The sequence below is a fragment of the Sturnira hondurensis genome, unplaced genomic scaffold (assembly GCF_014824575.4).
Source record: "Sturnira hondurensis isolate 20B ecotype Veracruz unplaced genomic scaffold, ASM1482457v3 Scaffold0019970, whole genome shotgun sequence".
Lineage (NCBI taxonomy): Eukaryota > Metazoa > Chordata > Mammalia > Chiroptera > Phyllostomidae > Sturnira > Sturnira hondurensis.
Genome location: NW_028092601.1, coordinates 759,335 through 903,513, shown reverse-complemented (window position 1 = coordinate 903,513; position 144,179 = coordinate 759,335). Strand labels below are relative to the sequence as shown.

The following is a 144,179-nucleotide window of genomic DNA, read 5'->3' as shown; positions in this document are numbered from 1 at the left end:
GTATTAGATGCATACAGAACTCTTGAGATTGTCTTTTATAATTTGGGACATGAATGCCAGTACTCCAGGTGGTTACTTGCCTATGAGAAGGCTAATATGGCCCCTTAAGTCTCCTGCGCATCTTTTGTAATCAAGTTTAGACAAATTTCCAAACATTTCTTTTCCTTAATTACTTGTGATTGGTCTGTCATCTATAAATTCATCTAAGCCTTTATTTGTGTGTGTCGGGGGGAGAAGCTATATTTATATTTTCAGTCTAATCCACTATTTGGTGTAATGCATTCTATATGTTTCCTCCATTTTCTACCTGCTATGAGAAATAGGACTTCCTTTACTTGTCCTAAAACTCACCTCTGTGGGCTATATGCTAGTAACCCACATCCACACATATATACGTGTGATTTAGGAGGGAAAATGACCCCACTATTAATTATTTGTTTGCAAGCATATTAAAAATTCAAGTGAAAGGAAGCTGAAATAATGCCATTGAAAGGGAACACAGTGGCAGATAATCATCCCAAAGAGGAAAATGTAAATCCTTGACAAAACTGAGGCCCATGACTTAGAAGTCAATGGAAATATATGAGAGGCTTGCTATAGAGTCAGTGCTTGGTCATGCACTGCCTGCTTGCAGTGCAGTTAAAGCACCCTCTGAAAGTTCAGTGTGGCCCAGGGAACATAACCTGTCAGCTTCCTCACCTGACATGATCTTAATTAGCCTCTTTTCTACTGCTGAGAAAGCCCGCTGAGGCAGTTAGCACCAGAGAATTAATCAGATCCTTTGTGGAGTTGACAAAGCAGGACAGCAGCCGGCACTGGCAACTTATTGATTGGAAAGGATCCAGGAAGACTGGGTAGTGATGTAGTCTTTATTTGTGGCCCTTCTTTTCACCTGAATGAAGATGCTCCACAAGGACTAGTGGGAGGCGAAGGTGGGGCCCTGTGAGCTGTGCTCTACCTTAACCTCTGCCCCTTTCTTCTCCCCAGTCACATTCTGTCTTCCTTTTGGTCAATACACTTTTCTGCTAAGACATCATGTGTAATGATACTGATGCAAAACAATGTGTTTGACTGCAAGAGAGAGAAAGAGAGCACTGTTGATTTTGTTGCAAATTGCACTTTTTCTACAGAATGAGATGAGAAAATAGAATTTTGCCAGTATTTCCCTCTTTCCCTTTGTTTGATGCCCATTTTCAACAGCTTTCTATTGACAATTGCTTTCTGTTTAGTAAAAAGAACATTGTTCCTTTTTTTGGTTTTTCTTTTAATTGTGTTTCTTGCCCTGAGCTCTGACGTTTGTTGATAGGAATGCCGTGTTGTTTTGGTTGTAGATACCAACTTGGCCTTAGCAATCAAGTCAAGATAATTACTAAGGGAGGCAGTTGGGTGGTGAGCTCAGAAAAATTTGCAAATTCTTCCATGTAGCCTTCCCTGATAATTCCAGCATGCCTATTTTGAAGTCTCTATTATTTGAACTCCTACAGTATGTCAAATATGTACTATACAACCTAGCTCTTGTCTTATGCCTTTTTTGTTATTATCTTTGCTTGTTGAATATTAATTATATCCTCTCTCTGATCATAATGTAAGTTTTTATAAACCAAAGGCTCTACTTTGTATTGAACATAGCTCTTAACATCAGTATAGGCACAGTAAGAAATACTCAATAAAAGCTACATTGGTTCATTGGTAGCCCCTTGAGGAATTTCTGTAGCTATTTGTCCTTTGACTGTGCTGCCACCTTGGCACTATTGATATTTTAGTCAATTCTTTGATAGGAAGTGGGTACTGTCCTGTGCACTATAGCATGCTTAGCAATACTCCTGGATTCTATCCCTTACTAAAATGTCCCCAGATGTAGCCAAATACTGCCTGTAGGGGGAAAAACCAACCTCCCTTCCCTTTGAGGGCCACTGTTTTATAACGATAATAAAATAGTGAGATAAAAATATTGAGCCCTGTACTGCGTTCAGTTGGTGCTAAAGTCATTACATGCACTTCTTTTTGTTTTATTTTCACAACAGCACTTCCCTGACTTAATTATTGTTAAAGGTATTCCAGGGAATGAATCTCAAAGTCATAATCGTAAGTCTATACCACAGTCTGTCCCTTTCCAAAGGAAAATTCATAAGAGCCTTCTCAAAGACTTCTAAGGCTCAACCCTGAATTTATGGAGTACATCAGCTAACCCTTAGTGGTGTAAGGACCACTCACTCATTGAAAAGTATATATTCAGTTTAGTGAGGGTTAATTCCTCACAGAGCTCTGATGAAAAGCAATGAAAGGTTAGAGCGAAAGCAAACATGCCAGCTTTCACTTCCTTTTTTCAGAGATGTGAATACCATTCCAAATGGCTAATGCAAAGAAAGGGGGGCTAAAATCTATTTATTTTGCTCATTTGATGACATTTTAGCTCAAGAAGCAGAATTTCTAGCTAGCCCACTGAAGTGTGCTTTCTACCCTATATCCAGACCAGCTGTCTTGCAAACAATGCTATTGGTCCCAAGAGGGACAGGGCAAAGAAAGAAGGATAAATTAGTGCAAATCTGTCCTTCTGTGGGGGAGGGTGACTACATAAAGCATACCTCCTGCCACTGACACAATCTCTAAATATGAAGGACAGCCCAAGGAAGAAAATTTGAAATTTTAGCATAATGTGTTTCTGAAGAAGAATGTACATCTCTGGTTGTGAAGACAATTCAACCCTGAATTCACTGCCACCAGGGAGTTAACAATACATTAAAATTAGTCATGCCTGTTTGATGAAGAAATAGTCTACTTATAGAAAATACCTTTATAGGCAAACTGCCTTTCTGAATCTGAGCTGGAAATATTACAGTAAACAGGATCTAATCACAGCAAAGCCTTTTTTCAGCTTTGGATGACAGCTGTAAAATATGACAGTATTTATTAATAGTCTCTGCAGTCTAATCTGCAGCATTGGAGAGCTACAGCAAAATATGTTAAGCTACTGAGAAAACAATTTCCACAGTAACTAATATTCAGCTTTGAAAGGGTAGTTTAATGTCTTGTGATTTTTCCCCTACTGACGATCCAACCCCAGGAACAAACTACGAAGCTAATAACCTTTGTGGAGAGGAAGTGTTTAAATGATAATTTATTTTGAGAGCTGACAACAAATTGCTCAGCACTCTCTCTTTTTATGCCCCAAAGCAGTCAAGGATGTGCAAATTGAAGGATTAAAAAAATGACAGCTTCAGTATTTTCATTTTCAGTGAAATTCTCATTACAGACATATGTACAGTCTTTTATTCACAATCCAGCCCAAATAGTCATTCACTATTATTATTGTGCAGGCTCTCAAGATGCTCTCATAGTTGAAGACTCATCACAATAGATGAGGCAGGCTGCATAAACTACCAAATGTCTCAGATACTGTCAACCTTGATTATTGCTGCTTAAACAGGGGAATCTAGTATCTGTCTCCCACAGAATAATGTACTCTCTAGGTCTTCCTAATTTATTCACATGTAAAAAGTAGCTTGAATTTCTATAAAAACTCTTGGCTTCACTTTTCCCAGAAGGCAAATGGACATGACTAGAATTGGAGCCATCTGTTACCTTCATGCCTCCTTTAATCAGTTCTTAAAGTTGACTAGAAAAAAATCATTGATAGTCTGCCCTTTTTTTGACATCAAGGCACCTGCTGCTTTCCTTTCAAGTTCCTGATATGCAGCTGGGCAGAATCTATCAACAGTCTTTCCTTGCTTTCTATTTCTCCAACCAAAATAGCCCCTTAGTGATGAGAACCTGCAGGTTCAGATTTCTCCATGCTCTGGAAATTATCTCTGCTCCAGAGAGGAATCTATGAGTTCCTTTTCCCTCAGAGTCAGGTCCCCACCATGGCACTCCATGCCAGTGAACAATGGACAAACCCACCTGTCTGGCTGCATTTAGTACTTTTGCTAATCACCTTCCTCTTGATCTGGAGTTTTGACTTGCTTCCTGTATGGATCCCTGGGACTAGGGAACCATAAGCTCTTGTGTTCATTTTTGGACATCAGGTTTTAAGAAGGAAATTGACAACTTGAGTGCATCCACAGAAAGACAATTAGGATAATGAGGGTCTAGGTACTAGGTCCTTTGAAAAATGGTTGAAGGAGAGACTAAGGGAAGAAGTAATGGCAGTTTTCAAATGTTAAAAGTATGGGAGGCAATATGTAAATCCAGTGAACAGTATGTATAGACCATGAAATGGGGCAGACCTGGGTTGAAATTCTGGTTTTATTATTTTGGCACACTAATCTGTGTGACCAGAGGAGCCATCATTTAACCTTTTTATGCCTTGGTTTTCTCAGTTGTAAAGATTCAGGGAATGCCAGGATTGAATGTGACAATCCATAAACTCTGGGTCTAGTGTGTAATAAGTGCTTAAGAAGTAGCAGCTGCTCTTATCCAACTAAGTTGAAAAAATTATGACAATAATAGGGATTTGTTGATTTATGCCACTGATTGGTGTCTGGATGTGTGTGTGTTTTGCATGTGTCTGAAGAAAGGGAGAAGGAGGAAGTAGCAAGGGAGGGAGGGTGAGAGAAAGACAGAGAGAAACAGAGACACAGGGAGAGATTCTGTGCCTTATTTGCGAAACTAAAACTGGATGGAAGGAACAAAGCTAGGTTATGTAAGTAGGTGGTAAATGGCAACATGCAGGAATGTGTGAGGAATTGAAGTTCTGCTTATCTCTCAGTAAAGTTAACGTCCAGCCAATTTGAAAACAACAGTCTTTGGAGGAAAAGGCTTTACTTTATTTGTCTTAAGGAATTTCTTTCCTTCTTATGCCATTTGGGATTCCAACATTTTTCCACCTTCCTGGCTACCTGGCAATACTTTAATATTTTCACAAGGTGCTGGCTTCAATGAATAAAAATGTCATTGATGGACAGGGGAACAGTTGAGTTAAAATTTAATTTTTTTCTAGGCCTCTGAGATAAATTACTATTTCAATAGCAGGATTGTTAACTCTTCAAAAGCAGGGCCTAATTCTGCTTCTCTTAAACATTGCCAGTGGCCTAGCACAAGTTAACACTAGAAGCCCAATAACTGCTTGTTGACTGACAGACCACTTGTTGCCACCACCCATTTTTCTGACACAACCTCTAGAGCAAATAGAAAGGTCTGTTAGAAGTCTGTTGACTTCCAGAGAGTTACTTGAGAACTAAGTAGGGAGTTTCAAGTTGAGAATGGGAAACAGCAGGAGTTTATTGAACACTGGCAAGAAAATAGGGACTAGTTGCCTCAAAGGGCACTTAGAGCTATTATCTCATTATATAAGCTAAGAGCCACAGCCTGGGCCAGATTCTTTCATCTCTGTGGGCTGTGCCCATTGAAGCCAAAGATAGTTGTCAGGTGCACGAGAGAGTCTGGCTGCAGTTCTCAAGTATGTTGCTGTTCTGGGGGAAATGTGAACATCACAGAGAACTAGGTCACTTGTACCCAAAATATAGGTCTAATAGAGAACTGGAAAAGGTGGCCACCTCCCTGGCATGGTTTTAGGACTTTCTATGTAGGAACTTATGTGGGTTAGGGATGTCCAAACTGGACTCTTGGTGCTTAGAATCCTAGAATTAATGGTCACATTTGGATTAGAATTTTATTTCATGGAAGGCCTTTACCTGAATTGAAATTTCTTCCATGGACATACTAGCATATAAAGTCAATAATAGCCATAAAAATTAGTGTGAATAACTTGATCAGCTAAACTGTTGTCATTAGCAGCAAAAGACTATTAAGCAGTGGAACCAAAGTGTAGGACAAGAAAGTATCAATGGACGTGTGAAGGCAAGTTGGGTTAGAGATATTAAGGCTTTGCTCATGCCAGGCAGGGCAGGTATCAACACGTGCCATAGTGAAGAGCCCTGGGTCAATAAAGATAGGGTGTCAATAAAGAGGACAGGGGACGTCTAAGATGGTGGAGGAGTAAGTGAAAGCTACACAAACCTCCTCCCAGGAACAACCTGGAATTACAACTAAATTGTAGAGAAATCATCTTGAATAGCCAACTGAACAGTAGCTGGAGATAAGCTTTATAACCAAGGATAGAACAAAACACTTCACCAGAATGAGACTGGTAGGCAGTGTGGAGAAGGTGAAAGAGGGCTGGCTGGGCTCCCCCAGTGGCAGCTGAAGATCCTGAGGGATATTTTAGTGGCCAGGGGATCCCCCTGAGAAATGTGGGAACAAAAGCCCAAGCTGGGCTCTGGAGCCTACAGCACCAGAGCTGGAAAGGAACCCAGGTAACATCCAGCTCTGAAAAGCAGCAGGGGTTCTGTTGGTCAGGAAGAGACAGCTTGATACACAAAGAGCCTCTTAAAAGGCCAAAATACAAAATTTCCTTTGTAGCTGCTTACCATGGCCTCTGACAGAGGGAGGGCAGAGTAGACTAGGGTTGCTTGAGGATAGTCTGGGGTTTGCAGCTCCGTGGAGAGAACTGAAGGAAAAGCCACCAGAATTCTTATGCTGTCTTTCCCCATACTGCAGACGACATCTTTCTGAGGCAGAGCAGTGCCCTCCAAGTGGCAATAGCCTGAGGGGAAGTAATACCCGTGCCAACAGAAATTACTATGCCTCACCCTGTGGTGCTTAAGACAGGCCATGTTGCTGAATTATAGCTTGAGGCTATTATCACTGACCAGTTTAACAACTAAAGCAGAAAAGACAAAGAAGAAACTAAAATGAGAAGACAAAGAAACAGACCCCAAATAAAAGAACAAGAGAATTCCCCAGCAGAAGAGCTAAATGAAATGGAGGAAAGCAGTTTATCAGATACAGAGTTTAGAGTAATGACTATAAGAATATTCAGCAGCATGAAAAAAGACATAGAAGCCATAAAAAAAGGACCAGTCAGAAATAAAGAATGCAATATCTGAAATAAATAATACACTGGAGACTTCTGGCCAAGATGGAGGCGTAGGTGGACACACTGTGCCTCCTCACACAACCAAAATTAAAGACAACAAAAATTTAGAAACAAAAAAAACTCCAACAGACAGAAAATTGAATTGTACAGAAGTCTGAGGACCATTCATCCAGACTGGTAAGAGGGGCAGCCAACAAAAAGGGGTTTTGGCAGGAAAAAGTGGGGGTTGGTGGACCCTGGACGCAGGGAGGCAGTGAGCAGAACCAGTGAGGCTCACAAGGAGGCTGGCTGACCATGGTCACACATTCATGCGCAGATAAACCAGGTGAAAATGGGCAGCGAGACAGAATGTCCAACCCAGGGCCCCAACACTGAGAAATAAAGCCTAAAAGCACCAATTAAAAACACTTGTGGAGGCCTTTTCCCCACACCTCGCTGTATGCATCTCTTCCTCCTGGCTGTTCCTGAGTTGTATGCTTTTACAATAACCCAGCAATCTACTCAGAACCTTGCCTGCTAAGCTGAGCTGCCCCTCTTGAACCAGAAACCCATGGAAGGAGTCTCCTGGAGGCCCAGATTTTATTTATTTGGGAAGGGCAGCTCTCTAGAGCGGGAACTTCAGTTTCGAGCAACCAGCATGGAGTCAATGCATGCAGAGCCCATACAAAAGTAAGTTGTTGGAGTGGGAGGAAGATGGCGGTGGAGTAGGACAAACAATTTTACTTTCCCCCATGCACTGGATTAAAAAACAGGCTGATCTGCGGAGGAGTGCAGTGGATAGCCAACAAGGACCCAGCATATAGGAAGGTGGGACTCCAGAAATGGGAGTGGACTCTGAATGACCAGACAGTGAGGAGAGGAGATGACTGCAGATCAACAAGGTTCGAGGGAACAGCGCAGAGGCTGCAGGCCCTCCACTGGGCCACGCCAGGGCCTGGGCGGTAGGCCTTGGTCTCTGGGACCTGAAGGCTGGCAGCAAGGACCTTGGGAGAGAGCCAGTCACCAGCTCCCTCCCTCCCTGGCCAGGTGCAGATTGAAAAATGCCAGGAGAGATCTGTTTGCTTGGAGTGTCAGAGAGAGGAGTGGGCATTAGGAAGCACACCAGAGAGCTCTGATCACCCATGGAATCAGTCGGTGGTTGCCAGGGGAGAATTGAGAATCACCCGTGCATACCAACATAGCACTGGGAAAGGTTCGTGCCCAAGCCTGTGGCACCAGGGAAGGCTGGCCAGGAGCGCATGCCCACATCCTAGGCCAGGACTGTAAATCCTGGGGAAAATCTGCTCTCAGTGGGGCACTGGTATGAGGTGCCAGTCTGGATCTTGGGAGGGCACTGGTGAGACTGGCTGAGTTCACCAAGAAGAGAGGGAGGCCACACTAATCGCCTCTCAGCCTGCTGCAGCTAGTGTGATGAGAAGAAAAGGTTTGACCAGCTGGAAACCAACAAAAGGTATTTTTTAAAATAATCTTTTATTTATTTAACTTTATTATTGTTTTATCTTTCAATACTTTTATCCTCTCTCTTCTTCTTTCTTGTTTTATTCCTTCTTCCTTTCTTTCCAAACATACTGCTTTTTCCTCCCATCTGCTGCCTTTCTTTTTCTTTTTGATTTGCCCCCTCCCCTGCAAGTGAGACAAAAGACTTGGAATGGCGAAAAGACCAGAGTTAGACTCAAAGAGGGGGCATCCCAACAGTAGAGACAGAGAGACAAAATTCACTTTGCTATAACAGAAAAAGGACAAGTTACTGCATATTTATATTTTTTCATTATTTTGTCATTATTTTTACATCTTTTATTTTAATAGTATCTCTGTATTCGTCCTCTTTCTGTATAGTCTTCTTTACCTTGGTTGGATATATTGTACCACTTGACAGGTTTCCCCTGTCCCCTCCATCATAGTGTATTGCTAATTTACTGTTCTTTACTTCCCCTTGCCCAGTTACCACGCTACTGAAGGTCCAATACTTCCCAATCTTGGTATATCATAGATTCTGTCATACGATTGTTGCTCTAATATTATTGTGAATAATAGTTGTTACATACTATTGTAAATATTACACAACATGCCCCCAACCCAGATCTTAGCCCACACTTCATTGTTGCCTGAACTATAATACGGTAGGACTTAACTCTATTCTCTCTCACACTACACATATTTCCCATCCTTTATTCTCACCTTATCTCAGAATCTGATCTCTGTCAACCTCACTCCTTTCTAGATCCAAATCACAAACCTTCCATCCCTAACAAGAGCCTTATCTTCCTTCTATTCTTTCTAAAAAGTGGCTAGTTGTGTTGGAGATTATGGTTATCACTGTACATAGTCAGGGGATCACCTATCACTTCTCTACCAGCTTATACTGTAAATATCACAAAATACAATCCTGCTGTCATAAACCAGTTTGCGTTCTCTTCCAACTGATCACACAACAAAAGAGTAGGTGGAAATGGTGAGCACCAGGATACCCAAAGGAAGAGGAAACCCAACAACAAAGAAACCACCAACAGATAACAACAGCGGAAGGTGAAGAAGGGAATAAAAACCACACAAACCTCAAACCAAGACCTATCTGGAAATACAACTAAACAGCAGAGAAACTACCCAGGGCAAACAAATGAACAAGAGCAAAAGAGAATCCTCAAAACTGTGTACATGCAGAAGAACTAGCTTTAATGCAACCCGTCCTCACCAGCACAGTAAATTAAAATGGGTGGTGGACAGAGGGACTATCCGTCCATGAATTGGTGGGAAGGACCCACAAAAAACAACCCAGAAACAACAAAAACCCAAAGACAAACTCAGAGCCAATGTAAAGGACAGACCAAGACCAGCGAGCTGGGGAAATCAAGGAGACTACACCACTGAATCTCACAGGTATTAGACCACAGAAGTTCACACCATAAATTCAGGAAGCCAGAACAAATCAATGTAAGAAGCTGAAGCTAACAAGAACAGCCTCACAAACATGCGAGGACAAAGAAACAACCCCCAAATGAAATGACAGGAGGAAATCTAAGAAAGAATGCTACATGAAATAGAGGCAAGTCAGCTATCAGATATTGAATTCAAAGCACTGGTTATTAGAAAGTTCAAAGAGCTCACAATGAGCTACTAGAAAGCACAGGTGAGCTACAATGAACTCATGGCAAACTATGTCAACATGAAAAAGGAAAGAGAAACCATCAGCAAGGGCAAAGAAGAAATAAAGAATACAAATTTGGAATTGAGGAACACAGTGGAAGGAATCAAAAGGAGGATCGATGAGGCAGAAGATTGGATGAGCAAGTTGGAGGACAAAGTAGAATTCCTAGAAAGAGCAAGAAAAGGAAAAGAGGCTCAGAAAGAATGAACAGGGATTAAGAGAAATGCAAGACAATATGAAAATAATAATATCCGAATAATAGGGATACCAGAAGGAGAAGAAGAAGAGCAAGGGATAGAAAATCTATTCGAAAAAGTAATGATGGAAAATTTTCGTAATTTGATGAGAGAAAAAGTCACACAAATCCAGGAATCACAGAGACTCCCAATCAAGAGGAACCCAAAGAGTCCCACTTCAAGAAACATTATCATTAAAACAGCAAAATTTCATGACAAATAGAGAATCTTAAAGGCAGCAAGGGAGAAAAAGAAAGTAACATACAAGGGAGCCTCAATAAGGTTAGCTACGGACTTCTCAATGGAAATACTCCAAGCAAGAAGAGAATGGCAAAAAATATTCCAAGTAATAAGAACCAGAGGCCTTCAACCAAGGTTACCTTATCCAGCAAGGCTCTCAATCAAGATAGAAGGGCAGATAAAGAGCTTCCAAGACAAAAGAAGTCTAAAACAATATGCCTCCAACAAGCCAGCTCTGCAAGACATACTAAAATGTCTGCTTTAAGCAAAGCAAGGAAAAGAAAGAGACAATGAGAAGCACAGGTACAAAAATGGCAATGAATAAGTACCTATCAATAATAACCTTAAATGTAAATGGATTAAATGTTCCAATCAAAAGAAATAGAATAGCTGAATGGATAAGAAAGCATGATCCACACATATGCTGCCTACAAGAGACCCACCTCAGGTTAAAAGACCTACACAGACTAAAAGTGAGTGGCTGGAAACAAATTTTCCAAGCAAACGGCCTGGAAAAAAAAAAGCCAAGGTGGCAATACTCATATCCGACAAAATATATTTCAAAAAAAGGGCCATAAAGAGAGACCCAGAAGGACACTTCATAATACTCAAAGAAAGAATCCACCAAGAAGACATTAAAATTGTAAATATATATGCACCCAACATAGGAGCACTCAAATATATACAGAAAACCTTAGAGGACTTCAAGGAAGATATTGACAGCAACACAATTATAGTTGGGGATTTTAACACCCCACTGTCAAAAATACACAGATCTTCCAAACAAAATATCAACAAAGATATTGTGGAATTGAACAACATAGTAGATGAAATGGACTTAACTGATATATACATAGAGCCCTTCATCCCAAAGAAGCTAAATACACATTCTTTCCAAACACGGATGGAACATTTTCAAAAATAGACCTCATGATAGGTCACAAAACAAGCCTCAACAAATTTAAAAAAAAAAACTGAAATTATTCCGACCATTTTCTCCAATCACAAGGGACCGAAACTGGAAACACACCCCAAGAGAACAGACCCAAAACATTCAAAATCATGGAGATTGAATAGCATGCTATTCAACAATGAATGGGTCAAGAATGAAATTAGGGAATAAATCAAAAACTTCCTGGAAACAAATGAAAATGAACTCACGACAACCCAAAACTTATGGAACACAGCGAAGGCAGTCTGGAGAAGGAAGTTCATAGCAATACAGGCCTACCTAAAAAAGATAGAAACATTTCAAACAAACAGCCTAACAATATGTCCACAAGAACTTGAGGAACAACAACAAAGACAGCTCAGAGCAAGTAGAAGGAAGGAGATAACTAAGATCAGAGCAGAATTAAATGACATAGAGACTAAAAGCACAATTCTAAAAATTAATGAAACCAGGAGCTGGTTTTTTGAAAAGATAAACAGAATAGACAAGCCTTTAAGCAGGCTCATCAAGAAAAAGAGAGAGAGAACCCAAGTAAACAGAATCAGAAATGAAAGAGGAGAGAATACAACTGACCCCACAGAAATACAAAGGATTGTGAGAAATTACTATGAAGAACTGTATGCCAAGAAATTTGAAAACTTAGGTAAAATGGACAAATTTCTAGAAAAAATAATTTCCCAAATCTTAATGAAGAAGAAGTAGAAAGCCTGAATAAACCAATAACAGCAAATGAAATTGAAGCAGTTATAAAAAATCTCCTGAAGCACAAAAGCCCTGAACCAGATGGTTTCACAGGAGAATTCTACAAAGCATTTAAGGAAGAGCTAACTCCTATTCTTCACAGGCTATTCCAAAAAGTCCAAAATAATGGAAGACACCCAAACTCTTTTTATGAAGCCAGCATCATCCTAATTCCAAAACCAGATAAAGATACAATAAAGAAAGAAAACTTTAGGCGAATATGGCCGATGAACATAGACTCTAAAATCCTCATCCAAATATTGCCAAACCACATCCAACAATATAATAAAAAGATCATTCACCATGACCAAGTGGGATTGATCCCATGGATGCAAGGATGGTTCAATATTCGCAAATCAGTAATTGTAATACATCCTAGAAACAAAAGCGAAGACGAAAATCACATGATCATATCAATAGATGTGGAATAAGCTTTTGATAAGGTACAACACCCATTTATGATAAAAACACTAAGCAAAATGGGATAGAGGGAGCATTCCTCAATATAATAAAGGCCATATATGAGAGACCTACAGCCAACAGCATACTCAATGGGCAAAAACTAACATCCTTTCTGATAAGATCAGGAAGAAGACAAGGTTGTTAACTTTCACCACTTCTACTCAATATAGTATTGGAAGTTTTAGCCACAATGATCAGACAAGAAAAGGAAATAAATGGCATCCAAATCAGAAAGGAGAAAACAAAACTGTCACTGTTTGCAGATAACATGATAGTATATATGGAAAATCCTATAGACTCTACCAAAAACCTGCTCAACCTAATAAATGAATTTGGCAAAACACTGGTATACAAAGTCAATATCCAGAAATCAAAGGCATTTTTTATACCAACAATGAAAAAGCAGAAGCAGAAATCAAGAAAAAAACCCCATTCGACATAGCAAAAAGAAAAATAAAATACCTAGGAATACACTTAATCAAGGATGTGAAAGACCTATATGCAGAAAACTACACAATGCTCAAGAAAGAAATCAAGGAAGACACAAACAAATGGAAACATATGCCGTGTTCATGGAATTGGAAGAATTCACATCATCAAAATGTCCATACTACCCAAGGCAATTTACAGATTCAATGCAATACCTATTAAAGTACCAATGACATACTTCACAGACATAGAACAAACACTTCAAAAATTTATATGGAACCATAAAAGACCCCAAATAGCAGCTGAAACTTAGAGAAAAAAGAACAAAGTAGGAGGGATCACAATACCTGATATCAAACTGTATTACAAGGCCACTGTAATCAAAACAGCCTGGTATTGGCATAAAAACAGACACATAAAGCAATGAAACAGAACAGAGAGCCCAGAAATAAACCCAAATCTCTATGGCAAATTAATATTTAACAAAGGGGGCAGCAACATAAAATGGAGTAATAATAGCCTCTTCAACAAATGGTGTTCGGAGAACTGGACAGCTATGTGCAAAAAATGAAACTCGAGCACCAACTTACACCATGCAACAAAATAAATTCAAGGTGGATAAAAGACTTAAATATAAGCCATGACATCATTAAAGTCCTAGAGAAGAACATAGGCAGGAAAATCTCAGATATTTCACGCAGCATCATTTTTAGGGATATGTCCCCTAGAGCAAAAGACATAAAGGAAAGAATAAACAAATGGGATCTCATCAACATTAAAAGCTTTTGCATGGCTAAAGAAAACAGTATTAAAATAAAAAGAGAACCAACTGTATGGGAAAACATATTTGCCTATGATTCCTCAGACAAGGGTTTAATCTCTAAAATATACAAAGAGCTTACACGACTCCACTCCAAGAAGACAGGCAACCCAATTAAAAAGTGGTCAAAGGACTTGAACAGACATTTCTCCGGGGAACATATGCAGAGTATCCAGAGACACATGAAAAGATGCTCAATATCAGTAGCTATCAGAGAGATGCAAATTAAAACCACAATGAGATACCACCTTACACTGGTTAGAATGGCCATCATAAAAAAAGCAATAAACCACAAGTGTTGGAGAGGATGTGGAGAAGAGGGGACCCAAATCCACTGTTGGTGGGATTGCAGACTGGTACAACCACTATGAAAAACAGTATGGAATTTTCTCAGAAAACTAAGAATGGACCTGCCTTTTGACCCTGCAATTCCATTGCTGGGATTGCATCCTAAGAACCCTAAAACACCAGTCCAAAAGACCCTCTGCACCCCGATGTTCATAGCAGCACAATTTACAATAGCCAAGAGTTGGAAGCAACCTAGGTGCCCATCAGTAAATGAATGAATCAAAAATTAATGATAAATATACACAATGGAATTCTATGCAGCAGAAAGAAAGAAGGAGCTACTACCCTTTGCAACAGAATGATTGGAACTGGAAAGCTTTATACTGAGTGAAATAAGCCAGGTTGTGAAAGACAAGTACCGTATAATCTCACCTTTAACAGGAAGCCAGCAACAAAACAAACAAACAAGCAAGATAAAAACAAAGACACTGAAATAGAGAACAGGGGGACAGTGACTAGAGGGGAAGGGGGACGGAATTTCAGGGGGAAAAGGGGAAAAATTTACAGGAACTAGTATAAAGGACACATGGACGACAACTAAGGGGGGTGGAAATGGGAGGGAGGTGGGGAGCACTGGGAAGGTGGGTGCGGATGGGAGTAAAAGATACAAAGCTGTACTTGAACAATAATTAAATTTAAAAAAACCGTGTGGTGTTTGACGTGCTAGAAAATACTCCCTGCCTCACAGGAGAGTTTATTGGAGAAACTCACAGTGCCCTACAACATACACACACCCACCCACCTAGGATCCAGTGGCAGAAGGGCCCAGTTTGCTTGTGGGAAGTTGCAGAAGGAACTGAAATCCAGGAGAGAGCAGAGTGAGTGCCATCTTTTCCTCTTTGACCACACACCCACGTACAGCATCACAACCTAACAACTGGGTTGCCCTGCCCTTATGAACACCTAAGGCTCCACCGCTCACTACATAACAGGCACATCTAGATGAAAAAAAAATGGCTGAAATGAAAGAACAAATCAACACCCCAGAGCCAATCCTTGTAAGTGACCAAGAGATAAACAACCTATCAGATGCACAGTTCAAAGCACTGGTGATCAAGATGCTCACAGAACTGGTTGATTTTGGTCGCAAACCAGATGAAAAAATGAAGGCTACACTAAGTGAAATGAAGGAAAATGCACAGGGAACCAATAGTGATGGAAAGGAAACTGGGACTCAAATCAATGGAGTGGACCAGAAGGAAGAAAGAAACAACCAAACAGAAAAGAAGGAAGAAACAAGAATTCAAGGAAATGAGGAGAAGCTTAGAAGCCTCCAGGACATCTTTAAACATTCCAACATCCTAATTATAGAGGTACCAGAAGGGAAAGAGGAAGAGCAACAAGTGGAAAACTTATTTGAACAAATAATAAAGGAGAACTTCCCAATCTGGCAAAAGAAATAGACTTCCAGAATTCCAGGAAGCTCAGAGTCCCCCAGAAGGTGGATCCAAGAAGGAACACACCAAGTCACATCATAATTACATTAGCCAAGATTAAAATGAAGGAGAGAATCCTAGAGGCAGCAAGAGATAAGGGGACAGTCACCTACAATTGAGTTCCCATCAGACTCAGCTGATTTCTCAAAAGAAGCCTCACAGGCAAGAAGGGACTATAGAGAAATATTCCAACTCATGAAAGGCAAAGACCTGCATCTAAGATTGCTCTATCCAGCAAAGCTTTCATTTAGAATGGAAGATCAGATAAAGCACTTCTCAGATAAGGTCAAATTCAAGGAGTTCATCATCACCAAACCCTTACTATATAAAATGTTAAAGGAACTTATCTAAGAAAAATAAGATAAAAATATGAGCAATATGAACATTAAAAAGACAGCAAACTCACAGTTTTTAATGACCACATCTAAAACAAAAGGAAACAAGCAGAAGAGGAACAGAATCACAGAAATGGAGATCCCGTGGATGGTTAGCAACAGGGGACTGGGAGGAGGAGAGGGGAAAAAAGGTACAGAGAATAAGTAGCACATATAGTAGAGAGAAAATAGACAAAAGGAAGACTAGAATATTATGGGAAATGTAAAAGCTAAAGAACTTGTGACACATGGATATGAACTAAAGGGGGGAATTGCAGGTGGGAGTGGTTGTGGAGGGTGGAGGAGAATGAGGGGGAAATGGGACAACTGTAATAGTATAATTTATAAAATATATTTTTAAAAATAAATAATACACTGGAAAGAATAAACAGTAGGTTAGATGAAGCAGAGGATTGCATCAGTGATTTGGAAGACAAGGTTGAAAAAAAAAAAACATCGAGGAAAAGACACACAAGTCCAAGAAGTTCAGAAAGTTCTAAAAATGTTGGACCGAAAGAAGCTTTCACCAGGGCACACTGTAATTAAAATGAGAAGGCTTAAAGTCAAGGAGAGAATCCTAAAAGCTGCATTAGAAAAACAGGTAGTTACATGAAAGGGAGCACCAATAGGAGTCATCTGATTTCTCAACAGAAACATTCCAGGCCAGAAGGGAGTGGCATGAAATATTCAAGGTGATGAAAAACAAGGACTTACAACCAAGGGTACTTTACCCAGCAAGGATATTATTGAAAATTGAAGGAGAAATAAGGAGCTCCCCAAACTAGAAAAAGTTAAAGGACTTTGTTAACAGAAAACCAGTACTGCTTACAGGAAAGAAGAAGGAGGAGGAGGAGGAGGAGAAGGAGAAGGAGGAGAAGAAGGAGAAGGAGCAGAGGAAAAATTTCTAATAATAAAATGGCACTAAATACATTGCTATCAATAATCACCTTAAATGTAAATGGCTTAAGTGCTCTGACTAGAAGACTGAGGGTAGCTGAATGGATGAGAGAACAAGACCCATATATATAGTGCCTCAAAGAGACCCATTTCAGGCTGAAAGATACACACAGACTAAAAATAAAGGGATGGAAAAAGATACTTCTGCAAATGGATAGGAAGAAAAGACTGGGGTAGCAGTACTTAGATCCCACAAAATAGACTGTAAAAGGCTATAGAAAGACACAAAGTAGGACACTACATAATGGTAAAGGGAATAATCCAACAAGAGGATATAACCCTAATAATCACTTATGCATCCAACACAGGAGCATATAAATATGTAAAGCAAATCTTGATGGACATAAAAAGAGTGATAGAAATACAGTCATAGTTGGGAGTTTTAACACCCCATTGACTTCAATGGAGAGGTCTGCAGAAAGAAAATCGACAAGGAGACAACAGCCTTAGATGATACACTAGATCAAATGGATTTAATTGGTATCTTCAGAGCATTTTGTCCCAAAGCAGCAGAATGTACATACTTTTCAAGTACACAGTGAAAATTTTCTAGGATAGGCCACATGTTAGGACACAAACAAGTCTCAATAAATTTAAGAAGATTGAAATCATATCAGGCATCTTCTCTATACAATACTATGAAACTGGAAGTCAATCACAAGAAGAACACTGAAAAACGTGCAAAGACAATGAAGCTAAAAAACATGTTTTTAAACAATGAATGGGTTAAGAACAAGATCAAGCAATAAATCAAAAGATACCTTGAAACAAATGAAAATGAGGACTCCACAATCCAAAATGTATGAGACACTGGGAAAACAATCCTGAGAGAGAAATTAATAGCATTACAGGCTTATTTCAGAAAAAAGAAAAAGCTCAATTAAACAATCTAACTTCTCACTTAAAGGAAGTTAAAATAGAACAACAAAGCCCAAAGTGAGTAGAACTGATAAAATAATAAAGACCAGAGCAAAAATTAATGAAATAGAGTCTCAAAAAGAATACAAAAAAATCAATAAATCCAAGAGCTGGTTCTCTGAAAAGATTGACTAACCTTTAATTAGACTCATCAAGAAAAAAAAAGAGAGAGGACCCAAATAAATAAAATGAGAAATGAAGGAGGACAAATGACACTGACACTAAAGACATACAAAGGATACTAAGAAAATATTATGAACAACTATATGCCAAAAACCCTGCACAACATGTATGAAATGAAAATACCTAGAAACATACAATCTTCCAAAAGTAAATCAGGAAGAATCAGAGAATCTGAATGGACAGATTGCATCTAGTGAAACTGAAGCAGTAATAAAAAAACTTCCAATAAACAAAAGCCCTGGACTAGGTGGCTTCAGAAGTGAATTTTACCAAACATTCTGAGAACTAACACCTCTCTTCCTCAAACCATTTCATAAAATTCAAGAGGCTGGAAGGTGCCCAGACTCATTTTACAATTCTAATTGTAAAATGGGATAAAGTTACTACAAAGAAAGAAAATTATAGGCCAATATACCTGATGGATATAGACACTAAAGTCTTCAACAAAAATATTAGCAAACTGAATGCATCAAAATGATCAGACACCTTGACCAAGTGGGACTTACTCTGGATGTGCAAGGATGTACAACATTCACAGACCCATAAATGAGATACATCACATAAACAAAATGAAGGATTAAAATGACACGATCATATCAATAGGCACAGAAAACGCATTTGATAAAATCCAGGACCCATTTATGCTAAAAACTCTTACGAAAGTAGAAGTAGAGGAAACACAGAAACATAATAAAGGCCATATGTGATAAACCCACTGTCAGCATTATATTCAATGGGAAAAACTACAAGCATTACCCTTAAAATCAGGAAGAAGACAAGGAGGTCCACTTTCACCTTTATTATTCAACATAGTATGGAAGTCATAGCCACAGCAATCAGACAAGAAGAAATAAAAGGCATCCAAATTGTAAAGGAAGTAGTAAAATTGTCATTATTTGCAGATGAGATGTTACTGTACAGAGAGAACACCAAAGATTCCACCAAAACCTATTGGAACTGATAAATGCTTTCAGCATAGCAGGATACAAAATTAATATCCAGAAATCAATTGCATTTTTATATGCCTATAATGACCTAACAAAAGGGAAATTAAGAAAACAATCCCATTCGCAATTGCTTCAAAAAGAGTAAAACACTTAGGAATAAAGCTAACCAAGGATATAAACGTCCTGTACTCAGAAAATTATGACACTGAAGAAAGAAATTGAGGAAGGTACAAATAATTGGAAGTATACACTGTGTTCATGGTGGGAAGAATTAACGTCATTAAAAAGTCCATACTACCTATATCAATCCATAGATTGAATGCAATCCTATCAAGATTCAAATGGCATATTTCACAGATCTAGAAAAATATTTTAAAAATTTATATGGAACCACAGAAGGCCCCACACAGGAACAGCAATCCTGAGCAAGAAGAACAAAGTGGAGGAATCATGCTACCTAATATCAAACTACACTACAAGGCCATAGTAATGAAAACAATATAGTAGCAGAATAAAAACAGACACATAGATGAATGGAACAGAATAGAGAGCCGAGAAACAAACTCACACCTTTATAGTCAATAAATATTTGACAGAGGAAGCAAGCATGTACAATGGGCTAATGATAGTCTATTCAATAAGTAGTGTTGGTAAAATTGGAAAAATGAAACTAGACCACTAGAAAAATGAAACTAGACCACTTTCTTACACCACACACAGGAATAAATTCAAAATGAATCAGAGACAAATGTTAGACCCTAAACCATAAAAAATCATAGCAAAAAACATAGGCAGCAAAAATTGTAGCAAAATCACATACATTGCTTATGACAATATTTTTTAAAAATTTAGACTTTTATATACTTATTTTTTTATTTAATTCTTGTTCAAGTACAGTTTTCTGTCTTATATTCCCAGCCCTGCCCCCACCCAGTGCATATACTTATTTTTAGAGAGAGAGAAAGGTAAGGAGAAAGAGAGAGAGAAACATCAATGTGTGGTTGCCTCTCATGCACCCCTGACTGGGACATGGCCTACAACCCAGGTATGTGCCCTGAGTGGGAATGGAACTGGCAAGTCTTTGGTTTTCAGGTCTGTGCTTAATGCACTGAGTTAAACCAGCCAGGATGCTTCTAAAAATATTTTATTGCATGTGTACCCCCAGGCAAGGGAAACAAAAGAAAAAATAAACAAATGGGACCACAACAAACTAAAAAGTTTTTGTACAGCAAAGAAAATTATCAACAAAAACGGCAACCCACAGATTGGGAGAATATATTTGCTGATTCATCTGATAAGGGGTTAATATCCACAATTTATAAAGTACTTACAAAACTAAATACCAAAAAAAATAAAATAAAAAGGGCACGACCCAATTGAAAATGGGCAAAGGCCCTGAATAGACACTTCTTCGAAGCAGAAATACAGGATGGTCAATAGACATATGAAAAAATGCTCAACATCACTAATTATGAGAGAAATACAAAATAAAAATTACAATGAGATATCATTTCACACCTGCCAGAATGCAGGATGCCTATCATCAATAAGTCAAAAAACAAGTGCTGGCGAGGATGTGGAGAAAGGGAAACCCTTTTGCACTATTCATGGGAATGTAAACTGGTGGAGTCACTGTGGAAAGCAGTATAGAGATACCTCAAAAAATGAAAAATAGACTTGTGGCCAAGATGGAGGCATAGGTAGTCACACTGTGCCTTGTACAACCAAAAAAAGGACAAAGAAATATTGAAAAACAAAAAACAACCAGAACTGCCAGAAAATCGAACTGTATAAAAGTCTGACAACCAAGGAGTTAAAGAAGAAACATTCATTCAGACCAGTAGGAGGGGCAGACAAGGGTAGGTGGTCAGGAAGGACTTGTGACACAGTGGCAGCTGGCAGACCAGTCAAGGGGGTGGCTGGCAGACTGGGCAGTTCTACATTTGTGTGCAGATAAACTGGGAGGAACAACTGGGGAGCAAGACAGATCCCACAACCCAGGGTTACAGTGTGGGGAAATAAAGCCTCAAAACCTCTCACTGCAAAAATCTGTGAGGGATGAGGTGGCAGGAGAAATTCCCAGCGTTACAGGAGAGTTTGTTGGAGAGACTCACAGGGTCCTAGAATGTAGATAAAACCACCCACCTGGGAATCAGCACCAGAAGGGCCCAATTTGCTTATGAGTAGTGGAGGAAGTGACTGAAAGCCTGCAGAGAGCTGAATAAGCCACACTGTTTACTCTCAGGCCCCTCCCCCACATACAGTGCCAGCACACAATGAAAAGGTTGCCCCACCATGGTGAATACCTAAGGCTCCTCTCCTTACTATGTAACAGGCATGCCAAAACAAAAACAAATGGCTCAAATGAAAGAACAGATCAAAGCCCCAGAAAAAATACAACTAAAAGATGAAGATATAGCCAACCTATCAGATGCAGAGTTCAAAACACTGGTAATCAGGATGCTCACAGAAGTGGTTGAGTATGGTCACAAAATACTGAAGGCTATGAAAAGTGAAATAAAGGAAAATGTACAGGGAACCAACAGTGACAGGAAGGAAACCAGTACTCAAATCAACAATTTGGACCAGAAGGAGGAAATAAACATTCAATGAGAACAGAATGAAGCAACAAGAATTCAGAAAAATGAGGAGAAGCTTAGGAACCTCTGGGACAACTTTAAACATTTCCAGCATGTGAATAACTGGGGTGCCAGGAGAAGAGGAAGATCAAGGAATCGAAAACTTATTTGAAAAACTTTTCATTATGAAAACATAATGAAGGAGAATTTCCCTAATCTTGCAGAGAAAATAGTCTTCCAGGAAGTCCAGGAAGCTCAGAGAGTCCCAAAGAAGTTGCACCCAGGGAAGCACACACCAAGGCACATCATAATTACATTACCCAAGATTAAAAATAAGGAGAGAATCTTAAAAGCAGCAAGAGATAAGGGGACAGTCACGTACAAAGGAGTTCCCATCAGACTGTCTGCTGATTTCTCAAAAGGAAACTTGCAGGCAAGGAGGAGCTGGAAAGAAGTGTTCAAAGTCATGAAAGGCAAGAACCTACATCCAATATTAGTCTATCCAGCAAACCTATCATTTGGAATGGATAGGCAGATAAAGTGCTTCCCAGATAAGGTCAAGTTAAAGGAGTTCATCATCATCAAGCCCTTATTATATAAAATGTTAAATGGACTTATCTAAGAAAAAGAAGATAAAAAATATAAACAGTAAAATGACAATAAACTCACAATTATCAATAATGGAACCTAAAAAAACAAAAACAAACTAAGCAAACAACTAGAACAGGAACAGAACCACAGGAATAGAGATCACAGGGAGTGTTATCAGTGGGGTAGGGGGAGAAAGGTGGAAAAGGTACAGGGAATAATTATCATAACTGGTACATACAAAACAGACAGAGGGAGGTTAAGAATAGTACAGAAAATTTAGAAGCCAAAGAAATTATATGTATGACCCATGGACATGAACTGAAGGGGGGAAATGCAGGTGGGAAGGGCTGTACAGGGCATAGGAGAATAAAGGGGGGCAATGGGACAACTATAATAGCATAATCAATAAAATGTATTTAAAAATTAAAAATGAATCTGCCTTGCCCTGGCTGGTGTAGCTCAGTGGATTGAGCATGGGCCTGCGAAGCAAAGGATCAAGGTTCGATTCCCAGTCAGGGCACATGCCTGGGTTGCAGGCCAGTTCCTAGTGGGGGACACATGAGAGGGATCCACACATTGATATTTCTCTCCCTTTCTCCTTCCCTCCCCCTCTCTCTTAAAATAAATAAATATTTTAAAAAATGAATCTGCTTTTAACACAGCTATCCTACTTCTGGGAATATATCTGAAGGTAGCCAAAACACTAATTTCAAAGAACATAAGCACCCCACGTTCACTGCAGCATTATTTACAGTCACCAATATATGGAAGCAGCCCAAGTGTCTATCAGTAGATGAGTGGATAAAACAACTATGGGACATTTATAGAATGGAATACTACTTGACCATAAAGAACAGTTTTATGTTTTGTGACCATATGGATGGACCAAAGAACTTTATGCTAAATGAAATAAGCCAGTCAGAGAAAGACAAATACCATATGATTTCATTAATATGTGGAATCTAATGAACAAAGTGAGCTAACAAGCAAAATGCAGACAAACTCATAGATGGAGGGCAGGATGACAGCTACTGGGATGGGGAAGTTAGGAGGTGATGCACTGAACAGAAAGAAAAAAGGACTCAAGGACATTGACAACAATGTTGTGATTGCTAAAGGAAGGTGTGTATAATGGGACTAAATGGTAATGGAAAAAAATACAACAAAGATTAAATCAAAAAATAAAAAGGAGAAGGTACAGAAGGGGCAGAGATCACATAAAGTCAAACTCATAACTTTTCCAAGAACTGAATCTTCATGTAATAGCACAAAGAGCATAATTCTGAACTTTGTATTAATGAACCAAAGAGGTGATCTAAGTTACTAAGCAAAGTGATATCCTGCAAACACGAATTAGACCTTTCTCTGCAGACAGAAATCAAAGTGTAGCCAATGAATCCTTGAAGTCCACTCAATGTTTCATAATATAATAATTTTTATGCCTAGGTTTGCACAGTTGTAATATGTGAATGTGCAATGTGGATTAAATGTAATAATCCACAAAGTTTTGCTACAGATCTTTAAAATCACCTCACATACTTAACCCATTTCTCAGCCCCTCACTCATTTCTGTCCTTAAACAATAGTCACATCATTTGTACAGTGTATTTAGCTTATTTGAATGTAATTATAGGTGCTCCCTTCTGTCTTTCTATCTTATATTCTCTCTTAGGTAATTTAAAATATTCTAAAATTAGCCCTGGCTGGCATAGCTCAGTGGATTGAGTGCAGGCCTGCGAAACACATGATCGCAGTTCGATTCCCAGTCAGGGCACATGCCTGGGTTGCAGGCCAGTTCCCAGCCTGGGACTCCGAGAGGCAACCATACATTGATGTTTCTCTCCTTCTCTCCTTCCCTTCCTCTCTAAAGATAAATAAATAAAATTATAAAAATATTCTAAAATTAAATTTTGCAGTTGTAACTTCTCCCCATAATTTTTATTACTAAAGCAATAGACAATCATTTTAGAAAATTAGACTATACCAAATAGATACATTATTGGATATTTTAAAGAACTATATCATATGGTTTGATTTATAAACTGAGTTCTCTCTCTCTTCCTCCTCACCCACCTTCCCTACTTCCATCCTGCATTTCCTCCCCTTCCCTTCTTTGTTGTTCTATCTCTTTTTTTCAGGCCAACATTGAAAAGAAGACATGAAAAGAAAAGAAAAGAAGGCTTATTCTTGATGAATCAATAATGGAATTGGAAAAACACTAAGTGTGTATCCATATCTGTGTTATGTACGATAGTGGGACCAAAGATTAAATTTATAGGCCAAACAATTGTTTATTATCATGCCAGAAAGAAGGGCTTGGAAAGGTTTGTAGCAAACTCAATGAAATAATAATGGAAAGCAGTTGTGTTAAGTGTCAAGTGAATGACATGGACAAAAGTTTTCTGTGGGTGTTTAAAGTTGGGTAAGATCTCTGCTCCTCAAAAGTGGTTCTCCTCTTACCTAGTCATCTCCATAAATATCATCACCAACTTACCCAACCTCTCAGGCCAAAGCTTAATCATCATCCATTAGTTCTTCCTCTCCCTCACATCCAACAATCAATTGGCCCCCAAGTTCTGCCAATTGTGGGTTCAAAATGTAGTTCAACTCCATTCACTTTTCTACATCTTTAGCCTAGTCTAAACTGCCATTTCTCACCTAGATGGCCACAATGGCCTTTTAATTATTTTTCCTTCCTTCACTCTTGCACCACACTCCATTCTGTACAGAAAATTAAATTAGATCATATGACTTCCATGCTCAGAATCCTCCAATGACTTCCCATTGCAGTTAGAATAAAATCCATACTTCTTACCATGGGTTCTGTCCATATTCCATGGCTATGATCTGTCTCTTATCTACCTCTGCAGTCTCATATCAGGCCACTCTCAGCCTCGTCACTAGATTTTAACCACACTTGCCTTCTTTCAGTTCCTCAAATGTGCCAAGTTTTTTCCTGCCACAAGGCCTTTGCACATGCTATGCCTACTGCTTGAGTCTCTTTCCCTCTATTCCTCACATGGTTGCCTTCTTCTAATCCTTTAACTCTCAGTTTAATTGTTCCTTTTCAATGATGCTACCACAGAATCTTTTTAAAAATTAGGTCATATCCATTAGTATCTGTGTCTTTGTTTCCTACATAGCACCTTATTGAAATGTATAATTTTTATTTGTTGGCTTGTTTCTTTATCTCCCTCATTAGAATGTAAGCTTTATAGTAGTAGGAACCATGTTTATCTTGTTCATCATTGTAATTCTAGAACTATTGAATGAATGAATGAATTGCAGAGTTCATGTAGTCAGGAAAGGCCATTTTGGGGAGAAATTATTTGAAGTAAATTTTGAAAAGTGGGTGGATAGGCAAAATTTTCATAATCAAGAAGAAGGAAAGAGTTATAGGAAGTAATAGAAGTGACATTGCCGAGGCAAGCATGGTTCTAGCACATTTGGGCAACAGTGAAACGTGGAAGCTGCCTGCAGTGGAAACTTTTCATTAGGTAACATAGGAACAACTGGTTTGTTAGTTGGTTGAGGCATAATTATGTTGAATCTGAAGGAATAGACTATTTTTTCTTTCAGTGTTGGCAATAAAAGGGAGTCCATTGAAAAATGTTGAAACAGGGTCACAGTACACTGTTTTAAGAAGGCTTTCCAAAAGTTACATGAATCCAGGAATCACAGAGAGTCCCATTCAAGAGGAATCCAAAGAGGCCAACATCAAGACACATCATCATTGAAATGGCAAAATTCAAAGACAAAGAGAGAACTTAAAGGCAGCAAGGGAGAAAAAGGAAGTGACATACAAGGGAGCCACAATAAGGTTAGCTACTGACTTCTCAATGGAAACACTCCAAGCAAGAAGAGAATGACAAGAAATATTTCAAGTAATGAGGACCAGAGGCCTACAACCAAGGCTACTTTACCCAGTAAGGCTCTCAATCAAGATAGAAAGCCAAATAAAGAGCTTCCAAGGCAAAAGAAGTCTAAAAGAATATGCTTCCACTAAACCAGCTCTACAAGAAATACTAAAAGGACTACTTTTAAGGAAAGGAAGGAAAAGAGAGAGACAGAGAGGGACTGTGGTACAAAAATGGCAATGAATAAGTACCTACCAATAATAACCTTAAATGTAAGTGGATTAAATGCTCCAATCAAAAGACATAGAATAGCTGAATGGATAAGAAAGCATGATCCACACATATGCTGCCTACAGGAGACCCACCTCAGGACAAAAGACTATCACAGAATAAAAGTGAAAGGCTGGAAACAAATTTCCCAAGTAAATAGTCAAGAAAAAAAAGCAGGGGTACCAATTCTAATATCAGACAAAATAGACTTCAAAAAAAGGGCCATAAAGAGAGACCCAGAAGGTAACTTCATAATACTCAAGGGAAGAACCCACCAAGAACACATAAACATCATAAATATATATGCACCCAACATAGGAGCACCCAAATATATNAGTCCCCAGGTCTGGGTTGCAGAGGTTAGGAAAGATGAGAGGACTTGGACCCCCGAATGGGGCTGACTATTCCTGTCTCCCAAGATTCAAAGGCACCAGAAATCTAGGAGTGGTTTTTTGAAAAGATAAACAAAATAGACAAACCTTTAAGTAGGCTCATCAAGAAAAGAAAAGAGAGGACCCAAATAAACACAATAAGAAATGAAAGAGATTACAACTGATACCACAGAAACAGAAGGGCTTGTAAGAAATTACTATGAAGAACTGTATGCCAAGAAATTTGAAAACCTAGGTGAAATGGACAAATTTCTAGAAAAATATAATCTTCCAAAACTCAATGAAGAAAAAGTAGAAAGCCCAAACAGACGAATAAGAGCAGATGAAATTGAAGCAGTAATCAAAAAACTCCCATCAGACAAAAGCCCTGGACCAGGTGTTTTCACAGGAGAATTCTACAAAGCATTTAAGGAATAGCTAACCCCTATTCTTCACAGACTATTCCAAAAAATCCAAAATGATGAGAAACTCCTAAACTCTTTTTATGAAGCCAGCATCATCCTAATTCCAAAATCAGATAGAGACACAACAAAGAAAGAAAACTTTAGGCCAATATCGCTGATGAACATAGATCCTAAAATCCTCAACAAAATATTGGCAAATCGCATCCAACAATACATCAAAAAGATCATACACCACGACCAAGTGGGATTCATCCCAGGGATGTAAGGATGGTTCAATATCCCCAAATCAGTAAATGTAATAGACCACATAAACAAAAGCAAAACAAAAACCACATGATCATATCAATAGTTGTGGGAAAAGCTTTTGATAAGATACAACACCCATTTATGATAAAGGTACTCAGCAAAGTGGGAATAGAGGGAGCATTCCTCAATATAATAAAGGCCATATATGAAAGACCTACAGCCAACATCATACTCAATGGGCAAAAACTAAAAGCTTTCCCACTAATATCAGGAAGAAGACAAGGTTGTCCACTTTCACCACATCTATTTAATATATTATTGGAAGTTCTAGCCACAGAATCAGACAAGAAAAGGAAATAAAAGGCATCGAAATTGGAAAGGAGGAAACAAAACTGGCATTGTTTGCAGATGACATGATAGTGTACATGGAAAATCCTATAGACTCTACCAAAAAACTGCTCGAACTAATAAATGAATTTGGCAAAACAGCAGGATACAAAGTCAATATCCAGAAATCAAAGGCATTTCTGTATACTAACAATGAATCAGCAGAAGCAGAAATCAAGAAAAAGATCCCATTTGATATAGGAAAAACAAAAATAAAATATCTGGGAAGAAATCTAACCAAGGAGGTAAAACACCTGTATGCAGAAAACTATACAACACTGAAGAAAGAAATCAAGGAGGACAAAAACAAATGGAAACATATTTCGTGTTCATGGATTGGAAGAATTCACATCATCAAAATGTCCATACTACCCAAAGCAATTTACACATTCAATGCAATACCTATTAAAGTACCAGTGGCATATTCCACAGACATAGAACAAACACTTCAAAAATTTATATGGAACTATAAAAGACCCCGAATAGCAGCTGAAACTTAGAGAAAAAAGAACAAAGTAGGAGGGATCACAATACCTGATATCAAACTGTATTACAAGGCCAGTGTAATCAAAACAGCCTGGTACTGGCATAAAAACAGGCACATAGACCAATGGAACAGAATAGAGAACCCAGAAATAAACCCAACTCTACAGTAAATTAATATTTGACAAAGGGGGCAGTAACATAAAATGGGGTAAAGATAGCCTCTTCAACAAATGGTGTTGGGAGAACTGGACAGCTACATGCAAAAAAATGAAACTCGAGCACCAACTTACATCATACACCAAAATAAATTCAAGGTGGATAAAAGACTTAAATATAAGCCGTGACACCATTAAATTCCTAGAGGAGAACATTGGCAGGAAAATATCAGATATTTCACACAACAACATTTTACCGATATGTCCCCTAGAGCAAGGAATATAAAGGAAAGAATAAACAAATGGGATCTCATCCAAATAAAAAGCTTCTGCGCAGCTAAAGAAAAACTTGCCTTTTGACCCAGCAATTCCAATGCTAGGATTGTATCCTAAGAACCCTAAAACACCAATCCCAAAGAACCTATGCACCCCAATGTTCACAGCAGCACAATTTACAATAGCCAAGGTTTGGAAGCAACCTAGATGCCCATCAGTAAATGAATGGATCAAAAAACTATGGTACATTTACACAATGGAATTTTATGCAGCAGAAAGAAAGAAGGAGCTCCTACCTTTTGCAACATCATGGATGGAACTGGAAAGTATTATGCTGAATGAAATAAGCCAGGTGTTGAAAGACAAATACCATATGATCTCACCTTTAACAGGAAGCTAAACAACAAAACGAACAAGCAAGCAAAATATAACCAAAGACACCAGTCCCAGCTCTGTGGTTAAGCTGCTGTGTGAAAAAGCACTTTGTGTCTTTGGGCTGTAGTTTTGTCATCTGTGAAATGGGGTTAATTTTGGTTTCCAACAGGACTACTTCTTCAAAACTCTCCAGCTCAGGCCTCTATCTATTTTTGATTAAGTTGCTTTTACTTTGTGAATTTTAGACCATATAAAAAAATTTTTTTATGTGAGGGGCTCTTTTTTGAACAACAGAGACTCAACCAGACTCTTTTGTAACAACAAAGACTTGACCAGGAGGGTATTCTAAACCCCTTTCCAAAGTTGGAGGTGGGAGGACATATATGGCTTGAAAATTAGATTCTAAAATTACCATTGCTTTGATTTTTTGGTCTTAATATTTGATTTATTTTAAATATTAAATACAATTTTAAACGTATTATATTTTATTTATTGTAAAAGAAGATAACAAACGTGACTTGAAGAATGTTAAACACCACTGCCAGTATGAATGTTAACAATACGAATGCTCAAAAAGGAGAGCAGATGCCTCTTCTTACCTCTTTCTGTGTCATACAGGTACACAAATTTCTCCCACTTGTAGTGGCCCAGAAGACTCAGAATAGCACCCTTCAAGGCTGGGCGCATCTGGATGACAAACTGCACATCTGCATCAGTTGGGAAGCTGGGCGTGACAAAAGATGTGTGCAGGGCCCCACAGAAGGAGGTCAGAGTGTTCATTGACATCTGGTCATAGAATCCAAAGATGGCATACACCCCTCTCGAGAACTGGGAGCAGACTGCAATGAGAAAAATAGAAATTTCAGTAGCCTCATGGTTCCTTGTTGCAATTTACAGGGTTGGAAATACAATGTATAGTTACGTTTTGGGTCTAAATGATACATCTCAAAAGAAAACTAAGAGCCCTGGCTGGCATAGCTCAGTGGATTGAGTGTGGGCCTGCGAACTAGACGATCACAGTTGGATTCCCACTCAGGGCACATGCCTGGGTTGTAGACCAGTTTCCAGCAGGGGACTCATGAGAAGCAACCATACACTGATATTTCTCTCCCTTTCTCCTTCCCTTCCCTTCTAAAAATAAATAAATAAAATCTTGAAAAAAAAAGACAAAACTAAGATTTCTGAAATCCTAGAAGCTTTTAAAAGCCCAGCTGTGCAGCAGAAGAGTAAGGAAGGAAATAATTTATTTGATAGAGTTACATATTCTGTATATCTACCATGAGAAGGAAACTAAGAAAATGTGGGGGGAAAAGAGGTGAAGGTTGTTTTACCCTTTTTCAGTAAAGCTCCCAGCTCATTTCCAAGGCACTTGGCACTACCATACTTCCACCATAGCTGCTTTGGGACCTCATAGGATACCCACACTGCCATCAAGATACAACAGTCTTAGCCCTGGCTGGTGTAGCTCAGGGGATTGAGCGCAGGCCTGCGAACCAGACGATCGCGGTTTGATTCCCAGTCAGGGCACATGCTTGGGTTGCAGGCCAGTTTCCAGCAGGGGCCAGTTCCCTGCAGGGGATGCACGAGAAGCAACCATACATTGATGTTTCTTTCCTCTCTCCTTCCCTTCCCCTCTAAAAAGATAAATAAAATATTTTAAAAAAAAGATACAACCGTCTTGTGTCTTAACCCTTAGTGGCATTTTTTACTGCCAAAATGACTGATGATTTAATCAGACAAAGTATTAATGTGTCTGCTAGGAAATGTTTTGATCCTCTTAAGTCACATAATGATTTAATCACAGTTATTTTATTACTAAGACCTTTAATGTAGGCTACTTAATAAAGGGGATTTCTGATTCTGGGCAGGTCATTGGGATGACTGGTCTTCCAGTGCCCAGTGAGTCATGGGAGGTAGGTGGGCCTATTCTGCCCATGTGCAATTGACAAAGTGCTATCTCTATCCATTTGCATTTATCTTCTAGATTTATTAGCCCACATATAGAACTTCCATGTCCTCCTCATAATTGTAGTCAGCTTTACTTTATTTCAAAGTGGGCCACACCACCATCTCTTCTCTCTTCTGGCCCAGATAAACTTAAAAATGTGAACCAATTTCAATGTTAGCTTAAGTAGAACATAATTAACAAAGCAAATCAACTACAACAACACTGGTGCACTCCCAAGCCAAGTGGAAATGATCTTTAGATTATCTGCACTATTGCTTCCTTCTATTCATGCAAAGTAGACAGAACAGGCAGCTGGTAATGTGGTGTGATTTAAGGGTTTCTGTGTGAAAGCCACTGTTATGCTCACTTCTTCGGGTTTAGAATGTTGAAAAAAGCCAGTGGCTTGAGAGGGGGATTAAATATATTCTTTTTTATCCATTAGCATGTTAAGGTGAATTAATGACTGATTAGATGCCAGAACGAGTGGTGAGGCAGATGGGTAAATTGGGGGGGGGGGAAGGGTGGATCAGAGAAGGTAATATAAATGGTCGGAAGTCCTCCCTGAGAGGAAAAACAGTGAAGTCATTGGGAACCAAAAGAAGGAAGGCTCTGAAAGTAGGATGAAAGCAAGTGGAAAACCAATTTAATTCACTTATTGACTGTGTTGTGAGAATCAGAGAGTTCTCAGTATTTGTGGTATCTTGCTTTCTATTTAAACCTACACTAATTGGGGATGCTTCCTTTTATCAGCCACACTTATTAGTCATTGGCTTGCAGGTAGTATTTCAAACATGATTACCAGTTACTGAAGTACCTCAATCAGGGAAGACAATAGCCTCTAACTTGAGATATTCTAGGTAATCCCCAAACTCATGCACAAAAATCTTTGTATTAAAAGGACAAAGCCAACTTAAGAATGAATCTGGGGTACCTCATGATAGGGAGTGGTAAAAGGGAGTATTCAGAAACAGAAATTGGGAACTTCCGGCCAAGATGGAGGTATAGGTGGAAATACTGTGCTTCTTCACAAAACAAAAATTAAGGACAACAAAGATTCAGAAACAAAAACACAATCAGAACAGACAGAAAATTGAACTGCACCAAAGTCTGACAACCATTCAACCAGACTGGTAAGAGGGGCAGAGTCAGCGGCCAGCAGAGAGGGATCGTGGCAGGAAAAGGCAGTGGCAGCCAGACCCGGGAGTGCAGGCGGTGCAGGGCTGACCACCGTCACATATTCATGCAAAGATAAACTAAGCAAAAATGGGCAGCAAGACAGACCAAGCAACCCAGGGCCCCAGTGCTGGGAAATAAAGCCTAAAAGCACTGATTGAAAAGGTGCCGGCTTGTGGGAAGCAGCAGAGAGGACCGAAATCGGAGGGAGAGCAGAGCAAGCACCATTGTTCCCTCTTGTACCCTGCTCCTACATACAGCATCACAACCCAGCAACTGGGTTGCCTCACCCTGGTGAACACCTAAGGCTCCACCACTTATATGTAACAGGTGCGACCTGACAAAAAATGGCTCAAAGGGAAGAACAAATCAAAGCCCCAGAGCCAATCCTTTTAAGTGACCAAGAGATAACCAACCTATCAGATGCACAGTTCAAAGCACTGGTGATCGGGATGTTCACAGAACTGGTTGTTTTTGGTTGCAAATTAGATGAGAAAATGAAGGCTACACTAAGTGAAATGAAGGAAAATGCACAGGGAACCAATAGTGATGGAAAGAAAACTGGGACTCAGATAAATGGAGTGGACCAGAAGGAAGAAAGAAACAACCAAACAGAAAAGAAGGAAGAAACAAGAATTCAAGAAAATGAGGAGAGGCTTAGGAGCCTCCAGGACATCTTTAATCGTTCCAACATACAAATAATAGGGGTACCAGAAGGGGAAGAGGAAGAGAAACAAGTGGGAAACTTATTTGAACAAATAATAAAGGAGAACTTTCCCAATCTGGCAAAGGAAATAGACTCCCAGGAAATTCAGGGAGCTTAGAGAGTCCCAAAGAAGGGACCCAAGGAGGAACACACCAAGGCACATCATAATTACATTAGCCAAGATTAAAATGAAGGAGAGAATCCTAGAGGCAGCAAGAGATAAGGGGACAGTCACCTACAAAGAAGTTCCCATCAGACTTTCAGCTGATTTCTCAAAAGAGACCTTGTAGGCAAGAAGGAGCTGGAAAGTATTCCAAGTCTTGAAAGGGAAGGACCTACATCCAAGATTGCTCTATCCAGCAAAGTTTTCATTTAGAATGGAAGGGCAGATAAAGAGCTTTTTAGACAAGGTCAAGTTCAAGGAGTTCATCATCACCAAGCCCTTACTATATGAAATGTTAAAGGGATTTATCTAAGAAAAAGAAGATAAAAATATGAACAGTGAAAGGACAGCAAACTCACAGTTATTAACAACCACACCTAAAACAAAAGCAAACTAAGTGGACACCTAAAACAGGAGTGGAGCCACAGAAATGGAGATCACATGATAGGTTAGCAACATGGGAGTGGGAAGAGGAGAACTGGGGAGAAGGTACAGAGAATAAGTAGCATAGATGGTGGGGAGAAAATAGGGGGAGGACAAGAGTAGTGTGGGAAATGCAGAAGCTAAAGAACTTATGACACATGGACATGAACTAAATAGGGGGAATGGTGGGGGAGGGGGTGTGCAGGGTGGAAAGGAATGGAGAGGGGGAATGGGACAACTATAATGGCATAATCAATAAAATATATTAAAGAAAAAGAAGCAGAAATTGGCCAGATGTCACTTTGTCTTGGCCTTCACCAAAAGAGACACTAAGGAGAGTCCCATTCCCAAATTAATCCTGTAAATGGAGAAGCTATTTTATTAATTTTTATTTATTTTTGCTATTATAGTCATTCCAACTTTTTTTTAGTTTCCCCTAAACCAGTTCTTTGGTTAATTCCTTCACATCTTTCCTCTCAATTCCCCTCCCTCTGGCAGCTGCCAGTCTGATTCATGTATCTGTGCTCTATTAGTGTTTTGTTCATTAGTTTATTGTGTTCATTAGATTTTACATATAAGTTAGATCATGTGATATTTGTCTCTCACTGACTGACTTACTTCACTTAGTAAGATATTCTCTATGTCCATCCATGCAATCACAAAATGTAAGAGTTTCTTATTTTCTGCTTCTGTGTAATATTCCATTGTATAAACTTATCACAGCTTTTTTTGTCCACTCATTTACTGATGGGCACTTTGGCTCTCTCCAGATCTTGGCTAGTGTAAATAGTACTGCTATGAACATAGGGGTACACATATATTTTTTGTATTGGTATTTTGGGATCTTCAGGATATATCCTCAGGAGTGGAATCACTGAGTCAAAAGAGAGTTTCATGTAAATGGAGAGTTTTTCAGTACCAGGTCAAATCTTGGCCAGTGCACATAATGATCTATATAAAATTGATAATAGTAACAGCCATTGAGTGCTTAGTAGGCACCAGGCACTGTGCTAAGAACTATACAAATATTACCTCATTTGATATTTTCAATGGCCTCAAGAAGTATTACTATTATTTCTATTTAATAGGTGAGAATTCTGAGACAAAAAATGTTCTATTTCTTGGGTGGAGAAGTCATAATTTGAACCTGAGTTTGCCAGACTCTTAAACTCACACTTCCTGGGTCCCAAAACAAACAATGACTTTAAAGAGTAATTATTGGTCCAATTGAGATATAGTTTTCAGGTTTAGCAAATAAAAGTATAGAATGACTAATTAAATTTGATTTTCAGATAAATTATTTTTAGTATAAATAAGCCTTAATTTCATACATATACTAAAATTATTTATTATTTATTTGAAGTTCAAATTTAACTGAGGATCCTGAATTTTATCTGGCAACCCTAGAAAATAACTGCTATATTATTATTGATCATGGGGCTAGAAGACAACAAGCAATCATGACCCTTCACCCCAAATTATTTAGGAGGCAGCTAGTAATTTTTAGGTCCATACATACTAGCCTGGAAGGCCCAAGAGAAAGATGAGGACCTCTGGGCCCTGTACAAAATAGCCTTATGGGGAAATGCAAAATATTTCAATAAGGAGAACCCTAACCTGACTAAATTATGAACAATAAATGAGGGGGAAATAAAGTTGGGGAGAGGGAAACCTATAGCTATGATCCACTTAGAGTTTCAAAAAGCCCTTGATACATTGGAAGAAAACAAAAAATAAAAGTAAGCATGTTATGGTGGTAAGATACTGGTTAATAAAAACATCTTGTATTGCTCTTATAATCATTGTTTTTGAACCCCAAAGGTACAGAACTAATTAATTACTATTAGTTCACATGTGAACTTTTAATTTTTATTCATTACACTTATTTATCTATTTTAAAAATATAACAAACAGCCCCCTATATACGACGTAATTTGTATAATTTACTAACATTTCTATTTCAAATTTAGAATTGCTTTATGTTGGGAGAGAGTTTTCTGGGGAACATGGCCAGTTACCAGTGGCTCTCAATCCTTGTTTTGCTGGTGCAGCTCTGAGAAAAATGGCTCTTCCATTGAAATCTTTGTAAAGAGGGGGCTGGGGTCTAATTGAGTGACCTCTAGATGGGGGCATTTTCCCAATCCTGGATTCGACTATGTCATTGGACATTGTTTTATCAATGCTACTTTCCATTTTTCTACTATAGTGTTAATCAGTAATTTAAAAACTACAACAAACACTAATAAAACCACCATGCAACCAAAGAACTATAACATTATTGATCTTATTTTTACTTTGTCTTCCTGCTCTATTGTGTCTACCTATTTTGATCTTTCCATCCCTCTGAGATAATTATTATCTTGAATTTTGTATGTATCATTACTCTTATCTTTTAAAATATACAAACACACACATAAAGTATATGAAGTTATTTTTGCTTGTTTTAGAATTTTATAAGAAGGGAATCAAGCCATATAGGTGAAACTCAGACTCCAGGAAGGGACACTTAGTGAAATCTTTAAGCTTGTATGTGATGACAAGCAGAAAGAGACAAAGAAAGACCTTATAGAAATGTGTGAGTGAGCAGATGTGAAGGAACATAGCAAAAATCAAAATTTTAAACTAAGCTTACAGCTTTGGTCATGGCTCAGCCAAGGGATTTAGGAGTATTATAGATCAGTAGCAACCCTCAGGGAACACTAGGCTACTGAAGTCCAAAAGGCAGACACATGGCAGTGCACACCAACAAAAAGAGTATTAAGAGAAAAATCTGTAAATGTTCTATTCCCTTCATATAAAACAGGTACAGCTACCCTGCAAATACAATTGTACATAGTTACCCTAGCTCTAACTCAAAATATAAAAGGAACATTAGTAGAAGTCCCAGTGGTAAAGATAACAGTGACATGAGGGCAGAGTTAATAGCCTCTGAGAGAAACTGGGACACAGGGCGCCTGTGAATGGCCTCTTACAGTGGATCTTTCTGGTTCTGGTCCTATTCCTGGCTGCAGAAAGTAGGGTTGAATGGAATAGTGAGCTGACCCAAAGGACAATGTCTATGTGTTTAGGTTTTTTAGAATGAGCTATATGGAACTTAAATGATTATTTTATTCAGTGATTTTTCAAGTATGGTCTTTAGTGTGAAACACTTTCTCAAAATGAAATTTTATGTGAAAAAGTTCAATATATAGGAGATAAAGTGGATCTCTTCTGATTCATCAGAGTTCTACTGACACCTTCCTATCATAAAGAAACTGTGACACAAAGGAGGAAGTGTCTTGCACAAGGTCATTCAATGAGTTATGAACCAGTCACTTAGAAGTGCTTTATCAGATGCTTGCCTTTCCAACTCACAAGCCTACTTTCGAATTTATTTATTCCAAAAATATTTATTGAATATCTATTATGTGCCACATTGAATACTGCTGAATGGCATCACAGGCACTGCAAATAATGATGTTTTATAACAAAGAGAACATGTCACCTTCTGTGAAAGATTTTTAGAAAGAAATGGCTGAATCATATTTCATGAATTCTCAGTAAGTATCTTCTTTGGCAAGTATTAGTCCCATGGTTAAAGATTGTTAGTTGGAATTTTTTTTTAAAAAAGGAACCAGAGGGGAGAGGGGAGGGAATTTTAGGGGAAATAGGGGAGGGATTTATAGGAACATATATAAAGGATACATGGACAACAACTGAGAAGGGTGGAAATGGGAGGGAGGGGGAGCACGGGGGGTGGGATGGGATGGGAGTAATAGACAGAAAACTGTACTTGAAAAATAATTAAATAAATTAAAAAATAAAATTCTAAAAAAAAGAAGTGCTTTACCAGCATCTCTACAGCATCCCTACTCCAGAACTATCTAGGGCAGCATGGGTCAAGATTTGACTGCCATGAAATTGACTTACCCTTCGCTCTCAGCATAGAATAGATGGATACAGCAGGGGTTTCCCATGACTCATCTGCTGGCTGCCCCTCTCACCTTCCCCAGCCCTAAATACCAACAATGAGAGCAGGTGGCAGATTGGTGATTTGGGGGGGACTCATGATTCTTTTGGGCAATATCTGTTACCTTAATGTGAATCCTTAGTGAACCACATTCATTTCTTTATTTCAGAAGACTAGTCCTTGGTAAAATGATGCTAGAAGTAATAATTGTCTTGGCAATAATATCAAGCGTCGAAGTGAAAAGGGCAACAGTTCATGGTTCTTCAAGTCTTAAGCTGCATGACTCTGTGCAAGTTACTTAACCTCTCTCAACTTCAGTATAAGATAATAATTATGAAGGAAAGTTCTGAAATTAGACCATATAGGTTGAAATCCTGAATCCATCACTTAAGCAAGTTACTTAACATCTCTGTGCTTCTGACTAGATTTTTCATCTATAAAATTGGGATAATAATGCCTGTTTCATCACTGGTTGTGAACGTTAAAGTTAGTTCATGCATGGGAAGCATCTATAACAATACCTGGCACATAATAGATACTCAATTATTGCTAGCTATTTTTCATGAAACAAATATTTATTGAGCATCTACTATGTGCCAGGCACTCTTATAGGTATTTTGAGATATAGGAGAGAAAAAAGACCCTGTCCCCTTAGCACTCATCTACTAGCGAAGTGAAAAGACAGTAATAAATGTAATAACTAAAATATAATATATGTCTTAAGTTATAAGTGTTGCTTTTCTCTATGGTCATAAGGAGAGCAGTAAATGAAATGGCACATGGAAAATACCTTTGTCAGTGCCTACCATATAACTTGGCAAATAAATAGTTCTCTCTCTGTTTCTTTCCTCTTGCCAGCTCTTTTTAGCATACTTTGTCTTCTATTAACCCCATCAGATTACCCTCCCCGCAGTAACCACTGTCCTGGACCTCACACTGAGTACCAAAGTAGCACAGCTTTTCTTCTTCAGTGTTCTTTCATATTCTCATTCCTTGGTAGTAATGGGTTAAGAAAGAAACCCTGATAATTTGGTTTGAGTAGGTACAGCTGTCCTCTACATTTTCTGGTCTCTAAGTAATGCTAGTAAAATACTGTCCCTACTCGGGGCCTCCACACTTTCCCAGTACAAACTATCTTGGTAATCTGTCTCCATCTCTTCCCTCTAGCAAAACACCAAATTCTCTTCCTTGAAGATGTCATTTCTGAGTACATCCTGGATTCCTGGGGACTCTAGCATAGCTCGGCAGCATTCCCTTCAATGGTAAGTGACAAGCAAGGCTGGAGCCAGCTGTCATGCTTTTATTTATAGTCTTAAAGTCTGTAGAGTCAGGTAGGTATTGTTAATATACAGTATGGAAGCTAATTACACCACCCATATTCCAAAAGGCATTGTTATAAAAATGTCAGACAATTAGATTACACCAAAGATCAGAATAACAATATTTCATATCATTTGCAGAACAATTTTTATAGCCTTTTTAAAATTTTTAATTTTATTTACCTTCAGAGGGGAAGGGAAGGAGAGAGGAAGAGAAACATCAATGTATGGTTGCTTCTCGTGCATCCCCTGCTGGGAAATGGCCCCTGCTGGGAACTGGCCTGCAACCCAGGCATGTGCCCTGATGACTGGGAATCGAACCGCGACTGCCTGGTTCGCAGGCCCGTGCTCAATCCATGGAGCCACACCAGCCAGGGCCAATTTTTATAGCCTTTTGATTCAGAGAAGAAAGCAAACAGAAGTTTCTTGCTTACTTAATGATCACATTTGAAGCAAGAAGGAGGAAGAAAAATATAGCTGTGAAGGAACAAATAGGGATATACATATAATCATTAGTTCCAGACCATCGTGATAAAGCAAGTTGTGATCTTTTTGCTGGTGGAGGTTCTTGCCTTCCATTAGTAAAAATTCACTACATCTGTGAAGTACAATAAAGCAAACTACAACAAAATAAAATACGCCTGTTAAATATATGCATCTATGAGACCTGTCCACAAAAATTCTAGCCATAGTTTATGTAGTGGGAATGGTTTATGCGAAATGGAGGTAACTGGAGAGTGCACTGGAATGCAGATGCATGAACAATGACGACTTCACTGTACTAGTCATTGGAGGTAGTAGATGTCATTGAGTGAGCACATGTACTGTGTGGGTTTTCACATTCAAAAGGACTGAGTGGAGCAAGGAATCTGCATCTAATTTTGCATTAAGTTTGAATATTCCTCCATGGCAACTGTTCAGATGATTCAAAAGGCCACAGCTCTGGGCAACTGGTAATTGGCAGCTTCATCAGGTGTATCTACTATGTGCCAGGCACTGTATGTGCCCACTCATGCAATACATCTTGTGCAGAACTTTGTGCTGAAACATCAAATCACCCAGGTGACTCAGCCCCACTATAGCCCAGATGTGGCACCCTATGACTTCTGGCTTTTCCCAAAAAGAAAATCACCTTTGAAAGGGAAGAGATTTCGGACTATTGATGAAATTCAGGAAAATATGATGGGGCAGCTGATGGCAGCTTGGAGAACTGTGTGAGGTCCCAAGGTGCCTACTTTGAAGGGGACTGAGACATTGTTGTCCTGTGTACAATGTTTCTTCTTCAATAAATGTCCCTCTTTTTCATATTACATGGATGGATACCTTCTGGACACGCCTTGTATATCATATATATATATATATATATATATATATATATATATATATATATATATGCCTCTACAAATGTGTCCATGTCTTAATCCCCCAAATCTGTGAATTAGGTTATATGGTAAAGGAGAATTAAGGTTGCAGATGGAATTAAGAGTCAGTACCAGAGTGATACTAGATAAACTTTAACAGACATCATTAGCTTTGAAGATGGAGGAGGGTATGAGCTAAGAAAAGTTATTGGCTCTAGAAGTTAGGAAAGTCAAGAAAATGAATTCTCCATCTATTAGAGCAGGAGAGTCAAACTCATTTTCACCAGGGGCCACATCAGCCTCACAGTTGCCTTCAAAGGGCCAAAGTAATTTTAGGACTGTGTAAATGTAACTACTCAACTGTTAAGGAGTCAAAATTACATTCAGCCCTTTGAAGGCAACCACGGGGCTGATGTGGCCCCCAGTGAAAATGAGTTTGACACCTCTGTTAATTAGAGCATTTAGACAGGAATACAGTCTTGGCACTTTGATTTTAGCTCAGTGAGACCCCTAGTAGACATCTGACCTACAAAACTGGAAGATAATAAACTTGTGTTATTTTAAGCCACTTAATCTGTGGTAACTTGTTAGAGAATAGTAAATAGAAAACTAACACACTTAAGTAAAATTTTAAAGTTGGTAACTCTAGATCAACCTATACTCTACTCAACTTTTTTCCTCCTTACAATCTTACTCATCTAAGAAGGCCAAAAGTTTTGATACTAATGGTCTAGTCCCACTCAGTACAGGAACCATCTTTCATAAGGTCATATTACCTCTCCTTTAACACTTAAAGTGACGAGCTCCATGCATACAAGCAGCCCTTCCCTTGCAAGGCAGCTCTGATTATTAGGGAACTCTTCCTTAAGTTAAATCTAACTTTATTTATTAGGCCTCTTGAGTGCTCCATTGTACATCAAATTCAATTCCACATGATCTCAACTTAGTTTTACAGGAAGCTTAAAAATACAGTTGATGTATTCAGGAGATATGTAATGGCTATTAGCTATTCAAGTTTGTGCTGTTAGTGTCTGTATCCTGCCTTCTTCCTCTCAGGCTAAAGTTCTGCTAAAATATTCTACTTCCCCTAAATCCCTGCCACCTTCATAAACTATCATTCTAACACCTTCTTTACCACTATCCCTAATGATGGGATGATGAGGACCTTGTAATCCTCTTCATCTACAACTTATTTTCTGCTTCTATCACTCTACTGAATCTGCTTTTTCAGGTTTGATGATGACCTGCTTACTGTCCAGTCCAACTCTATTCAGTGACATCACTGAACTTGACTACTGAACAACATTTGATATTGTTGGCCAAATCCTCCCCCTTCAAACTCTCCTCTTCTGTTTCAAGACCACTAAACCCTGCTGGTTCTAACTCCCTAACTGCACTTTTTCTGTTTCCTTTTTGTCCACTCCTTTGATGAAGATATGCTCACAGATTTTACCCTTGGATGAGTTCTCTTATTACTTTTTTTTCATTCAACAAATATTTACAGATCTCCTGATATAAGCCAAGCAGGATGAATTTTATGTAGAAACCTGTAGCTTCAGACACATTCCTGAGTTCCAAATCCACATTTCTAACTGCTCATAAAATAGCCTTACCTGGACACCTTCATGGCTTAGCATATTATTTTTTAAAGATTGCATTTATTTATTTTTAGAGAGATGGGAAGGGAGGGAGAGAGGGAGAGAAACATCAATGTGTGGTTGTCTCTTGCGTGCCTCCTACTGGGGACTAGGTCTACAACCCAGGCATATGCCCTGACTGGGAATTGAACAGGTGACCTTTTGATTTGCAGGCCAGCGCTCAATCCACTGAGCCCACCAGCCAAGGCCGCTTAGCATATTATTTCTCCACTCCAATCCTCTACACACAGACCTGCTCCTCTTGTTCCTGTTTGTCCTAATGCATCACTCTTTTTCCAGTCTCCCAAGTGAGAGTATTAAAGGCCATCTTTGCCTTCTCTCTCTGCCTCATTCTCCTATATTATTGTTTTTTGATGCTTCATCAATTCTACCTTTACAACATATGGGGTATCTATTGCCTATTCATCTTCAGTTCAGGTTCTCATTGTTTGTCTCAGACTATGAGAATAGTCTCCTAACCGGTCACCTGCTTCCAGTCTTTTTCCTCATCTATCATTGGCACTGCTACCTGATTACTTTCTCCTTTCTTTGCCAAATGTCTGATCAAAATCTACCCACCCCAAATCTCATTTTGCAAGAATCCACTCTGTGTATGAGTTGTTAATGGACTAATACATGAATATTTGCAAATGAGTCAGCTCAGGGTTTCTCAACCTCCACAGGCACTAGTAACATTTTGAAAATTCAGCCTCCACAGGCACTAGTAACAACTAGAAAATTCTTTGTTGTGGGAGACTGTCCTGTACATTGTAAGATGTTTAGCAGCATCTCTGGACTCTACCCATTAAATGCCAGTAGCACCACCACTACTCCTTAGTTGCGAAACCAAAAAATCCTTAAAACATTGCCAAATATCGTTTATGGGGCACCATCACTCACTGTTCCCTTCTCCTTCCTTGCCCCTCATTTGACAAAAAAAGGTTTGCCTTATGACTTCCTCTCCACAGAGAACAAGGCCTTGACTTTGTGAAAATTCATATATATATCTAGAAGATCCCAAAGGAGTAATAATAGTGTAGGAAAGCTAGGAAGGTTGAATATGTTGGACTCTTCAAAGCCCACCATAAAAGCAGATACCTTAAATTGCCCTTAAATTCACTATTTGTGTTTAGTCTGGGGATGTAACAGATGGAGAATTATATAAAGTATGAAGGTAGTAGGGTGGGTATGGGGTAGTCAGCTCATACCTTCCCTGAATTCATATAGATCAGCCTCCCCATACCCCTGAGTCCACTTTGGTCTTGAGTTCTGATAACCACAGTGACCACTTATATGCACCAGAGTCAGAATAAGGTGTCAGCCTCATTCTCCAACTGATGATTCCATGGTTTAATTACCATCTTTGGGTTAATTCCCTTGAACATTTTGTTCAGCTCTCAGGAGTACACTGTCTTCCAACAGTCTAAGTAGTTATTTTTGCAATTGCATGGCACGTATCTAAATGCTGGCAAAGAAAACACTCATTATCAACATTTGATCCTACTTGAATATAACAGTTTGCAAATGCAGAAATTAACATATGAACACAAGTATTTTGGAAAAATCAGTCTGTAACTTTAAGTACAAACCACCCTTCCATAGCAGCATCAGAAATGGCAGGATAGGGCTGGAGTAAGGGGGTACTTGTTAGGCTTTTTTATATTAAAAAATAAGTATTGAGTTCAGGAGTTTTTAATTTTTTGCTTATTCATTAATTAATATATACATTCAGCAAATAAAATTTTGAATTTCTACTCTGTGTGACAAACACTGTCTTGGTGCTAGGATATAACAGTAAACAAAGCAGATAGGAACCATGTTTTCATGATGCTTATAGTCTAGTCTAGGCAGCAAATATTAATAATATAATTATATCAATGTGTGATTATGATATGTGACTACCATGTCTTCCCTGTGTTTGAGGCACTGAAAGAAGACTAGCCTGGCTGGAGTGTAGCCAGTAAGGAGGAGGGCGTATGATGAGTCTGGTAGGAGGCAGGGACCCCACCATGGAGAACCTTGTAGGACACTGGCAAGGAATTTAGATTTTATTCTAAGGATCATGGGAGGAAATCTTAGATGGATTTTGATTATGGGTATTCCATGCACTGTTTTATATTTTAAAAAGTTGTACTTATACACTAAATCTTTATGGTTTATTTATTTTATAACTGGAGGTTTATACCTCTTATTGCCCTTCACCTTTTTCACCTATCCAAACGCCCCTCCCCTCTGACAATTGTCAGCTTGTTCTCTATTTCTATGAATCTGTTTTTTATTTGTCTATTTGTTTTGTTTTTTAAGAATCCACATAAAAGTGAAATCATATGGTATTTGTCTTTCTCTATCAGACTTATTACACTTGGTATAATACCCTTTAGGTCCATCCATGTGTCACAAATGTCAGGATTTCATTCTTTTTATGGCCAAGTAATATTGTAATACATCTTCTTTATCTAATCATGTATTGCTGAAACTTAGGATGCTTCCATATTTTGACAATTGTAAATAATGCTGCAATAAACATAGAATGCATATATCTTTTTGAATTAGTGTTTTCATTTCCTTCAATAATACCCAGAAGTGGGATTTCTGAGTAGGATCATAGTTCTATTTGTAATTTTTTGAAGAATCTCCATACTGTTTTTGGAGGAAAATTCCCTTTTCTCCACATCATCACCAACACTTGTTATTTGTCAACTTTTTCTTAGAATAGCCATTCTGACAGGTGTGAGGTGGTATCTAATTGTGATTTTGATTTCATTTACAGTTATAAAATAAAGAAGCTATATAATATGGTACAGGGAATATAGTCAATAATATTGTAATAACTTTGCACAGTGACAGGTGCAAAGTTAACTGGAGGTTTATACCTCTTATTGCCCTTCACCTTTTTCACCTAATCTTGTGGTGATCACATCATAAGGTATATAAATGTTGAATCACCACTATGTTGTACACCTGAAACTAATAAGATATTGTGCATCAACTATACTTTAATAAAACTTTTAAAGAAATATGTCAAGTGAAAGAAGCCCAACACATTTTGTGTATATACTTATGCAGTATACATACTATAAATATTGCATACCATCCCCAATACTGTACTGTACTATGTATTGTAATATAAGTAAAAATGAACAAATAAAACAAACAAATGAAACTGATAGACACTGACAATATTATGGTGGTTACCAGAGGGAAGTGAAGTAGGGAGGAGGATTGCGCATGCTATAATGATTACATTTGTATTAAACTGTATAAAAAATAAAACTAAGAAAATAAATATTTCTCTAAAACATGAAGAAATAAATTTACCTTGCTGTTCTATGAACAGTATATTTTAAGGTGGCAGCAATGAAAGCAGGTAGGGAACATTTGGGATGCTATTCTTACAATGTGTGTGACAGATGATAGTTTGGATTTGAGTTGTGGCAGTGGAGATAGAGAGATTTGGAGTTTATTTTTGAGGTCAAATTGCTGGCATTGTGCTAGTTACTTAAACTCTCCAAATTTCATTTCCATATCTATAACCCTGGAATAATAGACCTATTTCATAGCATTGTTATATGTATTGAACGACACATACAACAATGTATTTCATGTGTTATGACTCTCATATAAGTCTGTGCTCAATTGATAAATGGTATCTGCTATTAATATTTAAAAAAATCTTTCTTATTGCTTTTTGCACTGCAATGGACTTTTATATGGTTCAGCTCCTAATTTCTTTGTGTGAACTTGAGCCAGTTACCTCACTGGATTTCAGGTCTGTCTGTTATTTGTAAGCTGGCAGAACTAATACCTGCCCTGCCCACCTCACAGGGATGCACTGGGAATAAATGGAAATAACAGCTGAAATACTTATTTGAAAAATTATGAAAGCTACTATATGAGCGTCAGTAAGTACTATTTGGTGCAATATAGGTTTTGACTCCCAGGAATTATCCTCCTAGCAAATAACTCAAGAGAATAATCATTCTTCCCAGTCTCTGCCATTCACCCATGGATCTCCATCAGTCATCTAACGTAGTCAGGGGCCTTTCTTGCCTTGCAACTCATTTTACATGGGATTTAGTACAATTCTTAATTGAAAAACTAATTGATCCAGTGATCCTATCGCAGTAGTGAAACAACTTCTAAAGTTGGGCAGAAAAGTTATGAACTCCTGCAATGTCTTTGAATTAGCTCTAAGATTTGTCATGGACAGATAAGAGCTTCAAGTTTAATATTCATGCCATATAGCATTTGAAAGCAATTTTCTTAATTTTTTAAGTTTATTTTTTGTGCTGGCATTGTTTATTTTTATTTTTTTGGAGATTGTATTTATTTAGTTTTAGAGAGAGGGAAAGGGAGGGAGAAAGAGAAGAGACAAATCAATGTGTGGTTGCCTCTTGGATGCCCCCTACTGGGGACCTGGCCCACAACCCAGGCATGTGCCCTGACTGGGAATTGAACCAGTGAGCCTTTGGTTTGCAAGCTGGCACTCAATCCACTGAGCCAAAGCAGCTGGGCCTGTTTTCATTTTCATTTTTATTTATTTTTATTTTTTAAATTTTTAAAAAGATTTTATTTAGGGGCGGGCAGGGTTGGGAATATAAGACAGAAAGCTGTACTTGAACAAGAATTAAATAAATTATTTTTAAAAAAGATTTTATTTATTTATTTTTAGAGAGAGGGGAAAGAGGGAGGAGAGAGAGAAATATCAATGTGTGGTTGCCTCTCACGTTGCCCCCACTGGGGACCTGGCCTGCAACCCAGGCATTTGCCCTGACTGGGAATCGAACTGGAGACCCTTTGGTCCGCAGCCTGAGCTCAATCCACTGAGCTACACTAGCCAGAGCTGTTTTCATTTTTAAATTAATTTTGGGGGGCAACATTTGTTAATAACATCCTATAAGTTTCAAGTGTACACTTCTATAATACATCATTAGTATATGGCATTGTGTGCTCACCACCCAAAGTCTAGTCTCCTTCCATTACCATATATTTGATCCTCTTTATGCTGCTCATCCTCCCCTCATTCCCCTTCCCTCTGGTAACCAACAAACTGTTGTGTTTATGAGTTTTGTTTGTTTTGTTTCTTCATTTTTTTGCTTTCTGTTTTATATTCCACTTATGAATGAAATCATATGGTTCTTGTCCTCTACCATCTCACTTATTTAGCTTAGCATGATATTCTCAAGATCCACCCATGTTATTACAAATGGAGTATTTCATTTTTTCTTATTGCTGAGTCATATTCCATTGTATATATGTACCACATATTCTTTATCCATTCATCTATCAAAGAACAATTAGGTTGTTTCCTTGTGTTGGCTACTGTGAATAGTACTTGAAAGCTATTTTTTAAAGAAAAAGTCTTGCAGCCAATGCTGAGAAATGATGGGAGCAGAGCCCCTAAACAAGAACTATCCTTAAAAGCTAATTAATGATTGTTTGTTACCTTATTTTACATATACTTAAAATATTTCATAATTAAAAACAAGACCATTTATACAGTCAGAAAAGCATACTTTTATTTCGCATTCTACTTGAATTCCTTGGCATTAAGTACTTGATATTGAGTGTAATGGCCTAAGTCACCTCCTTCAGGCTCTGAGATAGTGCAAAATCCCCTCTATAGTTTGATTGACAGGTTGCCATATTATCCCCTCTGAAACACTTCTTTTTTTTTAAAGATTTTATTTATTTATCTTTTTAGAGAGAAAGAGAAGGTGAGAAGGAGAGAAACATCAATGTATGGTTGCCTCTTGTGTGTCCCCTTCTGGGAAGTGGCCTGCAACCCAGGCATGTGCCTTGACTGGGAATCAAACTGCGATCCTGTGGTTCGCAGGCCCACGCTTGAAACACTTCTGTTGATGGTGAACCCACTGCTTCCCAAAGTGGAACATTCTACTTTTGGATATCTCTAATTATTAGAAATGTCTTTATGATATGGAATGCAAATCTGCCTCTGTAACTTTCACCACCTTATGTGGTTCCTTATGTCTGAAGCTGACAGAAAATATTTACATCCTCTCCTAATGGCATTCCTTTAAACTCCTGAAGATATATATCTCACATGTCTGTGCCTTCTCTTCCTCAGGATAATTACCCCTAGCACTTCAGACATATGTCCTAGATCCCAGACCTTCACAACTCTGGCCATCTTCCTCTTCACATGTTTCAGTTTATTAAATGCCACTCTTAGAGTCTGAGACTGAGCATCACACTAAGTGAGATTGAACCTATCCAGAAGATAGTGAACTGATGCTCCCCACTGCCTATTTTGGAGTAGACATCATATATTTATAAGTATTGCTTAAAATGGCATTGGTTTTTTTAACCAATCCACTGTAGAATTATTTAGCATCTCTTCCTACTTTGTGGTCTTGAATTTATGTCCTAGTTATCTTGCTAAGGAGCTTCTGCCAAGCCAAGCTTCCCCCAACCTTGGATACATGCTGTTAATTTTTTTGTACCTAAACACCCTTTGTTTTGTACCTTTTACCTTTTGAAAAAGTCCTCAGAGTTTTGACCCATCCTTTTAAATATTAATTTGATTAACAAGCTTATTTGCTATCACTCCTGTTATATGTCATCTACAAATTTTATTAGCCTGTTTTGGGTAGCATTATCCAAGTTATTGAAAAAGTGCTTAAGAGAATGATAAGGACAGAATCATTTGGCAGGGTATTTAATGCTTTACTCCTATACTTCCCAGGATGACAACAACTAAGTAATTAGGGCTCTGGCTAAAGTTCTTCACTCTGCTCCAAATGCATACTTGCAGTTTGGGCAACACAAATGATTCTTAATACTGAACTTGCTTCTTCAGACATGTTCACGGATTTAGATTTCAGAGAAAGAAAAAACTAGAATGATTTTCTTCTCTCCTGGTCTCATCATCTCTAACCAGACATGGTTAAATATTTACTATTCATCACTGAGTTTTATGGGGAGGAAGGAAAAAGGAAGAGGATGCTGGGAGGAGACCAAAGAGTTCCTTCTGGTAAAGAATGCAACACCAGAAGAATTGGGAAACTATTCCTTTCTACCCTCTAACTCAAGCACTGTGTCATTACCTATAATTAAAAAGCTGATTTATTGTCTTGTGTTGTCAGGAAGCAAATGGTCTACCCACTTTACAAGTAGAGTAATTGATTTCTGGTGAGATCCTGGGATCCATGATTCTCATTGTCCCTGCCTGCTAGCAGAGTAAAAAAAGAAAAAAGAAATTGTAAGCAACCTTATAAAATTTCCACAATGCAATCTTAATGGGAAGCAACTCTTGAAAAGCCATCTTCACCATACCCTGTATTGGTAGTTATACAAAACAGTTCACCTTATTGCTGAATTAAAAATACTACCTTAGCTCACTCAAATGTGTTCCAAAAGCCTGAAGAGCCAATAAACCCCCTTTATTCTAGGAAAAAAGGCAAGTTTTTCTAGCTTGGGTTCAACCAATTAGACTTTGAAAAGTAATTTCCCACCCTTGGTTTGGGAGGATACTCTAGGTTGATGTAGAACTTTGTGTCAAGGAAGTATAGTCAGAGGTGTTTGTCTTGTCAAGCATAGGGCTTACATTCAGGCAAACTTCACTGGTCCTTGCAGGACATTGCAGGATTAAACTACTCTTTATTTTAAAGGTACTTTGATTGGGAATGACAGGTACTCTAGCTTGAATGTGAAAACAAAACCCTCTGAAACCAGCCCCCAAAGTCCCCCATACCCCTTTCTCCTAAAACAGAAGGATATCACATGCAATAGAAGAATTTCAGGTCTTGGGCTAATTTAGAAAAAGACTTAGTTTTTTAACAAGGACATTGATGAGAGATAAGCATTCACTTTACACTTGATCTTAGCCAAAAGGCCAAGAAGCGATAAACATTCACTTTAAATGTGTTTTTTATGTCTAGTGACTGTCTAGACATGTGTTGTTCATTCTGGTAGCCACTAACCACATGTAGCTGTTTGAATTAAAATTATTTGAAATTAAATAAAATTTAAAATTCTGTTTCTCAGTTACACTATCCACATTTTGTGTGCTCCATAGCCACATGTATTGGACAGTGCAACATGGTACATTTCTATTATCATAGACACTGCTGGTATAATAGGTCCTATTAAAGTTGCCTCTTGTGCCTACTCACCTAAATGTTTTAGATTTTAATTCAACCAGCACTTTAAGTACTCACTCTGTTCTTGACGTCATGCTAGCAACTTTCATACTTTTGGGGGGATTGTTTAATAGTTAATATAAACTGTCAATGTGTAGGCAAAGTAGTTAATTGCCTTGTAGTTAGTTGCCTTCTTTGATGGCCCCAAGAAAGCCTTTCTGCCTTCATTTGTCTTATCCATTGACTATTACAAGATTCAAAACACCCACCTCTATAGGTGGATGGTGAAATTCCTGTTAAATGACAAATATGATCTGGAAGGGGAACGTGTGGTCAGTATTATTTATGAATTCTTCAGTATGGATTGGTTTGTCAGATTCTAACAGAGCCAGGCACTGAGGGAATAGGATACAGGTCAGATAAATTTTGAGGGCTGGTAGTAGGAGTCAGAAAAGATCTGAGTCTTTCAGTTATCTCCTGCAAGGGTGCCTCTGTATCTGGGAGCACCACAGAATGAGGGCCTTTTGTCATCTGAAAGCAGTACTGGGTGCTATTAGGGCAGAGACAAAGGGGAGAGAGAGGTGCAGTTGCTAACGGACACTGTCAACACAGCTGTTTACCAAAAGTGGGTTCCAATCTTCACTGTGTTTTAATCACATGTGAATATTCGAACAACATTTAACTTATATGGGTCAATTCAGGATATACTTTTTTTTCCCCTTGTTGCATTTACTATTTTATTTCTTTTTTTAAAGTTTTTATTTTTTATTTAATTCTTATTCAAGTGCAGTTTTCTGTTTTATATTCCCTGCCCTGCTCTGCCCCAGTGCTCCCCACCTCACTCCCATTTCTGCCTCCCACCTTAATTATTGCCCATGTGTCCTTTATACTTATTCATGTGAGTCCCTCCTCTTTTCCCCTATGATTCTCTCCCCTCTCCACTCTGGACCCTGTCAGCCTGTTCCGTATTTGAGTGTCATTGGTCATATTTTGCTTGCTTGTTTGTTTTGCTGTTTAGATTCCTGTTAAAGGTGAGATAATATGTTTTGTCTTTCACTGCCTGGCTTATTTCGCTCAGCATAATGCTCTCCACTTCCATCCATGATGTTGCAAAAGGTAGGAACTCCTCCTTCCTTTCTGGAGCATAGAATTCCATTGTGTAAATGAACCATAGTTTTTTGATCCAGTCATTTACTGATGGGCATCTAGGTTGCTTCAAACTCTTGGCTATCGTAAATAGTGCTTCTATGAACATTGGGGTGCAGAGATTCTTTTGGATTGGTGTTTCAGGGTTCTTAGGATATACTCCTAAGAGTGGAATTGCTGGGTCAAAAGGCACGTTCATTTTCAGTTTTCTTAGAAAGTTCCATACTGTTTTCCATAGTGGTTGTACCAGTCTGCAATCCCACCAACAGTAAACTAGGGTCCCCTTTTCCCCACAACCTCTCCAGCACTTGTTGTTTGTTTCTTTGTTTATGGTAGCCATTCTGACTGGTGTGAAGTGGTATCTCATTGTGGTTTTAATTTGCATCTCTCTGATAGCTAGCGATATCAAGCATCTTTTCATGTGTCTCTGGATCCTCTGTATATCCGCCTTGGAGAAATGTCTGTTCAAGTCCTCTGCCCATTTTTTAATTGAGTTGCTCGTCTTCTTTGAGTGGAGTCGAGTGAGTTCTTGGTATATTTTGGAGATTAAACCTTTGTCTGAGGTATCATTGGCAAATATGTTTTCCCAAACTGTTGCTTCTCTTTTTATCTTGATACTGTGTTCCTTAGCCATGCAGAAGCTTTTAATTTTGATGAGATCCCATTTGTTTATTCTTTCCTTTATGTCCCTTGCTCTAGGGGAAGTATCAGTAAAAATCTTGCTGCGTGGAATGTCTGAGGTTTTCCTGCCAATGTTCTCCTCTAGGGCTTTAATGGTTTCATGGCTTATATTTAAGTCTTTTATCCACCTTGAATTTATTTTGGTGTATGATGTAAGTTGGTGCTCGAGTTTCATTTTTGCATGTGGCTTTCCAGTTCTCCCAACGCCATTTGTTGAAGAGGCTATCTTTACCCCATTTTATGTTATTGCCCCCTTTGTCGAATATTAATTGACTGTAGAGAGTTGGGTTTATTTCTGGGCTTTCTGTTCTATTCCATTGGTCTATGTGCCTGTTTTTGTGCCAGTACCAGGCTGTTTTGATTACAGTGGCCTTGTAATACAGTTTGATATCAGGTATTGTGATCCCTCCTACTTTGTTCTTCTTTCTAAAAATTGCAGCTGCTATTCGGGGTCTTTTATGGTTCCATATAAATTTTTGAAGTGTTTGTTCTATGTCTGTGAAATATGCCATTGGTACTTTAATAGGTATTGCAATGAATCTGTAAATTGCGTTGAGAAGTATGGACATTTTGATGATATCAATTCTTCTAATCCATGAGCATGGTATATGTTTCCATTTGTTTGTGTCTTCCTTGATTTCTTTCTTCAGTGTTGTGTAGTTTTCTGCATACAGGTCTTTAACCTCCTTGGTTAGATTTATTCCCAGCTATTTTATTTTTGCTTTTGCTATATCAAATGGGATTTTTTTCCTGATTTCTGCTTCTTCTGTTTCATTGTTGGTATACAAAAATGCCTTTGATTTCTGGATATTGACTTTGTATCCTGCTGTTTTGCCAAATCTAGTTATTAGTTTGAGCAGTTTTTTGGTAGAGGCTATAGGATTTTCCATGTACACTATCATGTCATCTGCAAACAATGCCAGTTTTGTTTCCTCCTTTCCGATTTGGATGCCTTTTATTTCCTTTTCTTGTCTGATCGCTGTGGCTAGAACTTCTAATAATATACTGAATAGAAGTGGTGAAAGTGGGCAACCTTGTCTTGTTCCCAATCTTAGTGGAAAAGCTTTTAGTTTTTGCCCATTGAGTATGATGTTGGCTATAGGTTTTTCATATATGGCCTTTATTATATTGAGGAATGTTCCCTCTATTCCCATTTTTCTGAGTACCCTTATCATAAATGGGTGTTGTACCTTATCAAAAGCTTTTTCTGCATCTATTGATATGCTCATGTGGTTTTTGTCTTGGCTTTTGTTTATGTGATGTATTACATTTACTGATTTTCGAATATTGAACTATCCTTCCATCCCTGGGATGAATCCCACTTGGTCGTGGTGTATGATCTTTTTGATGCATTGTTGGATGCGATTTGCCAATATTTTGTTGAGGATTTTAGGATCTATGTTCATCAGCGATATTGGCCTGAAGTTTTCTTTCTTTGTTGTGTCTCTATCTGGCTTTGGAATTAGGATGATGCTGGCTTCATAAAATAGTTGGGGAGTTTTCCTGCCTTTTGGACTTTTTGAAATAGTCTGTGAAGAATAGGGGTTAGCTCTTCCTTAAATGCTTTGTAGAATTCTTCTGTGAAACCGTGTGGTCCAGGGCTTTTGTGTGATGGGAGTTTTTTGATTACGGCTTCAATTTCATCTGCTGTTATTGGCCTGTTCAGGTGTTCTGCTTCTTTTTCATTGAGTTTTGGAAGATTATATTTTTCTAGAAATTTGTCCATTTCACCTAGGTTTTCAAATTTCTTGGCATACAGTTCTTCATAGTAATTTCTTACAAGCCCTTCTGTTTCTGTGGTATCAGTTGTAATCTCTTTCATTTCTTATTGTGTTTATTTGGGTCCTCTCTCTTCTTTTCTTGATGAGCCTACTTAAAGTTTTATCTATTTTGTTTATCTTTTCATAAAACCAACTCCTAGATTCATTGATCCTTAGAATTGTGCTTTTAGTCTCTATGTCATTTAGTTCTGCCCTTTTCTTGGTTATATCCTTCCTTCTGCTTGCTCTGGGCTGTCTTTGTTGTTGTTCCTCAAGTTCTTGGAGGTGTCGGGTTAGGTTGTTTGTTTGAAATGTTTCTATCTTCTTTAGGTAAGCCTGTGTTGCTATGAACTTCCTTCTCAGGACTGCCTTCACTGTGTCCCATAGGTTTTCGGTTGTTGTGAGTTCATTTGTATTAGTTTCCAGAAGCTTTTTGATTTATTCCCTAATTTCAATCTTGACCCATTCATTGTTTAATAGCCTACCATTCAGTCTCCATGATTTTGGGTGTTTTGGGTTTTTTTCCTGTGGGGTTGGTTTCCAATTTCAGTCCCTTGTGATCAGAGAAAATGCTTGGTATGATTTCTATTTTCCTGAAATACGATATACTTTTTATTGATCACTTATTGAACAGTATCTAGTACTGTTCCAGATGCTGAAACGGGAGAGTTCTACTCTTAAGTTCCCTTTCATATGACCTACTAGGGCATTCACAGCTGGTTCAGAGATAGCAAGCCCTCACCTATTTTCTACTTGAGTGTTACCTGGAACCCACCTTCACTACTCTTGTCCTAGCCCCTGTTTTTCCAACTTTACTTCTGGCTTGTTTCAGGTCAGAGTCTATAATTGATAAGGGGGAAGGGGAAAGATAAGGCAAAAATGATCCTTTGTCCCTTTCTCTACAGCTGTGTTTTGCAAATTTCAGGGCAAAACTCACCAGTGGTTTATGAAATGAATGTAGTAATCATGACTAGCCTTAAAAATATAAATAGATAAATAAAATAGAAAAATGCCAAAGTGTATCCATGCAATAAATAAATATTGTTTCATAAGTCTTTTGAATTGATAATCAAATATATGTATGTGTGTTGTGAGTCATTAAATAAAATGTATTTCTTTACCACCTTATACCACTGTAGCTACATTCTCTGTCCCAAGCCTAGCACCAGTTTGTTCTACAATTTTTGTGTCCTCACTGTTTATCTCTTTCTACACAAGTCCTATCTTATTCCTCCTCCTGTTTTCCTAATCCATCCCCCTTTCCTAGGTCCTTCTAGCCTCCATCTGAACGTACTCTCCCCACCCTCCAATGTAGCTGGTGTCTTACTGAATTGCAACCTGGGAACGGGAGCTAGAAGAATCTTTGTTCTTACTATGTCCAAGGGGAGTGATTAGGGAACATGTGTCACTGAACTTTCGAGTTGGGATTGTGAATGCATCTTCCCATGGAAGCATGAACATGCCATGAGGTTATGTTCAGTGTTGTACAGTCCTTAAGTTCTAGCCTGCAGTCTATGTGCTTTAATGGACAGTTCTGACACCCAGGCCACCTGAATGCTGGTCAGATTACATGTCTTCTTTTAGAACTCAATCCATTCATGTTCTGAAAAAACACTGGTGCAATGTCATTCCAATGGATTCCAGCAGTATAGAACAGCTGAGTCCTCTTGCATGGACCCTGCAGATGATCCTTCAGTGGTTTGAAAGTAAGACTGTGTCTCCCAAAGTGTTTAATTTGCCCCACAGGGAAGAATATGACTAAAAATAGGTAGAAATAGCTAGAATTAAGTAAACACATGTAACCCATAGAATGAAATTTCAGCTGTAGACAGAGTTAAGTAGCCCCTTCTAGCACTTTGCTGCTCAGTCATGTATTACATGTGTAACTTTTATGTACTGTCAGCGAATATATCTGACCATGTCAGGGTTGTCTGTTTGCTTCAAGAGAAAGAGAAATTAGGCCTCCAATTCTGTTTGTGCAATGACATGCAAAATTAAAGGCTTCATATTTTTAGATAATAATGGCATTGCCTGAGAGAACCTCATATTTAGCCATTAAAAACACTCCAGTAAGTCCTCAGAGGTTAGCCAAGGACATGTGAGTGAGGTAATTGAGCATAAATTCTGTCTTATTCCAGGTATTGGGATCCAGGGACTGAGACCTTGGCTTCCTATTATCTGTCGGATATAGTCTAAACCCCTCAGATGGAAACTCACATTAGAAAAAGATGATTTACAGAGATTTACATAGTAGGTGCTCTGTAAATAGTGCGTATTTGTTTTCTACCCCATGGTCCTCTATCATTAGGGCTTATGATCTATGCAATATTATCTCCTATAATTCTCCAGTAGGAATTTTCTGCCATAATTTAGTTGGTCTTTCTATGCCTGACATATTTCTTATTCATTCCTACTGTTTAACATTTGTCCATACTCTGTCCCCATTCTGAATGCCATTTTCCAAATTTCTACCATTGCAATTCTTGCCCACCTTTCAAAACCTAGCTGAAGCTCCTCCTACATGGAGCTTTTTGTGCCCATTTCATCCCTTAAGAGACATATTATTTCTCTGAATGCCAGTAACATTTGGGCTGAGTCCCCATTTTGACATTTAATCATACATGCCTCAACCAAGCTGTGGTCTGATTGCCTCATGAGTGTGAATGTGAATTTCTACCTATGCTGAGAAACTTTTAGTGAGACAGGAAACAAATAACACATGTTCTGTTAGATTTGTGTCAGGCTCAGCATATTGTTCATAGTGTAAGCCCTTAATGAGTTGATAATATAAATTGGTACTGGATAGCAGAATTCTTCAATTCTGTTCTCCATGTTATTGCTGACTCAATCTGTGACCTTTACTATTTCCTGATCTCTCATTTCTCCCCAGCATACTGACAAAGACAGTTTTGTATACCCTAACAAGATGTTTTGTGGATTATCCATAAAGAATTTAAAACATGTAAAAATAGGAAGACCCATAGAAACCCTATTATTATAGAAATAATAATAATTATAGCTGTTCTTGGTTAAATGCTCCAGAAATCATATAGATAATGCCTTCTCTTGGGGGAAAGCAGCCAATTGTACAGCAATTAGTCAATTATAAGTAGTTAATTTTATTTTCTTCATGATTTTTGTTTCTGTGCATAACTGGGGCCTAGTTACCTCTTTTGCCTTTTAAATCAATCCTCTGATGAAGTTGGTTAAAGGTCAATCCTTATGGGGCCTAGGCTCCGCAAAGCAATGCTTCATACTTGAGGCTCCTACTTTGGCCAATGTTCCTTCCCATGTTGCTTTTCATTTTTCCCTAGGGAGTCTCAGCTCCAGGTGGTGTGGGTGGTACTGAACAAACATATTGGCTGGGCAGAAATGTCATTTGAAGGTACACCAAGTGCAAAGTCCTTTGACAGGTGCCTCGGAGAAATACGGAGGAAACAAGACATACAAGGTCTGTCCAGAAAAAAATCCAACCATTGTTAATATAATGATAATAATGGTTTTTATGACATTGATGTAACCCGGCAGCCAGGGAGAGTGGACTGGAATTCACATGCATGAGCAATGACAACTTCACTAATGAGTGGTGGCAGTAGATACTGTTGAGTGAGCATGTGTACTGTTTGGTCATCACATTCAAAATGACTGAGCAAGTAGAGAAATGAATCTGCATTAGATTTTGCATTAAGCTTGAACATTCCTCCACATAAACTATTGGGATGATTCAGAAGGCTGCAGCTATGAGCAACTGGTGATTGGCAGCTTCATCATGACAATGGGCCTGCTTATGCATCATGTCTTGTGCAGTTTTTTGGTGAAACATCAAATCACCCAAGTGACTCAGTTCCCCTACAGCTCAGATTTGGTGCTCTGCAGTTTCTGGCCTTTTTCCAAAAACAAAATCACCTTTGAAAGGGAAGAGATTTCATACCATCAGTGAGATTCAGGAAAATACAATGGGGTGGCTGATGGCAATTGGGAGAACTATGTGAGGTCCCAAGGTGTCTACTTTGAAGAAGAGTGAGGCATCATTGCTCTATGCAAAATGTTTCTTGTGTCTTGAATCTTCTTTAATAATTTTTTCTGTTTTTCATATTACATGGCTGGATATCTTCTGTACAGACCTTGTATTCCCTTTAACTGTGAAAGGGTCTTTTGGTCTGTAAAGGGCTTGAAAAAACTAGGAGAGGCCCTTAGGAAAATGAAAAAAATCTTTTTCTCTGGAAAGCAGATGCACTTAGTTTGTTCAGGAAGGCTACCTGTATTCCTGGTTGAAGGCACAGAGATGACCCGTAAATAGTTCCATCTTCAGTAGGAACCTCCAACTGTAAGACATTTTAAAAGAAGTATTCTTTGAGACTCATTCGGTGTCCCTATCTTCTTCTTTATTTATCTGACCACCTGAATGGTTCTATACAGCGAATTTCTGTAAAGTGTTCTGAGATTTCTAGGTCAAAATTATTTTGTGCATAATTAATAATTTCGGTGAGTAGAGCATGTGAATATATTTGATGCAAAAAAGTAGTTGAATGATAACACAAATTTTCTTCTTTTTCATTTATCCAGCTAATACAGAAAAGTATTATCAATGTGCCATCACTCATTAAACAAATATTTATGTGTCTGATCATCAAAATTAGAAACCAGGAGAGGCTTCCTTCCGTCTGTGCCCAGCGACAAGGGCGTCTGCCACGGAGAACTCATCGGGAGCCCGGCAACCCTGAGAAAAGTCAAGGGCAGCGGCAGCGGTGGCGGCGGCAGGACGGCAGCCATTGGCCTGCGCATAAAGACCTTGGAGCCTTGGCTGCCTCAGCGGTCGGGGCCCAGAGGCTTCCCCCTGCGCCCAGCGACAGGGGCGTCTGACACAGAGGACTCATCGGGACCCCAGCACCTGTGAGTAAAGACAAAAGCGGCAGCGGCAGGGCCGGCTGCCCTCAGGAGCCAGGCACCCCAGAGTAAAGTCAAAAGCAGCAGCTGCGGGACCAGCAGCCATTGGCCGGCGAGTAAAGACCTCAGAGCTGCTGCTTCCGCAGCTTCTAGGGCCCAGAGGCTTCTGTCTACAGCCAGCGTCGGGGCGTCTGCCACAGAGGACTCAGCGGGAGCCCAGCAACTCTGATCAAACACACACAAAGAAAGGAGTAGGTGGAAGCAGAGAACATCAAGATACCTGCAGGAGACTGTACCACTGAATTTCACAGGAATTCTACCACAGAAGTTCACACCATAAACCTAGGGAGTCAGAACAGATCAATTTAAGAAGCTGAAGCTAACAAGAAGAGTCTCATAAGCAATGGGAAGACAAAGAAACAATGCCCAAATGAAAGAAAAGGTGGAAGTCTCAGAAATAATGTTAGATGAAAGAGAGGCAAGTCAGCTATCAGATATTGAATTCAAAGCACTAGTTATCAGGAAATTCAAAGAGCTCACAATGAGCTACCAGAAACTAGAGGGGAGCTACCATGAGCTCTCCGCAAACTATATCAACATGAAAAAGGAAATAGAAACTATCACCAAAGGACAAGAGGAAATGAAGAATACAATTTCGGAACTGAAGAACACAGTAGAAGGAATGAAAAGCAGGATCGATGAGGCAGAAGATCGGATCAGTGAGTTGGAGGACACAGTAGAAAGAATCTCCCAGAAAGAGCAAGAAAGGGAAAAGAGGCTCAAAAAGAATGAAGATGGACTAAGAGAAATGCAAGATAATATGAAACGTAATAATATCCGAATAATAGGAATACCAGAAGGAGAAGAAGAAGAACAAGGGATAGAAAACCTATTTGAAAGAGTAATGATGGAAAATTTTCCTAATTTGATGAGAGAAAAAGTTACACGAATCCAGGAATCACAGAGAGTCCCATTCAAGAGGAACCCAAAGAGGCCCACTTCAAGACACATCATCATTAAAATGGCAAAATTTCAAGACAAAGAGAGAATCCTAAAGGCAGCAAGGGAGAAAAAGGAAGTAACATACAAGGGAGCCCCAATAAGGTTAGCTACTGACTTCTCAATGGAAACACTCCAAGCAAGAAGAGAATGGCAAGAAATATTTCAAGTAATGAGAACCAGAGGCCTACAACCAAGGCTACTTTACCCAGCAAGGCTCTCAATCAAGATAGAAGGCCAAATAAAGAGCTTCCAAGACAAAAGAAGTCTAAAAGAATATGCCTCCACCAAACCAGCTCTACAAGAAATACTAAAAGGGCTGCTTTAAGGAAAGGAAGGAAAAGAGAGAGACAGAGAGGAACTGTGGTACAAAAATGGCAATGAATAAGTCCCTATCAATAATAACCTTGAATGTAAATGGATTAAATGCTCCAATCAAAAGACATAGAATAGCTGAATGGATAAGAAAGCATGACCCACACATATGCTGCCTACAGGAGACCCACCTCAGGACAAAAGACCATCACAGACTAAAAGTGAAAGGCTGGAAACAAATTTTCCAAGCAAATGGACAAGAAAAAAAAGCCGGGGTAGCAATTCTAATATCAGACAAAATAGACTTCAAAAAAAGGGCCATAAAGAGAGACCCAGAAGGTCACTTCATATTGCTCAAGGGAAGAATCCAGCACGAAGACATTAACATCATAAATATATATGCACCCAACATAGGAGCACCCAAATATATAAGAAAAATCCTAGAAGACTTCAAGAAAGATATTGACAGCAACACAATTATAGTAGGGGATTTTAACACCCCACTGTCAAAAATGGACAGATCTTCCAAACAAAATATCAACAAAGATATAGCAGCATTAAATGAAACTCTAGAAGAAATGGACTTGACTGATATATATAGAGCGCTTCATCCCAAAGAAGCTAAATACACATTCTTTTCAAATGCACATGGAACATTTTCAAAGATAGACCACATGATAGGACACAAAATGAGCCTCAACAAATTCAAGAAAATTGAAATCATACCAAGCATTTTCTCTGACCACAAGGGACTGAAATTAGAAACCAACCCCAAAGGAAAAAACCCAAAACACCCAAAATCATGGAGACTGAATGGTATGCTATTAAACAACGAATGGGTCAAGATTGAAATTAGGGAAGAAATCAAAAAGTTTCTGGAAACAAATGAAAATGAACTCACAACAACCCAAAACTTATGGGACACGGCCAAGGCAGTCCTGAGAGGGAAGTTCATAGCAATACAGGCTTACCTAAAGAAAATAGAAACATTTCAAACAAACAACCTAACCCGACGCCTGCAAGAACTCGAAGAACAACAACAAAGACAGCCCAGAGCAAGTACAAGGAAGGAAATAACCAAGATCAGAGCAGAATTAAATGACATAGAGACCAAAAGCACAATTATAAGGATCAATGAATCCAAGAGTTGGTTTTTTGAAAAGATAAACAAAATAGACAAGCCTTTAAGTAGGCTCATTAAGAAAAGAAGAGAGAGGACACAAATAAACACAATCAGAAATGAAAGAGGAGAGATTACAACTGATACCACAGAAATAGAAGGGATTGTAAGGAATTACTATGAAGAACTGTATGCCAAGAAATTTGAAAACCTAGGTGAAATGGACAAATTTCTAGAAAAATATAATCTTCCAAAACTCAATGAAGAAGAAGTAGAAAGCCTGAACAGACCAATAACAGCAAATGAAATTGAAGCAGTAATCAAAAAACTCCCATCACACAAAAGCCCCGGACCAGATGGTTTCACAGGAGAATTCTACAAAGCGTTTAAGGAAGAGCTAACCCCTATTCTTCACAGACTATTCCAAAAAATCCAAAATGATGGGAAACTCCCAAACTCTTTTTATGAAGCGAGCATTATCCTAATTCCAAAACCAGAGAGAGACACAACAAAGAAAGAAAATTACAGGCCAATATCACTGATGAACATAGATGCTAAAATCCTCAACAAAATATTGGCAAATCGCATCCAACAATACATCAAAAAGATCATACACCATGACCAAGTGGGATTCATCCCAGGGATGCAAGGATGGTTCAATATCCGCAAATCAGTAAATGTAATACACCACATAAACAAAAGCAAGGACAAAAACCACATGGTCATATCAATAGACGCGGAAAAAGCTTTTGATAAGGTACAACACCCATTTATGATAAAGGTACTCAGCAAAGTGGGAATAGAGGGAGCATTCCTCAATATAATAAAGGCCATATATGAAAGACCTACAGCCAACATCATACTGAATGGGCAAAAACTGAAAGCTTTTCCACTAAGATCAGGAACAAGACAAGGTTGTCCACTTTCACCACTTCTATTTAATATAGTATTGGAAGTTCTAGCCACAGCAATCAGACAAGAAAAGGAAATAAAAGGCATCCAAATCGGAAAGGAGGAAACAAAACTGTCACTGTTTGCAGATGACATGATAGTGTACATGGAAAATCCTATAGACTCTACCAAAAAATTGCTGGAACTAATAAATGAATTTGGCAAAACAGCGGGATACAAAGTCAATATCCAGAAATCAAAGGCATTTCTGTATACTAACAATGAATCAGCAGAAGCAGAAATCAAGAAAAAAATCCCATTCGATATAGCAAAAAGAAAAATAAAATATCTGGGAATAAATCTAACCAAGGAGGTTAAAGACCTGTATGCAGAAAATTACACAACACTGAAGACAGAAATCAAGGAAGACACAAACAAATGGAGACGTATACCGTGTTCATGGATTGGAAGAATTAACATCATCAAAATGTCCATACTACCCAAAGCAATTTACAGATTCAATGCAATACCTATTAAAGTACCAATGGCATATTTCACAGACATAGAACAAACACTTCAAAAATTTATCTGGAACCATAAAAGACCCCGAATAGCAGCTGCAATGTTAAGAAAGAAGAACAAAGTAGGAGGGATCACAATACCTGATATCAAACTGTATTACAAGGCCACTGTAATCAAAACAGCCTGGTACTGGCATAAAAACAGGCACATAGACCAATGGAACAGAATAGAGAGCCCAGAAATAAACCCAAATCTCTACAGTCAATTAATATTCGACAAAGGGGGCAGTATCATAAAATGGGGTAAAGATAGCCTCTTCAACAAATGGTGTTGGGAGAACTGGACAGCTACATGCAAAAAAATGAAACTCGAGCACCAACTTACATCATACACCAAAATAAATTCAAGGTGGATAAAAGACTTAAATATAAGCCATGACACCATTAAAGTCCTAGAGGAGAACATTGGCAGGAAAATCTCAGATATTTCACGCAGCAACATTTTTACTGATATGTCCCCTAGAGCAAGGACTATAAAGGAAAGAATAAACAAATGGGATCTCATCAAAATAAAAAGCTTCTGCGCAGCTAAAGAAAACAGCATTAAAATAAAAAGACAACCAACTGTATGGGAAAACATATTTGCCAATGATACCTCAGACAAAGGTTTAATCTCCAAAATATACAAAGAACTCACACGACTTCACTCTAAGAAGACAACTAACCCAATTAAAAAATGGGGAAAGGACTTGAACAGACACTTCTGCAAGGAGGACATACAGAGGATCCAGAGACACATGAAAAGATGCTCAATATCACTAGCTATCAGAGAGATGCAAATTAAAACTACAATGAGATACCACTTTACACCGGTGAGAATGGCTATCATAAACAAAGCAATAAACAACAAATGTTGGAGAGGGTGTGGGGAAAAGGGGACTCTGGTCCACTGTTGGTGGGATTGCAGACTGGTACAACCATTATGGAAAACAGTATGGAATTTTCTCAGAAAACTAAAATTGGACTTGCCTTTTGACCCAGCAATTCCACTGCTGGGATTGTATCCTAAGAACCCTAAAACACCAATCCCAAAGAACCTATGCACCCCAATGTTCATAGCAGCACAATTTACAATAGCCAAGAGTTGGAAGCAACCTAGGTGCCCGTCAGTAAATGAATGGATCAAAAAACTATGGTACATATACACAATGGAATTTTATGCTGCAGAAAGAAAGAAGGAGCTCCTACCTTTTGCAACAACATGGATGGAACTGGAAAGCATTATGCTGAGTGAAATAAGCCAGGTGTTGAAGGACAAATACCATATGATCTCACCTCTAACAGGAAGCTAAACAACAAAGCAAACAAGCAAGCAAAATATAACCAAAGACACTGAAATAGAGAACAGGCTGACAGTGACCGGAGGGGAGAGGGGAGGGAATTTCAGGGGAAATAAGGGAGGGATTTAGAGGAACCTATATAAAGGATACATGGACAACAACTGAGAAGGGTGGAAATGGGAGGGAGGGGGGAGGATGGGGGGTGGGACGGGATGGGAGTAATAGACAGAAAACTGTACTTGAAAAATAATTAAATAAAAAATTGGAAAAAAAATAAAACAAAAAAAAACAAAATTAGAAACCAGGAGGAAGAAAGCCTTTTTAAAAAATTTACTGTGCTTCATGTTCATCAGTTAGCAGGCGTTGACTCTCTCTTTTCTGCAGGCTGCACTGTTATATGATTATGTATTGTGAGGGTTTTTTTGTGATTTTTCTCTGAAGATCTCAGCATGAACAGTTTTGGAAGGATTATAGGGAATATACTTTAAAAACACTTTGGGTGCTACAAAACTCCTTTTTGTGAGTACTGCTTTTGCTTTCAAAGATTTGTGAATTAATCTTTAGTGGAGAATCACCTACTTTCTGGCCCTGCCCTGCCCCACCCTATCCCTTCCTCTTAGTCTACCCCAAAGCCAAGCTACCTATACTTTTGAGGAACTGTGGAGCCAGTTGGTGACCCCCAGCTTTTAGGAGCAGAAGTGACTGCTCTCAGCTCTGCTACACAATGAGGAGTTATTATATGGAACTTAATTGTTTTCCTACATTGTTTTTTTTATACTGTTCAGAAGTTTTGATTTTTCTATGTTGGCTTTTCCCCTCTTTTTTTGTTTTTGTTTTTATTGCTTCAGACTTCTGATTATGTATTCAGCACACACCACAGGGTGCCAATTTAATATTATTGGCCCATTTAAGAGGCAAATAAATCTTTGTTTTTATAAGGAGAAGATAAAGGACCAATTATCCTGGCCCTTAATGCATATTTACTATTTGAGCTTACAATCCAGTTATGCATCTTTAGAAAGGATTTTGCCATTTGCACCCTCTTACCATATTTCCTTGTATATTATTGCTATGACATAACACATTTGCCAGTGAATACTTCACCTATTAATGAAAAGAGTTATTTTATTAGCTGCCATTGCTTTATTTGTGCTCTGAGATCTTATTAGGAGTGGACCAAATGCTGAGGGAAATACTCCATTCCCCTGAATTGAAGGGTTTCCTGATCTCAATATGTTGCCACAATGTATATAATGATTAGATACATGTTGTAGTTGGATTGTCACCCAATCAGTTTCAGAGATGACAGTGCTTTCTGCCTGCTTGGAATGTAATTTCTTTTAAGAAGCTTGCCCTGAACTGGCCTACCCCAGAGATAGTTATTTCCTCTACATATCATTTTGCTGCTCTAGAAATAATTAACAATCAGTATTCCAGAGTCAGAAACATTTGTGGATCAGATTCTAGAAGAGAAACTACAGGCATACCTCATTTTATTGCACTTTGCTTCACTCTGCTTCAAAGATGTTGTCTTCTGACAAGTTGAAGGCAAGACCCTCCACCAATAGAAATATTATGATTTGCTTAGTTGCAATACTCACTTTATTATGATGGTATGGAATAAAACCTGCAATATCTCTGAGGTATGCCTGTAGTAATCCTTTTAGGTAGAGGTCTTGGTGAGTAGCATGAGGACCAGGAAGGTGACATGGGAATGACTCTCTTGCTCTTTGTGAAAGTGATGGACTTAGAGACAATGAGGGAAGTTGGAAACTGGAAACTCCCTACCCTGCTGAGGCCAAAGTCACAGGAGTTCTGGGGTACCTCCATGTTCCCCAGAAGACTTGCAAGCTAGAAGACACCTGGGAGATAAACAAGAAACTGAGGCTCAGAGAAGGCAAAGGACTTTTCACATGTTTCCCATGTCACAGATAAAAAAATATTTGCAGCTCAGAGAAATAACATAACTTGACCAACATGACACAGTAGCAAATGTCAGAACTAGGATGTAAGCCTGGAATTATCTGAAATGCCCTAATGGTGGTCAAGAAGATCCTGTGGCATCTGGAAGGCTATTCAGTTAGGGGTGTCCCTAAGCTTAAGTATTATGTCAGGAAGACTAAAAAACTTGGAAGACCTTAGAATGGAAGTGAAGATGAGCAGTTAGGAGCACACTGTTCTTTCCTGATAAGAGATTATAAGGACTTAAATGAAAAGATAGAGGCATTAGAGGAAGTGTGTTCAGTGGGTAAATACAATCTTGAAGAAGACTGCTTTGGGTGGACTCAGACTCCACCAAAAATTTACTGAGCACTTGCTCTGTGTCCATCACTATTCCTGATGCCAGAGACATTGTAGTGAGCAAGGCACAAACAAATTCCTGCTCTCATGGGGTAAGATTTATTATCTGTGTGACCTTGGTCAAATTGTTCAGCTTCTCAGAGGGTTAGCTTACTTGGCTACAAAAATGGTAAGAATGGAGACCAGGTCAAAGAGCCACCGCGAGGATTAAATGATGTAGTGTGTATGAAACATACTCATATAGTGCCTGAAACAGTAGCTTTTATTATTATCATGCTTCACATGACTGATCACATTTTTATATTAGCAGTTAATTTTAATTTGAGTGAAATTGCGTTATATGGGTGACTGGATTGTTGGAACATTCAAGGTGATTGCCCTTTCCCATATAGGATACAGGGCTGTAAGCCCCTTGTGATGTTAGCACCTCCTCTATAGTTTTAGTTGATTGCCCCTGTGGACAGGGCACTTTTAGTGAGAACTGGAAGGGGTTAAGGCCTAGTCTCCAACTGCTAACATATTGCAATGCATATACTTTTCTGTATACATATGTGAAAATGCCACCATTTCTTATTTTTACTTCAAACTATGGACTTGTTTTCAATAAGCATTGCTTAAACTCTGCTCTTTCAATACAGGTGTGTTTCATTTTCAGGTGCCTTGCAAAAGAATGAGGATGTAACATTTTAGAAGCTTGAAACACTGATTATCTGCCTTGGTGTATGGCATTGATAAGTAAAAATAGCTGTTTAATCAGAGAAGTGTTTCTATAATTATTTAAATAGGTCCAGGTGGCTACAATAACTTTTTCTCCAGTATACCCACATGTCTGAAAAAATACATACTGGAGATCATGTTGCTTTATAAAAACGGAAGGGTGTCTGGGCTCTGATATGGGGCAGCATGAGGGAGATATAATAGTTTTGGGCTGACTTCACTTTCCCACATGCTATCTAAAATGTTCTTTCCCCTTGTATCTCCAGACCCAACCACATACACAATTTCTACCTAGCTAGTGAACTCGACTTCATCTTATGTTTCTTAGCCTAAACCATGGCTTCCTCAGGGAGATTTCTCTTACTCCCTCAACAAGCCTAGAGGGCTCTCATAGAATCCTATAGTTATCCTTAACAGCATGGAATATATTTATAAATAACAACTCAGTCATTCAATGTCTGTCTCCCTGGCTTTAGGAATAGAGAGTACTTGTATAGTCCCTTCCCCTGCCCAAACTTAGCACATGCCTGACACATAGTAGGTTCTTCAGAAATTTCATTGGCTTACTAGATGAATGAATAAGTAGCATTCAAGAGCTATGGATTTTAGTCCCAGCCTTGCCATTTTCTGGATATGTGGCCATTGTTATGTCATTTGAATTCTCTGAGCCTTAGTCTAGTCACCTGAAAAAGGAAGATTCAATGACCTTTAATAGGTTTTTTCCAGCTTGAATAGTTTACCATTCCATTAAAGACAGAATTTTGATTCCTACCAGTGGGGAGAAATATTTCAGTTAAACTACTTGGGATTTGGTGCCTCTTATCTTCAGAGAACTCTGGAGTGCTATAGTGCTTTGAGTTGTCATGGTAAAAACAGGTTTAATTACTAGTTTCCTCTTCAAAGGCCTTGTAGCAGGGGCAATATTGGTTTGCTTGGGAAAAGACTAGCAATATGCCCACTTCATACCTGACTTATCTGATCACTTGCTCTTTGTTTAACTTTTGCTTCTAAGAGTAGGCGCTTTCACATGGAGATCTTCATCTTCATGTTTGAAACAAAAAAGTAATTGTTGGCCCTGGCTGGCATAGCTCAGTGGATTGAGCACGGGCCTGCGAACCAGAGGATCGCGGTTCGATTCCCAGTCAGGGCACATGCCTGGGTTGCAGGCCAGTCCCCTGCAGGCCAACTCCCAGCAGGGGACACACAAAAGGCAACCATACATTGATGTTTCTCTCTCTCTCTCCTTCCCCTTTAAAAGGTAAATAAATAAAATCTTTAAAAAAAGATACATTAACATGTAACAAAAATAGATTAAAAAAAAAAGTAGTTGTTGAACTAGGGAGGGAAGTCTCTGTTAGTAAGTAATTACAAGTAAATAGCTGCCAGCTTTTTTGCTGTTTTGTTTCCTCTGTCAAATAAGCAGCTTCAAGTTTTGTTGGGGGCTGCAGCTATAATAGAAGTAGGAGCTCCAAGATATGTCACAGCCATCTTTCTATCCACTGCCGGCATCACAGTACCAAATCCAGAGTAGGTGTTCAAAATGTCTTCAGAATTAGATTAAGGTGACAGCTGGGAGGCCTTACACACAGATTGAGTAGCAAATTTCCCATATTTTTAGTTTTATAATTTGTACCCAGTTGACTTTCCAGAGTGTTCTAAAGCACAGCTGCCTACATTATGTGGTTTGAGGACTACCAAAATGCTCCTATACTTCTCTGAGTCACTCCCTCTACCAGCTTACTCAGGTGTCAGAAATTTCTACTAAGTTGCTTTAGGTTGGTATGGAGAGTTCATTAAAATGAAAATATTGCATCTGGGTTACCTGAGATAAATCACACCTCAGAATTAACATTAACACCTCAGAATTAACTAGTTTTTGCCTTAGCTTGTGGCAATGTACTGGGGGCATAGGACATGGGAAAGGTGAATTTTAACTAGGACTTTAGGGGTAAATTAAGAAGATTATAGAACATGGGGTACTATTCAGGAGAAAATTAGGACAGCATTACAATAGGTTTCCCTCAAATAGCTAACATTGGGGTTGAGGGCATTGGCCTCTCCTACTGGGGGTACCAAAAGTCCAGCAGGATACTGAAAACCACCTGGGACTATTCCACAGTGGCAAGAATGACTTTGCACCTGGTCTTCAGAAGTTTGAGCACCTTAGTTTTGCTGACAACCTGTTCTTCAGTATAGGAACTGGGAATTCTTTATTTTTTTTTTCTAACTGCTCTCCCTCAATGTCATGCATTTAGCAAAGACCCCTACATTTTAAAATCCCCACTTCCCTCTCAGCATCTGATTAGTGATATAGAGCCTGTGGGTGACATTAGTCCTTATGGCACATTTTTGCTTATAATAATGGTAAAAATGAATGCCATTGGATGAACACTCACTATTTGCAAGACACAATGCTAGGCGTCTACATATGTCATCTCAACTATTAGGTCCATTTAAGTACAAAATGTATTATCTTTCTGTTAAACTATAGTGACTTATTTTACTTAGTCTTTGGCCCTCTCTGCTATTTGTAGTAGAGCATCATAAACTGGGGATTTGTGTGATCAGCCAATCAGCAGATATGAAAATTCTTGTGTGATCCACACTGGGCTAAGTACTGTGGAGGCAACAGAAAGAGAAAATATAGTCCCAGACAAATATCTAACAGCTGGCCTCTGTCCTTTACTCCCAATTTCCTTTCTCTAGTTCTTGGACAGAGACATGGATCCCTTCAGTGAACCAGGAGATGGATGCCAAGGGAATGAACACATTCCATTTACTAACACAATATGTCATGTGGCATGATTAGGAAATAGGCTATTCAGATTAATTTAAAGTTGTGTTCAATGGAGTTTTTATAGATAGTAACATGCAGAAAAGTAAATTCAATAAAATTCATAGCATACCAGTAATAGAAGGAACTGATTATGATTTTTTCTAATAATTCAGAAGGTTCCACATCATGTAGACAGCTGTGCTCCAGATCATTCTGGAAAGTCAACTGGGTACCAGTTACAGTTTTGGGGTTGTCATGATGAATGTATTATAAACAGTGAGAGGTGGGGTGATGTAATGGGAAGTACATCCACTTGGGGAGTCAGAGGATCTGACTCCCTAGTAATTCAATCTTGGATACACCCCTGGGCCTCAATTTCTCCCTCTGCAAAGAGTAGAGGTCAGTATATAATCTCTAAGGAATCTTTCTGTCCTCATATTTTTTCAATACTAATTTTCGTTATACAGCATAGAGATGGGCAAGGTCCTGGTGGGTTGACTTCCTAAACATAGAGGTTTCAGCATTTCACCCTCAGTGAGACCCTCCTCCTTTTGAATTAAGCAAGTATGTTGCCTGTGGTAATCAGGCTTCAATACAGTATGTGTTCCATTTCATAACAATGTATTGTATAATCAAACAAATTACTTTGTTGAGCTCTGTGTTGAACTGTCCTTCTTTGGCAACACTAACATTTCTCCATCAACAACATCCTGATTTTCCCAGGTCTCTGGCAATCCAAATGAACCTTCTTCCTTCCCCACCCCTGCAAGGATGATAGTCTGATTTGTGCCATTGGACAGGGTATATTTTACATGTGCTTGCCTAAGTGCAGTGAGGTGGGAGTGAAAGTAAATAATTTTGGACATGGAGAGGCATTGTCATAAAACCTCAGATTCAGACAACTGTTTTTGAATGGATCCTTAATATCAGAAGGCATCACTGGGTCCAGGCCATGAACTCAGTGGTATTATTAAATCTCTTCATAAAAATTATTCATTTTTGACTCACCTGCCAAGTGCTTCTACTGTAAAAAGAAAAAGCCCCTAACCAAATTCCCAATAACCAAGGTCATAGTCTTATGTCACTAGACCCATTGGTTAGCTTTGGGCTTGCCCTACCCCATTGATGTTTCAAGCTAATGATTGAAAAGGCACTTTTTGGCCCTTTGAGGCCATTCCAGATACTCTAGAACTCAGTAAATATACAATAATACAGTTTTCTATAATGTCTTTTCCCTTTTCGAGCAATACAGCTGTCTGTGGTCTCCAACTCCCAGTTCACTACATCTGATTGAGGGCATATTTAAAATGAACAGCTGAAATGACCCCATAAAAAAGGCTCCTCCATATTCTTTTTATCCCTCATGGACAAGATAGGGCAGCTCCATGGGGATGCAAGGCTGACAATGTTGGGGCAAAAAGCCTGTGCTATTAGGATAATTTCCATTCTTTCTTTTTGTGCTGTTATTTGTTATTAAAGCATTTTTCCTAAGAGGTGCCAGAAAGACAGCAGAAGATGGTGAAATACTCCAGTCTCTAATATGGAAGTAAAGACATAACAGGAGAATGTTTTGAATGCAACTCCTTCTGCACATCCTATGTCTTTACCTATTAGTTGTTGGCCAGTGGGCATCAGTGACTTCGTTGGAACACAGAATGTCTCTCCAACTTACATTTCCATTGACTGAGAAAGATGATGGCAGAGCAAGAAAGACACTGTAGAAGTGACTATATATATCCTGTTTTTGAACCATTCAACTTAAGAGAATCAATCATTCAGATGATGGTAATATTCTGCTTCTCAAATTAGTTTACCTCATGTGGTGGAAAAAAATTCACTGTGCTGTATACATAGATAACAATGACAAAAAATAGGCAATTGGACAATTGTGTTCCACTTTGTATCTTGTGTACAGTTGATTTTTATTCCTAGGTCTGCCTCCTCCTGCTCCCCCAGAACATCTGTATCTGGCAAATGTTGACTGACTTATAAATACTTTCAGGCCATCCTTCTTGCTGGCAGTTGCTCTGAAATCCATTAATCAGCTAGGGTGATTAATTTCTTGGGTGCTGTCTTTTGATCAATCCATCCACTCACTTATTTCTTCATTCAATAACTACTTTATTGTGCATCTCTACTATGAGGAACTGCAATATTGTTGGGGAGACAAAGGTGAACAAGGCATGTGCCCTGCCTCAAGTAGCTCACAGTCTATATGACAAAGACCACAGCAGACAAAAAAAAAGTAGTAGGTATGAATTGTCACATAATTCATGATCTAGTTAAGGAGACAAACCTTAAATACATTAAATGATTCAAGAACAACATAAGATATGAAATCCATAATTAAAACCTGTAGTCAAGACAATTAAGTGAAAAAAAAAGGTTCAAAGGAGGGGAGAGTTATGTGGGTTTCAGGAGGTGTGGAAGAGTTAATGAAGAAAGGTCAATTTGAGAAACAAAGCTAAGAAGGCCTTAAACCTAGGCTTCTACTAACCCCAAATGTTAGGTTTTCATGAACATACAAAAGGTAATCTAAAACAACTATTATCCTCTGTGCGTGCGTGTGTGTGTGTGTGTGTGTGTGAGAGAGAGAGAGAGAGAGAGAGAGAGAGAGGGAGAGAAAAGGGAGGCATAGGAAGCTAAAAAGTGCAGGTCAAAATCATTTAACACACTCCAAAGCATTAGCCCTTTTCCGTTCTAATGAGTTTGATAATGAACTGCATACAAGAATGACTATTTGCATACTGTATTGTTCTTTTGGGATTGAAATAGAGTTATTCAATATTCCCTGCCTTTTAATTTTTATTTTTAAATATCATGAAGCTTGAAGTCATCATCATTAGGGAATTCCTTTCTTTCTCATCCAATTTCTTTTTTAGAGTTCTAATTGAAGAAACATGCTGGTTCCAGACTTTGTCTTAGTTAGTAATGGTATGGTTGGTTATCACACAGACACAAAAGATCAGCTCATTAGCTGGTCCCCAATACCTTGTGTTGGAGTTAGTGAATTATGTGTAGTGAAATAAAATACTTTGTAGGTTAGGGGCATTATGCCATCTTTACTCTTTAGAGTGTTTTTTCTTTGAAAAACTGAAAACATCGGAAAACCTAGTTAGTCATACAATTAGAATCACAGTCTTTCTAAACTTCTTAAAATCACCTCAGTGTACCTGGGATGCTCACGAGGCAAGCTTTGAGAAAACATAGGTAAATGAAAAATATATAAAAATAAGTCTATTTGTATGTGGATAGTGGACTTTAAAATAAATCCTTATACTCATTCTTCAAACTTCCAGTAATGTTCTTATCTTGTTTTAATAATAACAATGACACTTCAAGTGTCAGGTTTCATACTCATTTACAATAGACTTGACAAAAATATTTTCCTCTGGGCCTTTTCTAGGTCCAGGTAGAGGGAAAGACTATAGTGTTCAATTTTCCCAAAGAACAGGGCTTCTGTGGAAAGCATGCCTGAATTTGGAATCTTTAAAGGGTATTCCTTATCAAGGGATATTAAACAGATTATTCTGGGTTGAATATAAAAGGTAATTTTAAAATATTTCATAACTAAAATGGAGGTCCAGAGATTATGGATTATAGGTGAAAGAGGGTAAGAATCAGAAATGCTATTAATTTAAATTTCTTTTGGTAGAGGAGGTTGGAATGAATTAAACCTCTAAGATCCCAACTTTAATACATGTTGCTAAACCAGACTCAGAGAGTGATATTTTTCAAGCATGCTGGGCTTAGTTACCATTATATCTGAAAAGTTATTGCTTGCTGTATTAAATAATTACCACATAAATTGAATCATCTTATTTGTCAAATGTTAAAGTAGAAAAAAAGTCTTTGGAATTATCTGGAAAAAGAGGTTAGAAATGCACACTTTGAAACTTGTATTTGCTGGGAATTAAGATGTACTAGGTTCAGGTTCAAAAGATAAAACGTACATACAAAGCTTTTGGTTTTTCCAATTGCTACTGTAATGATCTGACTACAGAGAAAGAAATTCACTTATATAACTCAATTTTTGTGCCTCTGTAACTAGTTCTAAGATTTAACAAAGGAGAAACTATCCATTTATTAAGAGTTCTTAGGTCTTCCATGCTATGATTAATTTATTCTATGACCATTTATTAAGTATTGCTCTCTGCAAGACCATGTGCCAGACACAGAAAAAATAGTAATAGCTAACATTTGTTAAATGTTTATTATGTGTCAGGCACTACATGTGTTTTATATGCATCATCTCATCTATTATTCCCAAAACACTATTATTATCTCAGTTTTGCAGATGAGAACACTAAGGCTTAGAGAAGTTGGTTAACTTGTCTAAGATCATACAGCTAATAAGTACCACAGCTAATATATATATATATATTTTTTCTATTACCACTGTTTTAATTTAAATATATATATATATATATATATATATATATATAATTCTTGTTCAAGTACAGTTTTCTGTCTTGTATTCCACAGCTAATATTTAAATCCATGTCTGTCTGATTCCAGAGTCCAAGATATTAAATGGGAAGGCTGAGGCAGAATCCTAGCCTTTAAAGAATTCTCACACATTTAATTGTAAAACAGTGTGCATGAGTAAAAGAGTTATGGTCTGTAGAAAGTTCACAGTTCATAGAAGGCCACAATTAATTCTGCCTGGGGATGTTACACAGGAGATGACATTATAGTTTGACAAGGAGACATTTTAAAAATATGAGTTGGAAATGGGAAGGAAAGAAGATTTTTCCAGCTGGAGGAAGAAGTATGAACAAAGGGATTGAGACAGGAGCTAGCATAGCATATTTCAGAAGTGTTAGATTGAGGAAGATGTTTGGTAGTAGTGGGAATGCCAGGAATAAAACTAGGAAGGTAAAACAGGGCTAGCTTGTTGGATACCTAGAGTGTTTTGGGGTAAGGATTAGATTTATTATGTAAATAGAGGGAAACCTTCCTAAAAGTTTTTAAACAGAGTGACAATATTACATATGTCTGTATTTTTAAGGGAGAACCCAGGAACAATGAGAATAGAGGTGAGAAAAATATTGGAGATGAGAAAGACATATTGCTTCAGTTTTTTTTAGTAACTTTCTAATCAGCAATATATAAGAGGAAGAGCAGACTGGGAATGGGTATGAGTGTTGGCTAAACTTCCTGGTGAAGATGTTCAAAAAAGTTGACTATATGGGTTTGGAGTTTAGGTGAATAATTGGGAGAGGAGTTAAAGATTTGAGAATCATATAAGTTGTATCATTGGAACATTTGTAAGGGGAGAAAAAGGCCAAGAAAAAATGTGCATCATTTAGGAAATGGGAAAAGGAAGAATAGTGTAAGAAGGCAACTGAAAATAACAGTAGAGACATAAGAAGAGAATCAAGAGAGACTGTGTCACAAAGATCAAAGAAGAAAAGAATGGTCAACAGCATTAAATAATGTAGAAGTGCCTATAAGAATGAGTACTGAAAGATGAGCACAGGATTTGACTACTAGATCACTAATATCTTAAAGAGAGCAGTTTTAGCAAAGTAGAGAATATACGAGGCAAATTTGAAGAACGAATGAAAGATGAAGTAGATACAAGGTGAATCAATGACTACTTTTCCAAGGTATTTGGCAATGAAGGGAAGAATGATCTCATGTACTATTGGCAATTTGACTAAGGGTCTACAAAAAAGCACCTCTGCACTCTCTCATGCTTAAAGGTCACCTAAACTGTGTATCATTAAAAGGGCATGCCAGAGTCTATTTTTTCTAACTTATATTTTAGGATCTTGGTAGTTTGAGAATTTTTTTTATTTTTTAAATTTATTTATCTTTAGAGGGGAAAGGAAGGAGAGAAGTATCAATGTATGGTTGCCTCTTGTGAGTCTCCTGCCAGGAACTGGCCTGCAACCCAGGCATGTGCCCTGACTGGGAATCAAACCACGATCGTGTGGTTCGCAGGTCAGCACTCAATCCACTGAGCTATGCCAGCCAGGGCTAGAGAATTTTTAATTCAGATTCCTGATCCATGCTTTCATGCACCCTTATCCTGTCACATTTCCAGCCCTTTCTATATACATACAGAGCAGGCAAATCTTTCTAGTGGAGTGCTTCTAGAATAAAGCTATTCCCCCTCAAGGGACCCTCTGTTCCATGTATAGTGTTCATACTGTTCATCTAAGAGAGAACCTTTCTTTAGAAGCCCTATGTTCTGAAAAAGCATTTTTGATAGAACTCTATGAGTTAAAAAGACTCACATTTTTAAAAATAGCCTAGAATATTTTAATCTGACATTTCTAAATCCTTGGCATGTCTGCTCCTCAGCAAGCTCAGGACTCAGGAATATTTTGACAGGTTAAGAAAACGCTAGGATGTCACTATATTTGTCTTTCTGGCTGATGAGGCATTGGTTCTTGCTGTAGGATTCAAGGGCTATTGTGTCGTTTGTATGTTAAATCAATACCTTATAAAACTCCTGTGTAACTATTGGCTTATTATTTAAAGCAAAGGAAGAACAAATTGATTCCATAAGTGTCAAGGACATTCTTGACAAAGGACCACGTGGAATGGGCAGGCTCAGTGCCATGAAAAAGTCCAGTGAGATGGAAAGTTGTGCATTGTGCTTATGGATTCCTTCCAGATCAGCGGGAGCACTCCAGGCTGCTCATATTTACTCATTGAGCTTTCCCAGCCTGAAAGCAGGACAGGCCAGCTAGTGCTTTAGGGATACATTCTGTGAAGTGAGGAGCTTGTTGGATGGCAAAATAACCCTTTTATATTAAAAAGCATACCTCAGTAGAGTGTTAAGGAGCCCCAAGAATATCCACAAAGTTTTAAGTCAATAGGTAATGGGGGGAAGCAAGATGTTAGACTGTCGAGAGCTTGCGTGTGGTATTAGAGAGGAAAGTGGAGAATGAGTAGGGAAGCCCTGATATCAAGAGGGACTCACCTGCAGTCAGTATATTGATTTTTACAGAAAGATGGGACTCACTAAGGAGCAAACAGGGTGGGGTGGGGGACTAAATGAAAGAAGGGGTAAGGATTAGCCAAAGAATGTATATACATAACCCATGGACACATACAACAGTGTGGTGATGGTTAGAGGGAAAAGGCAAAGGGGCTGGATGGAGATAAGGGGGAAATAGGACCATATGTAATAGTGTCAATAATAAAAGTAAAGAAAAATACTGATACTCAGGACTCACCCCACACCAATCAAATCAGAAACCCTGGGGAGAGTATTTAGCAACAGTAGTTTTTTGGGGGAGTGGATTTCAGAAGTTCATTTTGAAATTGTTACACCCTGAATACCTTTGAAGGAATCTTTTTTTGTTAGTTTAACTTTTCATTATGAGCCATTTCAAAAATTTACAGAGAATAAAGGGTGAACCACTATGCAGTGATCATGCAGCCTCAGCAATTAAGAATTCATGGACAATGGTATTTCCTCTCCACCCTCTACTTCCTCCCCCTACCCCATCCCCTGGGTTATTTCAGTAAATTCCGTATATCATAGCATTTCATCAGTAAGTTTAATGGAGGTATTGAACTTGTGTTTCATGAGTTAAATAAGCTATAGCCAAGCTAGTTGACTCTGCCAACATTAATAACCCACCTGTTCCCACTCCCCTTTTACAGAGGGCAATTTGTCTTTGGTCAGCAACAGTAGTTTTGAAAAGCTCCCCAGCTGATTCTAGTGCAAAATCAGGGATGATAACTACTGATCTAGTTCAGCATTATTAATTAAAAAATGGGGAAACTGAGGCTTAAAGAGGGGAGATGTCTTCTAGTTCCTCTGGTTGGTGATAATAGATTTGAGACTAAAAAAAAAATGTGTTATAAGGTTAGTGATTGAAGAAGGGGAGAGTTTCCAAGTAGAAGCTAATCCTTAGTTTCATCTCAATTTATATTTTTGGTATATAATCTCTGATAAAATTTCCCAAGGACTTTAATATAATTAAGTCATCTACGACATACCTTTATCATTACATATGATGAAAGCATGGTCCACGTTTATTCATTGAGTATTTGTCGTGTTTGCTATGTGTTAAGTCCTGTGCCAGATGCTATGGACTATTTGGATGGAATGTTTCAAAGAGTTGTCTTGGATCAAGGAGTTCTGTGCCTGGAAGGCTGAGCAAAGAAGACAGAGACAAGATAGGGCCACGGGCAAGTTTGATCTTCTGGGAGAATCAGTTAACTTTGTTAATGGAGATCACCACTGTTTTCTTGGTCACGCATTCTAATATTTTTGAACAGGGATACAGTAATGTTTAGCAATTGTAGGAATGCTTGTAGAAGGTAGTCATATGTGGCTAGTGGAGTGGTCATGGTGAGGAGTGCATAAGTAAGAGAGAGCCAAGAGCAGTGTCTATCTCTCAAGGGTTTGGCACCATTTCTGAGAGAGGGTGTGGCTTGGGGGAAGTAATACATTTTCTTATAAAAGATGTGAGTATGGGAAAAACATATATGTTTTCGTTTGAATACCAATTTCCTTCTTATTAGCTGCATGCCTAAGAAACAACTTCCTGAGCCCCATTTTCTTTGTCTAAGGTGAAGATAAAAATGTTGAAGATCTCCATCTTTCTGCTCCTTACTCTTAGGGATCTCATCCTTCCTTTACTCACTGTAAGGAACAAAGTCTAGCTATAGCAGTAGCTTGTGACTGGTCAGGGAAGTAACTACAGGTTTGTAGTACCCTGAATATTCTCATACATATGTGCTTGCATTTTCACAGTTATACAAATCAACCCTTGTTTCTTTGTTCCCCTGGGTTTCTACCCAATACCTACTTCAATATGACCTGTATTCTCCCCTGGGAGGCCACAAATTATCGCCAGTTGAAGCCCAATATAAGTTTGTATTTTTTCTTCTATGTACTATGTCCTTTTAAGAAGGGTAGTTGTTTGGACTTACTGGCTATCTTTTGAGCACCTCTGCGTTCCTCCCAGGGTGATAATACATACTTTAAGTGTGTTCCCAGTTTCTGCTAACCTATATTAATAGTTCTGTGATATAAATGATGGAAAGTATCACATGCTTACTTTCAATTTTAACTTAGAGATATAAGTAGATGCTAAACTGATCTGTTGTGTCATTGCCATTTGTGCTTTAGATTTTAATTTTTTGTGTGTAAGGTTTTTCTTTTTTCTTTTTTAAATATATTTTATTGATTATGCCATTCCAGTTGTTCTAATTCCCCCCTTCATTCCCCTCCACCCTGCACACCCCCTCCCCCACCATTCCCCCCCTTTAGTTTATGACCACGTGTCTCAAGTTCTTTAGATTCTATATTTCCCCTTCTATTCTTGCCCTCTCCCCTATCTATTTTCTACCTAATGTCTATGCTATTTTCTGTAACTTCTCCCCCCTTCTCCTCCTCCCACTCCCCTGTTGCTAACCCTCCATGTGTTCTTCATTTCTATGGTTCCACTCCTGATGTATCTGTCCTCTTAGTTTGCTTTTGTTTTAGGTGTGGTTGTTAATAACTGTGAGTTGGCTGTCCTTTCACTGTTCATATTTTTCATCTTCTTTTTCTTAGATAAGTCCCTTTAACATTTCATATAATAAGGGTTTGGTGATGATGAACTCCTTCAACTTCACCTTATCTGAGAAGCACTTTATCTGTCCTTCCATTCTAAATGAAAGTTTTGCTGGATAAAGCAATCTTGGCTGTAGGTCTTTGGATTTCATGACTTGGAATACTTCTTTCTAGCCCCTTCTTGCCTGGAAGGTCTCTTTTGAGAAATCCACTGACAGTCTGATGGGAACTCCTTTGTAGGTGACTGTCTCCTTCTCTCTTGCTGCTTCTAAGATTCTCTCCTTCATTTTGGTCTTGGCTAATGTAATGATGATGTGCCTTGGTGTGTTCCTTCTTGGGCCCAACGTCTTTGGGACTCTCTGAGCTTCCTGGATTTCCTGGAAGTCTATTTCCTTTGCCAGACTGGGGAAGTTCTCCTTTATTATTTGTTCAAATAAGTTTTCCACTCATGGCTATTTCTTTTCCCCTTCTTGTACCCCTATAATTTGGATGTTGGAAGGTTTAAAGATGTCCTGGAGGCTCCTAAGGCTCTCCTCATTTTTTTGAATTCTTGTTTCCTCATTCTTTTCTGGTTGGATGTTCTGTTCTTCCTTCTGGTCCACTCCATTGATTTGAGTCCCAGTTTCCTTTCCATCACTATTGGTTTCCTGTGCATTTCCCTTAATTTAAATTAGTTTAGCCTTCATATGTTCCTCTAATTTGTGACTATAATCCACCAGTTCTGTGAGCATCCTGATCACCAGTATTTTGAACTGTGCATCTGAGAGGTTTGCTGTTTCTTTTTTGCTTAGAGTTATCAGCTATGGGGCTTTAAGTTCTTCTTGAGCCATATTTTGGACTGTTCATGCCTGTTATGTATGAGGAGTGGAGCCCTAGATGTTCACCAGGGCAGGGCAACTCAGTCGCTGGGTTGTGATGATGTATGGGGGGGGGCCAGAGTCAAAGGAAAGCAATGGCGGTTCCCTCTGCCACCTCCCGCTGCGAGGTCTGTCCCACTGAGCTCGAATGTGTGACTGTGGTCAGCCTGCTGCCTTGCCCACTCACAGGGTTCGCCACTGGGTTCTGCGCAGTCTGTCTCACTGCTCACTCCTCTGCTGGTTTATCTGCGTGCGAATGTGTGACCTCGGTCAGCCTGCCCTGCACCCTCACTGGATCCGTGCTGCTACCCTGGGTGCCTGTGCACCTGGGTCGGGGGATCTTTCCTGCCCAACCCTGCTCAGCTGCCGGCTCCGCCCCTTTTACCAGTCCGTTTGAACCGTTCATTGTTGTCGGACTTCCGTATAGTTCAATTTTCTGTTCTTTGGCTGCATCTTTGCTTACTAAACCTTTGTTGTATTCAAACTTGGTTGTGGGAGAAGGCACAGTATTTCCACCTATGCCTCCATCTTGGTGGAAGTCCCTAAGCTTGTTTTTCTTTAAGATAAAATCTACTTGTTTCTTTTTTTATTGTTGTTCAATTACAGTTGTCCCAATTTTTCCCCGTTGTTCTCCCTTGCCCTGCCTATTTTCTGCTCCCACAGTCAATCCTCCCTCTTGTCGATGTCCATGTGTCCTTTATACATGTTCCTTGGTGACCCTTTTGCTTCTTTCCCCCATTATCCCCTCCTTCCTTCCCCTCTGGTTACTATCAGTTTGTTCTTTATTTCAATGTCTCTGGTTATCTTTTGCTTGCTTGTTTGTTTTGTGGATTAGGTTTCTCTTATAGGTGAGATCATATGGTATTTGCCTTTTGCCACTTGGTTTATTTCACTTAGCATAATGCTATCTCGTTTCATCCATGCTATTGCAAATGGTAGAAGTGCCTTCCTGCTTTCTGCTGCATAGTACTCCATGGTGTAAATATACCACAGTTTTTTGATCCACTCACTCATCTACTGATGAGCTATTTCTACTACTTAGGCTATTTCTACCACTAGACTATTGTAAATAATGCTGCTATGATCTACTTGTTTCTAAAATAAAATTAGAATTTGAATGTACTGACACACTTTATTGTCATTTTTATTCCTCATTATTTTGCATGCAACAACTAGTATCTACTTTTGAGGATTGTTGTTAGGATAAATGAAACTAATAGACATGAAAGTTTGAGAAGTTTCCACATACCTATTGAGCATTTGTGAAGACAGTCATGTTTCCTTATATTTTGGAGGTAATAGAATGTTCAAAAGTTCTCTTATCTATAATAATAGCTTCTTCCTATGCCAACCCATGAGGCAGGTAGTTAGCATCATCTTTGTTTTATAAATGAGGAGAATGAAATGACAGAGTGTGCTCCTTGTTTATGTTACCAAAGGAGTTAGCAGAGTACAGACTAGAAATCCAACCTTACAAATTTAGACATGGGTTTAATTCTGCTTTCCTTTATCACAAATCAGATTCCTGCAGTTGTCATGACAGAGCACATATCTCACTAGTTAGTACACAAGAACCAGAACTGGAAGCTGACCATTTTTATTAGTGTAAGGTTAACAGTACCCTAGGTGCATTCAGACAAAGAGCTTTTATCTGAGGCAGAATAAATGAGATCCTTCTGGAGCTATGAATAAAGACAGCAAGTAGAAGCTCAGTGTACATTCACCTATATTATGAGGATACCACAAGTCTGGGTCTCGAAGACAACAGATTAAAGAGAGGCCTACCACCATCATCCTTCTTCCTTACCTATGTGCATTAACATCCTTCCAAGGCAATTCCTCATGCTATCTATAAATTAAAAATATGAAAGTTTTGGCCAGGTCTTTCTCATATGTTGAAGCAGCTCAAGTTAACCCTGTTATAGGTTGTTTATTCTCCCTTTCTTTTTCACTCCCCACTCAGTAGATGACTCATCATATGACCTTGAAAGGAGGCTTTTGTTCTAAAGTCAGCATTTGAAGCATGGGGCTAAGAATACAGACCTGCTCCCAGGGTGCTCAGGTGGACTAGATAATTTCTGCTTTTCAAACGTAAAGGATTTTCTAGTGAATCCCATGGGGCTGAGGATCCCCTGAGGTGATGTAACAGGGGGCTGGCCCATCATCCTCACAGTCTGTGCCTGCTGTTGCTGTCCAAGTCTAGGCTGCCTGCCAAGTGCTATTTTGGAAACAACTCAAGTTGTCCGTCTTTTGAAGGTCATGGGCATTCTGCTCTATGGGAATGCATGTGGCAGAGTAGACTGAGAGAAACCTCAGTGTCACTACTAGAGCTTTAAGTAAAATGATTATGGCCTATGTTCAGGGCAAAACCCAGTATCTGGTACACAGTAGTTTTGATATTGTGGATGAAGGACTCAGGATAAAACCTTGGGTTGGGAAGGAACAGGGTCAGAACGTTCTAGAGCTGTGGGAGCATCATGAGCAATCTGAACTGGACAGCCCTAAGCTGTTAGGGAAAAGGGGGACATGGTAGGGGTGTGGGGAGACTGAAAAGGAAAGAGAAGGAAATCAAAACATAAAATCGGTCCATTTTCAAGAACTGCTCAGGTTAAGTTTACTTAAAACAAGCAATTTGAGATCACATCATCCTTTGTCCAGGGAAGTCTCATTATTAGATAGAAATGCTCATATGGAATCAGAATCACTAGATGCTTTCTTAGTTACTCCAGAACTCACAAATTTATACTAGGTGTTTGGCCATGATGGAGGCACAGGTAGAAACCCTTCACTTCCTCACACAAACAAAAGGAGGATAACAACTGATCTAAAATCAATAAACAGCCAGAAGTGCCAGAAAATGAACCTGCATGAAACTCTGACAACCAAGGAATTAAAGGGAAAAGTCAACCAGAACAGCCAGACCAGTAAGAACCTGCAGCGAGGCAAAGGATCGAGCAGGCAGGGCTGGCTGAGAAAAACACCAAGCAAGGTGGTGGACCATAGGGGTGGGGCTGGCTTAAGGCAAAACTGAGACTCAGAGTTGACTGTAGACTTTGGTGGTTGCCGAGGTGGAATAAACTCCCAGTCTCACAAGAGAGATTGTTGGAAAGTGGGCTAAAGATGATCAGGCAAGCTGCATTGTTCCTTCTCTGGTCCCTCCCTGACAGGCAGCACTGCAGCACAGCAAAGGGGGTTGCCCCACCCTGGTGAATACCTAAGGCCCTGCCCCCTTACAACTTAACAGGTGCACAGAGACAAAGAAATATGGCCCAAATGAAAAAACGAACAAAACTTCAGAAAGAGATCTAAGTGATGAGGAGATAGACGATATATCTGATGGAGAGTTTAAAGCCCTGGTAATCAAAATGCTCACACAACTGATTGAGCGTGGTCAAAAAATGAAAAAGAAATGAAAAACATCCAAAATTAAATAAAGCAGAATATTCATGGAACCAACAGTGACAGGAAAGACAACAGGACTCAAAGCAACGATTTGGAACAAAAGGGAAAAATAAACATTCAACCAGAACAGAATGAAGAAACAAGAATTCAAAAAAGTGAAGAGAGACTTAGGGTCTTCTGGGACAACCTGAAATGTTCTAATATCTGAATTATATGGGTGCCAGAAGGAGAAGAATAACAGCAAGAAATTGAAAAGTTATTTGAACAAATAATGAAGAAAAACTTCCCCACTCTGGTGAAGGAAATAGACTTCTAGGAAGTCCAGGAAGCCCAGAGAGTCCCAAAGAAGTTGGATCCAAACAGGAACACATTGAAGCACGTCATCATTAAGTTACCCAAGATTAAAGATAAAGAGAGAATCCTAAAAGCAGCCAGAGGAAGGGAGAGAGTTACCTACAAAAAAGTGCCCATAAGACTATTCGCTGATTTCTCAAAAAGGACCTTACAGGCAAGAAGGGGCTGGAAAGAAGTATTTGAAGTTATGAAAGACAAGGACCTACATGTAAGATTACTCTATCAGCAAAGCTATCATTTAGAGTGGAAGGGCAGATAAAGTGCTTCCCCTATGAGGTCAAGTTAAAGGAGTTCATCATCGACAAGCCCTTATTATATGAAATGTTAAAGGGACTTATCTAAGAAAAAGAAGATAAAAATATGAACAATAGCCCTGGCTGGTGTAGCTCAGTGGATTGAGCACAGGCCTGTGAAGCAAAGCGTTGCTGGTTCAATTTCCAGTCAGGACACATGCCTGGGTTGCAGGCCAGGTCCCCAGTAGGGGAAACATGTAAGGCAACCACACATTGATGTTTCTCTCCCACTCTTTCTCCTTCCCTTCCTCTCTCTCTAAAAATAAATAAATAAAATATTTTGAAAAATGTGAACAATAAAATGACAACAAACTCACAACAATCAACAAATAAACCTAAAAGAAAAGAAAAACAATGAAAATGAAAACTAAGCAAACAACTAGAACAGGAACAGAATCAGAGAAACGGAGATCACATGAAGGGTTTTCAAGGGTGTGGGGGAGGGGAGGAATGGGGGAAGGTACAGGGAATAAGGAGCATAATTGGTAGACATAAAATAGACAGGAAGAGGGGAAAAATGGTATAGGAAACAGAGAACTCAAACAACTCATATGTACAATCTGTGGACGTGAACTAAGAGGGGGGGCGATGCTGGAGGTTTGGGGGGTGCAAGGTGGGTGAGATAAAGGGAGAAAAATTGGGAAAACTGTAATAGCATAATCAATAAAAGCAGTTAAAAATAATTCTGTGCTAGGTGGTTTGAGTCTAAGGAATATAGTCAATAATATTGTAATAATTATGAATGATGCCAGCTGGGTACTTAAAATATTGGGATGGTCAGCATAATGCTTTCCAGTTCCATCCATGATGTTGCAAAGGGTAGTATTTTCTTATTCCTTTCTGCAGCATAGAATTCCATTGTGTAAATGTACCATAACTTTTTGATCCAGTCATTTACCGATGGGCATCCAGTTTGCTTCCAACTCTTGGCTATCGTAAATTGTGCTGCTATGAACATCGAGGTGCATAGGTTCTTTTGGATTGGTGTTTCAGGGTTCTTAGGATATACTCCTAAGAGTGGAATTGCTGGGTCAAAAGGCATGTATAAGCCAGGCGGTGAAATACAAATACCATATGATCTCACCTTTAACAGGAATCTAAACAACAAAACAAACAAGCAAGCAAAATATGACAAATGACACTCAAATACGGAACAGGCTGACCGGGTCCAGAGGGGAGAGGGGAGAGAATCATAGGGGAAAGAAGATGGACTCACATGAACAAGTATAAAGGACACATGGACGATAACTAAGGGTGGAGGGCAGAAATGGGAGGGAGGTGGGGAGCACTGGGCAGGGGGGTGGGCAGGGCTGGGAATATAAGACAGAAAACTGTACTTGAACAAGAATTAAATAAAAATTTTTAAAAAAATAAAATAAAATATTGGAATGGCTCACTTTGTAAAGTATATGTTTGGCCTACCATTATGCTGTACACCTGAAACTAAAACAAAATAATATTGAATGTATACTGCATTTGAAAAATAAAATGATAAAAAACAAATAAAAACTCCACTGTAACTCAGCACCATATGCTAGGAAGACAAAATTCAACCATCACAAGTCAAATGCTGTTCTTAATAATCTACATCTTCTAATAGGCTGGATAACCTAAATTCCAGGTATTTATCTTATACTCAGTCATATTAAAAAAGGCCTCTACTGCTAATTATCACCTGCTTCCTTTCAGCAAAGCCCATCTTCCCCAACCCTGTTCCTCATTCCCAGGTGCCAGACACACAAGCTGATGCCATGTATAGGCCTTCCAGGTTCTATGCTGTTTTATTTAGAACCTTGGAGCAATGTAAGGTTTCAAAAACTTCTAAGAAGGCAATTTTTATCATACTGTGGGTTACTTTAAAATTTTTCTTCCTCACAGTTTGATAATAAGGCCGGTTCTCTTAATTCCTATATTTGCTTTTCCTCCCAAGCAATGATATCACAAATTTGCAGTTTGCAAAGTGTTGAAAATGATTCAGATGAAGTTCTTGTATCTTGGGGCCCACATAAACAGGTATCTTGGTGTTCTGCACTCTAATTTGGTCTAAGTTTTAGACCAAGTGGATATCTGGTGGGCTGTCTTATGCCTAAACAGAGGTAGGTAGGTGTCCTTTCACATGGAATTAAATGTGGGGCCCTCCAGAAACTCTTTGTCTGGGTTCCCCCTTTTGTTGGGAATCCCTCCATTACATATAATCTTTGGAGTGAAGATACTCTGTCACTAAGAGACAGCTGTTAGTTGCCAATATGTGACTCTGGTGGAGACCATACTAATTCATGAAGACTCATTGTTGCATTGACCCAGATCAGTTATTACGAACTGACAAAATCAGAGTAATGCTGAGGGAACAAGACACTGCTTTAAAAGACAATGGAATATTGGGCATGATCTGAGAACGTTAGGCCTACATGGGGAGGAGGTGACCTGAGGGTGGTAAGAAATGCTTTGTTAGCTGGCTCACCATAGGGGGCTTTGGTGCATTGAGAACAGAGAGGATATGGAAAGTGGGATAGGGACATATCAAAGATAAATCTAGCCTGCTTCTTTGTTTTGCTGGTACTGAGGACAAGCAGTTTTGTCTTCTGTTGCTTCCTTCCTCTACCCTCTCCTTCATTATCAGGGTGTTCCAGGTTCTTATAGAGCTTTTTCCTTGGCTGCCTTTTGATAGGCCTGGCTCTGGGGACTGACTAGGCTTTCTCAATTCTCCTGACTCATCCTGCAGACTCATTGTCCTCTCTAGTGACCTTCTGAGGGCCCTTAGCTCACAGCCTTGACTTTGCTGGCTCAGGTAGGTCTCCGATGAGAGGGCGTTTGCAGCTGACCTACCATGTGGTATTTATTGTTGGCTTTGCAAGACCTGAACAATATTTGTTCTGCTGGGTGAATTGGGGTGGGGGGGGACATTGCAGAAATGTCCATGGTCCTTGTCAGCACCTTCTGCCCTTTAGCAGCATCAGATAGTCAGTGCTGAAAGACTATTTGAGGAATTAGAGGTTAGGAATGAAGCACACTATCCAGTGGATTCTAAAGTGAACACTGGAGACTAGACCAGACCTTCAAAGCTCACTTATGCTTTCCTTTGAGATGGCTTACATAGTTTAGTCTAAGTATTTATTCAGATATGGCTCTTCAATGTAGTCTCTTCCTACCCACATTTCTGGAAAAAAATCAGGGAAAAGTGTTTGTGTAATATAACCCCTTTCCCCATCATGTGTTTCCCTAGTTAGAAACACTACCAGTCCTATTTATAAAGCCTTCTTAAATTATGGTATGCCTTCTCCTCATTGTGGGGGAGGGGCTCAGCATAGGTTTAAGTGGAATGTGCAAGAGATCACTGACCCAGTCTGCACTTGCATTTCACCCTCTGGTCCTGCCACTTAAATACTGCTGCTGCCCCCTCTACCTCTGAGAGGTACCAACCTTGTCAATCCTAAAGCCCCTGTAGAATAGGAAGAGAGCAAGTGGAAAGAGGCACTGCAGCACCTCACCAAAGAAACTTAAGGTCCAGATGAAAGCATTGATTGAAAAGGAAACATTCCATTCCAAGCATCTCAGAACCTTGTCTCTCTCTCTCTTCTCTCTCTCTCTCTGTGTCTCACAATGCACAAATAATTGTTAAAAGAAGGAAGAAGTATTACAAAAGTCATATTCCAATTAGTTTGAACACTGTCATGCAACTCTGGTAAAATCAATGTTTTAAAAAATTAATAATGGCAACAATCTACAACTCTCTTAATAGATTTTGGAGGTAGGGCTGGCTGAGGACCTGATGCTCACTTATTTTGGTCTCATCTAAGCTTTTCCATCACAGAGAAAAATGAACAGGAATGAGAAAAGAATGATGTGAGTGAATGTAGTATTTATCTGTTTGCTCGGTGCTATATCTTTTATTATTTTAACGTGCTCTAGAGATTTGCCTTCATCACTGTCTATTCTTCTAGAGGGCAGGGGTCACCTATGCTTTACTGGCTTTATCCCATGTGTAGTACAGGACCAGGCACAAAGCACAAAGCAACCTATGATTTGGTTTGTGCTGGCTTCTGGAACTGAGCCCTGGAACTGCAGGCCTGGGTTAGGTCATTGCTTAGCTTTTTCTGGGTAAATAAAGATGACATTGAGTGTCCTTGGACTTTCTGATTTAACTCAGGCATAATGTGTTTTGCATTAGTTTGGCTTGCCTTGATGACCAGCTGCACTATTGTCTTTGGCTCCCAGTGATAAAGTTTCCATTTTGTGCCATCCTGGGCACACTAGGTATTTTCACTATTATGCCATGAGCAATTTGAGGGCAGGAATTGCCTTTTTATTTTTGCTTACTCCAGCACATGCTGACTCCTAGTTAACTGAATTGAATTCAATGGGCACTTCAGTATCTTGCATTTGACCTTGTATTGCTAACATGGGTGTTCATTAAAGAAAACTGTCCTTGGAAGAGAGTAGCTACTCCAAAAGCAATAGAAAAATTTCCTGTCCCACCTGCACTAGTTAAGCTAACTAATATCACGATGCTACACCAGAGGAAGAAGGGAAGGAAACGGGGGGAAAAGGAAGGTAACATTTTTAAAATGAAAATGGGTTTTATTTTTGAATTAAAGTTATTGGGGCAACATTGGTTAGTAAGATTTTATAGGTTTCAAGTGTAAGAAACTAATATTTTTACATTGAATTTATTAGGGTGACATTGGTTAATAAAATTATATATAGCTTTCAGGTGTACTATAATACATCATTTGTATATTGTAATATGTGTTTACCACCCCAAATCAACTCTCCTTCTATCATCTTTTAACCCCCCATTTACCCTCCTCCACCTCCTTTCACTTCCATTAACCTCTGGTAATCACCATGCTTTTGTCTGTCTGTGATTTTTTGTTTTGTTTTGTTTTGTTTTTGCTTAATCCATTCACCTTTTCCACTCAGGCCCACAACCCCCTCCCCTCTGACAGCTGTCAGTCTGTTCTCTATCTATGAGTCTGTTCTTATTTTGTTTATTAGTTTATTGTACTCATTAGATTCCACATATGAATGAAATCATACGATACTTGTCTTTTACTGACTAGTTTAGTTCACTTGGCATAATGCTCTCCAGGTCTATCCATGCTGTCACAAGGGTAAGATTTCCTTTAATTTTTACAGCTGAGTAGTATTCCATTGTGTAAGTGTCCCATAGCTTTTTTATCCACTCATCTACTGATGGACTCCTGGGCTGCTTCCATATCTTGGCATTGTAAATAGTGCTGCAATGAACATTGGGGTGCATGTATTTTTTTAAATTAGTATTTTGGACTTCTTCAAATATATTCCCAGATGTGGAATTGCTGGGTCATAAGGTAGTTCCATTTTTAATTTTTTGAGGAAACTCCATACTGTTTTACACAGTGGCTGCACCAATCTGCATTCTCACCAACAGTGCACTAGGGTACCCTTTTTTCTACATCCTTGCCAACACTTGTTGTTTGTGGATTTATTGATGATAGCCATTCTGACAGGTGTCAGGTGATATCTCATTGTGGTTTTAATTTGCATCTTTCTGATGATCAGTGGTGTTGAACATCTTTTCATATATCTATTGGCCATTTGTATGTCCTTTTGGAGAAATGTCTATTCACATCCTGTGCCAATTCTTTAAGTGGATTGTTTGGGGGTTTTTTGGTGTTGAGTTTTATTAATTCTTTATAAATTTTGGATACTAACCCTTTATAAGATGTATCATTGGAAAATATTTTATCCCATGCAGTGGGCTATTTTTTCATATTATTGATCCTTTCCCTTGCTGTGTAAAACTTTTTAGTTTTTGTTTATTTTTTCTTTTGTTTTCCTTGCCCAAGGAAATATATCAGAAAAAAATATTGCTACAAGAAATGTTCAAGATTTTACTGCTTGTTTTCTTCTGGGATTTTAATAGTTTTGAGTCTAACATTTAAGTCTTTAATCCATTTTGAGTTTATTCTTGTATATGGTGTGAGAAGGTGGTCTAGTTTCATTTTTTTACATGTATCTGTCCAATTTTCCCAACATCATCTATTGAATAATCTGTCTTTACCTCATTGTATGTTCTTGCCTCTTTTGTCAAATATTAACTGAGTGTAAAGACATAGGTTTATTAGAAAGTAACATTTTAAAAAAATTATTGACTTCATTAGGGTGACATTGATTAATAAAATTGCATAGGTTTCAGGTGTAGAATTCTGTAATACATCATCTGTATATTATATTGTGTGTTCACCACTCAAGGTCAAGTCCCCTTCTGTCACCTTTTATCCCCCCTTTACCCTCTTCTACTTCCTCCTAACCTACTTCCCTCTGGTAATCAGCATTCTGTTGTCTGCGTTCATGAGGGTTTTTCTTTTTTCACTTAATCTCTTAACCTTTTCCACCCTGCCGCCTAACTTCCTCCCTTCTGACAGCTGTCAGTCTGTTCTTTGTATCTATGAGTTTAACAAAGTAACATTTTAAAGTTACCTGTTTGTATCAGGAAATTTACATGTAGTGTCTTGTTCAGTTCTGATAATGACTATTTGAAGTATGGATAACCATTCTCAATTTGAAGATCAGGAACTTGAGTCAGAGAAGTAAAGTGACTTTCCTAAAATTGTACAGTGGTAAAGTAAATATGCCCACTTATGTTCTCCTATTTTACTTTGAATTAGCAGAAGAATTTTAGGGAATATTTAGTTGGGCTTGTTCTTTGCATCTTTTCTGTATCCTAGTTACTTAAGGACAGGCATTTCCCTTTGTAAACAGCCCAGTTTTTAAGACTGGTGAGATGGTAAAATATCAAGTGCCAAAACATTGTCACCTCATAGTTTCCATCTTTGGAAGTTGTTGAATTTTCAGCAATCTTGCCAATGTAGCTATAACAACTTCCCTCAGATGCCACCTTTGGAGCAACGACTGATTCTTCTGGTATAGTCAAGAGCATTGGATTTAAGAGTTATAGAATAATGCAGATTTTTTTTACCTCCTCCCTATAAGATGGATTCTATAGGTCTGTGACTTTGCGTTTTGACACTACTGACAACCCTTTCAGAAACGCTCGCACATAGCAGCACATCCTCAAAGTGTACATCAGGAGATTTTCCTCAATGAAGTGGCATACGATCAAATAGGTTTTGGTAACAGTATGTTAAGAAAAATAAATTGATTTCTTTCCTGCAAGGGCTTCTAGGTGCTCTTCATAGGTTCATGTACATTGTAAATGTTCAAAAAGAAATTATAGGGACTTCTAAGATGGCAACAGAGTAGGACAGAGCGGATTCCATTTCCCTGTACACATGGGAGAAAATCCTGGCCTATCTATGAAGGAACAGCACCAACAGCCAACAGTTCCTCAGCATATATGAAAATAAGAGACCAGAAATAATAACAGAGACTGAAAAATCAGCCGGTAAGGAGACAGCTTTAGTACAGTAGAGTCTCAGGTACTGGAGCAAAGACAAGAGCAGCAGCAGCTTCAGCCGGTGCCCAGCACCCTGAGCCCACTGCCCTGCGCACAGCGCCCAGCACCCTGTGCACCTCTGCTGGGGCCCAGCCCCAGTGCTAAGCTCCCAATGCATCTACCTTTAACTCTGTGGGAGCACTGAGGCATGCCATAGGGTCCTTGGGAGAGAGCTGGGTTATCAGTTCCCTCCCTCCCTAGTCAAGCAAGGTTGGGCTAGGGGAGAGACCTGTTTGCTTGAGTTTGCAGAGAGGGTACTAAGGACAAAGGGCCAAGATCAACTGCATACTCTGTGGTCACCAGCTTGGGAGAATTGAGAGGCTAAGTGTGGGGCTCTGACTCACCCTCACTGGTCTGGCTGGGGGAATTAGGCTGTGTTGAAAGGTAGGCTTTCTTTTTTCTTTTTTCTTCTTTTTTAAGGTGGTCTGCAATGTATTTCAGTTCTTGCCACACATGTTTTCCTCTCATTCTAAATTCCCTGTGTATTTTCCTTTATTTTAATTTAATTATTTCTCAAGTACAGTTTTCTGTCTATTATTCCCATCCCATCCCCCCCTGTGCTGCTGCTCTCCCTCCCATTTCCACCCTTCTTAGTTGTTGTCCATGTATCCTTTATATTTCTTTCTCTAAATCCCTCCCCAAATGCCCCTGAAATTCCCTCCCCTCGCCCCTCTGGTCACTGTCAGCCTGTTCTCTATTTCAATGTCTTTGGTTATATTTTGCTTCCCAGTTTGCTTTTCTGTTTAGCTTCCTGTTAAAGGTGAGATCATATGGTATTTGTCCTTCAACACCTGGCTTATTTCACTCAGCATAATGCTTTCCAGTTCCATCCATGCTATTGCAAAAGGTAGGAGCTCCTTCTTTCTCTCTGCTGCATAGAATTCCATTGTGTATATGTACCACGGTTTTTTGATCCATTCATTTACTGATGGGAACCAAGGTTGCTTCCAAATCTTGGCTATTGTAAATTGTGCTGCTATGAACATTGGGGTACATAGGTTCTTTGGGATTGGTGTTTTAGGGTTCTTAGGATACAGACCTAGCAGTACAATTGCTGGGTCAAAAGGTAGGTTCACTTTTAGTTTTCTCAGAAAATTCCATACTTTTTTTCCATAATGGTTGTACCAGTCTGCCATGCCACCAACAGTGGACTAGAGTCCCCTTTTCCCCACACCCTCTACAACATTTGTTGTTTATTGCTTTGTTTATGATAGCCATTCTGACTGGTGTAAAGTGGTATCTCACTGTGGTTTTAATTTCCATCTCTCTGGTAGCAAGGGATATTGAGCATCTTTTCATGTGTCTCTGGATCCTCTGTATATCCTCCTTGGAGAAGTGTCTGTTCAACTCCCTTCCCCATTTTTTAATGGGGTTAGTTGTTTTCTTAGAGTGAAGTCGTGTGAGTTCTTTGTATATTTTGGAGATTAAACCCTTGTCTGAGGTATCATTGGCAAATACGTTTTCCCATGCAGTTGGTTGTCTTTTTATTTTAATGATGTTTTCTTTAGCTGCACACAAGCTTTTTATTTTGATGAGATCCCATTTGTTTATTCTTTCCTTTATAGTCCTTGCTCTAGGGGACATATCAGTAAAAAGGTTGATGCATGAAATATCTGAGATTTTCCTGCCAATGTTCTCCTCTAGGACTTTAAAGGTGTCACAGCTTATATTTAAGTCTTTTATCTACCTTGAATTTATTTTGCTGTATGATGTAAGTTGGTGCTCGAGTTTCATTTTTTTGCAAGTAGCTGTCCAGTTCTCCCAACACCATTTGTTGAAGAGGCTATCTTTACCCCATTTTATGTTATTGCCCCCTTTGTCGAATATTAATTGACTGTAGAGAGTTGGGTTTATTTCTGGGTTCTCTGTTCTGTTCCATTGGTCTATGTGCCTGTTTTTATGCCAGTACCAGGTTGTTTTGATGACAGTGGCCTTGTAATACATTTTGATATCAGGTATTGTTATCCCTCCTACTTTGTTTTTCTTTCTTAACATTGCAGCCGCTATTCGGGGTCTTTTAGGGTTCCATATAAATTTTTGAAGTGTTTGTTCTATGTCTGTGGAATATGCCATTGGTACTTTAATAGGTATTGCATTGAATCTGTAAATTGCTTTGGGTAGTATGGACATTTTGATGATGCTAATTCTTCCAATCTATGAACACGGTATACATCTCCATTTCTTTGTGTCTTCCTCAATTTCTTTGTTCAATGTTGTGTAGTTGTCTGCATACAGGTGTTTTACCTCCTTGGTTAGATTTATTCCTAGATATTTTATTTTTGCTTTTGCTATAACGAATAGGATTTTTTTCGTGATTTCTGCTTCTGCTGATTCATTGTTAGTATACAAAAATGCCTTTGATTTCTGGATATTGACTTTGTATCCCGCTGTTTTGCCAAATTCATTTATTAGTTCCAGCAGTTTTTTGGTAGAGTCTATAGGATTTTCCATGTACACTATCATGTCATCTGCAAACAATGCCAGTTTTGTTTCCTCTTTTCCAATTTTGATGCCTTTTATTTCCTTTTCTTGTCTGATTGCTGTGGCTAGAACTTCCAATAATATATTAAATAGAAGTGGTGAAAGTGGACAACCTTGTCTTGTTCCTGATCTTAGTGGAAAAGCTTTTAGTTTTTGCCCATTCAGTATGATGTTGGCTGTAGGTCTTTCATATATGGCCTTTATTATATTGAGGAATGCTCCCTCTATTCCCACTTTGCTGAGGACCTTTTCCATAAATGGGTGTTGTATCTTATCAAAATCTTTTTCCGCACTTATTGATATGACCATGTGGTTTTTGTCCTTGCTTTTGTTTATGTGGTGTATTACATTTACTGATTTGCGGATATTGAACCATCCTTGCATCCCTGGGATGAATCAGACTTGGTTGTGGTGTATGATCTTTTTGATGTATTGTTGGATACGATTTGCCAATATTTTGTTGAGGATTTTAGCATCTATGTTCATCAGTGATATTGGCCTGTAATTTTCTTTCTTTGTTGTGTCTCTATCTGGTTTTGGAATTAGGATAATGCTCGCTTCATAAAAAGAGTTTGGGAGTTTCCCATCATTTTGGATTTTTTGGAATAGTCTGTGAAGAATAGGGGTTAGCTCTTCCTTAAACGCTTTGTAGAATTCTCCTGTGAAACCATCTGGTCCGGGGCTTTTGTGTGATGGGAGTTTTTTGATTACTGCTTCAATTTCATTTGCTGTTATTGGTCTGTTCAGGCTTTCTACTTCTTCTTCATTGAGTTTTGGAAGATTATATTTTTCTAGAAATTTGTCCATTTCACCTAGGTTTTCAAATTTCTTGGCATACAGTTCTTCATAGTAATTCCTTACAATCCCTTCTATTTCTGTGGTATCAGTTGTAATCTCTCCTCTTTCATTTCTGATTGTGTTTATTTGTGTCCTCTCTCTTCTTTTCTTAATGAGCCTACTTAAAGGCTTGTCTATTTTGTTTATCTTTTCAAAAAACCAACTCTTGGATTCATTGATCCTTATAATTGTGCTTTTGGTCTCTATGTCATTTAATTCTGCTCTGATCTTGGTTATTTCCTTCCTTGTACTTGCTCTGGGCTGTCTTTGTTGTTGTTCTTCGAGTTCTTGCAGGCGTCGGGTTAGGTTGTTTGTTTGAAATGTTTCTATTTTCTTTAGGTAAGCCTGTATTGCTATGAACTTCCCTCTCAGGACTGCCTTGGCCGTGTCCCATAAGTTTTGGGTTGTTGTGAGTTCATTTTCATTTGTTTCCAGAAACTTTTTGATTTCTTCCCTAATTTCAATCTTGACCCATTCGTTGTTTAATAGCATACCATTCAGTCTCCATGATTTTGGGTGTTTTGGGTTTTTTCCTTTGGGGTTGGTTTCTAATTTCAGTCCCTTGTGGTCAGAGAAAATGCTTGGTATGATTTCAATTTTCTTGAATTTGTTGAGGCTCATTTTGTGTCCTATCATGTGGTCTATCTTTGAAAATGTTCCATGTGCATTTGAAAAGAATGTGTATTTAGCTTCTTTGGGATGAAGCGCTCTATATATATCAGTCAAGTCCATTTCTTCTAGAGTGTCGTTTAATGCTGCTATATCTTTGTTGATATTTTGTTTGGAAGATCTGTCCATTTTTGACAGTGGGGTGTTAAAATCCCCTACTATAATTGTGTTGCTGTCAATATCTTTCTTGAAGTCTTCTAGGATTTTTCTTATATATTTGGGTGCTCCTATGTTGGGTGCATATATATTTATGATGTTAATGTCTTCGTGCTGGATTCTTCCCTTGAGCAATATGAAGTGACCTTCTGGGTCTCTCTTTATGGCCCTTTTTTTGAAGTCTATTTTGTCTGATATTAGAATTGCTACCCCGGCTTTTTTTTCTTGTCCATTTGCTTGGAAAATTTGTTTCCAGCCTTTCACTTTTAGTCTGTGATGGTCTTTTGTCCTGAGGTGGGTCTCCTGTAGGCAGCATATGTGTGGGTCATGCTTTCTTATCCATTCAGCTATTCTATGTCTTTTGATTGGAGCATTTAATCCATTTACATTTAAGGTTATTATTGATAGGGACTTATTCATTGCCATTTTTGTACCACAGTTCCTCTCTGTCTCTCTCTTTTCCTTCCTTTCCTTAAAGCAGCCCTTTTAGTATTTCTTGTAGAGCTGGTTTGGTGGAGGCATATTCTTTTAGACTTCTTTTGTCTTGGAAGCTCTTTATTTGGCCTTCTATCTTGATTGAGAGCCTTGCTGGGTAAAGTAGCCTTGGTTGTAGGCCTCTGGTTCTCATTACTTGAAATATTTCTTGCCATTCTCTTCTTGCTTGGAGTGTTTCCATTGAGAAGTCAGTAGCTAACCTTATTGGGGCTCCCTTGTATGTTACTTCCTTTTTCTCCCTTGCTGCCTTTAAGATTCTCTCTTTGTCTTGGAATTTTGCCATTTTAATGATGATGTGTCTTGAAGTGGGCCTCTTTGGATTCCACTTGAATGGGACTCTCTGTGATTCCTGGATTGGTGTAACTTTTTCTCTCATCAAATTAGGAAAATTTTCCATCATTACTCTTTCAAATAGGTTTTCTATCCCTTGTTCTTCTTCTTCTCCTTCTGGTATTCCTATTATCGAATGGTATTTTCTTAATTTCTGCTTCTGCTGTTTCATTCTTAGTATACAAAAATGCTTTTGATTTCTGGATATTGACTTTGTAATCCGCTGTTTTGCCAAATTCATTCATTAGTTCAAGCAGTCTTTTGGTAGAGTCTATAGGATTTTTCATGTACACTAACATATCATCTGCAAACAATGACAGTTTTGTTTCCTCCTTTCCAATTTGAATGCCTTTTATTTCCTTTTCTTCCCTGATCGCTGAGGCTAAACCTTTGAATAGTATATTAAATAGAAGTGGTGAAAGTGGACAACCTTGTCTTGTTCCTGATCTCTTGGAAAAGATTTTAGTTTTTGCCCATTGAGTACGATGTTGGCTGTAGGTCTTTCATATATGGCCTTTATTATATTGAGGAATGGACCCTCTATTCCCACTTTGCTGGGTACCTTTATCATAAATGAGTGTTGTACCTTATCAAAAGCTTTTTCCGTGTCTATTGATATGATCATGAGGTTTTTGTCTTTTCTTTTGTTTATGTGGTGTATTACATTTACTGATTTGCAGATATTGTACCATCCTTGCATCCTTGGGATGAATCCCACTTGGTTGTGGTGTACAGTTTTTGGAAAGTAAACTGAAGAGTTCTTCTGTGACAGTCACTTGGCCTGCTCTCCAACCAGCCCAGCATCGAACCCGAGGCTGGGCGGAGAGTCTGGAGTTTCCCCAGAGAACTGGGACGAGTCTGAGCCCGGACCGGCAGGACCCAGGCAGCCTGGCCTGTGTGAATGTGTGGCCCTCAGCCCAGCCCATAAGGATGACCCCCGGGGATAGAGTGCTATGAGGAAGATGTAGATCTCCTCCATGGGGCTTGGAGCTCAGGAAGAGAGGCACTGGGTTGGCTCTTGGGAGAGGGCTCAAAGAAAGACCACACCAGTTACCCCTCAGCCTCCTGCAGCCAGAAAAACCTGTTTGGCCAGTTTGAAACCAACAAGAGATTTTTTTTTCTTTAAGTAATCTTTTATCTTTTTAATTTTATTATTGTTTTATCTTTCAATACTTCTTTCCTCTCTTCCTTTCTGTTTCATTCCTTATTCCTTTCTTTCCAAACTTATCTCTTTTTCCTCCCTTCACCTGCCTTTTTTTCTTCTTTTACATACAAGTGACACAAACAACTTGGAATTGTGAAAAGACCAGAGTTGGACCCAAAGGGGGGGCATCCCAACAGTAGATACAGAGAGACAAATTTCACTTCACCATAGCAGAGAAGCCACAAGTTGCTCCATATTTGTATTATTATTATTTTCATTATTCTCACTTCTTGTATATTTTAATAGTACATTTGTATTCCTCCGCTTTCTATATAGGCTTCTTTGCCTTGGCTGGTTATATTTTATCATTTGACAGGTTTCCTCTGTTCTCTCCTCCACAGTGTATTGCTAATTTTCTATACTTCATGCCACTGGTTTCCTTTAGCACACTACCCAAAGTTCTATACTCCCTATTCATGTTATTCAGATCACATAGAGTCTGTCATATGATTGTTGCTCTAATATTATTGTAAATAATAGCTCTTGTATAGAAGTGTAAATACTTCACAACACAACTCCCAGATCTTAGTCCACCTCAGTTTCCTGAATTCTATTACTGTAGTGAATAACTCTATTTGCTCACATACTACACATATTTACTATCCTTTACTCTCACCTTACCTCAGAATCTGACCTCCCACAAACTCACTGCTTCATAGATCCAACTCACAAGTCTTCCCTCCCCAACAACAGACTTATCGTTTGTCCATCCTCTGTTAAAAGCAGCAAGTTGGGTTGAAGATTATGGTTAACACTATATATACCTAAGATATTCTATCTCTTCTCTACCAGCTGTGAAAGTAAATATCATAAAACACCCTCCCACTGCCATAAACCATTTTGCCTCCTCCTACAACTGATCACAAAAACAAAAGGGAGTACATGAAGGTGGAGAACATCAAGATACCTGCAGGAGACAGCACACTGAATTTCACAGGTATTCTACCACAGAAGTTCACACCATAAATCCAGGGAGTCAGAAGAGATCAATTTACGAAGCAGAAGTTAACAAGAAGAGTCTCACAAACAATGGGAAGACAAAGAAACAATCTCCAAATGAAAGGAAAGGAGGAAGCCTTAGAAAGAATGCTACATGAAATAGAGGCAACTCAGCTATCAGATATTTAATTCAAAGCACTGATTATCTCTTCAAAGAGCTCACAATGAGCTACCAGAAATGACAGGGGAGCTACAATGAACTCACCGCAAAATGTATCAACATGAAAAAAAATAAAAACTATCAGCAAGTGCCAAGAGAAAATGAAAAATAAAATTTCTGAACTGAAGAACACAGTAGAAAGAATCAAAAGCAGAATCAATGAAGCAGCAGATCACATCACCGAGTTGGAGGACAAAGTAAAAAAAACTCACAGAAAGAGCAAGAAAAGGAAAAGAGGCTCAGAAAGAATGAACAGGGATTAAGAGAAATGCAAAACAATATGAAAGGTAATAATATCCAAATAATAGGGATACCAGAAAGAGAAGAGGAAGAGGAAGGGATAGAAAACCTATCTGAAAAAGTAATGAGGGAAAACTTCCCTAATTTCATGAGAGAAAAAGTCACATAAATCCAGGAATCACAAAGTCCCAATCAAGAGGAACCCAAAGAGGCCCACTTCAAGACACATCATCATTAAAATGGCAAAATTCCAAGGTAAGGAGAGAATCTTAAAGGCAGTAAGGGAGAAAAAGGAAGTAACATACAAGGGAGCCCCAATAAGGTTAGCTACTGACTTCTCAATGGAAATGCTCCAAGCAAAAAGAGAATGGCAAGAAATATTTCAAGTAATGAGAACCAGAGGCCTGCAACCAAGGCTACTTTACCCAGCAAGGCTCTCAAGACAGAAGGCCAAATAAAGAGCTTCCAAGACAAAAGAAATCTAAGAAATACACCTCTACCAAACCAGCTCTGCAAGAGATGCTAAAAGGATTCCTCTAAGGAAATGAAGGAAAAGAGAAAGAGAGAGGAACACAGGTACAAAACTGGCAATGAATAACTAACTACCTATCAATAATAGCATTAAATGTAACTGAATTAAAAGCTCCAATCAAAAGACACAGAATAGGTGAATGGATAAGAAAACATGACCTACACATATGCTGCCTACAAGAGAACCACCTCAGGATAAAAGACCATCACAGACTAAAAGTGAAAGGCTGGAAACAAATTTTCCAAGTAAATGGACAAGAAGAAAAAGCTGGGATAGCAATACTCATATCAGATAAAATAGACTTCAAAAATGGCTATAAAGAGAGTCCCAGAATGTCACTTCATAATACTCAAGGGAAGAATCCACTAAGAACACATTAGCATCATAAATATCTATGCACCCAACATAGGAGCACCCAAATATATAATGAAAATCATAGAGGACTTCAAGAAAGATATTGACAGCAAAACAATTATAGTAGGAGATTTTAACACACCACTCTAAAAATGTACAGATCTTTCAAAGAAAATATCAACAAAGATATTTTGGCATTGAACAACACCCAAGATGAAATGAACTTAACTGATATATATATATATATATATATATATATATATATCAATATATATAGATAAATATATGNTATATATATATATATATATATATATATATATAGAGAGAGAGAGAGAGAGAGAGAGAGAGAGAGAGAGCCCTTCAGTCCAAAGAAGCTAAATACACATTCTTTTCAAATGCACAGGGAACATTTTCAAAGATAGACCACATGATAGGACACAAAATGAGCCTCAACAGTTCAAGAAAATTGAAATCATACCAAGCATTTCCTCTGACCACAAGAGACTTAAACTGGAAACCAACCCCAAAGGAAATAACCCCAAACACCCAAAATCATGGAGATTGAATGGCATAGTATTAAACAACAAATGAGTTCATAGCAGCACAATTTACAATAGCCAAGAGTTGGAAGCAACCTAGGTGCCCATCAGTAAATGAATAGATCCAAAAACTTTGGTACATTTACACAATGGAATTCTATGCAGCAGAAAGAAAGAAGGAGCTCCTACCCTTTGCAATTAAGACATACAGACTAAAAGCACAACTCTAAAGATCAGTGAATCCAGGAGCTGGTTTTTTGAAACGGTAAACAAGATCAAAAAACTTTTACGCAGGCTCATCAAGAAAAGAAGAGAGGGGACCCTAATAAACAGAATCAGAAACGACAGAGGAGAGATTATAACTGACACCACAAAAATAGAAGGGATTGTAAGAAAATACTATGAAGAACTGTATGCCAAGAAATTTGAAAACCTAGGTGAAATGGACAAATTTCTAGAAAAATATAATCCTCCAAAACTCAATGAAGAAGAAGCACAAAGCTTTAACAGACCAATAATAGCAAATGAAATTGAAGCAGTAATCAAAAAACTCCCTTCACACAAAAGCCCTGGACCAGATGGTTTCACAGGAGAATTCTACAAAACATCTAAGGAAGAGTAAACCCCTATTCTTCACAGACTATTCCCAAAAATCCAAAATGATGGAAGAGTCCCAAACTGTTTTTATGAAGCCAGCATCATCCTAATCCCAAAGCCAGATAAAGACACAACAAAGAAAGAAAACTTTAGGCCAATATCGCTGATGAACATAAAGGCTAAAATCCTCAAGAAAATATTAGCAAATCGCATCCCACAATACATTAAAAAGATCATACATCATGACCAAGTGGGATTCATCCCAGGGATGCAAGGATAGTTCAATATTTGCAAATCAGTAAATGTAATACATCACATAAACAAAAGCAAAGGCATAAATCACATGATCATATCAATAGATGTGGACAAAGGATTTGATAATGCACAGCACCCATTTGTGATAAAAACACTCAGCAAAGTGGGAATAGAGGGAGCATTCCTCAATATAATAAAGTCCATATATGAGAGACCTACAGCCAACATCCTACTCAATGGGCAAAAAATGAAATCTTTTACGCTAAGATGAGAAACTAGAGAAGCTTGTCCACTTTCACCACTTTTATTCAGTATATTATTGGAAGTTTTAGCCACAGCGATCAGATAAGAAAAGGAAATAAAAGGCATTCACATTGGAAATGAGAAAACAAAATTTTCATTGCTTGTAGATGACATGACAGCATACATAGAAATCCTATAAACTCCACCGAAAAACTGCTCAACCTAATAGATGAATTTGGCAAAACAGCAGGATACAAAGTCAATAGCCAGAAATCAAAGTCATTTTAGTACACCAACAATTAAACAGCGAAAGCAGAAACCAAGAAAAAAAATCCCATTTGATAGAGCAAAAAGAAAAATAAAATACCTAGAAATAAACCTAAACAAAGAGGTAAAAGACCTGTATGTGGAAAACTACACAATGCTGAAGAAAGAAACTAAGGAAGACACAAACAAATGGAAATATATACCATGTTCATGGATCAGAAGAATCAACATCATCAAAATGTTCATACTACCCAAAGCAATTTACAGATTCAATGCAATACCTATTAAAGTACCAGTGACATACTTCACAGACATAGAACAAACACTTAAAAATTTTATGTGAAACCATAAATGACCCTGACTAGCTGCTGCAATTTTGAGAGAGAAGAATAAAGTAGGAGGGAATCACAACACCTGATACCAAACTGTATTACAAGGCCACTGTAATGAAAACATCCTGGTACTAGCATACCAACAAACATATGAAGTAGTGGAACAGAACAGATAGCCCAGAAATAAACCCAAGTCTCTATGGTCAATTAATATTCGACAGAGTGGGCAGTAACATAAAATGGAGTAAAGATAGCCTCTTCAACAAATGGTGTTGGGAGAACTGGACAGCTACATGCAAAAAAAATGAAACTTGAGCACCAACTTACACCATACACCAAAATAAATTCAAGGTGGATAAAAGACTTAAATATAAGCCGTGACACCATTAAAGTCCTAGAGGAGAACATTGGCAGGAAAATCTCAGATATTTCACGCAGCAACATTTTTACTGATATGTCCCCTAGAGCAAGGGATATAAAGGATAGAATAAACAAATGGGATCTCATCAAAATAAAAAGCTTCTGCATGGCTAACAAAAACAGTATTAAAATAAAAAGAGAACCAGCTGTATGGGTAAACATGTTTGCCATTGATACCTCAGACAAGGGTTCAATCTCCAAAATATATAATGAATTTAGATGCCTCCACTCTAAGAATATAAGCAACCCAATTAAAAAATGGGCAAAGGACTTGAACAGACATTTCTCCAAGGACAACATATAGAGGATCCAGAGACACATGAAAAGATGCTCAATATCGCTACCTATTAGAGAGTTGCGAATTAAAATCACAATGAGATAGCACTTTACACCAGTCAGAATGGCTATCATAAACAAAGAAACAAATAACAGGTGCTGGAGAGGTTGTGGGGAAAAGGGGACCCTAGTTCATTGTTGGTGGGATTGCAGACTGGTACAACCATTATGGAAAACAGTATGGAATTTTCTGAGAAAACTAAAAATGAACCTGCCTTTTGCCCCAGCAATTCCACTTTTAGGAGTGTATCCTAAGAACCCTGAAACACCAATCCAAAACAACCTATTCACCCGATGTTCACAGCAGCACAATTTACAATAGCCAAGAGCTTGGAGCAACCTAGGTGCCCATCAGTAAATGAATGAATCCAAAAACTATGGTACATTTACACAATGGAATTCTATGCAGCAGAAAGAAAGTAGGAGCTACTACCCTTTGCAACAGCATGGATGGAACTGAAGCATTATGCTGAGTGAAATAAGTCAGGCAGTGAAAGATAAATACCATATGATCTCACTTTTAACAGGAACCTAAACAACAAAACAATCCATCAAGCAAAATATGACCAAAGACACTAAAATATAGAACAGGCGGATAGTGACCAGACAGGAACAGGGAGGGAATTTCAGGGGAAAAGGGGAAGAATTCACAGGAACAAGTATGAAGGACACATGGACAAAAGTAACAGGGGTGGAAATGGGAGGGAGGTGGGGAGCACTGGGGAGTGGGCTGGGATGGGAGCAAAAGACAGAAAAGTGTACTTTTACAATAACTAAATTTAAAAAATTATAAAGGTAAAAACTTTTAATATAGTAGTGTTTAATGTCTGTAATAGTATCTGGTACACAGTAAGCACTCACTAATTGCTATTTATTACAGAGGCATCTATTCTTGCTTTAGTCTTTATCTCAATTTGTGAGAAAAGAAATGTAGTTCAACTTCACTGTTATGACTCTCATTTTAGTTCCAAAGAAACAGAATATGGAATTCATTATTAAACTGAATGTATTTTCTCCCTTTTGCTCGTTTGATTTTACTTTATAGTGGACAGAGTATGACGTTTAGGATTGAACCTATGTAAATTAACATTCCAGCTGCCCTTGCTAGTAGCATGACCTTGGGAAAACTTTCTTAACTTCTTTTAACTTCTCTTCTCTTTATCTTAAAGAGTGTTTAAAAATAACAATATCATAAGGTCAATGAGACTATTAAATGAGGCAAATTGTGTAAAGCACTTGTCCTAGTTCCTTGCACGTGGTAGATGCTCACTAATATTCATGGTCTTTCATAGGAAACAACTAATGCAATTGTAAATGTGTTTCTCCCACCCACACCATTTGTCCAAGGAAAAAAATTCCTGTAGACACCCCTATTTCTCTAGGATTTAGTTTCCTTACTTGTAAAATGGGGCTAACCATAGTATCTATGTCATAGGTTTGTTGTTTGGATTTAAATCACATATGTAAATTCATTTAGCAAATACCTGGCACAGATTAAAAGGCCAATGTTAGTAGCTATTAGTCCAGATATTACTATTACCCATCATTCTCCTCTTGCAACTGCGAACTCCCCAAACTAATAGAAGAAATAGTGTTGTTGCTTTAGATAGAAGACTGTCAGAATTATTTTATGTTTCATAAAATATTATAAGTAATTATTAATATGTGCCAGGAACCTAAATATAACTTTTAGCACATAACAGCAAACTATTTGTCACTAGCACCATACTACCTGGAACTCTTTTTTTTTTAGATTTTATTTGTTTACTTTTAGAGAGAGGGGAAGGGAGGGAGAAAGAGAGGGAGAGAAACATCAATGTGTAGTTTCCTCTCATGTGCCCCCTACTGGGGACCTGGGCCACAACCCAGGCATGTGCCCTGACTAGGAATTGAACTCACAACCCTTCGCTTTGCAGTCCAGCACTCAATCCACTGAGCCACACTAGCCAGGGCACTTCTTGGAACTTTTGATAAATTGTCATTTTCTTAAACCCATCTAAGCCTGAAGTTGTGACAATGCCACATAGTAAAAATGACCTCTAAGGATAATAATGTCTTATATGTCCAAAAGATGAAGATGTTTCTAGAGAAGTAAACATCCTGAGTTTCAAAGTGAGATACCACGTTATTCATTTTAAGAGCAGAACATTGGAATTTCTCGTTTAGAAATAAAGAAAAGACAGAGTAGTTTGAGATCTTAAAGTAGGACTTTTTCTTTTGCATTTTATAGAACAATTCTGTCAATGTTTACTCACTTTAAAAAGAATCTAGTCCTGGTTGGTGTGGCTCAGTGGATTGAGTGCCAGCCTGTGAACCAAAGGGTCACTGGTTCCATTCCTACTCAGGGCACATGCCTGGGTTGCGGGCCGTGTTCCCAGTGGGAGGTGCTCAAAAGTCAACCACACATTGATCTTTCTGTCCCTCTCTCCCTCCCCTCTCTCCCTCCCGTCCCCTCTCTAGAAATAAAGAAATAAAATATTTTTAAAAATCAGAATAATCTAGGTTGTTTCTTTTCCCAGAGGCCTTAAGATCAGTTGTGTTATCTTAAACAGACTTTTATGGCCCTCTCCTTCCATACATGACACCTTTTATTTAACTTCATGAAGTCCTTCCAGGACGGTGCTGAATTGTCAATGAAAGATAAGTTTAAATGCAGTATATGTTTAGTCATGAGTAAATTTTATTTTCTTCTAACTCTTAAAAATTGGTAAACTTTATAATAAGACTAAAGCTTCATTTTCAGGCTCTCTTTGCCAGAGTTAGCTTGACTGACTTTTGTTTTATGAGTCTTTATCCTCAGGACTAGAAAATTTCTGGAAGCACCCTGAAGGTGCAGAGGTTCTGAGAACTTACAAAAGTGGACATGCCAGACCATAGTACTTGGACCTTGCACCCAAAGATAACATCAGAACAAGCTGCAGTTTGTGCAAGGCCAACTAAATCATCCTGCTTTACAATCACCCCAATCACCTAATAAAAACTCAAGGTTTATACATTTTGCAGCTGTTGTATATCTCCACATTAAACCTCTCTCCTCTCTTAGAGACTGAATAAAAACTTTATTCTCTACAGTTTCTCCTCTTTGTGAATTCTTTCAGAGCCCACATCACTGACCACCCTAACACTTTTTCATGACATATTTAGTGGTTCTCTAGTAACTTGAATAACCAAGTCTGTTAATATGAATGTCCCAGTCCCTAATAATGCTTGACAACAAAACTACATGATAAAATAAAATCAGTCAATCAAACAGATTTTTAGGAGCACTAACATGGTATGTGGTGTATGAGGTTGAAGGAGATAAGAGTGAGGGAGGGGGACAAGAAGAGGAAGAGAGCAGCATGAGTGTCAGATAGATGTTGTCATATTGAAGGTAAATGAACAGTTTTTGACTTTTTGACAGATTTGGGGGCCTCTTGACTCAGCTACTGACTCTTACTACTTTGGACTATTTACTGAACCTCTACTGTTAGAGGAAATATCATATATCATGCTTTGTTGATACACTGAAAAGTTTACATTTCATGAATCAAGACAACACCTTTGGGTGTAGGGTCTTTCAAATTTAGATATACTTTGGCAATAAACAAAACAAAAACAAAACTAGCTGATTTTTAAATGTGGCTTGCATTGGGAGAAGCTTGAGGACCCTTTTCTCCACTCTTGACTGGCTTCCTCTGCAGGGACAAGCATTTTCTGCTTTGTACACTTCAAAGTTTGCTTTTTTATTTAACATTTTCATTACCTATATATATTCATTGTGTACTCCTTGAATTCAGGTATTTCATTACTGCATTTTAATTGGGACAATATAACATTTTTCTTCAGAGGATTTGTGGAGATGGCTTTTAAATTATGGATTGCCAGTCTTTTACCCTGGGGTCTCAGGCAACTCTCTTGAAGGTGTCATGTATAGCACCTAAAGTGTGTGTGAAGAAAAATATCAGTAGAAATTGTTTTGTTATATTATGTACTCTTGAATGTCTTTAAGTGATGTCATATGAAGAGTCACAGGATTCATTATACACCTACAGTCTATTTCTTTTTTCTTTTTTTAATTTAATTCTTGTTCAAGTACAGTTTTCTGTCTTATATTCCCAGCTTATTTCTGTATGACATATGAATTCAGCATTAAACTGTTATTTATTATTTGTAGCTCTTCGTTTTTTTTAAAGATTTTATTTATTTTTAGAGAGCAAGGAGGGGAGGGAGAAAGAGAGGGAGAGAAACATCAATGTGTGGTTGTCTCTTGTAAGCCCCCTACTGGGGACTAGGCCTACAACCCATGCATATACCCCGACTGGGAATCAAACCAGCGACCCTTTGGTTTGCAGCCCGCACTCTATCCACTGAGCCACACCAGCCAGGTGTAGCTCTTTGTTGATGATGTTGGTGAATTCCACTTTATGATTGGTCATAATATCTTCTTTTGGGTTAAAAATTGTCTCATTTTCTAAATATCCAAATTAAATGGAATGAAGTGAATTATTTCTGCCCTATATATTTTTCAAAAGCAAATATTAATTATAAGCAACAAAATATTTTTCTGGAATGTACCTTATATATATTTTAAAGAAAGGCACAGTGTAGTATCCAGGCATCTCAACATATGCGTTCTTACATAAAGACAGAAAGCAAACACAGATTAAGTATAAATAAGTCAGAAAAAGCCCAGCTTTATGAATGTTGTACATTCACATCAATTATTGATATGCTAAAGTGGACAGAAGTAGCAATGAAAACTTTAATATTAAAAAATTACAACATGTTGAAGTCAAAAGATCTCAGGTATATCTTATTGACCTTCAAAGCCATAGACTGTTAGATATGTAAAGGACTTTGGATATTCTCTTGTTTAAACCCCATTTGATTGATGAAGAGTCTCAAACCCAGTAGGGAGAAGTGACTTTCCTCATCCCACAAAGGGAATAGGTACAAAATCAGAAGAGAATCCAGAAAGTACAATATCAGCAGAAGCTAAGGAAAGAGAGAACTGCGATAGTGGATAAAACCAGTACATCATCATAAAGAGACTGAGGATAAACAATTGAAAAACTGCCTTTGAATTTGGTAAGGAGGAGGTCACTGGTGAACTTAAAAAAACAAATGTTTGTAGATTAGTGAGAATAAAAGCAGACTGCAGGTGAGAAAATGGAAGCAAGTGTTTAAAAGAATTGAGGAAGCAAGAGAATGAAGGTGACCAAAAGAAAACATAGCAGATTAAAAGAGTGACTTTTAAAAATGTATAAAGTTCTGCCGTGGCTGGTGTGGCTCAGTGGATTGAGTGCCGGCCTATGAACCAAGGGGTTACATGTTCGATTCCCAGTCAGGGCACATGCCTGGGTTGTGGACCAGGTTGGGCCCTCAGTAGGGGGTACGCAAGAAGCAACCACACATTGATGTTTCTCTCCCTTTCTTTCTCCTTCCCTTCCCCTCCCCTCTCAAAAAATAAAATAAAATCTTTATATAGTTCTGAGCATGTTTTAAAAAAGAAGAAAAGGAGCCTGAGACCCAAACCTATCATGTATCTATGACAGAAAATAATTGTTGTTTTGATTAACCCCTCCAAGCCAAGCACTATCTCCCAAAGGGTAAAAACACAGTAATACACAGCTTCAAACCTGACAGCATTCATCTAATCATGTAGAAGGAAGGGCATAGGTCAGAAATCAAGTGATGGAGACTTGATTTCTGTCTCCAGCAGTATAATCAGCTATCTAGCAGTATGATCAGAGACCAACTATCAACCTTCCTGTAATTATCTTTGACAAACCTGTGGACTCAGTACCTTCCCCTAACCTAAAACGCATACTGAAACCATACAATTTTATTTGTTAACTTTCTTTATTTATAGAAAGGTTGAAATATACATCAGGGATATTTTCCAAGAAAGCCACTGAATATGTTTACTCCCAGTTGGAGCTACTTAATTAGGGAAACCACTTTGAATTCCTATTAAATGGGCTAAGTTGGGCAGGCTTGAAAACATAGCTTCCCTCAAATTATGAGCATGGAACTCATCTCTTTGTGGTGGTAAATCTTGACCAAGGCCTGGGTTGGCATCAGTTGTTTAGCAGTTGATATTCTGGCTGGTTCTTGAATTAGATTTTCAGTCAGCTCTATGGGTGATTAAGACAGTTGTAAAGTATTACTAGTGGCTGTAGACCTGTGCATCAACACCATTCATACCCATGACTGCTGCAGAGGTGTAATCAAGGACAGACACATCAAAGGCTATCAATCTATGGCAACACTGTGAATTTAGGGCTGAAGTGTGTATTTAATTCAAGTATGCTGCAATTATGCCTTACAGGATTATCTCATTTAATTCTTTTTTTTAAATAAATAAATTATTATTTATTTTAATTGTTGTTCAAGTACAGTTTTCTGTCTTTTACTCCCATACCAGCCCACCCCACCAGTGCTCCCCACCTCCTTCCCATTTCCACCCCGCTTAGTTTTGTCCATGTGTCCTTTATACTTGTTACTGTAAACCCTTCCCCTTTCCCCCTGAAATTCCCTCCCCTCTCCCCTCTGGTCACTGTCAGCCTGTTCTCTATTTCAGTATATTTGGTTATATTTTGCTTGCTTGTTTGTTTTGTTGTTTAGGTTCCTGTTAAAGGTGAGATCAATACCATTTGTAGTAGATTTTACTAACCCTGTATTATAGTTTAGAAAACTGAAACTCAGAGAGGTTCAGACACTTGAACATGGTAATATAGCAGTTAGGTGACAGAATTCAGATGTAAACTCAAGTCTGACTCCAAGTTTTTTCACATTCTATTAGGTTACCTTTTATAGTCCTCTACCCTTCTTTCCATTCTTATACCATATATTTTTTCTTATTACTAATTCCATTTCCTAACTTCAAGAATTCTATCTTTGGGCTCTCTTTTCCAATTGAAATCTTTTTTCATGATAGGATGTGCTGTGTGAGTCACATGCATCATGATATGAATTTAGACAGTGCTACTTCTTCCAAAGGGATTTGAATTACACACACACATACAATACACACACACATACATTCAATGTAGGATGAAAGTTTAGGTTCTCTGTTAAGGGTAATTTTGGCATCAGTGAGCAGGAGGAACAGCTATTTGGGGGCAAGGGTCAGTGAGCCCATCCAAGTACCTGTGATATATAGATATATAGCCAGGTAAGTAGCACCTCTTCTGCTTATGTACAAAGCTGGCACTGGTCCCATGCTTAAACTGGCTGTGTTTGGACAAAGAGGAGCCTGGCCCTCAAGGAAAATGGGCAAAGATGACCTTTAAGGTCCTTTCTATCCCAGAGATTCAATGAGCCTATGATTTGATGACTCAGAGGGGTGAGCAATTATCTAGTGATATCAAGTAGGAGAGATCATGCACAAAAAACCCCTACTTTCTGACTCCAGTGGTCTGAGTTGGTTGCTCAGAAACACCCCAAAATAGCTCAAATCTCTGCTTCATTCAGTCAAATAATCCTATGAGTACCCTTGTTTCTCTAAGGAGTATCATCATTCCTTAAAAGGTGGGAGGCAAAAAAAGTTATAGAACTAAAATCAGAGAGTAATTAATGTTGGAAAAGCTTTTATAACCTACTCAATCTATCCCCTTCATTGTACTAAGGATCTGAGACCTAGAGAGGTCATGGTTTATTAGAGACAGAGCTGGAATAGGAACGCAGGACTCCTGGTTCCCAGCCCAGAGTTCTGTTTAACATACCCTGCTGTCTGCTAATATCCTTCTCCAAACTCTTATTTTCATTTAGTCCCTGGTAAAGCAGGAAAAATATAACCACTAAAATCAGGTTTAGCAATGTTAGCAACTGCCTCTCCACTCAATCCCTTCCATCTGGGTGCTTGTTCTTTTGAACAATTTGATACTCTAGTAAATCTCTGGGCCTGGGATGCATATATTTAATTAAAGAGAACCAATTCATACATCCTTTTCCAGTTGAAATGGCTTCTGCACAGTAAGAGAAAGGTTGGACATCAATGGTGTTTGGTTTGTGTGGTGGCTCTGCCTATAGGTAGAGAGAAGTACTGAGCCTGAAGCAGTTTTACTGTAGGATGTGTCCTAGCACAGTCCCTACCTGGTCAACTGGTACAAATGGGAGCTTTGTGGGCTTTACTGTTTTTGGCCTGTTATTGTCAAGACTGTTGGGTGGACTAGTTCACAATGCTGAAGTGATTGATCTAATGATTAGCACCCCACCTCCTACCTGAAAATCCAGGCTTTTCTCCTGCCTTCCTGCTGCCTCAGTTTGATTTGCCTGACTCAGTCTTAATGGAAGTGATGCGTGCAAATAGCACATGCATTTAATAAGGATTAAATCCCACTGAAGTAGATGCCTAGGTCTAACTTGCCTAGTAGTTTGAGCAAAGAAAACCTGCAGATCTGAAAGAAAACAGTAGCTTATTTCCAAGAAGATGGAAATTTGTGACTCTTCCAGCACAGTATAGCATAGTATTGTGGTTAAAAGTGAAGGCTCTGAGGCCAAGCTAATTCTGTTCATCTCCAGCAATGTCACTTACTAACTGTGTAGCCTTGGGCAAGATACTGAACCCCCCTATGTCTCTGTTTACTCATCTGTAAGACAGATCTAAGTCATGGAGTTGTTTTGATAATTGCAAGAGTAAATAAATGTAAATCACTTAGAAGGATGCCTGGAACATAGAAAGCACTCTGTTAGCTCTTATTTCCAATACTATTTGTAGCACTATCTCCAAAGGAGTCATAGGAAGAATAAATGAAGTTGTGGTTCTCTGCAATTGTTTGAAAGTTTCTTGCCCTGGCTGGTGTAGCTCAGTGGATAGAGTAACAGCCTGCAAACTAAAAGGTCACCACTTCAATTCCCAGTCAGGGAACACATTTGGGTTGCAGACCAGGTCTCCAGTAAAGGGTGTGTGAGAGGCAACCACACATTAATGTTTCTCTCCTTCTCTTTCTCCCTCCCTTCCCCTTTCTCTAAAAATAAACAAAAAAAACATTAAAAAAAGAAACTTCCCTTCTTTTGCTTCCTAAAATTTCTGGCAAATTAAAATATTGAGGTGATTTGCCCTCAACCAAGTATGTTAATATCAGTGATCCCTTCTCTAAATTGAAGTTGAAAACTGCCTTGCATAGATAATTTTTCATGTACATGGGTGTTTTTTCCTAAGAAGGGGTAGTCCTGTTGGTGCAGCAGAAATGAATACTCTGCTGAGTGCATGGAAGTAGAGGGCCTTGTAAATAGAGTAGCAAATTAGCAATGATTTTGCCAGCAGTTATAAAACAAATGGATTGAAAGAGATCTCAATAACTACATGCCTAACTTAGAGCTGCACTCAAAGCATTTAGTAAACATGTCATTCCAGTATTGAAAACAGCATCTAATCAAAGCTTGTTTATAATTAGACATCACATATAGTATCTCTCAAAATTATGTTCTGCCAGGTGAGATGTCATCCCCTGGAACACCGAAATCAACTGTTTGTTATGGCTTTGCTATTATTAAAAAGAACAGGTTGGGGGGTACCAAGAGAGACTCAGATAAATGAAAGTGTTCAATTTTAATTAGCAAGAGAGAGAGAGAGAAATATGGGTAGCCTATACGAGAATCTCATTCCAGTGAAACCTGCCTCAAAAGGTATGACTTTATGTTAATTTAAGTCAGACAGACATTGGCATTGCCTTCTTTTATTTTTCATTAACATTTTGATTTAGAACAACAGATTGCTGCAGTGAGAGGACAAGAACAGCAGCCAGTGAGCCATCTGCCAAGCATCTCACTGACGACTCCACTAGCGAAAGAAGCCAGTGACTCTGGAATGTATGCAAGAGGGACACACACCATTAGCTAAGTGACAGGATGAAAGATGGGAAACTTTGCTGGGTCAGAGAAGACAGAGATGGAGAAAGCAAAGCAGAGCCCATTCTGATTGGAACTTGAAAAGATCCAAGTATTTGCAATAGACCAATAGGATAGCAATCTGTGATGGCCTTGCTAGTAGGGTATTTTTTTTTCTTTGAAATTATGAGTGGGACAAGGAAAGCACAGTGACAGGCTAAACACACAGTAATTTGCCATGCATGTCACATGTGACATGTTATTGAGATCAGTAAAGATTTGTCCCTTTAGACATATCAGTTCTTGAGCCATTTGAAGTGAAAATCTTTCTAACCTTTTAAAACACAATAGAGCAGTGACACACCAAGGCAAGGGTTGTGGGAGTGGTCTGCCCAGGATGCAAACAATAAAAGTGTGCATTGTATGTAAAGAATTAAAGACAGTAATAAACTCTCTTAAATCATGCCTTTTATAATCACCGTCAGGAGACAATTCAGTGAAATAACTGAAAAAATGCCTCTCCCAGATGGGATGGACTCTCCCTTCATCCCTTCCCCATGGTATACCAATGCAATAGAATTAACAGAATTCAGTTTTCTATTCATGTATCTAGGTATTTACTGGGAACTCCAGTTCTAGTGCTGGCTGTGTTTTCCAGGAGGTTATTGGCCCTCTCACACCTATTTGTCCTTGTACTCAATAGCCCCAGACCACTGGACCTTTATATTTGGCAATTCTGCATGCTGTTCCCTCACAGACAATTGTTACATTTCAGTATTGCCTGCTTGTAGAAGCACCCAATTTTTAATATGTTATCTTTGGTAACCTAGGAAGTATTGAGTGTTGTCAGCCTTGCAGTGAAAGAAAAGATAGAAGGCTATGAAAATAGAAGATTAAAAGCATGGTAATCTGTATTCTCTGCATAATAAGCCTGGAGGTGTAGGATGTATTGTAGAAAGTTTTTCTTCAAAAATGGTTGAAATAAAAATAACATTTGCACTGCTGAAAGATGTGTGCTTCAATTATCTGAAAAACCAGCTTTGATAGAGTCACTCATTCTTTCACAATGCTAGTTAAATGAAGACAGCATGGTTAATGGAAAGAGCACAAGATTAGGAGGCAGGGTTAGTTCCTACCCCTGCCACTGACTGGGAACAATTCTTAACATCTCTGAGACTCAGTTTTGTTAACTGTCAGGTGAGTATAGTAATAATATTTGCCTTGCCTACTTTACTGTGCAATGGATTTTCCAACAGTTTTTATCCATTCATACTCCCAGTAAAGTGCCACCAGTCAGTGCAAGTCACCACCTCTCTCCCACTCCCTCACATTGGACCTAGTACATACCTTTAGGAATGATCTCTATCTCTACTTCTTTGACCCATTAAACTCTTAAGGCTTACTTATGTTCAAACAGGTATCCCAATTAATTATTGTTGTCTTTCCCCCAGATATTAGGGCTTTTTACTCACAAAAACCTAAGAAGAGAAACTATCTTTAGGTAACCTGAGTAAGGTGAGCCATGGGGCTTCCAAGTCAAAGCTGACACTCCTGAAAATGGTCAACTGAAGTTGCATTAAGAGAAGCTGATTCTCCATGCTATCTTTTCCCACCTCCCCTCAATCCTTAAACACACCCACATAGCAGAACACAAGGTTTGAGGAAGAGAGTAATGATCCTTTATTAATGTTTCTTGCAATTTCATCAACTTTGGTGCTGTACTATCTCAGCTTCATCTTGTTATTTTACCTCTAAAGGGCAATTTCTCTACTGTCTAAAATGAGTTTGGGCTCCACTTGCCATCTTCCAGCTGCACACACTCAGGCTGAGCCTCTCTCTTCATTCTTCCTCCACAGAGTTCACTCAGTGAGAACCCAAGAAGGAAGGAGATAGTGGCAACTTTATTGGCCTTGTTCTCACCTCACAGTTTAAATTTACCCCTTACACTAGAAAGGTGACATACTATTCAGCACTATGAGTGAATAAGGCACACCAAGGAGTCATCTTTTGGATCTTTCCTCTCTGTCAGCTGCCCTATGGGATTCTCACAAGTGAGGCTGGCTCTGCAGAGAGGTGAAAGGAACATTCACCTAAGTAGTATGATTTGAAGGGTAACCAAAATACCAACAGAAATAGCTCCATTGTTGACCTGTGCCCCTTCCAAAATGTTCCTATTAAATTATAAATATGCCATCATAGGGACCAAACCACAAGGCACCTAAGAAGTTAAACAATTTTACACTGCTTAAAAGTTATGGCCTTGATTATGAACTTGATTGATTGATTTACTGGTTTTGATTTTTAGTTCAACATCTATTTAGTAGAATGAAGAAGTATGTCCACTGGTGGCATCATTAACAATGTGCCAGCATTGTGCTGAGCATTTGACATAAATTCTCTCATTTAATATTGGCAATCACTCTAGAAAGAGCCAGGATGGTGACTGTTATTCCATAGATAAGGAAACTGAACCATTGAGTGTTTAGGTCATTTGATGAAGCTCACATAGCTGGAAGTTGCAGAATCAGTATTCTAACCCAGGTCAGCTCTAGCTTTAAAGCCCACACATGCTGCCTCTAATATTTGGAGCCCAAACATGCCTACTGCACTGGAAAAAAAACCCCTGTTATAGAAACCAGCTTGCCTCCTTACAAGGCACTAGGGGGTTTGAGGAGTGGGGCAAAAAGCCATGAGATATAAATTCCAGAACATGGACCTCTACTGTGGAAGCCCATCTTGAATGAGATATCTTGGTAAAGTCTGGGGCATCTTCTGAACATACTGAAAACCCCAAGCTCCTGAGCAAGGAAGGGCAAAAAAAGGTACAGACACCCCCGCCCCAAAACTCTTCAAGAGAACCTTGTGATATAAGCTGAATTAAACATTTGAAGCTAGAAAGGAATTTTAGGTTCACCTAGTTTAATGCCCTTATTTTATAAATGGGAAAAGGTGAGGTGTAGAAAGGGGCTTTAAGTCACATAGCTGGTTAGTAGTGGCAGAGTGAGGGCAAGGTTTTTTTTCTTCCATAACATATTGCCTCTCTTCTATGTGTGGAAGGATTAACTCTGAGCAAACCAGAGATTTTAGCAACTCAATTAGAGCCAACCAACCCTAAATATCATCTCCTTTTTTCCTAGCTTAATTGGAACACAAAATTACAATTCTGAGTCTATATTTTCAGGACTCATTTACCGAGGCTGTCAGAGGATCTGGTTGTCCTCACTGATTCTGAGCTCAGAGATTAAAGATGTCCCCTAACAGCATAAATGTATTGAAACTTCTCTGACTGTACTTATATTTTCAGATGGCACCAGCTCCCAGCTAAGAGGTTCCATCTGTTTACATCCCACTGTTTAAAGTAGACCTGCCTGAAATGTGTTCCTTCCAACTTCCAAGAGGAACCCCTTGTTTTAGCATAAAAGGGCTTGGTGAAAAGATCATTTCACGTACCCATCCATCTTGCTGATTTCAGACTATAGCCACTTCAGACAAGAGGCCTGATTTTGGCTGGTACTCACCTGGTGAAAATTTTAGGTATAACAGCCAGTGATCTCTGCAACACAGCAGAGATCTAACTGCTTTATCCTCCCTTCGCCACCCCACTGTGCCTCCTGACCAAGGCAGGGAGGCCCTCTCTGCAAGAGTTGTGCAAAAGACAAGGTGAAGGTGAGTTGCCTCAGGCAATGGGTTCTCCTCCAGCTAAAGAGAGGAGCAGAGGCACTTCAGGATTGGGGTAGGGGGTGAACCTTGATAGACTGTCCAGGCCACAGTGGTAGCTAGGGAAGGCAGCCAAAATTTCAGAGCTAAGAATAGTGAGACCTCATTTGGGTTTATTGTATTAACACATTTCACACTACATTTCTTAATGGGCTGCCATGTTGGATGGCATTTTTAGTCACCTTTGGAGCTTGCTATTGAAAAACTCCTTTCTTGTTTCTTTTTAAATAACCTTCTGTGGTGTTGAATTTGAAAAGGTTGTCAGATGGAAGTATTTATGTTCTCTTATCTCAGTTAAAATAGCGTAAAGATGAAAGTACCCAACACATATATTCACTGAGTACCTGAAGGGATATAATTTAGGGGATGCAGGGATATTTGAGCTGCCATCAGTGATGCAGCTCTTGCTTGACATAGGCTGTATGCATGCCAGGGTAAAATGAAAAGTCCTCTGGCTGTAATCAATTTACCTCATTAAAACAATTGGCAATTGTATTTTCAAGCAACTGGCAATTTAATCTTCTTTACTAAGTTTTCCAAAAACACACAACTGAAAACTGACGGCAAAGATAACTATTAACAATACAAAAAAGCCATTTGCTACAGCAGTCATTTTGGAGACAGCAGAAGTCCCTTGGAAAACTGGCCAACTCTAAAAACTCTCACCTGAAGACCTCCCCACCTTATCACCTTCTTGAACCCTTACTGTCCCTTAACTGGAATGAGGTTGGCATTTAAAAATACAGTAGAGCTATGCTATACCTCAATTAATCAGTTCCTACATACATGGATTCCACAAATAATTGGGTTTCTTCCCCTGCAGTGATTGCCTTAGGACGCTACACAGGACATCTGGAGACCTGAGTTCTAGTCCTATTTCTGTGAGTTGATTTATGAGTTCAAGCTGCCTACTTTCTGAATCTCTGTTCTTATAACATTAAGATGTTGGGCTACATGATCTGATTGCTAAGGTCTCTTCTGTCTACAACAGTATATTTCCAATACAAGGGTTTAAATTTAGAAACATTTTTCTAAGCTCAGTACATCCAGCCTAGTTTCCTACACCTTCTGCATCCCCAGCACTGTTTATGGAAATTATATAATATCTAACTTAACATACTTAATAATCATACTTGCCTTCATAGTTTTCAAAGCACCTTCACATTCATTCATTTGATCTTCATAAAATTCTTGTAAAGCACATGGCTCAGGTATTATTATTACCATTTTATAGATGACAAAATTGAGATGTAGACAAGTAAAATAATTCAGAGGTCATAGGGCTAGATAATTGCCAAGATGGAACAAGAATTCAGGTATTCTGACTCCAAGTCTGTGTTTTATTCTTTTAATAGATACTAGATTAATAAAGGTAACTAATATTTGTTGAGTGCTCACTATATACCAACCACTTTCCACATATTCTATCACTTAATTTTTACCACAACCTTATGAGGTAAGCACTACTACTTACCCCATTTGTCAGGCAGAATAACTGAGGCTTTGAGGGCTTAAGCTCCTTATCTGTTTCTATGCTACTAGAAAGGAATGGGTCCAAGATTTGAACTCAGAGAGTCTGGCTTCTGAGCAGAACTACCATTGCTATACTGCCTATCTTAAGTTACATAACATGTACTTTAAAGAGGATAGAAGGTCAAGCTCTCACTTTGGTTGTCCTATCTGGTGAAAGAATAATGATCATTCCACAAGAGCCAAAAAGATTAATACATCAGCAAGTATTTATGAGTATTTACTGTGTGTTTGGACCTGTGCCAGGATACAGATATTACAGGAGGTTGAGGCATAATTGTAAAGCTCAGCAATTTGAAAATCTACTTAAATGTATAAAATTGGGAAATGGTTATAAAATCATGGCATATATGTCATAAAATGGTATAATATTTATAAATGTGATATAATAATTTATAGGCATTAAAATCAAATTTTCAAAGAACAGGATACAAATCTGTGCATATGGTAAAAATCAATTTTGGGTGATTTTTTTTTACTGCACTTGGATAATTTTTTGATATCTATACTTTGAAGCTTTTTAAAATAATCAGCATGAATAATTTTATATTTTAAGTTCTATAATCACCAGAAATGTCCTACATTTAAAAAATCTAGTTGGAGTAATATGACCAGATGATTTATATACATGAAACAATAAGAGGAAAAGAAGATATCAGCAGTGGTAATATAATAAAACCTGTGATGCTGCTTCAGTACCACATGGTGCTGGTAAAGTTGCAAAACATGGTGGAAAAGACCCCACTCTAGGAATCTGGCAGTCTAGATTCTCATGTTGTTTCTGCCACTAGGGAGCTGCATCATCTTTGCCAAACCTCTTCTTTCTTGCCCTCACTTTTCTCATCTACAATATGAGGTATTTGGACTAGAATTACCTGATCTATCTCCAACGGTGTGATCTATACTAGGACTTCAAGACTTTGTTTTCCTCATTTGCTCAATGTTATACAGGTTAACATTGGGGGCACTAAATGGAAGATATAATTAACAATGGCTCCTAAAAGTCATGCTTTACTGCATTGCTAATTCACCTGCTGTGGATTTATTCTTCCTCTCAGCTACCTATTTTTTTAAAAAAGACAGGACTGTCATTATTTTCATATGTAACATCATTATATAGCAGTGAAAGTTAAAAGAAGGAAGATTATGTTGGAAGGACATCTTACAGAAGTGCCAAAAGTTGGGATACCTACTTAATAATCTCAGCTCAGCCATCCAATAACTGTGAGACTTTGGGCAAGTCACTTAGCCTCTCTGCTCCTGTTTCCACATTGGAGAGAGAAAAATCAGTGATTCAATGAGACAACATAGCAGTGACCTTGGGTAGAAAATGAAAAGAAGAGGTGATACAAGTGGAGTAAGGGATATGAAAAGAAAAATTGTTTTGCTCTTCACTTAGGTTTGGGCCTACTGGAGACAGCATGCTGATAAAAGGGAGACAGGGTAGGAAAAAAGACTGCATTGCTTAGTAGTCCTCAGCAAGATCCTTTGTAGTGTGTTTGCACTTGTGGAATCACCTAGTTAACCTTTGCTCTGGAGAGAAATGGGGACTGAAATGCTGGAAAATCACATTAGCAAAATTTATCTTTTAATCTTTTTCATATCTCCCTTTTTTTGCTATTTTTGGTCTCACTTAGGCAAGCAACATCAAAAGAAGAAAATTCATCCACTCAAACTGATATGCTTAAAACTTCTATCCACACATTACCCTTCATTAAAATAACTCAGAAAAATCATGGCTAGGAGAGCTCAACTGGCACCACATTTTTCCACATCCAAGTGAAGATTCCAGGACCCACTTTTCCACTTTCAACCACGTTAAAATAGACTTTGAATTTGAAGAAAGTTTGTCCTTTCCTTCAAGCCAATGAAAGTGCTTTCTCATATTACTATTCATGTTTATTTCAGACATATCTAGTTCAGATTAAAAGTCAGAAGGGATCATGTCCTTCTAGACAATTCCACTCAATGATGACATTATTAAACCTACTAGTGTGTATGCCAAGGCTCTGGGGGAGATCAAATCAATTTTTCTTTCTTTCTCCTTTGCTTTGCCCCAGAGCAAGTCCCTTATGCCTGCAACAGCATTGCAAATATATTCAAACATGGTCCCATCAAACCCTGTTCCAACTACAGATTCACAGACAGTACAAATTAGTTTGGAGGTCTTTAAGGATAATCATAGATGGGAAGAATCTTTTTTACAGCTTGGTTTTGACTAGTTCTACTCCACTTCTCCACTAACCAATCACCCTAATACTCTGTTAATAATAGCTACCATTTATTGAACATTTACTATATGCCAGGCATCATAGTAAATATTTTACATGGATAATTTCATCTACTCTTCACAACAAATTTATAGGGTAGTTACTATTATGTTCACCTTCATTTCACAAATGAGAAAACTGAAGCTTAAGGAAGTTGAGTAATTTGACCAAGTTCATATAACTAATATAGTAAGAGAAAGAGCCATGTTTCAAATGCAGGATGTTTAATTTGGAGCCATTCTTCTGTCTTTGGTTGCTCCCAAACAAAATAGAAGAAGTAGTCTTCTACTAGGCAAGGGTCAAACTGCAACCCCTCGCTCCAGAGAGTTAGGTACAAATCCCAGGACTGAGTGTATAAAGAGCTAGGCAGCTCCAGGTCTCTTCACCCAGCAGAAAGCTCAGCTCTCCTCATTGTTTTCTTTTCCTCATGCTCTGTAGATCTACAGGCAGTATAAAGAACTGGGGACAGTGAGAGTTAGAACCAGGAGGTCAAATGGGTCAAATGGCACCCTTAGTAACTCTTGCACAAAGTGGACTGAATTCTTGAAAGAGACTGTGGTATTTAGTCAAAGGGTTGGCTAGACTCAGATATGTGCCAGAAGTGGGTTTATGTTGAGCTGCCATCATCTGGATGGAAAGAGGCTAAAAGAATTATCACATGCCAAGTGTCACCAGGAAGTTGGAAGGACCAGGGAAAGATACATTTAGTGTATATGTGCCAGGGCAGTACCTGCTTTAGAGAAGAATGAGTAGTTTTGAATGCTTCTCTTCTAGTCCCCTGGACCTTGATTTCTGGCCCCATGGAGAAACCTCACTCACTAATGGCCCCATAGTATGCAAGGAATGAAGGGGCATTCCCCAGGGAGGCCTTGAGCTGCTTTTCCTTGCTTCTGTCCCTAAGTGGCAATGCCATCTCTAAGAGAAGCTCTATGGCCTTGGCTGCAGAGCCAGTCCTCTGGGTGATTGGCCCAAGTGTTTTTTTCTAAATGAGCCATAAGACATGTGGGTACCTCCTGAGGTTTTTGGAAGTCAGAGGAACTATTTGTGTACTATTTAGATAATGGATTGTCACAATGGAACAGAAACAATGACTCATATTGTGATTAGAAACAGATGGAATTAGACACAAAGACAGTTATTGGTAAGAAAACTGTAGGTCTTCCCTGGAATGTGTAGTCCTTCAATTATGCAGAAAAATGCAGCAGAGTTCTTTGACCATGGAGTATTTGAGTAGCTATTGCTTACAAGAGGCAAACTGGGTGAGCAAATTTGGATGTATGAGTGAAAAATGTAGGAGGTCAGGGTGGTGGGCTGGTGATCTAAAGGAATGCTGTGATGGCTTCTGTGGCAGAAAAAGTAATCTTGGGTTTGGGGAAGAGCTTAAGACTGTAGAAAGGCTCAAAGGGCAGCTGTTCGGGAAGGAAATTTGGTCCCTAAAATGACAAAAGATTTTACTTTCAACTGAAACTAGGTTTCTGGTTTTAGGACAAAATAAATGCTCAAGGGATTTTAAGCTAATGATTATGTTGATAATAATAATATGTGCAAGGCATCATTCTAAGTATTTTATGTGGATTTATGAATTATTTCATTTAAAATTCTTAACAACCCTATGAGGTAAGGACTATTAATACCCTGCTTCATAACTGGGAAATTTGATGCACAATGAATTTAAATAACTTGCTCTAAGGTCTCACACCTAGTAAGCGGAAGAGTTGAGATGTGAGCCAGAAGTACTTTCCACTGGTTTCAAGGATTAAATATTTTCATTCATCTTGTAAAGGAAGAAAATAGATGAATATGAAGAGAAATTTCTAGATGTAGAAAAAGAATTTGAGAGGCTTCATTTTGGATGAGCTTTCCCCAGTAAGAAATGAAGTGAAACTGTTACTAGAAGAGGGGATAGTAGGAATTGGACGAGAGTTAACAATAACATGTCAAAATGGAAGCCTCCTCAGATATCATCCAGAAGAACCTCTCCATTTTACAAATGATAAAAACTAGAACCAGCCCTGGTTGGTGTGGCTCAGTGGATTGAGTGCGGGCTGTGAACTAAAGGGTCGTCAGTTTGATTCCTAGTCTGGGCACATGCCTGGGTTGCAGGCCAGATCCCCAGTAGCGGCCACGTGAGAAGCAACCACACACTGTTGTTTCTCTCCCTCTCTTTCTACCTCCCTTCTCCTCTCTCTAAAAATAAATAAATAAAATATTTAACAACAACAAAAAAAAACAAAAACAAAACTAGAACCAGAGAACAGACAACAGACATCCAAGGCAATCTAGGCAGTTGGTGGCAGAGTTGAGACCAGAGCCCAGATCTCCTTATTTCTGTTTCATTGTTAATTCCACTAGATCCCTAATCCCCCTACAGCTAGCTTCCCAAGGCCATAAAAACATATTTCAAATGTTATATTTCCTGTTATTTATAAGACTTCAACATGAATTGTCTCATACATATGTGGGTTATGTAGTTTGAGTCTAACCTTGGGATGGTAACTTACCCTTATTGGGAATTACATATTGCAGGAGTGGTTATCTAGTAATTAGAAAATCTAATCAAGGAGTGGTTCTACCAGTACTTCAAATATCTTTCTCCCTAATGAATACCAGGGGCTTTGTTAATTAACATTCAATTTTTCATTGGTGAAATCAGTAGTGTTCCACATACGTGGATAGGCTAGAAATATGGTAGAGGTGTTTCCAAACTTGAAAGATGATATACGTATCAAAAAGATCTATAGTGTTATCCCTTAGAAATGTCACCCTAGGTTTAATTTGTAAATAACCATGTTGGCAGCCACTGATATAGATTGTTGGTTAGCTGCATTCTGCTGATGGAATACTGTTTTGTTTGCTTCAAGTGTAACTTCATGCAAGGTGCTGCTGGAGCACCTAAAAGGAAAAGAAGCTGGTCGTGACTGAGCCTATGGAACAGGCTGTCCAATTATTTTATGCCTGCTTGCTATTATTTTAATGAAACACAGAATTCTGTTTGGGGTTTACTTTAATACCTGGTAGTGAGGTTATGGGGAGAAGACCTATAGTCCTGCCTCTAAGTATGGCAGGCTACTGATATTAAACAAAGCATATGTAGTGATTGTGAATGACCAAATTGGCTTAAGTTAGTTTACAGCTTCAGATATTCTGGATCCCAGTCTAACATTGGTGAGCCTCTTTCTTGGGGGTGTATGGGAAGCTCCTACCATGGGTGAATGTTGGCAAAGCCTTATTTGATCCAGCAGCTTCCGAGTTGTGTGCCTGGGATTTGTGTGTACCAGAATCTAAGCAGTTTCCCCTATAGCATGCCCTAGAATTACTGCTTCTGACCTGCTGAGCCCTCCTTAATGACCCTGTGCCAGTCAGCATTCTGACCTTGCTGCAGGCCTCAGCATTGCCTGGGGGAAGTTTAGTTAGAATTGAGCATCCATTCAACCATGAAAGGCCACTGGATATACAGTGTATGTATGTAGGACCATAAGTATGTGTACAAGGGAGAGAAGGTTCTGCCATATTGAGATACTTTGATGACCAACTAAGAAGAGAAAGTCAAAATAGGGTTTTGACTAAGAAGAGCTTTTCTCTCTATTGTTCCCTGTAATTATACCTACCATTTAATTGAGGTTCCCTCAACCAGTAACTTAGCTACTAGAAGGAGGTGGTAGTGTAGTTTAGAGATCAGAAACTTGCACCTACCACCTACCATCACCCCAAATTCTATTGTAAATGTTTTGTTTGTCCCACAATGATTTTAAAAAATTTAATGTGAATGTCTTTGGATAAGGACATGGACTCTCCAGATTGCCACAGGCCCTGCCACTCCATACCGGACCAATTTCCACATTTATGTGATTCACCTGGGTACTGTAATCATTTGTTATTTCAACATGAGTTGAAATTGAGTTCAGGCAGGAAGGTTGCAGGTAAAATCCTTATTTCACTAATTAGCCAGCTGTGTGACCTTGCGCTAGATGCTTATATATATATTTTTTGAGCCAATTCATTCTTTTTTCATAAAATGGGGACGAGAGTGCCTGTTTTCTAGTGATATTGTGATGATTCCAGGAGATTAGGCATGTAAAATGCTTAGTACAGTGTCTTCCATTGGGTATGGACTCAATGAATGGTATTATTATTTCACCCTTGATTTGAAATTTGTTGATAGCAAAAATGGCACAATGAATGCTATAGAAACTGATTACATTACTGAATGCTTTATAAACTGATTACAATACATTTATTTATTTTTAATAAATGAGTTGACATTTGCCATGACACCTAGTTTATAGTATGGCTAAGGATCAATTATTAGCTAAAAAACAAAGAAGGGAAGAAGCATTGTTAAAATGAAAATATTTTTCTTATTTATAATTACCATCTCAAAGAACATTTTTGCTTTGTATACCTCAGAGACTATGACTTGAGACTAGTCTCATTTCTTCCAAGTCTTGCACTTCCAATCTGACAGCCAAACTCACTAATGTTTGCATGGGCCAACAGCATCTATCTTACTTACAGAAGTAACATATGTGAAAGTACCTTATACAATGCCTGGTGCTTAGTGGGTTCTCAGCATATAGTCAGTCTGAATCCATATATCTCTGTTTACAATACCAAGGCTTATTAAACTAGTGATTCCCAAATAGTGTGTATTGTAATTACCCATAGAGCTTGTTTAAAAGGCCTATCCTTATTTTATGATATAAAACATATGGAGGGTGAGGTGGGAATTCATTATTTGATAAGTATCTTTGCTGATTTTGATGCAAGTGGTCCAATTCAAGAAACACTGTTTTAAACTAATCAAAAATTAGCTTTGGAAACAACGATGATGTATAAGAATATTTCAGAATGTGTTACAGGTCTTGGCTGACTGTGGCTGTCAATGTTCTTTGTACCTTAAATTTACAAATGTGTTCACCCACAGAGACCCATACCCATATCTACTGAGTTATTCTTCTGCGAGCCTGGGCTGATCCATTTCTGTCTCATCTATTGCTGGGATCTGATCCCTTCTTGGAGAGCTGCAAGGAGGAAGACCACGGCTGCAATGAATAATTGGCAAGGTAGATCAGCCAATCAAAGGGGACTATTTTAAAAAACCTTTAAAAATATTTTATTTATTGATGTTTGGAGAGAGAGGAAGGGAAGGAGAAGGAGAGGGAGAGAAACATCAGTGTGTGGTTGCCTCTCGTATGCCCCCTACTGGGGACCTGGCCTGCAACCCAGGCATATGCCCTGACTGGGAATTAACCAGCGACCCTTTGGTTTGCAGGCCTATACTCAATCCACTGAGCTACACCAGCAAGGGAGAAAGGGGACTATTTTTCTATTGCAACATTTTTTAAAGATTAAAAATTCCTCACTACATTGCTGTGGAGAAGGGGGCTTAAGGGGACTAAAGCATAATGAGAAACATACAATAAAGATTAAACTTTAAAAATTCTCACTAGCCCCATCACAAAATTATTTTACTTCTGAAAATATTCCACAGTGATTGTCAGGAATCCAAAGGCTAAGATTCAGTTGTAGCAAATGACCATGCCCACTAGAAGAAACAGACCCACTACATAAGAAAGTTTGATTTGAAGGGTCAAAGGCAGCTAATATCTTAGTAAAAAACTACCAGAAATATCCATGAAGATCACATGTTGCAAAATAGATGATGTGTATTTGAGGCCCTCTTCTTCATCTTTAGGTGTCTCCCAGTGCCCCCTGAATGTCCATCATCTATTGGGTGCCACAGTGCCTTAGGCAGATGTCTTGCTCTGGGTCACTCACCTGTCTTGGAAAGCCTTCTGAGGATCCTGCAAGTTAGTAGGTGGTAATCTGGTAGAAGAACTCTTCTGGAAATATTAATAGCTGATAAGACTTTAACTCATTCCCTTCCAGATAGCATTCTTGCATTTTAGCACAGGCTTTTGATGCAGTAGTAATGTGAAAAAAATAATTTGTGGAATTTTAGACTAATGGCAGATTGATGGGGGGCAATATTTTGAGTAATAAGTTGCCATTTGGCATTCCTCAAATGACACTGGATAAGCTCTTAATGACTTCTCTGGAATAGTCCCAGCTCAGATATGTTGGAAACTGATATTCTCTTCCCTTCCCTATACCTCACAAGAAATGTCTGGCATAAGCCTTGAAAATGGACTCAATTTGGGGGGCTCTTAGGGACCTAGACAGAATTTGGGTTTTATTTTGAACCTTGTTTAAGGGAAGACAGACAGCTGAGGAACAGATGCTATATGCCTCCTTCTGGCATGCCTTGACCCAGAGCAGCAAACTAGAAAGGCAGTTGAAACTGCATGCCAACCTTAGTTCTCTTGGGAGGGTTGTTTCTAAAAGGGACACTTTGGGGTGTGGCAAGAAGCCAAGATACTGTCATCCTGCTTCACCAGCTACCTCCCTTCTCAGACTACCTTCTAGTCTTCATTTCAAATCCTACAAAAAATTATTTCAAATCTTTAAAAAAACACCTCTAAGTAGATACTCTCATCAGATATCTAATCATGCCACCTACAGACATGGCTGATGGGAAAAAAATTGCTGGGAATAGGGTAGAGACATCCTTGAGTCAGAATGAGCCAAATGCCACTTAGAAAACCTTCTATGGGAAGCAAGAAGGTGGTTAAGAGCTTGTCGGGGAAAGCCATTTTCTTTGGTAATCACAGTCTCTCTACTTATTCAAAGTGTGATTTGAGAGCCAGTAGCATTGGTATCATCCAGGATCTTGGTAGTAATACAAATTCTTGGATCCCCTCACAAATTTATTAAATCAGAACTCTCATTTTAACAAGCTCCCTAAATGATTGATGTACACATGAAAAGTGGAGAAGTGCTGATCTAGACTGATTTGTGTTCTGTAGGGTTCAGGGGTCATTGCCAGCTATGTTTCCTCTACTCAGCCTTATCCTTGCTCCTGCTGTTCCTCCAAATAAGGACAAATAATTTCCCAGTTGCGGACAATTGCTAAAGAAGCCAGTGGTAGTTAGAAACTGAGAATGGAAGTCCAGACTGAGGGATGTAAACACTTACTTCTTTGACCAAGGCTCAAATGGAAATCCAGCTGAGAGTATTCTGGTTATTTCCATTGAGTGGGAAGGAAGCCAATTGTACACTTGATATAAGGTAAGGGCAGAACTGAGGGAGTTGGAGAAAACACTACTTGGCTAGGCTTCCAAGTCCCTCCAGAGCTACCTTTAAACATCTGTGAGGGGGATATTGCCTTATAATCTTTGCATTCCATATGCCATCACAGGGAAAGGAAACTGTCTGAGATTCAGCTTCCCTACCACATATCCCCCCTTCTATGACTCCTTTTCATGCCAGTGCATCTCCTGCCAGTGCCCACATAGGCACCTTCAGACTCTCCAACAACCTGTTGTTGCTTTGTAATATATATGTAAAAGCTTGTACTCTTTGAAAGTCACTTTATTGGTATATGACTGACATATAAAAAGCTGTACAAATTTACCTCCTTAAAAAGTGAATCCCTATGAACTTTTGCTACTTTCCAAATTACCCCCAAAGGTTTTAAGTTCAACATGGTGAAGGTGCACCTGCCCTACACCTTGGGTGTACTTACCCCAAACCTACCATACGCAGGTAGCTTTTAATATTGGCCTATAAGGTCTTCCATGACCATGACCACTCGATCTTTGGTTTGGGTAGAGTGAACATTCACTCTGTGCATCATGTCCAGAAACACCCCCATTTGAATATCTTTCTTTAAAATTGAGGCATTAGGGTTTCCAGAGCAAATACTCCCATGTTAGATATATTAACACCTTTATCACACACTTTCAGCTAGATTCCTATATTAGATTTTTTTTTTTAAAAAGCTATCACCCTTAAAGTAGAATGCATGCCCTGAGGAGGATGGACCAAGAACAAAGATATTCTGATGCAGAAGGAGCATTAGGTCAAGAAAAGTCCAGGGTAGGAAAAATCCCTATATAAGTTTATTGTGGATGGGATGCTAGAATCAGGGGACAATTAGAGGCCAGCAAAAAGGCATAAGCTGAGCAGACAGAGCAGGAGGGGAAAATAATGGCAAGAGAAGAGAGGTAGCAGTGTGAAGAGGACAAAGTCTGTTCATGTTAACCTTTTGCCAAGTACTGGCCCCTTTCTAGGACTGCTGCCCTAGGTTAAGGCTAGTCCCACACATAGGCTGAGATTATTTGTAGCTCTTAGCCTGGAGCCCAGACATTTCCCATAGAGGGAGGGAGTTCCTTTTGCCTCTGGGCAACTGCAACTTCCAAGGCTGCTGAAGATTACCCATTAGCCCCACCTAGAGTTTTAATTGCACCCTCCTGTGGCCATTTCATCAATTTATACCCAAAGTAGCAAAGACAAAGGAAGAAAGTCAAAGATTGACTATTATAAATGAACCAGGTAAAGTATGCAGATAATTTTCCTGATTTTCACAGAAGATATAAAGTTTATGAAAGCTTCTTCAAATATACATGCAGTGTCAATCTAAGAAGTTTCAAGTTAAATCATCTGAATAATCATGTTATTCCCCTCCCCCAAAGTTATGAATTCTATGTTCTCAAATTCTGTCCCTCTCTTAAAATTCATGCTTCTTTTTAATCCTTTCACCAATTGTATAAAAATGATAAATCTCTTATCCATAAAGGAAGACTAATAACAACATCTTGGCAGCTTCATTTATTTTTCAATCTCTTAAAATCAAACCAGCCAATCATCTCTGACTATCCATAATAATGAAATTTAAAAACATATCAAGAACCAAAAACATATAATAAAAATCTCAACCAGCCCCCATTATTCTCATTAAATATTAGGGATAGGGAGGGAAATGCAGCTTTAAGGAAACAACTTCTGATGAAGGTAGAAGTAGGAGATGTGGAAAATTAGTTTTATTTTAAGGAAAAAAGTTAAAATTGCTAAGAAAACAAAATGTGGCTCGTTTTTCAGTAAGCATGGAGAACAAAATAGTTTTCTTTGTTCCTTCCCCTCAAACCCTTCCTGTCTCCTCCATCCCCCTTAGAAGATCAACAGGAAGCTGCCTTGTAGGGGAGGTAATACACTTTGCTGGAAGCTCACCTTTACAGCCTGCTGATTGCCATCTATTTTTATGGTCCAAATGAACAGCATCACTGTCCTCCTCCTCTCCACATAAAAAGTAAATTTAAAAAATAATAAACCTTGTGAGATGACTTAAATTTTTGACTGACACCACTGAGACAACCTCTTCCTGCTTCAGTGGTCTAAGCCAGCTGGCCAGAGGGGCTGAGAAGTGAGCTAAGCCAGTGAGCTTATTGAAGCCTGGCCAGCAGACAGAGGAGAGAGGGAGAGCAGCAAGGGCGCAGGGATGGGGGAGTAGGGGTGGGAGGTGGAGATGGTTACGATGTGATCTCTTTGATACTGTGCGTCTTCACCCTTGTGCCTGAGATTACATGAAAAGGACAAACACGAAAACAAAACAAATCCCACCAAAGAGCAGAGAATAGGATCAGGGGAGATATTTCCTTCCCTAATGGACCCAAACAGTTAAATGGATCCTGACAATTAGAATAATTAGATAATTAGATTGTGATTCTGTGGGCAAGAGACAGAAACCTGTCTTGGCTAAGTACACCTGGTAGCAAAATGTGCTCAGTTATAAAAGTAGAGTGCTCTTAGTTAGGGAATATATTTTAAATGGCTCAGAAAAAAATAATAAAATAAAAATATGCAGCTGATGAGTTAGATTTATCCAATAAAAGGGATTTTGCCTGAGGCTCCATTAGAGCCTGTACTCCCAAGTCCCACTCTTAGTCCCATTATTACTTGTGCCTCCATCAACAGATTTTTATTTAAGCCAATGCATTTAGAGCACAATTCCATGGTGAATAACCTTTAAGGTTACATTTGCCTTTTCCTTGCTTCTTGCGAACAGTGCGTAATCCACAAGCACATTTGTTGGCTGTAAAGGTGTACAACAGCAATTTTTGCAATGACAGTGCGGAGAGGGAATATGAGATCTGTGTGCTAATGAGCTGACACTGCAGAGGCTGGGGCGATGTAGTGTGGAGTGCACTACAAGTGCACAGCAGCAAGACACAGAAGGGGACTTCAAGGGAATTGGAAACATTTCCTGAGGAATCAGGGTACCCAAGCCACACCAAAGGGACCCAGCAGTCCCTTGGTGTTTTCACATCTTCCAAAGCCCTAGAGTGATCAAATATGTTTTTTAAAGAACAGACATGTAATTTAAAATGTGTGTACATCTCTTTTTATATATACTGATTTTATGTGTTTGGCTGTCTATGTGTGTATATGAGTGAAAGTATCCTGAAATCATATTATTCACATGATCCTTCTTTCTGGGATTGTATCACCAAATCAGAAATATTTCAGCAAACTCAATTAATCCCTATGAAATGGGAACATGGGCTCCAAATCAGATAAGTCTCTTTGGTAAACTTCAATTCACCTCTGAGCTGAGATCCCAAATGAATCACCTTTCAAAACCAGAGAGGCTTTTATTGGCCTCTTAAGGCACAATGAAGTTGGAGTCTGTCTTAAGCAAACCTCTCAGGAATTGTGGGGAAAAAAAAAGATTGCTGGTGAAGAAGCAGTCTTTAAATAACTGATGCCTGGGATTCCTTGCAAGGAAACCTTCAGAATACATTGGAAGAGAGGATTCAGAGGGAGAGTAGAGAGCAGGGACACACAAAAGGCATTACCTTTTGTTTATTCTTTGAGTATTTGTTTACCCACTTAACTATGTCCTCAAATGTGTCTGCCTGTTTCAGAATTGAGGGCACAGGAAATATCACGGGACGAAATCAATTTCAGTTCTAGAAGAAGCTGCAATTAAGAATTCTGAATAGGAACAAGGGAAAGTTTTTTAAATTTTCAACATTCTGTTCCACACTGAATTAGACAGGAGAGGTGGGTGAGCAGATTTGGACTTAACTGGGATTTTCTCAAATTCTCCCTAGGTTTCCAAAGTTGGGCAGGCCAGAGGATGTAGGGGCCCTTTTCTCTGCAAACTAGTGCAATCAATTGGAAGAATGGAACCTGGAATCACCTGCCAGGCTCCAGTACTGAACTACAGTATTGTATATGGACACCTGAAATATGTGATCTTTACTTCCATAGGAAAAAGAAAAATGAAGGCCCAGAAAGGTATGAGATACACTTCCAGGGCTTTCCTGGCCCTGTAAAATTACTGTTTTCTGCATTCAGAGACTATCAGACTGTGGTTGTACTAGTCATCTTCCTCATACTAAGCTTCTAGGCAGCAGCTGCTGGGAGACAGCTTTGAGATCTGGCCCCCATTCAATGATTGTGACATTCAGAGAAGACTGTTTTGGGGACCAGAAAAAATGACAGCTTTCCTCCTCTGTCTTCTGAGCTGTAAAGACTGAGAGTGCAACAGGCAGCTGGGGACAGACACATCACTGATATCTGGATATTTCTCCTGTGTGTGTCAATGTGTGCATATGTGTGTATTTGGCATAACTAAGGGCAAGGTCACCTCTTTGCTTTGTCTGTCTTGTTGCCTAGTGAGCCACACACCTTATCCAACACTTTCAAGCCTGAAACCATAACCCAGCCTTGTAAGCTGGTTAGCAAAAGTGCTGTGGATTTAGGGTGTATGTATGGGGGGGGGGGTGACCAATTTCTTTTCCTTGGCCTAAGAGGTAAGGCATTAAGGCAACTCAGCATCGAAAGGATGACATATTGCCTGTTCTCAAACCTGAGCTTTTCACATGGCAATGATCATTTCCTGATTGCTCCTTGAGTAAAGTTCCAATGGCCCTGAGCTGGCTGGTGTCAATCTGATTTGACATAAAAAACAGAACTAAAAACCTTGGAAATCAATCATTTCTGAGAAGTCATTTGGCACTCTTATTCCAGTCGTCATCAGTGGAAGTGCTCTAGAGTGAGTTGAAATCTTATTTATTATCAATAATAATAAATGTTGATAGTTTTACATATTTGGTTTTAAATCTGTTCTTATTGATACTTAGGAAGTTGCATTTTGAGCTTCAGTTCCTTGACAAGACCACAGTGTTGCAGGATTAAGAATCAGCTTGTGTTCTAAGTGATGTAGAGACAGGCTGGAATTACTGAAATAAGATGCAAAGTATAGACAGACATTTTGTAACTTTCACACTTAGCTAGAATTAATAAGTTCCTATTTTTGTCAATGTTGGAAAGCCAAAGAATATCAAATACAGAGTATCTCAGAACATGTTCATATAAGGATCTGTACCTTCAGCTAAATTTTTCTTAAGGCTAATACTGTCACATTTCATGCAAAGTATTTAACCCCTCTCCCCTTGACCTAAGTCTTAAAATGCAAGGAACCGGTGCCCTTGGAGACTCTTTCAACAGTTTTTGAAAATCACATATCCTTTGAGGCAGAAGAATTTGAAGTCAGTCATATATAAAGTTTCACACAACCGAACACAAATATAACTTCTTTCTTGAATGAAAGTCAGAAAACAAAAATTCCAAACTATACAAGCCATAAAAGCAAAACATATTTATGCCATCAACAGCCTTGTTGTTGTGAAAACTTTTAGTATAATAAGCTTAAATAAAAATGATCAGTTTTTCATGTAAAACATTCCATTCAAGAAAAACCTGTGTCCGACAGACAGGCTGTCATTTGGGTTCCCTTGGTTTTACTTCTCAAAATGCCCCCTTTCTAGAGGAACAATCACCAAGACACAACTAGATATTTCAGAAATGGCTTTGGAGCCAATGAAATTCCTTCTTTTTGATATTGTTTGCCTGCTACAAGCCACCCTCCATCTTTTGCTCTAAGTGTTAAAAACTGTGTTGTCCTTATCAATAAGGGGAGTGAACAACAGTGGGGGGGGGACAAAACAGAAGCACCTTTTGAAATAGTCATCTGAGCACTGTTTTCTCCTTTGCCCTCAATTTGCCAGGTGTCATCACTTGTAATCAGTTTGTAGTCTTATCAGGTGCTATCAGAGCTCTCTAGGTAAGAAAGGTGATATTCTAGGACAGAAAGAGGCCAGGCAAGCAAGCCCAATCTGTCCTTCAAGGTCACTTGTTTGCAAAATTTCTCATATTTGGCTCCTATCTATTCAGCAATTGTCAAATTCAGCTTATTTCTACAGGCAGGCACCAGATTTAACAGGCAAGTAATGTACATCCTGAATTGACTCAATCAAGAAGCTTCTTCTTTTAATCTCATCTGAAGAAATTTCCCTGAACAACCATGCTATTTTTTCTTTCCTTTTTTTTCAGTCAAAAAAAAAAAAAAACGTGTGGGGGAGGAATTGCCGGTTTAGCAGGGAGGAAAATGAAACTTTTGCATCAAACATTATTCATGACAGAGTTTTTGCACTGCCTGAAGTCTCTCCCTCAGCAGGATCCTTTGGAGTTGGTTTATGCTGCATGAAATTTGGATTGACTACAGCCCCTAAAATATCTACTAAGGCGTTCACCCCTCCCCAGAACATATGCAGATCCCAAGTCCCCACAAAATGCAAGTGAGGTTCTCAAGGTCCCAGAGGGAGTAAAAGCATATCTACTTACAAGCATTAGTCACAGAAAAACTATTGGAGGAATCCAAGTGATCTACGTGGTAATTCAAATGGAAGGGCTTCTCGGTGGTGTTCTGGTTGGTGTTGTATAACTGCACGGCAAAGCGGAAAGCGCTGTGCTCCTGCACCGTGTTTCTCATGAAAAGTCCACCTATAAGCAAAGGGAGCCGAGATTTGCCTTGTGTCGGGTTAGAAACTGGAGAGCACTGCAGCTATGAAATCCCTTTCAATGGTACAGGGTGCGATCATGATTGATTTTCAACCAGTGTGTCTTTCAAGACTCTTGTGAACTCAATTTTGGCCAAGAAACCTGGTTTTCCCCTAGAGTAAGGGTAAGAGAGGCTGAAGAGAAGGGGGAAAGGGGAAAGAGGGAAGAGGAGGCTGTTTGGGGGTAAGACGGTGGAACCAAGAGTGGGACTTGGCTGTTTCTTAGGCAGTAGGTTCCTCTCCATTACCACCCCCCCTCCCCAACGCACATCTCCACAAGCCTGTTTCTGTTTTCCTGGCTCCAAGGGAAAAAGGTTGGGAAGAAAAACAATTTAATTCCCCCTGGTGCTCCATCCTGTTTCTCATAAGCACCCCTCTCCACCATGACAATACAAGGTTTGATTCGATAATGACAACAATTTTAACTTCTTGACTTGTAAATACAGACAAACTGAGAGAACTCCCAGAGTCCAGGAACCGGGCTCCAGACAGACACAGCGGCAATTCATGAATTTTTGGTCTGCGTGACTTCGCGCTTCCTCACACAGCTCCTTTCTTATCCCATCTGCTATCCACCCTGACCCCGGTTGTTGCTCAGGTCTGGGGCATCCAGAGTGGATTTCCATTTCCCCCAGCATTGGGCTGTCTGAGGGGAACTGCAGATACCGGACCTGGCGCCCAGGGCTGGGTTACTCGCCCTGGCGCTGCCAGACAGGCGGCATCACCATGGGACAACTTCCAGCGGCGGCATACAAGCCATGGCAAAGTCTAGAGCAGCGAGCTGAAAAGCCGCGACTCTTCGTCCCTTTGCAGCCTCCCAGTCTCCTGCATGCCTCCCCTGCTCTCCATATGTCGGAAAACCTGGCAACCCACTCTCCCGGAGCCCCAGGAATCCCCTCTTGTGCCCAATACTCCCCAGACCAGCCAACCCTCTAGGGCTCAAATCGTGGAGATTTCCTGACCGGTGCCCATTCCCAGTCCCTTCCCCAGGCATTGCAGGACTGGGACCCGCGGCCGCAGTAGTCACACCAGGGCAGTGGTCTCGGGTGCAGGAGAGTCCGGCCAGAAAGGCTGGCTCCCTTGTGCTTACCTATGCTGATGGTGTTGGGGAATCCTCCGTGAGAATGACCCAAAAGCCCCAGGACTAAAAAGAAGACCGCCTGGAGCACGCTTTGCCCCATTTTCTTCTGCCTAGCCATGCTACGCCTAAAACGAAGCTGACTAGAGCACGGGCGCAACTCCGGAGTCGTCAAAATAATAACAGAAAAAGAAAAAGAATTCGCTGGCTCTTTTACCCCCTCCCTTCAAGTTGCTCTCGCTCACTCTTCCTTTCCACCCTACACTCCTCCTCCTCCTCCCCCCCTCTCCTTTCCTCTCGTCTTCTCTCTCTCTCTCTGTCTCTCTCTGTCTCACTGTCTCTCTCCTTCTCTCTAGCGCTCGCGCTCTCTCTCTCTCTCTCTCTCTCTCTGTCTCTCTGCTTGTTCTCCTTCTTAGGCTCTCTCACACCCCCTCCCCGCCCCCACCTCACTTCTGTCTTCACACCAATCTAGAAGGCGGGTTCTCTGGCTGCAAGCTCTGTTAGCCAAAGTGATCTTTTTCCTTATCACTGAGGGGTTGGGGGGAGGGACCTAAAACACAGAACAAAACAGAAAAGACAAAATTCCGAAAAACAAAAACCAAACAAAGGAGAGAGAGAGAAAGAAAGAAATTAAGAAATTATAAAGAAAATCTGACACTTTTCTCCCCTGGAAGATTGTGGGTTTAAAGAGGGGAAAAAATAAGGGAACAGCGAAAAGGCTCTTTGCCTGTGAATTGGGCTCTTCCAATTGGGCCGGTAGGGGCATATCGATCAAAGTTGATCTGACGTGGAATTAAAGCCGCACGCCGCTTAGCTCTACTGCAAACTGCAGCCCCAGACTGCAAAGCCTTGGCGCTGGCGTTTGTCAACACGGGAGATCGGATCAATAGAAATACACAGTCCTCACGTGGACCAGCCTTTCAAGCTGCAACTGGCCCTTTAAAAGAGAAAGGAAGAAGGAAAAGCTGCATTGTCTCTGCGTTTGTATGTCTGTCTCAAAGAAGGGGGGTCTGGGGGCGGGTAGCGGTTACTCCGTAGTCTTTGTAGAGAGACTCGCAGAAGCAGTCCCCATCACAATGCGCCCGAAGATGCTGCGCATGCCCGGTCCCTACCGCTCAATTTTTACAGCAGAAATCCGACGGCCAGTGAACAACCAACCGCCCCCAACCCTCACAGGTTTGGGAAGCCAGTACCTCCCGTTCCCAAGCGCAAAGCCAGGCTTGGGGGGAAGGAACAGTGATGTACTGTGTGGAGCTGACTGCCTCACCTGGAGGTGATAAGTAAAAGGTTAATGAAAAGGACGCTCAGTCTCACTGATGAAGGAGGAGAGAGATGTGGGAATGAGCCGAGATAGGATGAAGATTGAAAGTTAAGGTTAAGGAAACTGTCTTCAGTTTCCTTGATATTGCCTCTGGACGTAGTAGCCTAAACCCCTGACTAATGACTCCAGAAACTATCAGTTCTCCCCTACTCTTCTTTCACTCTGGGCTGTAGAGGAGGAAAGAACCTTCCAAGTCAGGCAGTGCAACTGGATCTCAGCTGGGTGGTAGTTCCCTCTATAATCTTGTGGAAGAACCTCTTTGTCTATACACTCTTCTCCCTAGCTCGGTTCTCCAGGGGTGAGAAAAAAAGCAGCCTCTTTATCTTCCAAGTCTTTCACTCCTACCTCAGCTACTCTGCAAGTGACAGTTTTTATCCGTTCTCCCATGAGCTATTTTCCTTTTCTTTTTAAAAAAGATTTTATTTATTTATCTTTAGAGGGGAAGGGAAGGAGAGAGGGAGAGAAATATCAATGTATGGTTGCCTCTGGTGTGTCCCCTGCCGGGAACTGGCCTGCAACCCAGGAATGTGCCCTGACTGGGAATCAAACCACCATTGTGTGGTTCCCAGGCCCGCGCTCAATCCACTGAGCTACACCAGCCAGGGCTATTTTCCTTTTCATATCCTCTCATCCTGGTCTATGTGGACATGATACCAGTGCACAGAAAACTGGCACACATGGGGCAGAAGATGTGGGTGGGGCAGGGCCCAGGGGCCCAACTGATACATAGGTTACTCCAGGACTTGGATTTGGCATGACATAGGTTGGGGTCTGGAAGAGAAAGTTTCCGTGTCCTTGGGAAACTAGAATAATGGTTCTAGGCTCTTCCCATTTTTCTATCCATTTAATAATGCAAAATCTTTTCATACCTAATCATCCATGGAAATATTTTGCCTCCATTTGCTAGTCCATGGTTAAGAGTGAGGAAGAAATCTGGGAGTCATAGGAGACTGAACTTGCAAGTGGTTGGAGCACTGGGGCAAAGAGGGGTAGCAGAGACTAGGTTGGTCAACCCTTGACAAAGGTCAGGAGTGAGAAAGGATGGCTCAGGAACATAGGCTTAGGAAACAGGTCCAGGTTCAAATGCATATTTTATCACATATAGGTGGTGTGGGACTTTGAGTGATTTTCCTAATCTGAACCTTAGTTTTTTCATCTTTAAAATAAGAGTATTAATATTTTCCTATAAAGTGATTATGGATTAAATAAGGATTAAATATAGTAAATGTGAAAGCATCTAATCCACTGCCTGACTCACAGAAGAATCAATAAATGTTTATTTCCAAATTCCCTTATCTCTTTCTCACTGTTTAAAAGTGCTATTTAGTCCCCCCAAATCCCTCATACTGTCAGCCTCCTTTTTCTCCACCATACCTCAAACTTCAGACTCTGTTACCCAGTCTTTGTGAGTGTTCCACATCAAAATCTTCCCATTGTGGGTCCTCAACAGCCCCAGGAGATAGGAGAGAATCTGGTAGATGTATCTTTACTAATATTCTAACCCCAGGCAGTGACAAGTTAATCTTTAAAATGACACATTTAGGGAACTCTGTACCAGGGACTACATTCCTCCTTTTAGCTAGATAACATTGTAGCATTTTTAACAGGAACCTTCAATGCCTTGATCCAAATGAATAACTTTAATAAGGAGTTTCAGTCTTGATTTCAGGTGGGTGGACAATACATTTTAGGTGGAGGTGGGTGAGTTTCAGCATACTTAACTTCATTCCTGAAGGCAGCTAGGTCCCCATCCATGCTTAGCCAGCCAAGAGAAGTGGTAGGCCAAAAAAACTGTGGCCATCTTCACTGTAATTTGGCTTAAAGACTAATAGGGTGAGTAGGTAACAAAAGATGAGAGGATGAAAAGCATTTCATTGCCTCTGCACTTTAAAGTCCTCAACTGAATTCAGTAAATGACACCCATCCCTTCCATTTTCAGTTTCCTCTACCTACTATCTGTTTCCCACTCTTCTATCTGCTGCCACCCTTTCAACTTTTAGCTGTCAGTGGCAGCTATTGGCAGAACTGGACTAGACCCACTTGAGCTAGCAGAAACACAGTGGTGAACCAGGCATACTGCTGTTGGTTGAAAAGCCTGTACATTACATGAAAATATTTTTGCAGTTGATCCCTCACCCAAGAAAGCAGTGAGCCAGTTTTAAAACTTCGTGTTTGGTTTTCCAGTGAGGAACTACAAATTGTACTAGCAGCATCACAGCCAGGAGAAGTTACCAACAAGGGCCCAAGCACAGCTCTTCCTCTGTTGTTAAGAGGTATCTGTACTGGATTCAGGATTACCTACTAGTCTTAGGACCCATACTTTACACTTTTAAATGCACTCTCTATGGTATACTTTAAACAACAATAAAATAATTCATTGTAGTTCTTATTGCAAAGTTGTTCTGTATTCTTTCATGAGGTGATTAGCCAAACCACAAGAGGGGATGCAGGAGAGGTGTAGGAAAACAAAGTTCACTAGATTCATAGGTCACCCTATGCCACAAAGGGGCCCATATTGAGGGAACACCAAGAAAGTGGCCTCAACCAAGCAGGTGGAGAGGAGAAAGAGGGATAGAGAGAGAATAAGAAAAAGAAAGAATATGAATATGTAGAAAAGGGAGAGGAAGGGAAGAGGAGAGGAGAAGAGAGGAGAGAGAAGAGAAGAGAAGGGGAGGGAGGGGAGGGGACGGAAAAACACTTGCTTACCCCTATGAGCAAGTGTCTTTATTGGGGTCAGGATAGAATACACAAACAAAAGGCATGCCAAGATTTCTTTTTTTATTTTGGAATAATATTAATATTATACACTTAATTTTATTTTTAACATTTTTTATTGTTCAAGTACAGTTTTCTGCCTTTTCCTCCCACCCCTACCCCTCCCTCCCCTGTTTCCACCCCCCTTGTTATTGTCCATGTGTGCTTTATAATTGTGCCTTCAAATCCTTCACCCTTTCCCCTATAATCCCTTCTCCTCTCTCCTCTGGTCACTGTCAGCCTGTTCTGTATTTCAGTGTCTTTGGTTATATTTTGCTTGCTTGTTCATTTTGTTGATTAGGTTCCTGTTAAAGGTGAGATCATATGGTATTTGTCTTTTACCACCTGGCTTATTTCACTTAGCATAATGCTCTCCAATTCCATCCATGTTGTCACAAAGATTAGGAGCTCCTTCTTTCTCTCTGCTGAGTAGAATTCCATTGTTCTGTAAATGTACCACAGGTTTTTCATTCCCTCGTTTATTGATGGGCACTTAGGTTGCCTCCAGCACTTGGCTATTGTAAATTGTGCTGCTATGAACATTGGGGTGCATAGGCTCTTTTGGATTGGTGTTTTGGGTTCTTAGGATATAATCCCAGCAGTGGAATTGCTGGGTCAAAAGGCACGTCCATTTTTAGTTTTCTGAGAAAATTCCATACTGTTTTCCACAGTGGCTGCACCAGTGTGCATTCCCACCAACAGTGCACTAGGGTTCCCTTTTCTCCACAACCTCTCCAACACTTGTGGTTTGTTGCTTTGTTTATCATCATAATCATAAACAAAGGATTTCATTGGTACATTTGAATGTCATTAGGTCACAGTCAGGGGATGGCAAGAAGGAGATCTTGCATCAGGGGCTAGCCTTATCATGCAGGTATACCTGATTACCAGGGTGAGGTGCTCACAAGCTATTTGTACAGATGTTGAGGCAGCATGAAAACATAAAGTTTTAAGATTTATAATGCAAAAGTGGAAATAGATCTTTTGTTCATGAGGTTTCTGTTTCAGGCTTGGGATAAGGGCACTTGTGTAAGCAGAAAAATTGCCTGCCAGCCAGTGGAAATGGGAGAGAGGAGCTATATCATACACTGAGCCTCATACTAGCAAATTTGTTACCTTGCAAATAAGCAAAATAGTGATGCAAATCATCCCGATTCAATGGAGGGAAACTTTACCCTCTTAAAGGTAATGGAACCAAGATACTACAGGCATTCCTCAGAGATATTGCAGTTTTAGTTCCAGACCACCACAATAAAGTGAGTCATAGCATTTTTGGTAGTGGGGGGGGGGTCTTGTCTTCAATTTGTAAATCACACAACATTTGAGAAGCACAATAAAGCTAAGGGCAATAAAATGCCTGTATATCCTCTGCCTAATGGAAAGAAAATCTCCTGTTTCACTTGAAACTTTGATTTCTTCAATGAACATTTGACCACCTGCTTTATGACAAATTCTGCTAGGCATCAGGGAATAAAGAATCAAGACAATTTCTGCTTTCAATGCATTTCAAGTTTAGAAGAGGAGCAGATGTTTTCACTGGCAATGACAATGCAACCTGGTAAGTCCTGTGAAAACAGTAAGCACCAGGTACCACAACAGTACAGAGAAAGTTGTTTGAATATCTGAAGTAAAGAACTTCTCTTATCCCAGCCATTTAATCTCAAGCCATTAAAAAGAAAAGAGAACAGGATGTTTTCTAAGGATTCTTCCTTCTCTACTATTCTATGGTTTTATGATTCTATGAGGCAGGATTATTTTAGGAACAGAAAAACTGTCCATGCCTCAGCCTACACTGTAATCAAGAAAATAATCTAGGTATTAGTAATTCTTTGTGGTTATCTCTTGTACTTCCATTTCTGGTTTCCTTTGAAAGAACAAGGTCCAGCCATACCTGGAGACTCAGGTTGGGTATGATATTTGAGAAAGCTTGGGTCCTCCATCTTAATTTTCTATTATCCCATCTTCTTTATTATACCACTCCTTCCAAAAACCTCTGTAAAAATTTTCTATGTGGGTATCAAGCCACATTCCTGAGGAGTGAAATTCCAAGCATGGGCCTTGGAACTGCTTCTGGTAGGAATGTATGTATGAGTGAGAAGAGAAGTCTTATGAACTTGAGTTTTACTGCCCCAGAAATGGATCCATGGCAACTTCCAGGAGGAGACAGTAATACCAAGTAAACAGCGGCAAGGGAAGCAATTGGTTATCTTAAATTATTTTCAGATTGGATTTATTTTTGTCGATGATGAAAGTATTTAGAATTCATTTTTTGCCCTGAGCACATCTCCAGGAGCTTTTGAGGGGGGCACAATTACTTGGAGATGATTTTTACTTTTAGTCCTCTCCTTCCAACCTTTTTTTTCTGGACCAAGCACTTTCACACTTCCCCCTTTAGGTATCCTAAGGGCTAGTGACCACACACTTGATTTATTCAGTTCCTATATCAGTTAGGATGCTTCATACTTCAGCTAAGACAAAACCCACTAAAACTGGTACAAACAATAAGGGAGATGCATTGGCTCATGTAAGCAGAAGGAAAAGAAGTAGGACTGGTTTGAGAGCCAGTAAATTAGACTCTAGTTAAAAAGTTTTATCAAAGACCTAATTTCTTTCACTCTCTCTTTCCTGCTTCCCACACGATGGCAAAATATCTGTAGCATTTCTTGTGTTCACATATGCCTTGCCTCTTCTTGTATTATTGGTTAAACCTGAATCACATAACAATTCATGATCAAATCCTGTGGCCAAGTAAGTCATACTTAGACCTGAATTACCTGAACCAATCACCATGGCATGGGAGACAAGATTATGTCACATTCACAGAGAATAGGGACTAGTCAGTTCTCCTGGACCTGTCACCAAGCCACACAATTGATGCACAGTGGGAAAGGGGGGTATTGTTGTTGGGAAACAACTACAATAACTGCAAAATTTCTATCTTTCCAAAGACCTGCTTCCTGGGAATTGTGGATGGTAATAATATTACTCTTGAAGTGTCTATAGGCCCCTAATGATTTGTTGAAATTGTCTTAGCTTTGGTCTATTAGAGACAGATTGTTCAATGGTGGGACCTTTTGTTCAATGGTGGGACCTTTGGTAATTTTAGTAATTTAACCCCTAAATTCAGTTCATAAGGCATCTGCCTGGTATTTACTTATGCTCTTGAGACAGTAATGTTATATTGCATATCCAGAGTGAGAAATTAATATAGAAATGATTCCTTTTTTGGGGGGTAGAGGCAAATAGGTTTCTGGATCTTTTTAGGTAAAGATGTAGTGAGTACGCTACACATCTTCCTCAGGTGAGCAGAGGCCTAGGGTGTTACTCCATAGGCTATGAAACTGAGGAACCATAGAGATTTAGTGAACAGCCCAAAGTCATATAGCCAAGTGACGGGGAATGGAGTTTCTTATACAGCTAGGGCTTTATCCACCAGATCAGAGTCTTCTTCAGGCTGTACTATAAGAGAATTGAATTATAACAAATATATTTTTGGATAGATTTATCTTAGGAAGTAATTATCCTCTGGTGGGCTCTGAATGGGCTTGAAAACTGGTGATGGAAATCACAGGGCTTCCTACTTCTCACAAAGTAAGTAAGATTTTTATAAGTTGCAAAGTCTCTGATGGAAAGGGTTAATTTACTGAGAATTATTTCAGGTTGCCTCCCAAAGAAAATATTGTTGATATTTATATTAATGTAAACTTTTTCACTCGTCTTGGAAGGTTAAAAACTGTCACTGTGAAGCAGCACAGGCAACTCCAGGAGAAATGAATCCCAAACCTAAAACTGTCCCTGCCTCCCAGCCTTAGTTAGAGAGGGATCGTGAGTGTGAGCAGACCTGAGAATTTTAGTGAGGAATTCTGGGTGCCAATTGGTTGTGGAATTATACTTTATACTCAACTGGAAACGCTTCCATTTTTGGAGCACTTATGAAAATTTGAAACTGATTCTAGATTCTGAAATTTACATGACTATGTGTCATGAACTGAGTCAGCATCATACCATATCATATAAAATCAAATAGACCTCCTCCTTTTGAGATGTGTGTATGTGTGTGGGGTTGTGGTGATGATAGAATTGGGATGTGTGAAGTATATCTGCTAGATTATATGTGCTCCAATTATTCATTTCTTCTTGCATGCATACCTTTGTCATGGCCTCATTGTGGGGAGTTTATTTCTCTGCCTGTTAACTTTGGGCTTGGCCACATGACTTTCTTTGGCCAATGGCATGTGGGTAGAAATGATACAGCACCAATTTCAGCCTGCGTGTTAAGAAACCCCATGCATTTATGCTTGCTATCTTTACCTTTGTCACTGCCATGAGAAAAACATGTGTTGGCTAGTTTACTGGTCCAAGAAAGATGAAAGATATGTGGAGTAGAATTGCCCTAGTTGACATGCACACACCTGAAGTGAGAAGCAGAGCCTTCTCACCTATTACAGTCTGTAGCAGAGCTGCTCAGTTGAGCCCAGTCTAGATCAGCTGGATGACAGCCAACCTACAGATGGGTGATAAATGATAAATTATCATTATTTTAAGCCACTAATATTTTGGGATAACTAATGCAACAGACATTTGGTAATGGTATGTTTCTATGAGTGATCTAATGTTAGGGTGACCATGCATTCTGGTTTGCCCAGGGCAACTCACTTTTTACCCATTGTCCCAGAAAAGCTATTACTAGTGCCTCCTTTCACTTTCAGAATTATCCCAGTTTGGATGATAAACTATATGTTCCATTTGGCTGAGGCAATGTATATCTTATAAAATTGCTTTAAGGACCAGATAAAAAGGCTTGCAGTCTGCTTGTTTGTCACTTCTACTTCTTAATTTTTATTTCCTAATCTGCCAAGTGGGTATTTGACTTTAGCCATCTTGAAGAGCAAGATTTTTTTAAATGCTCCTTTAGATATAGGAAGTTCTGGGTTTCCTGCTTTAGTATATGTGCTGCCGAAGTGAGCACTGGGTTTCCTGCTTTAAAAGTGAATTCAGAGTATCTAGGGGAATGAAAAATAGAAACAGTTCAATCTTAGGATACTTGACTATAAATCTCCAAGAGGAATTTTTTTTGGTTTTCTAAAGTTTAATCTGCCCTAATATGTGCCCTGTAAATACTCTGTTGAATCTTTGTGACATCACTTTCATGGACATAATATTTTGAGGGAAAACAAAAACATATCAATCATTCTACATTTTCTAGGTGATTACCCACACAACCAAAATTAGTGGTTATCTCTTTTGAAAATAAGGCATTTCCTAGTTTAGGAAAATCCAGTATGTGGAAATACAAATTTGCAGAGAGTTT

The 144,179-nt window shown here is 39.0% G+C and overlaps 1 protein-coding gene across 1 annotated transcript; it reads right to left on the bottom strand.

Annotated features, from left to right (window-relative positions):
- Positions 1-29,611: 29,611 nt before the first annotated feature.
- LOC118974910 (glutamate receptor 3-like) lies at positions 29,612-135,088 on the bottom strand. Its single transcript, XM_037028485.1, has 3 exons — positions 134,806-135,088; positions 133,501-133,659; positions 29,612-29,922 (listed from the first exon to the last, which is right to left on the bottom strand). Exons 1-3 carry the CDS (start codon positions 134,912-134,914, stop codon positions 29,612-29,614), a joined length of 579 nt encoding a protein of 192 aa, XP_036884380.1. The 5' UTR covers positions 134,915-135,088.
- Between the last annotated feature and the right edge of the window lie 9,091 nt (positions 135,089-144,179).

Bases quoted from the DNA above. Each gene is read 5' to 3' on its own strand.
- LOC118974910 (XM_037028485.1), bottom strand. From the start codon at position 134,914: ATGGCTAGGCAGAAGAAAATGGGGCAAAGCGTGCTCCAGGCGGTCTTC. The intron at 133,660-134,805 runs GTAAGCACAAGG...CTTTGCTTATAG, and splicing joins CCCCAACACCATCAGCATAG to GTGGACTTTTCATGAGAAAC. The intron at 29,923-133,500 runs GTAAGTAGATAT...TTCTCATTGCAG, and splicing joins TTTTTCTGTGACTAATGCTT to TCTGCTCCCAGTTCTCGAGA.